The sequence below is a fragment of the Hypanus sabinus genome, chromosome 7, assembly GCF_030144855.1.
Source record: "Hypanus sabinus isolate sHypSab1 chromosome 7, sHypSab1.hap1, whole genome shotgun sequence".
Lineage (NCBI taxonomy): Eukaryota > Metazoa > Chordata > Chondrichthyes > Myliobatiformes > Dasyatidae > Hypanus > Hypanus sabinus.
Window position 1 is genome coordinate 156,538,986 of NC_082712.1, and position 144,179 is coordinate 156,683,164.

The window sequence follows — 144,179 nt, forward strand, 5'->3', positions numbered from 1 at the left end:
TAAAGTAAACTTGAATTTAGACCCACATTTTGGACTCCCTTGTCTTCCTTTGAATTAGTTTAATCTTTTGAAGTTACAAAACATAACATTGACAACGAGGTATATTTAAAATGAATCTGACATGGATATTGACCAGTTGAAGTGCAGCAAGACATTCAAACTAAAAAATATTCAGTGAGGAATGGTTGAATTTTATAAAAACATAGTCTTGTGCTTACAGAGAAATGGTCAAGTTCAAAAGGTGTAGTGCAGATGTGTTCTTCGGAAAGGAAGACATGATCGAGTTTTAAAAGTCAGCAAATGGAAGAATCCATGGTTCATAATGAGTGAGTACTGAGTTTTAATAATCATTTAAAAAATCAGAAGTGGCTGGCTACATCAGAAAGATTGACAAGTTTGATTACACAATGGGTAATTGGCTTATGTTTACTGAGCTATTGGAACAGAATATTGAAACAAAGGAAATAGCCAATGAGAAGCAAGTGCCAATTCTGGTGAGTGCAATGGGTTTAAAGAGATACAGTTTTCTTCAAAGCTTAACTGCTCCAACCAAACCAACCAAAATTAGCTTTGCTGATATTGTAAATGTAATTCAGGAACATTTAGAAATAATAGTATTGCTGATTGCAGAATGTTTTAAGTCTCATAAGTGGAACCAAAATAAAGGGGAGTCCATTTCAGCATATGTGGCTGAATTAAAGGCATTGCCTGAGCATTATCAGTCTCGTAATGTGCTTGACGATACCCTAAGAGATCATTTAGTTTGAAGAATCTTAAAAGAAAGCATTCAAAAATGACTCCTAACTGAAGCTCTACTTACATTTAAGAGAGCAGTTGAAAAAGCTGTTTTAATGGAAACCACAGAGGGAGATGCAGTTGAGTTGCAGTCAGGACTGGAAGTGACCATGAACGAAATCGCAAACTAATTCTGTCACTGTTGTGGCAGGGGCTCACATGCCCACCACAAGTGCAGATTTAAAGGCGAACCTTGCAGAAAATGCAACATATACAACACATACAAAGAGCACAGGGAAGAGGAAACAAAGCTGCAGTTTCAAAAAGAGCACACGGTTGATGAAAAGTCTGACAATGATGTGAGTGACATAGGACTGTGCAGGCTTGATATTTGTAGTGTGAAAATTAACAACAGACGGGCAATATGGCTTACGCTGGAAGTAAACGGCAAATTAATTAACATGAAATTCGACATTGGTTCAGCTGTTTCAGTTGTTCCACAGAATGAGTTTGAACACCTTTTCAAAGATACTAAACTGAAGCCTCCAGATATCCAGTTAAGAACTTATACTGGAGAAAAGATAACTCCCGTGGGATTGACATTCGTAACAGTGAACTGAACAACCAACAAGCCGCATTGACCTTGTATGTGGTAAAAACAGGACCAACGTTGTGGAGATGTGAGTGGCCGAGACAATTACAACTTAATTGGAGATCTACCGGCAATTTGCATGCCATATCCTTGCAAAGAAGCCAACTGAAAGCAAATTAAGAAGCCCACTGGATGATGCCACAACTGTCTCCATGCTGAACACCAAGCTCAACAGAGGGCAAGCAGGTGTTGGTGCCAACCTCTGTGGCTCTAGTTGGAAAGCATATTGGACCATGGAAGGACCATGCTGCTGAGATGAAGCATACAAGTGACAAAGGCAGTGGTCCAACTACAACAGTTTGTGTATGCAACATATCCAAGAAAGCTTCTGTATGTTAATTAACACACAAAATGCTGGAGGAACCTCAGCAGGCCAGGCAGCATCTATGGAAAAGAATACAGTCAACGTTTTGGGCCAAGACCCTTCAGCAGGACCTGTCTAGGCCCAAAACATCAACGGTACTCTTTTCCATGGATATTGCCTGGCCTGTTGAGCTCCTCCAGCATTTTGTGTGCGCCACCTGGATTTCCAGCATCTGCAGATTTTCTCTTGTATGTTAATCAGCAGTTACTGGTGAATTGTGGCTTAGTTTTAAGCTTCCAGAGAGTTCAAGGAGCTTTTGGGAAGTTGCAATTATTTGGCTTTTGTGAGTATAAAGAAACAGGGTCTACTTTAAGTGCATTCAGGTTATTGCATGAACTTCAACTGGGAGACAATAGAACTGCTTGTAAAAGTAGATACAAAGACCAAAGCCCAGCTGGATAAATAGAAGACCCAGCAGAAAGAAGTCAATGGAGATATGAAAAAAGAGGATTCATCAGATGATGTGGATCAGGAAACCAAGGGGAGAGATCAGATTGTAAGGGGGGTAATAGAAGGTTTAATAAGAGAATATTCCAGTGAACTAAATGTACCTTCCTAAGATCAAGATGCACAAACAAGAAGAAGAAAGGTGATGCCACTGTCAGAACAACTTCCTGCAGTCTCAGAGTCAACTCATACAACTACCACGGAGGAGGCTCTAGAACCTGGGATCACTTTGCAGCCACATGTCTACCAAGAAAAGTGATCCCCCTTGTCAGGAAAGACGTTATCACATAAGAGTAAGAAATCCTCCACGGAGATTAAACCTTTAGTCCTGAATGGGACAATCTAAAAATGTACTATTCTGTGGATGTCTGAATATAGCAGTTGTATTATATCATTTACTGTGTATATAGTTAAGGTGCATTCTATTGAGTTGATGTCTAAGCAGGGAGGACTTTTGTGTATTTAATATTTTAGTTTATTTGAGTAATCTTGTATATATAGTATATTAGTTAATTAACATTCTTTAAAATGCCTTACAAGATATGTGCATAAATACATGAATTGCATACCTCATCACACTACCACATGATATGCATGCATCTCGCTTAAAGTAAACTCAAAGTCAGACCCACATTTGGACTCCTTTACCTTCCTTTGAATTAGTTTAATCTTTTGAAGTTACAAAATATAACACATCCAGATATTTCAGCATTTCAAATTGTGCAACCTAGCGAGGAAGAGACTTCATTGCAAATTGTACCCTGGACCTTATAGACTAGTTATTAAAGTTGTGGCCAATCTCATGACCCTCATCAGACCCCTGGCTGTTTAGCTCTGCAGCTGCACACATAGAGAACAGGAACTTTCTTAGTTGCAATAGGTGACAGGGATGATCAAAAAATGTACATGGCTGCTGTAACAGTTTCATTATGCTCCAGCAGGGATCGGTGACTGCTTTGGTTCTCCCACATGGAAGCCTTAGTTCTGGCACATTGCTGTCAGCTACATGGCCAAACTGCAAACGTCAATTGTCCAACTGCAATTCCCAAAAAAAAAATTAGGAATTTGTCTGGCATCTCTTATTTGACTCGGGGATAAATAAATCTGTGCACAGCCAATTGTTTTATATCACTGATAATCAAATCAGATTCAAATTGTCTGATGAACCTCATGAAGTCTTTAGAATTCATTAGCAAAGTTTTTGTTAAAGCTCTATGTGGTCTACTGAGCAATGAAATAATATAAACTGTGTTCGTAGGAACAAGGCTGGTAGTCCTGTGGAACGCCATCTTTGTACTGTCCTGCTCGTCTCCATCTGCAGCTCCACCGGCCAGGAAAGACCTCAATCAATTCAAGAATGTCCCCACTGTAGCTTCTTCGGTTGAACTGTGGAGAGGGATTGGAAGAAGACAATATAATAAATTAACAATACAATATAATATAATAAATAACAACAAAAGTAAGGAAAATGCTACAAGCAGGATTAAGCCATTTTGCCACAAGGAGGCTGCTCTGCTATTCACCAACATTGCAGCTGATCTCCAACCCCGTTGCCATTTTCCACCACAGTCCCCAAACCATTGATTCTCTTAATATCCTGAGAAATCCATCCATGCTTTGAATGAATCCAGCAACCGAGCCTTCACTGTCTCTGTTTCTCTAAGAACCGGCACCTTGTCTTCTTATCTCAATCTTAAAAGGCCTAGCCTTTATGTTGACACTGTCAACTCTGGCTCTGAACTTCACAGCCAGGGGAAATACCCCTAGTATCCACCCTGGCAAGTTCCGGACATTTTAATGAGATCTCTTTTTCTAAACTCTCAAGAACACAGTCCGAGCTTAATCAGTCAGTAAACCCACCATCCCCAGAGCCAGTTCAGTGAAACTTTAGAGATAATGCCTTAGAACACTACAGCACAGAGTAGGCCCTTAGTCCTATCTAGTCTGTGCCAAGTTATTATGCTGCCTAGTCCCATTGACCTTCACTGGACCACAGCCCTCCATACCCCTCCCATCCATGCACTTATCCAATTTTCTCTGGCAGCTCATTCCACACTGGCCAATCCCCAAATCTCAATCTGTGCGCCAAAATTCCCATCTTTGCACATTTAGTACCAGCCATGCCCTGCCCAATCCTTCAGCTTGGCTGTCACCCCTTAAAGCCTTTTATATCCTCCTTGCTTTTCACAATTCTACCTGGGATTGTCATCAACAGACTTGAAAATTTGACGTTTGGACAGTTCAAATTGCTGATATAGCTTGAACCAGTCTGGCCATAATCCTCTGACTTCTTACATTAACAAGGTGTTTTTGCCTGCAGAAGTACCACTCCTTTGACAATCCTCAGAACTACGATTACTGGCAATTTTATGAATCTCTTCCTTACAGTTAACACTAATTTCAAGTTCCTTTATCAACCACAGAAAATAAAAATGTCCAAAATATTCTGCCTTAGTGATTGGGAATGGCATTACAACAGGATCTGAACATTATTCAGTGAGCCCAAAGGTAGGGAGGGCTTTACCTGTGAAAGACTGGGCAGTATCTACTACTGTATTTCCTGTCAAAACCTGGCAGCCCAGTACATCTGTAAATAGTCCTGATGTTCCTAAGATAATTGACAGCAAGATTTCTAGTGACAGCTCTGTATGTTGTGGGAAGTAACCCAAGAGAGTGGTTTCATGGTGATTGTAGACCAGTTTGTAAATTAGTGTGAAGATTGGAGAGTCAAAGAGATAGTTAATCCGGAGGTTTTTACCTCAGCGAATGGGTGCAGGTTGAACCCATATGTTGGGCCCAGCAGAAAGGCATGATTAAAGTCAGAACCATCCATCAAGACGGGAAGGTTGGTACAGTGCTTTATGAGGCTTGGATCTGAAGGTAATAATGATGTTTCTTACAGTGCAAACTTGAACAATTGACATTTGTGAGAAAATACAAATTATTCTCTTAGCAAACACAAGGAAATCTGCAGATGCTGGAAATTCAAACAACAACACACAAAATGCTGGTGGAACACTGCAGGCCAGGCAGCATCTATAAGGAGAAGCACTGTTGACGTTTTGGCCGGAAACGTCGACAATTATTCTCTTGCTACTTTTCAAACTGAGCATCAACATCATTTTGCATGGAAGGTAAACTGATTACAAAAAGCAAATCCCAATTCAGTTGAACTTCCAGAGCTCCGCTAACTGCAAGAAAAGCAAAGCTGCCATTTTGTCAATTCCAAATCTATTGTAGTAATGCAATCACTCAGGCTGAGTAGGGTGTTCACCTAAGGGGCTGTCTATTGGTGGGTCTTCATGGGGCTGTAGCGGCTGATCTGCAAATGACCTCTACAGCCAGACCTGATCAGGGGATCAGTGGTGGAGAGAGTCAGCAACTTTAAATTCCTTGATGTTATTATTTCAGAGAATCTGTCCTGGTTCTAGCAAGTAAGTGCCATTACAAAGAAAGCACTACAGTGCCTCTAATTTCTTAGAAGTTTGTGAAGATTCAGCATGACATCTAAAACTTTTGACAAACTTCTATAGATGTACGGTGGAGAGTATACTGACTCTCTGATTGCATCACAGCCTGGTATGGAAACATCAAAGCCCTTCAACAGAAAAGCTGACAAAAAGCAACAGCTACAGTCCAGTCCAACATGGGTAAAGTCCTCCCTACCATTAAGTACATCTGCATGGAGCACTGTCACAGGAAAACAACTTCCATCATTGCAGCCCCCCACATTCCAGGCTATGCTCTCTTCTCACTGCTGTCATCATGAAGGAGGTGCAGGAGCCCTAGGACCACAACACCAGGTTCAGGAACAGCTATTACCGTCAACCATTAGGCTCTTGCCTAGAGAGGGTAACTTCACTCAACTTCATTCACCCTAAAACTGAACTGTTCCCACAACCTATGACTCACTTTCAAGGACCCTTCATCACAGTTTCTCAATATCTATTGCTTACTTTTTTTTCCTTTTGTATTTGCAAAGTTTGTTGTCTTTGTCCATCTTGTTGTTTGTGGTATTTCATTGATTCTATTGTGTTTCTTTGTATTTACTGTGAATGCCTGTATGAGAATGAATCTTATGGTTGTAAATGACAGCATATATTGACTTTGATAATAAACTTAGTTTATTTTACCTTAAATATTCCAGGGGATTCCAGGCATCACAATCCTGCTCCCTTTGCCACTTGCTAATTGCCACAGGACTTAATTTTGAATGTTAGGGTGGTTTGCCTTAATGGAGAATGCCTGTGTGCAAGTTTGTTCAACATGGAGAGGCTGATACACAGGAAGCCACCACAAGGATGTCGACAGATCAGGGTCTGCCTAGTAGCATGGAATGCAAGATGACTGGGAACCCTTCCCTGCTGCAGTCTTCCTCCACCTTCACTGCCATAGTGATGTGTCATCATCTTCCACAGCTACACCGCTGAGGTCTTGGCAGAGGGCAATGGATAGCCGACCCTCCAGTTTGAGAACCCCCATCTACATAGGATCCCACACTAAAGAAGAGAAAAGTGCAATGGAATCCAATATCTAGGTCCAAGTTCCTCTAGAATCCTTCTGCAATTGCCACTTGGACCTTTAATCCAAGTTTACAAGTTCCCTAATCCCTGTGGAAACTATGTAAGTACCCCAGTCATTCTGGCTTCGAGTCAATCAAAGTATTCTCACCCATGCATTCCCTTTGCTTTCTAATTGTGTTTTTTTTGCCATTAACCTACACTAACAAGTAAGCTACAACAGCCACTGCATGTGGAAGGAAACCAGAATACCTTGAGAGAATCTACAAACTATAGTGTGGAAACTCTTCACAGGCACTGCATTTGATGCCATATCCCTCCAGCTGTGCAACACAAGACGCTGTGCCGCCAAACACAGCCTAAGTGTATTTTTAAGTAGCATCTTTAAAAGGAGATAAAGAGTCAACGTTTCAAGCCAAGGCCCTTCATTTGGTTTTGGTCTGAAATGTCAACTGCTTATCCCCATCCATAGATGGTGCTCAACTTGTTGAGTTCCTCCAGCACGTTGTGTACGCTGCTCAAGTTTTCCAGCACCTGTAGAATCTCTTAGATATGATTTGATGAACACGGACCAGATGGGCTGAAGGGCTTGTGTCTGTGCTGTGGAAAAGAAAATCACCTGGATGGGTTAAAAAGAATGTGATCAATCCCCAACCAATTTATGAAGGCACCAAAAAAAGGTCAAAAATTCTTAGTCAGTTTCCTTAATAAAACACAGTAAATCTTTGAAGGTTTTCATATGGTGTGTATTCATTAGGTAGTATTCGACTGTACAAGAGATCATAACCTACTCACATTTGGGTCATCAAGTAGTGGTAACCAAATGCTAGAGATAATAAAGAAACTATTTCTTTCAATAGACAATAGGTGCAGAAGTAGACCATTCGGCCCTTTGAGCCTGCACCGCCATTCTGAGATCATGGCTGATCATCTACTATCAATACCCGGTTCCTGCCTTGTTCCCATATCCCTTGATTCCCCTATCCATAAGATACCTATCTAGCTCCTTCTTGAAAGAAGGAGAATTTAGGCCTAAATTAGATTTTAAAAAGTATTCTGTTTAAAATGGGAGACTTTTCCTAGAATTTAGGCCCAAATTAGATTTTAAAAAGTATTCTGTTTAAAATGGGAGACTTTTCCTAGAAGAATCATTGTGAGTTTCAGAAAAATGAGCCTCTTTACTTTAAATATTTGTGAACCTTGCATCTGCGTTTACAAATGAGATACATAGATCTCTACATGCTACATTGGAATTCTGACTAGATCCTTGAGTTCATCAAAACAAACTCTACATTTATTTCATGCCAGATTACTATTTATTTGCACCACATAAAGTATCTGCAATGTTCAGTTATGTTAAAAAGTAAATTGTAGAGAATTGATATTGATTTGTATTGAGAAGCAAGACGTGTCATTTAAGCTGATTCTGTACATTTCAAAGTGTTAGAAAATCTGCAATCACTTTTGTATGAAATTTTGACTGTCAACCATAGCTAATTCTGCAATGATGTGGAATAAAAGGTCTCAGGTAGTGCACACTTCAGTAATCACATAGAAAGTCGTAAAAATGTGGTGCAGTACACGGAATGAGGAGTGGTGCCTTTAAGCCTAATAGGGCTTTGTCTATACACGCAGAACTCACAGGAGAAAATAAAGCTGCACTTCCAAGATTGAAATTCCTGTCTGTATGACATTTTGTGTTACGGTCTGCTTCCTTCAAACTTTCATTCCAGTTTTTTTGAAAATACTCTCAGTGGCCACGTTGTTAGGTACATCTGCTTGTGAACACAAATATCTAATCAGAGAGTCATGTGACTGAACCTCAATGCAGAAAAGCATGAAGTCATAGTCAAGAACTTTGGTTGTTGTTCAGACTAAACATCAGAATGGGGAAGCAATGTCATCTAAGTGACTTTCACCATGGAATGATTATTGGTGCCAGATGGGGTGGCTTGTGTATCTCAAAAACTGCTGATCTGCTGGGATATTCACACATAACAGTCTCTAGAATTTACAGAGAATGGTGCAAAAAATTATTTAAAAAAACAACCAGTGAGCAGGAGCTCTGTGGGGAAATATGCTTTGTTAATGAGAGAGGTCAGAGGAGAATGGCCAGGCTAGTTCAAGCTGACAGAAAGGCGACAGTAACACAAATAGCCATGTGTTACAACAGTGGGGTGCAGATGTGCATCTCTGAACACACAACTGTTAAAATCTGAAGTGTATGGGCTACAGCAGCAGAAGACCACACTGGTTTCCACTCCTGTACCTAAGAAACTGGCCGCTGAGTGTACACTTGAAGTAGATAACACTTCATTAGACCGTAAGACGTAGGAGCAGAATTAGGCCAACTGGCCCATCAAGTTTGCTCCACCATTCAATCATGGCTGATCCTTTCTTTTTGTCCTCCTCAAACCCAGTTCCTAGCCCTCTCCCCATAATCTTTGATGCCATGTCCAATCAAAAATCTCTGCCTTAAATACACCCAATGACCTGGTCTCCACAGCTGTATGTGGCAACAAATTCCACAAATTCACCACCCTTTGGCTAAAGAAATTTCTCCCCATCTCTGTTTGAAAGGGTGCCCCTTTATCCTAAGGCTGTGCCCTCTTTTCCTAGACTCTCCCACCATGGGAAACATCCTTTCCATGTCTACTCTGTCTAGAGCTTTCAACGTTCAAAAGATTTCAATGAGCTCCCTCTCATTCTTCTGAGTTCCAGTGAGTACAGACCCAGAGCCATCGAACATTCCTGTATGATAACCCTTTCATTCCTGGAGTCATCCTTGTGAACCCCTCTGGACCCTCTCCAATGCCAGCACAACTTTTCTAAGATGAGAGGCCCAAAACTATTCACAATACTCAAGATGAGGCCTCACCACTGCCTTATAAAGCCTCAGCATCACATCCCTGCTCTTGTATTCTGGACCTCTTGAAATGAACGCTAACGTTGCATTTGCTTTCCTCACCACTGACTCGACCTGTAAGTTAACCTTTATGGTGTTCTGCACAAGGACTCCCAAGTCCCTCTGCATCTCAGATTTTTGGATTTTCTCCCCTTTTAGAAAATAATTCACACATTTATTTCTACTACTAAAGTGCATGACCATGCATTTTCTAACATTGTATTTCATTTGCCACTTACTTACCCATTCTCCTAATCTGTCTAAGTCCTTCTGCATCCTACTTGTTTACTCAACACTACCTGCCCCTCCACCAATCTTCATATCACCTGAAAACTTGGCAACAAAGCCATCTATTCCATCATCTAAATAATTTATATACAGCATAAAATAAAGTGCTCCCAACACCAGCCTCTGCGAACACCACTAGTCACTGGCAGCCAACCAGAAAAGGATCCTTTTATTCCCACTCATTGCCTCCTACCAATCAGCCAATGCTCTAACCATGTTATTAACTTTTTTGTAATACCATGTGCTCTTAACTTGGTAAGCAGCCTCATTTGTGGCACATTGTCAAAGGCCTTCTGAAAGTGCAAATATACAACACCCTCTTGTATATGAGTATCTATCCTACTTATAATTTCCTCAAAGAATTCCAACAAGTTTGTCAGGCAGGATTTTCCCTGAATGAAGCCATACTAATTTTCTACTATCTTGTCCAGTGTCACCAAGTATGCCATCACCTCATCCTTAACAATTGACTCTAACATCTTCCCAACCACAGAGGAATTTGCAGGACTTTGCTAACTGGTCTATAATTTCCTTTCTGCTGCCTTCCTCCTTTCTTAAAGAGGGGAGTGACATTTGCAATTTTACAGTCCTCTGGCATCACGCCAGAGTCCAATAATTTTTGAAAGATCATTTCTAATGCCACCACAATCTCTAATGCTACCTCTTTCAGAACCGTAAGGTGCAGGTCAACTGGTTCGGGTGACTTATGTACTTTTAGGTCTTTCAGTTTTTTGAGCACCTTCTCTTTTGGAATAGTAACTGCACCCACTACTCTTCCTTCACACACAACAACATCAGGAATACTGCTAGTGTCTTCCATAGTGAAGACTGATGCAAAATACTCATTTAGTTCATCAGCCAACTCCTTGTCATCTGTTATTATTTTTCCTGCCTCATTTTCTAGCGGTCCTATATCCACTCTCATTTCTCTTTTAATTTTAACATACTTGAAAAAACTTTTATTGTCCACTTTGATATTATTTGCTAGCTTGCTTTCATATTTCATCTTTTCCCTTCTAATGATTTTTAGTTGGTCTCCGTAGGCTTATAAAAATTTCCCAATCCTCTTTCTTCCCACTAATTTTTGTTTTGTTGTATGCCCTTTGTTTTGCTTTTACAATAGCTTTAACTTCCCTTGTCAGCCACGGTTGTGCTATTTTACCATTTGAGTATTTCTTCATTTTTGGAATACACATGTCCTGCACATTCCTCAATTTTCCCAGAAACACCCGCCATTGCTGCTCTGCTGACATACTTTGGCCAACTCCTCTAACATACCACTATAATTTCCCTTACTCCACTGAAACCCTGCTACATCAGACATCACCTTCTCCCTATCAAATTTCAAGTTGAATGCAATCATATTGTGATCACTGGTTCCTAAGGATTCTTTTACCTTATGCTCCTTTATCACCTCCGGTTCATTATATAACACCCAATCCAGTATAGCTGATCCCCTAGTAGTTTCAATGACAAACTGCTCTAAAAAGCCATCTCTTAGGCATTCAACAAACTCACGTTCTTGAGATCCATTACCAACTTGATTTTCCCAATCAACCTGCATGTTAAAATCTCCCATGACTATCATAACATTGCCCTTTTGACACACCTTTTTTATTTTCTGTTGTAATCTGTGGTCCACCTCCTAGCCACTGTTGGGAGGACTGTATATATGTCCTCAATAGTTATTACAAACAGTAAATTGTTTGAAGAAGTTAGTTATAATTGATCCAAGCAATCAATACTTAGTGCTTCCATTGGTGATCATATAGTAAGCACAAGAAAAGTGGAGATCAAGGTTGGTCAAGGAACATGATGCATTCAGTCCAATTCCGATGAAGCATCATTGACCTGAAAGCTTAACTTTGTCTCTATCACCATAGATGTTGTCCAAGTTGAACTTTTAGAGTCATAGAGTAATAGAGATGCACAGCATAGAAACAGGACCCTCAGCCCATCAAATCCATGCCAAACCCATTTAAATTGCCTACTCCCATCGACCTGCACTGGGACCATAGCCCTCCATATCCCTACCATCTATGTATCGATCTAAACTTCTCTTAAACATTCAATTCAAGCTCACCTGCATCACTTGTGCTGGCAGCTCATTCCACACTCTCACAACCCTCTAAGTGAAGAAGTTTTCCCCTCATGTTCCTCTTAAACAATAATCTTCTTCACTGTCTATTAAACCCCCACCCCCCCAATCTTGGCGTCACTTGCAAATTTGCTGATTTAGTTGGCTACACTATCAACCAGATCATTGATATAGATGATAAACAACAACACACCCAACTCCGATCCCTGTAGCACACCTCTAGTCACAGGCCTCCACACAGAGAGGTGACCCTCTACTACCACTCCCTGGCTTCTCCCACAAAGCCAATGTCTAATCCAATTTACTGAATGCCAAGCAATTAAACCTTCTTGGCTAACTTTCTTGTTCTTTTTATTTGCAGAATCTGCTGAGTGGAACGATGGGTGGGGGGGGAGGGGAGGGGCAGTATTCCAAAATTAAAATCTGAAAGAGGTTATTCTCCAACTAATCCAATGAAGTCAATGTACCAATCTAACAAAATTATGCAAAGACCATTATCCAATTTCAAGAAAAAATCAATAGAAGGTACAGAGAGAGAACAATAATCATGGGTTAGTGACCTTACTTGTTGTGCAATTAACTTGATTAAAAGTGTTATCAGCATATTTACAATAGCCCATCACTTTCCAAACCCTAAGAAAATAAAACCACATAAGAACAACATTGTTCATGATAGAGCAGGCTTGCCAGCATTTATTTCAACCAAGACTATCTTTAAAAGTGATGGCTCTGCAGCAACCCTCAATTCATTAACTGTGTTCTTACTGACACTTGACGTTTATATCAGGAGTGGTATACATATTTACTTTAATGTTTTACTTGGTTAGCATGCCATCAGGAAGTTTTGGCAGAAATGTCAAAGGAATGCATAGTTTACTTTAATGTTTCCTTTTGATAATGAGCAAAGATATATTTCCCACTAAGAAATTAACAAATTTGAAACTACATTGCACATGGACAATTCAGAAAATGATAGTCCCATCAATTGGCATACTTTCTCAGTTTTGCTCTGACGAGTGAGGCTACAACATCCACTTCGTGATCATTCTGACAAAACTGGAGATAAAAGGTAGGAACAATAAAAAGGTAAGGAAAATGAAATGTGGCCAATGGACTGACTAATGCAGCACAAACTAGTGCGACGCTATTACAGCTTCTTGAGATCGGAGTTCGATTCTGGCGGTTTCATGTGAGGAGTCTCCATACATTTTCCCTATGGAATGTGTGGGTTTTCTCTGGGTGCTCCAGTTTCCAACGTTAGCATTCATTTCAAGAGGTCTAGAATACAAGAGCAGAGATGTGATGCCGAGGCTTTATAAGGCACTGGTGAGGCCTCACCTTGAGTATTGTGAACTAGTTTGGGCTCCTCTTCTAGGAGAAGGTGTGCCGGCATTGGAGAGTTTTCAGAGAAGGTTCACAAGGATGATTCTGGTAATGAAGGGGTTGTCATACGAAGAACGTTTGATAGCTCTGTACTTGCTGGAGGTCGGAATGATGGGGGGGGGGGGGTGGATCTCATTGAAACCTTTTGAATGTTGAAAGGCCTGGACAGAGTAGATTTGGAAAAGATATTCCCCATGGTGGGTGAATCTAGGATAAAATGGCACAGCCTCAGGACAGAGGAGCATCCATCTAAAACAGAGATGTGGAGAAATTTATTTAGTCATAGGGTGGTGAATTTGTGGAATTTGTTACCACAGGCAGCTGTGGAGACCAGGTCATTGGGTGTGCGTAAGGCAGAGATTGATAGGTTCTTGATTGGACATTGGATTGGAGAAAGCCGGGGAGTGGGGCTGAGGAGGGGAGAAAAGGATCAGCCATGATTGAATGATGGAGCAGTCTTGATGGGCCAGAAGGCTTAATTCTGCTCCTGTCTTATGGTATTCTGGTCACACATTTCAGTGCTAACTTACCATGCCCAAAATTTTCCACAGAACAAGACAAGCAGCAATGACAACACAACAAAGTAAGACAACAACAGCAAAAAAATTTTTTAAATCCTTCCCCATTACTACGAGCATCCCACCCAGACAGGCCTCAAAACCCAGGACAGGCTCTCTCTGGACCTCTAGTCCTTGTAGTCAAATTCTCAGACTCACAGACATTGGACCCCCAACTTCAGACTTCACCAGAATCAGAACCACACAGGACACTGATCATAGATTTGAACTTTGGGCCTTGATCTTTCAGACTCTGACCCGGGTGACACAATCCCTTGTGACTCAGCAAGCTGAGGACAGATTTGGCAATCATTTCATCAATTTCAATTGCATTCAATAACCAAAATCTGTAGGTGACAGTTACAATGAGCTCTTTCAGTTGGGATAGGAAATCAAATGTTACTGAGCCATTCGATAAGATCACAGATGCCCTTCTCCCTCAGTGCCATTTCCCCACTCTAACTCATCTATCAGCAGTGCTCACATTTAGTAAGCTACATACATCTACTGGTTTTCTTTGAATAACACTCTCCTCACCAATGAACATATCTACAAGGAGCACTGACACAAGAAAGCATCATCCATCATCAAGGACCCCCACCATCCAGACCATGTTCTCTTCTCACTGCTGCCACTGGGTACGAGAGTCTTACCATCCGTACCACCAGGCGGGGTCAGAAACAGTTATTACCCTTCAACAAAGGGTTTCAGCCTGAAACAGTGACTGTACTCTTTTCCGAGATGCTGCCTAGGCTGTTGAGTTCCTTCAGCATTTCGTATGAGTCTCCTGATCCAGCATGGATAACTTTACTCACCTCAACACTGAACTCATTCCACAACCACGGACTCAGTTTCAGGGTCTCTACAACTCGTGTTCTCAATATTAATTATTTGCGCACTGTGTGTATGTATGTATGTATTTACAAAGATGGACTTCTTTTGCGCTTTGGTTGTTTGTCAGTCTTTGTGTGTCATTTTTCATTAATTTGATTGTATTTCTTTGTTCTACTGTGAATGCCTGCAGGAAAATGAACCTCTGGGTAGTATATGGCGGCATAAACTGTACGTATTTTGATACTAAATATACTTTGAGCTTTGAATACAAACAGAACAAGAACATTTAGAGCTAGCTGCGAATCAGGCACCCCATGCTATCAGTAGTAGCAGGAGTAAGGCTACAACTCACAATTAATTTGTCTACTTCTGTTACAATTCACTCTATTATTTCAAACATAAAGTGGGTTATTAAGGAACATACTAATTAGATTTACTGAAACTATTTTTTCCACTGTGCTTCAAAATTTAAGTCGTGTAACAAATTTGCACAATCTTTATCTGCGTCTTTGCCTAGGGCAGGGGTCGGCAACCTGCGGCTCCCGAGCCATTTGTGGCTCTTTCACCTCTGTGCTGCGGCTCCCTGTGGCTTTGGGAAATAATTGGTCAGTATTTAATTAAAATGTATTTTATGTTAGTTTGTTAGCTTTTGAAATGTAATTCTAAATTTGAAGATTATGGTGATCTTGTACGATCTAAGTGTGGCGACACATTTCCTCACAATTAGCCAGCATTCCGGCTAAGGGAGATAGCCTACGCGGGTTTGTGAGTACGCGTCTTTTGCAGCATCTGCGTCCATGGGGGCTGGGTTGAGGGAGGCTTAAAAGCAAGGCTGTTTAGTTCGAATAAAGTTACCTTTGACTGCAGTCTTTATTTTAGCGCTGCGTGTAGCGCTACACCGCTACAACGTGTTTTTTATCGCTATTAATATACATCACCACTGCCAATGCCTGACACCCGCCAGTGCACGCTTTCTTTTAATTCTTCGATCCAAGGTAGGCTACCTATGTAGTAACCTTCAACCCAACGTCTTTTTTTCGGAGTTCAAAATGTTTTTGTTGCATGCAGAAATGTAATTTCGTTTTCTCTGCAGGAGTTCATCAATTTCAAAAATGCAACACATTATAGTTTGTTTATACATAGCATAAAGGCAAAAAAAACCCGTTGTATGCAGTGTTATTTCATTTTGTGGCTCCCAGTGTTTTCTTTTCTGTGGGAAATGGGTCCATATTGGCTCTTTTAGTGGTAAACGTTGCCGACCCCTGGCCTAGGGCAATAATCATTGAGTAAAGAAACAGTTATTTATTTCCCTCAGTACTTTGTCATCAATTGAGTCAATTTGTTAACACCAGGTGTTAGCATTGACTTTCATTATCTGACAATTTCTGGGTGGGTGTGCTTTCCTCTCTCTGAAATGATAGACAATTTTAGAATTTGCATATTTTTAAATTAATGATTTTTTACCTTGCCAGCTCCATTACACATAAAAAAAGGTTTAGTATTAAATTTAATTTGTAACACATTTCAGGAAAAATGCTGAAACTCACTTCATTAAAATTCGTCACACACCCAATACAGTTCAGCAAAAATGGGTGAAACGTAATCCTGCTAGAATTCTAAACAGTTGTTTCCTTTGTTAACAGAAACTACCACAAAAAAAGATGGGAAATTCTATTTAAATGAACTGTTATTTAAAAGGCTGCATGAAACTGGAGTATTTTGCAGTTGGATAGAATGCATTGTATCCTGTAAAGTTCATCTGCCACAGAAAGTCAAATTTAGCTGAATTGTCACGTCCATAAAATAACTCTCAGAAGAGATGGCTTGAAGCGTTGGACATGTTTTAACATATTCACAAAAAGACCTACTTTCCCCCTCCTGGCCTCTCTAAATACCACTTCAACTTCATGAGATGGAATTTCCTGTGTGTGTGTGTGTGTGTGTATCCAGAGCTATATGTAATCAAGGAATAAAGCATATACCTACTGTTAGTAAAAATGCAGATACAAGTCTTTAAAAAATACTGCTGAATATAAATTTACTTGTTTTTTACACCCTCTATAATTTAGAAGGACAGCAGGAATTTTTTTCTCCAAAGTTTCGTTGTTACGTTTACCCCCAAGAAAGCCATAACTAAAACTGGTACCATTTGCTTTTTCTTTGAATGCTTTCTTTATGGCATCACTGTGAGCCACAATTAACTGTTATCAGCTTTAGGAACTGCACAGATTGTGCCTATTGTGTCCGTACTATACATGATATGAAACTTGAACTTTCATGTAAAAAGAAGGAACAACCTGTTGGGTTTCAGTAGTTTGCTTGTGCCCATTACATAACAGAGTTTCCCTATTTTGTTTCTACTATTTTTTCTTTTTTCAAACACCATCTTTGCTGGTGGTTCTACAGTATGCTCTGATTCTGCATCTAGCCAGAAGGAGGTGCAGTCTGAGCAGCTTTGATATTTTTCTGTGCTTTTATCTAAATGCAATATCTTCACTGCATTGGTCTACTGCATGAGAATGTTTTCACACTAAGAGTCCCAGAAGATTGCTGCCTGTCTGACCATGTGTCATTCAGCAGCTCTTGAAATAATCCATTCTTTTCTTTAGCAACATATACACAGAGCTGAAGGAACTCAGCAAGTCAGGTAGCATCTAAGGAGGGGAATAAACAGTCAAAGTTTGCAGCCAAAAACCCTCTTAAGGGCTGAATACAGGTCTCATCTCAAAACATTGACTGTTCATTCCCCTCCATAGATCTTGCCTGACCAGTTTGAGTTCCTACAGCATTTTATATGTGTTGCTCAAAATTTCCAGCATCTACAGAAATCCTTGGGTTTACATTCTTCTCCTAATACCACAATATTTCTGCTCCTCCCTACTTTCCATGTGAAAATTTATTTACATAATTTCAAAGGAAATTTATTATTAAAGTACATCTATGTCACCACGTACTGTCTTGAGATTCATAAGGGTTTACTAAGTACATCTTACATGACCCCAGTTTAAGCATTGATAGCAAGCAGCAACCCATCGAAATAAGTCTTCCATCCTCCATAAAAATCAATTATCCAAAACTCTGTTGTGTCCTTACTTCCACCAGGTCCTATTTACCTATCATCTCCTATGCTTCCTTGTCCAACAATATGTTCATTTTAAAATTGGTATATTCATTTTTTTTAAAATTGCTCCATTGATACCTCCCAGATATGATCTTTTAAATCTGACTTCTTGCACATCCCTGATTTTAATCACCCCTCTCAGCTGTGTCTTCAGCTGGCTTGTAGTCAAGTTCTGAAAGACTCTTCCTAAACTATTACACTTCTCTGATTATTCTCTCTCTATTCCTTAAAGCAGATCCATGGATCCTTTGGTTAATTCCAAAAAAAAGGAACCCCTGTCCTAAAGTATTTTCAATTAAATATTTTATATATACAAAATATAAAATATTAAATATATATATATGAAATATATTAATGTTCCCATTAAGTGCCAATGGGAAATTTAGCTAAAGGATATGCTGATTTTTATTGTTAATTTGACTTTCAATCCAGAATGAGTTTATTGGGGTTCAAATTAAATAGTCCACTGTGAAAATTAGGTCGATCCTGCAACCCAGGACAAACGTGAAAGGAGTTCAAACATGAAGTTCGTTTCAACAAAGTGACGTTGTAATGTGTTTTTCAGTTGTTCTGCTTCAGTGACCGGAGTAAAACTTTGAACATGCTGGATAATTGTGTTAGGCTCTAGTACAGCTGGCCCATTCATTGTGAGAAGCTGATGGACAAGTCCAACATCTCGCTGCTCCTACAGACAAGGAGAGATTAGATGTATCGCTCCAGTCAAACAGAAGGCTAAAGAGAAAACATGGCCCTTTGGAAAATGAACAAGTTCATTAGCAGCATTTACCCTGTTTTCATACCATACGTTAGATTAAATAAATCAAGTAAAACCTTTGGAGCAATGAACTAAATAGTAAAAGCAAGCAAACAGTAACACTTTTTGATTCATAAGAAGAACGTATTGAATACAGATATTTGACTAAATAATTACAATTTTTAAAATAAATATTTGAATGGAGGTCAGTTTGCTAATCTATAAATTATATGTTATGCTAAAACTATGGCAAAATCAGAATAATTGGCAATATATTGCTTTGTGACACCAGTACAGTGTAATACATAAAAATTACTGTAACTTAGAAATATGATAAATAATGCACAAAAGGAACAATGTGATTTTTATTAACAACCTGGATGTGGGGATAGAAGGGTGGGTTGGCAAGTTTGCTGATGACATAAAGGTTGGTGGTGTTGTAGATAGTGTAGAGGGTTGTCAAAGACTGCAGAGAGACATTGATAGGATGCAGAAGTGGGCTGAGAAGTGGCAGATGGAGTTCAACCCAGAGAAGTGTGAGGTGGTACACTTTGGAAGGACAAACTCCAAGGCAGAGTACAAAGTAAATGGTAGGATACTTGGTCGTGTGGAGGAGCAGAGGGATCTGGGGGTACATGTCCACAGATCCCTGAAAGTTGCCTCACAGGTAGATAGAGTAGTTAAGAAAGCTTATGGGGTGTTAGCTTTCATAAGTCGAGGGATAGAGTTTAAGAAATGCGATGTAATGATGCAGCTCTATAAAACTCTAGTTAGGCCATACTTGGAGTACTGTGTTCAGTTCTGGTCACCTCAGTAAATGAAGGATGTGGAAGCATTGGAAAGGGTACAGAGGAGATTTACCAGGATGCTGCCTGGTTTAGAGAGTATGGATTATGATCAGAGATTAAGGGAGCTAAGACTTTATTCTTTGGAGAGAAGGAGGGTGAGAGGAGACATGATAGAGGTGTACAAGATATTAAGAGGAATAGACAGAGTTGACAGCCAGCACCTCTTCCCCAGGGCACCACTGCTCAGTACAAGAGGACATGGCTTTAAGGTAAGGGGAGGGAAGTTCAAGGGGGATATTAGAGGAAGGTTTTTCACTCAGGGAGTGGTTGGTGCATGGAATGCACTGCCTGAGTCAGTGGTGGAGGCGGATACACTAGTGAAGTTTAAGAGACTACTAGACAAGTATATGGCAGAATTTAAGGTGGGGGGTTATATGGGAGGCAGGGTTTGAGGGTCGGCACAACATTGTGGGCCAAAGGGCCTGTAATGTGCTATACTATTCTATGTTCTATGTTCTATGAGACGGTGTTCATGGAATGTTCAGAAATCTGAAGGCCGGGAGGAAGAAGATGTCCTTAAAATGCTGAGTGTAGATCTTCAGTCTCCTGTACCTCTCAGATGGTAATAACTAGAGGAGGGTATATCACAGTGAAGATTCGTAATGATGGATGAATCCTTCTTGAGGCACCAGCTTTTGAAATGCCCCTGGAGGGGAGTGTTGTGCCTGTGATGGAGCTGGCTGACTCTAAAACCCTCAGAAGCCTTTACTGATCCTGTGCATTGGAGCCTCTATTCTAGATTGTAATGCAAATAGTCATAATACTCTCCACTGCACTTCTGGAGAAATTTGCTAGTCTTTGGTGACATAGCAACTGTACCCAAACTACTAATTAAGTAGAGATTCATGTGTGCTTTATTCATGATTGCGTCAATGTGATAGCTATTCCAAGATGTTCACACCAAGCGGTTGGCACTGCTCTCCCTTACCACGACTGACACCTCCGTGAGGACCGGTGCATATTCTCTGGATTTCCCCCTTCCTGAAGTCCATGCCAGTTCCTTCATCGTGCCGAAGGTGAGCTCGAGATAACTGCTGCAACACTACCCAACTGGCCAACCTATCGCTCTCCTGTATATCTCCTCATGGCATTTCGAGATTTCGCCATCTACAGTGCTGTCGTGAGCAAATTTATAACTGGTGCTTTTGAGCTGTGTATAGCCACTGAGCTGTGTAGAGCTGGTAGATCAGTGGGCTTATCACGCATCCCTAAGGTACACCTGCGCTGGTTGTCTATAGAATAGATGCTATTACAGATCCACACTAATTGTCATCTCCTAGATGTAGTTGAAGATCCATTTGCAGAGTAAGATACAGAGGTCATGGTTTTAAATTCATTGATTAGTACTGAGAGGTTTATGGTGTTGAACACTGAGATATAAACAGCTTGACATGTGTTTAACTATTGTCTAGGTGCTCTGGTGTCAAGAGAAGAGCCAGTAAGGTTGTGTCCACAGTTGACCTGTTGTGGAGGTAGGCAAATTGCATCAGGCTCAGCAGACTGCTCAAACAGGAACTAGTTCTATCTGTGACCAATTGCTCAAAGTACTCCATCATAACAGTTTCCCAAATGCACATTTGATTGATTTAACTACAATTTTAGAGAATCTCCTTCAAAGCTAAGACAGAAGGATGACTGGTCCCATCATAAAAAATGGCCCAATTTTTAACTTGAAGAAATTGACCAAATGGGATCCCAGATAAAGATGACATTACAAACAATGGAGACCTTTTCAGAGGCAGAACCCAGACGTTTTATTTTCAGGACTTTGTATTTCTATTGCTTCAACGCCCAACAGACGCCTGGCAAAAACCAACAGCAATCTTACATTGTGCCATAGATGGTACTTGATGGGGATTGAAGGAATTGTATCTAATTAACAGAGGAACAGGATTTCTGCAGGGAATTGCAATTGGCTGTTGGCCTAAGGGAGGAACAATTAACCTTCTCTGTTCAAGCTTAATAGTGTCATCAGAGACCAATCTGCACACTTACCAACAGACACTGTTGATAATTAATGCTTATAATTCTCACCTGCTCATAGAACAGGTTAAAATACACCTCAACATGAAGAGGAGTATATTTGTATATGCAGGGAGCATTATCTGCCTACATATCTCCCAATAGTTCCTGTTTTCTGAAGTGCCACCCATGCTTATCTGCTTCAAAAAACACTTGCTCTTAATTCCTAATCTTAATCACCAACGGCAACTATATTAAAAGAAAGCAAATCTCAAACATATTACTCTGCTAGCTCTTGTATATTCCCCATGTTCTACATTGACATAACAACTATGTAGTAAAAAGACAGATCTCGTGTTTTCCCGATGTTTATGATAAATAAACTCTTAACAGGTTTCCAGCATTTTACAGGTATTAACTTCATCTGACATTTCGGTGGCAAACTCTGCTATCTTCATAAGAGATGATGCCTGGGCAGGTCAGTCCGGTGGTATTTATACCCCTGTCATCTGTCCCTCCTGACTGGTTATTCCTCGTCCAATCAGGTTTCCACTGTCCCATCTTATTTATAATTGAATTCCAGTTCTTACTTAGAGCGAGACCTTCGCTTTTATTAAAATTCTTTTCTTCTAGTTTTACTTCAATGGCTTCCTTCAGCAGGCAGTCCCAAAAGCCATTGGCCAAATTGTTGCAGGTCACAGTTTACAGGTCAAAGGTGACCTGGGACTCAGGATGGCTGCTGTTTACAGGATTTCCTGGGTATGCGGAGCAGCATATATTGGCCAGGTGGGATACATGGTGGAAACGTGCATCAAGGATCACAGGAGGTGTATCTGTTTGGGTTACCTGGAGAATCGACGGTAACAGATCATTGCATTCACAATGGCCATAGGATTGACTTCAACGGCACAAAGCAACTGTGCTGCAAAAATGGATTTTGCGACCGTCTGGTGGTAAATACCACTGGATTAGATTTGCACAGGCATCAGCCCTGATGAAGATGGCAGAGTTTGTTATCGAAACATCGGTTAAAATTGATACCTATACCCAAGAAGAGTTTATTCGAGCTATATGGTACTTTAACCTGCCCAAGCCCCATATTCCTTCACCTATTCATTTAGCACTCCACCCTTCTCTCCTTGTTTTAATACCTTCCTTAACCATTCTTTTTTGACCGTTTCTTCCTTCTGTGCAGCAAAAAGGCAGTAACACAACAAATATTGATCATACTTAATGCCCTTTTCCCACTGATGACTGGATTAACAATTTGGTGACTATGGACAGCCCAATACATACCAAAAGAAAGCAGGAGTATCAAGTGTTTTTGCAAATCAATCTTTTAATATTAGAAGCACTTTGCTATAATTACCAAGTAAAGATCACTAGAGTGTACATTATATTGTATGACATAACTTTAAAGAGTAATGGATCAGATGTGAAAACACACTGTTATGAATGTGCCACACCTCTGAGGGGCCGAAGGGTACAAAGTAGCCCCCTCCTTTGTGAGAATCGCATGATCACTATTAAGTCAGTTCAGGAGACCCAGGAAATGAGAGAAAGACATGCAGAATCCACAAAGAGTTTGGAATGTGTCCTGGCCTCTGAAAGGCAGAACCATTGATAATGGCTATTGTCTCTTGGAGACGGAATTGTGTATTGAATACTGTACGATGCATCGAAGCCCCCAGGCAATGAACCGAGGGTGGGGTTGGTGGAGGGATTGCATCATCCTCAACCTGATTGACATCTGAGACCCTGTGAGTCAGGATAAAAGAGGGTCTGTGGGAACAGCCCCTCAGACGCACCAGAAGAAATGCTAGAACTCCTGTAACAGCGTAATAGCGAAAGCCGGTGGAAACAGCCCACGTGCGTCCCTTTCCATTTGCCTCGGAATTGGTGGGTCTTGCCACGGAAGCACGGCTTTAGCTAACAACAAAGGAAAATTCAGACCCCACTGACTCTCGAAGGATTGACTTCATAAAAGGAATGGGCAAGTTTAACTCTCTCTCTTGACTCCAACCAAAGGCTGCAGCCTCCAGCTTGAGTGAACTAAAGTGACTTTTATATTCCATCGGACAATACATTATCCCCTAGACAATAATAGAGCTATTTCTTATTGATTATTATTATACCCGCGCTTTTAGATTTAGTATTGATGACGTATGTTATCTGTATGTTTGCTTTGATATTATTTTTGTGTATTTTATCAATAAATACTGTTAAAAATAGTACCATCAGACTTCAACGGACCTCTCTATCTTTGCTGGTAAGTGATCCAGTTACGGGGTACGTAACAACACAAAAAGCTGGAGGAACTCAGCAGATTAGCCAGCATCTGAGGGGAAAAATGGCCAGTGGATGTTTTGCGTCAAGATGCTTCGTCTGCACATGTGAAAACAGTCTTTTGAATGTTAGTCTTGGATTCCAGGAGAAGGTTTCAAGCTGGTCCTGCTTGAATCACCATGGAACATGTTTTTTTTGTGTGTGATGAAGGTCCTGGATTATCCTCAGCTGTTATTGAAGGGAGTATTCTTGAGCAGGATGGAACGTCCTCCAAATGAATAGTATTGATGTTACCTCTGAAGCCCAGAGGTAGATCCCAAGAATAGGATGCAAAACAGGGTTAGTTTAAAAACAATTTCATGAAGTTTCCAGCTGTTATATTTTCTTTGGTGTGATTTTGTGGACAGCAAAGTACTTTCTTCTGAGTTCAGAAGGTGAAAAGCCCAACTATCAAAACAGTTTAAGATAATTTATATTCAATATAATGTTCCTGAATTGTTTTATGACAATATCTTCTGGTATGCTGTAATATTAATACATATTCACTGTCAAATGTTAATATGTAGTTAATATGTTAATATATTAATAATAATGTTTGTGATTAAATGCATTTTGTATTAGTTTTAGCTGGAAAATCATATGTTAACATAAGCATTAATAAACCTTTTATTAAGGGGTGAACCTAACTAAAGAAGGAAAGTTTAATATTTTCAAGTGTTTTCCAATAACCATCACAAGTAAATCGGGTTAAATTCTGCTGTCAAGTTGTGAGTAAAGCAATGTTTGTGCTCTTCATTGTTATCACTTATGTTGCACATCAAAGGAGATGCAAAAACACACAGCAAAGAATGTATTCTTTACAGAAGATTCAGAGGCTGAAAAACTAATAACAAAGTCTTAACTAAGGAACAAGGTGTGTGGTAATTCAGTCTCACAAGAGGTGCCCTTACCAGCATCTCCCTCATGCTCATTACATTCCTGGAATCTAATTCTTTATTGTAATCCCATTGAATCTGCTTCAAACAATGACTGAAACTTTACTCTGATCTGTTGCCTTAATTTATCTTCAGTGACAATCTATCATAAAGAAATATTGTTATGACTTCACAGCAAACATGTTTACCATCAAAAGTTCTACATTTGCATTCAGAGCACCATGAGTTAGAATGATTATACAGTCAGACAATTTGCCTCAACATTTCCATCAATGTGTTCATCTTTGTACAACAGTGGAATATGTTTTTGATCAGATTGAAGTTATTTTCTGTTTTAGTAGTTTATCTTAAATCTTTTGATGAAAATAAACATCTTAATTAGCAACTGGCATTGTTTTAAAATCAATGTCTTGTCACTGGAATCCAATTAATTAACTGAATGAGCAGACATTCCAATGAGATTAAGTGAAGACATCAAGGTGTAGAGAACAAAGAAAGAGTTGAGGTCAGTTTAGCAACATTCATGGGCATAATTTCTTATTTACATTGACTCTCAAGATATGGTCAAAAGCTGGGCTAGAAACAGTGGAAAATGTAGAGGTGGGTCACCTGACTGACAGAGGTCATCATGAATTCTCGAATGAAGCCTGAGGGAGTAACAATTAAACTTCTCTGTTCAAGCTTAATAGTGTCATCAGAGACCAATCTGCACACATATCAATGGATCCTGTTGATAATTAATGCTTATAATTCTCACCTGCTCATAGAACAGGTTAAAATACATCTCAACATGAAAAGGAGTATATTTGTATATGCAGGGAGCATTATCTGCCTACATATCTACCAATGAGTCTGCATTGTTGGATTTGGTTGTTTAATTCTCAGATACAACTATTTATTTGTTATTTTCTTTGCAGTTTAACAATTTATTATCTGCTTGAATTTTTATATAATTACTGATATACAAGCAACTGTTCACTATGATTCCTAGTGGCTATAGTATGCACATAACAGTTTAATATACCCCCAGTAGCTATACAGAGTGTAATTCTGGAAAGCTCTAGAAGTTTCTTTGTTCGGCATTAAGTGTATAAGTGCTTACTCATTGGTTAATTGCAGTGTTGAATAAGTGCTTTCTAATTGGTTTACTCTTATCTATGGATTTGCATGGATCTGCCTTATCTCTATGGGTATAAAATAGTTCATCACAAAGTAGTGCCACCTTAATCTTTTTCAGTTTCTCTCTCTTCTCCAAGTACTAGATGTATATCACAGTTTGTATCAACTCCCCTTGTTCTATCAAATCTTAATAAAACAATTGTGAAGCAGCAACTTTTGAGCCTGGTTCCTGACTTCTAAAAGAACCTTGGATTAAAATACCAGAATCCATCAGCATCAAGAGTAGACACTGAAGATACATCTCAGTACTGCTAGAATAATCGAGAAAGTCTCTGTGAATTGGTCAATGGACAGCTGTTCTTTTAATTTATGTTAAAAGAGAAAGGTGTTAATTGTAGAAGTGTTGGTCTTGCTTTGAGATTACCAACGCTCAATATAAGGAGGTTGCTCTCTGGGTTACAACCTTGTTTGCCGAATCCTCCAGTCAGGCTAATGGAGCCACAGAATAAGGAGCTGTTTGAGGAAGCTCTGAGCCAGAGTGGGTGTGTTCACCCCATGGTTAAACTGAGGATCCAGGTACCATGGTATCCTTCAAAGGAAAATTTACAATAAAAGCAGCATTATAAAAAGTGGTTTAAAATGTTTACGTGCAGGGCAGTGTAATAGATAGAGGAAGTGGAGAGGGCTAACTAGAATGGTTGACCCAATTAACTGCCTGGGGAAGAAACTTTTAAGATGGCAGATATTTTTCTTAATTTTAAAAACCCTGTAGTGCTTTTAGAAGAGAGCTTTTGGAAAAAGCTGGTTGCTGAGTGGACAATGTCCACAATGATTTTTCCTGCTCGTTTCATTGTCCTTGACACATACAAGCCCAGCAGCCAATGACCTTTTCTGCTGACAGTTTGCTGTAGTTGTTCTATATTGTGAGAGACCGTTGCACCAAACCAGAGAGTAATAGCTGATGTGACGTTGGGAAATTGGAAAATTATCCAAAGGAGGAAGAAACTCAGGAGTATTGTGATAAGTTTGGCTGGTTCTACAAAAAGTTTCACTTTATGGTGTGAGAAAATGATACCTGGGTTTCAGCACCTAAGTTACAGGGAAAGATTGAACAAGTTAGGTCTTTATTCTTTGGAGCATAGAAGGTTGAGGGGGGACTTGATAGAGGTACCTAAAATTATGAGGGGGATAGATAGAGTTGACGTTGATAGGCTTTTTCCATTGAGAGTAGGGGAGATTCAAACAAGAGGACATGAGTTGCGACTTAGGGGGCAAAAGTTTAAGGGTAACATGAGGGGGAATTTCTTTACTCAGAGAGTGGTAACTGTATGGAATGAGCTTCCAGTAGAAGTGGTAGAGGCAGGTTTGGTATTGTCATTTAAAGCAAAATTGTATAGGTATATGGACAGGAAAGGAATGGAGGGTTATGGGCTGAGTGCGGGTCAATGGGATTAGGTGAGAGTAAGTGTTCGGCACAGACTAGAAGGGCTGAGATGGCCTATCTCCATGCTGTAATTGTTATATGGTTATAAAAATACAGAATAAGCTCCTATTAAAACAAATCGTGAATTAGATATTTGTCGAATGAATTCTAGACAGGGAAATGATCGTAAACAAATCTGCAGGAGATTTTTGGAGGATGAAGCTGTCGCAAATATAAGATGAATCGGAGGGTGTGATGAAGAACCCAGGAGTTTGGAGATACTGGAAGCTGGAGCAGAAGATGATCCGCTGAAGGAACTCAGCATCCTTGTTGTTGAGATGGTGTTTTACATTGAAGCTTTGCATCCGTACTGCGAGAGAACAGAGAAGATAGAGGTTCCAATGTAATGTAGACATATCAGGTGTGTCAATTGTAAGGCAGATACAATTTAATATTGAAAATGTGAAGTGATCCACTATATTATTTATCTAAATGTTGATTGACTGGGAATATTGAAAGTGCATCAAGACAACCTTATCCTCCACTAGCTGCTGAAAGCAAGGGTGCTCATGCAGTTAGGAAAGCAATGGCTTTTCGGCCTTCATTGCTAGTACAGAAGCAAGGATGCCTTGTTGCAGCTGTTACTTCACACAGTGAAGACACTGCGTGGAGTTATGCTTGCAGGTCTGGTTTCCTCATCTGAGAGAAGTTGTTTTTGCCATGGAGAGAGTACAGAAAATTGACAGGTTCTTGGGTGGCACAGCTTCAGGAGAGGAGAGTTTGGAATGACTAGGCCTTTACTCACTACAGCCTAGAGCAGGGGTCCACAGACCCCTCGGTTATTGATAAGGCACCATGGCATAAATAAAGGTTGGGAAACCCAGCCTAGAGGAATGACACAGGTCCCCATTTTTGTAATGTGAGTATTATTAAAAGTAAGTTAATACTAATCGGGAAACTGTTGGTAGCAAGAGGCAGGATCCGGGGTTGGCGGGGTCTTTACTTCCGCTCTTTTTACTCCCAGTATGCATTGTATATAGTTCCTCCACCCAGGCCGCACGAGGTACCTGGAAGCCTCTGTATTGTAAATATCATTTGCCGTCCCAGATAAAGATGCTCTTTTGGCCGTCAAGTTGTTGAGTAGTCTTTTTGTAAAGTAGAAGTTACCACACCCATAGTAACTATAAAATTCTAAGAAGGTTAGACGAACTACACACCACTACTAGTGAATCCAGAGCCAATAGTCACAGTTTCTGCTCAGGTGATGTGTCATTTCAAACTAGGTCTGGATACATTTCTTCACCGCAAAGTCATTAGTATATTCCAGAAGGAGGTGGACATATTCCTTAATTATTATACAAGGAGGTGGGGAGAGGTTAAGAATATGGCCTGTATTGGATAATCAGCCATTGCTGGTCTGAATAGCAGAGATAGCCTGAAGGGCTGATTGGCCTGTATCAACTCCTAATTCTTGTGGTTGAATGCATCAGAATAAAATCACCTTGATTCAGTTTTACATGGTCCCGCTGCAGTCAATAGTGTCGGTCTTTGAATGTAGATCAATAACATTTTAAAAGCAAAGCTGTGGTAAAAATGTTGTTATCTCACCTATAACACTGCTGTTTTATCTTCTGTCTGCTATTGTACTAGAAGGTAGGAACTCACGCAATCCTGACAATCACTAAACTTCTGACAGACTGGTTATAGTAAGTAGATACCTTATTAAATCCTCACACGCCCTTTTGTAAATCCAGATTAAAATACCACTGGAGGGAGAGTAGAGTGAGAGGAGGCTGGGGACAATTAAGTGTTGGCAGACGTTTCAGTTGAAGTCATGAAGGTTCAGTTGAAAATTTATTTAGTACCTGTAATTTGTTCTTGCACGTATGTTGTTATATCACCAAATTGTTCTCAGATTTTCTCAGAAAGTAACAAATTACCACATAAATTTGTGAACGAGTCCTTGTGTGAGTTGAACTGGTCTGTTTAAAGGAGAGTCAGAAGGGCCTAAATAACTCTAGGCTGAGAAAAGTAAACCAGTGCTCCTGCTGCCTGCATTGCAACTTGTAGCTGCACAAAAGCAGTTTCAGACATATTTGTTATACCCCACATAACCCACCAGCCTGTCTGGAGCTCGGTATGGGAGGCTCACATGAGGGATTGGCACTGTGCTTCAGCAGGAATCAACACCTTTAAGGAAGATAAAAAGGATATGTGAGTTTTTGTCTCTATACAAGTTTGCATCCACTGGATCACTGAAAATATTTTAAGTTCACTTCATTTCCTTAGATGAAAAGTTGAGATAAAACAGACTGTCTAATCTTGCACACCGTGCTTTAGAAACATTGTAGGTTCATTCAGTGAAATGATGCAAGCGAAATAGCGCATTGCCCAGCTCTTCTCATTATTTAATCGGAATGCTCAGCCGTTCATGAATTTCTCCCGATGCTTTCATTCGGTTAACAGAGTAAAGGTTTTATTCTGCTACACTCACACTGGGCGGCACGGTTGCACAGAGCAAAGCACTGCAGAGCCAGCAGTCTCCATTCGGGGTTCAACTTGAGCTACTGTCTGTAAGGAGGTTTTAAGTTCTTCCTGTGATCACTGGGTGGTGGGTGGAGGTACAACTCCACCAAAGGAGGCGTAAGGCGCTCCTTCCCTCCGCTAGCCTGCAGGTCACCCTTGGGCAAGCTGCAGCACCTGCTTAGCCCCCGGATCAGGGTCGCCTGATCGTATGACCAGCTGGTGCATGTAACAAGCCCTGGTTATGCCAGCACAGATGCCAGGCGTACAATCTCTGAAGAACATTGATAATGGCCAAGGTCGCTCGGCTTGTAAAGATGCTGCCCAGAAGAAGGCAACGGCAATCCACTTCTGTAGAAAAATTTGCTGAGAACAATCATTGTCATGGAAAGACCACGATCGCCCATGTCACACGACACAGCACGTAATGAATGAACATCTGTGATCATAGGGTTTCCACCCACATGCCAATATGTATGAGTTAGGGTTCAGGTTACTAAGTAGCCGGGCTTGCTATGTTGGTGCTGGAAACGTGGTGACACTCCTGGGCTGTCCCCAGCACGGGCTTGGACTGTGATAGTCATTGACACACCTTTCACTGAGGTACCTCTGACAAATCTTCTCCTTTTCTTTAACCAAGGATAAACGACTAAAGAAAATAGTACAGCAGCTTTTTACTTTCAACAATTAGACAGTATTTGAGCAAAACCAGGTTACTGGTCTTTACAAAATCAAAAGTTTTCAAACAATATGGAAAAAATTCAACCATAGAGAATAACTAGAAATATTAACATAGATGTAAAATCGTCTAATTTATTTCACATGCAATATGTCAATTGATTCTAAAGGCACATGTTCAATGATGTACAATCTTGTTAACGTGCAATCTTATTAATACTGAATGAGCTTCTGTCAAGAAATTTGTAATTTTTAATTACACATTCCTGGGCTTGTAATTTAACTGCCTTGACGTGAAATATTATATTGAGCCATAGAATATGTGGTAATAAGCACATTCTACAATTAGGTGTATATGTTCAGAGCAGTGGCCAAATGTGCCCACATAATTATTATAGAATTATAATAAAATTATACTGTCTGAGGCAAGACGGCATGTGCTTTGATTTTAAGGATATTATGGAGTAGGAGCAATATGGTCTAGCCACTTATCCAAAAAAAGAGCTAAAATATGTATCCATTATCATAGTCAGTGACAATAAGGGAAGAGGTTAAAGGCAAGGAAAGATTTTAACAAGACAGAAGCAATTTGAATGGCCACTGTCAAAGCCATCTTTGGATTGAGTTGTGTATACTCTCCCTTGATACCAGGTGGAACATAGAACTTGGAACACCACAGCATAGTACAGGCCCGTCAGCCCACGACATTCAACCTTATAACCTACTATATGATCAATCTAACCCTTTCCCTCCTACATAGTCCTTGACTTTTCTTTCCTCCATATGCCAATCTAAGAGTTTCTTGAAGGTACCTGCCCTTACCACCACCCCCAACTGCTGTTTCCATACACCTTCTATTTTCTGTGTATAAAACTTACCTATACTTTCCTCCAGTGACCTTAAAATTATGCCCCCTGGTATAAGTCATTTTCACCCTGGGAAAATGTCTCTGGTTATCAATTTGATCTATGCCTCTTATTATCTTAAACAGCTCAATCAAGTCATCTCACATCCTCCTTCGCCCTAGCTCGCTCAACCTATCCTCATAAGACATGCTCTCTAATCCAGGCAGTATCCTGCTAAATCTCTTCTGTATCCTCTCCAGGTGGCCAGGTGGAGATATGTCTCTGCCATAGGAGGTGTACAGTGTTCCTTTCCTGCATTAGCCTGCAGGTCATCCTTGGGCAAGCTACTTAGACCCCTGATCAGAATCACGTGAAACCACGGGAGAGCTGGTGGATGGTTGTACAAGCACCTGGAGCATAACACAGTCCTGGTTATGTGACCACTGATTCCATGCAGACAGTCTCTGAAGAGTATTGATAATGGCTGAGGTCACTCGTCTTGTAAGACACTGCCTACAAAAAGGCAATGGAAAACCATTTCTGTAGAAAAATTTGCAAGAATAATCATGGTCATGGAAAGACCATGATAGCCCATGTTATACAATACAGAACATAACAAACCCTCTCTAAATCCTTCCTATAATGATATGATCAGAACTGAGAACATTATTATGAGAGTGGTCTATCTAACCAGGATTTTATAGAGCTCCGATCTTACTCTTGAGCTCCGTTCCTGAATAATGAAGGCCAATACAGCATGCATTTTTTGTAACAACCCTATCAACTTGCACGGCAACTTTGAAGAACCCATGGACATGGACAACTAGAACCCTCTGTTCCTTCATACTGCTCAGAAACCTGCCATTAACCTTGCATTCAGCCTCCAAATTTCTTCCAAATTTGAAGAAGAAGAAGAAAAAGAATAGCCCTTAACTCGGCAGTGGAGTTATCGGGGCACCGTCATGATGGTGTTTCCATAGCAAACTATTCTTGTTTTTACTAGGCCAAGTTGCTAGCTCAACACTCAACCCGACTTGGATTTGAACTCAGGAACCTTCGCTCCGGAGTCCAGCGCTGATATTATTGCGCCACCAAATGGGTTCCAAATTTGAAAGAGTTGCTTTTTCAGATTGAACTCCATTTGCTGCTTCTCAGCCCAGCATTGCATCTTACCAATGTCTCATTGTAATCTACACTATCCACAACTCTACCACCCTTTGTGTTATTCTTAAACTTACTAACACACCCTTCCAGGTGGTTTGAGGTATCCAAGGATATTATTGCATAGATTGCTAGAGACATAGAAAGATGTAGTACTGTACAAAATTGGGCCCTTTAACACACTGAGTCTGTGTCACTATTAATCTCCTATTTACAATAATATGACAGCAATTACATTTTTTCCCTACATTTTCATCATTCTCTTCCAATTGTTTCCAATCTCTTCTCAGATTCTAAGACTCCAATATATATTAAAATCAAATAACCTTGCAATCAGAAAGCCTTTGGGACTAGGGAATACCTGGGGGACACCACATGGTCACAGGGGGAAGAAGCTTTTCCCCACAGACAGCGCCTAAGGTCAGGATTGAACCAGAGTTTCTGGTCCTGAGAAACAGCACCTTTATGAGTTGCTTCTTCGTGCCGCCCATGTTTCATGTCTGATCTGGCCTGAAGATCCGATTGTGAAGTTCAAATTTACTATTTGCGGCATGGTAGCATAATAATTAACACAATGCTTTACAGTACCAGTGACCCGGGGTTCAATTCCTGCCGCTGCCTGTAAGGAGTTTGTACGTTCTCCCTGTGACTGCATGACTTTCATCTGGGTGTTCTAGTTTACTCCCACGGTCCAAAGTTGGTAGGTTAATTGGTCATTGTAAGTTGCCCTGTGATTAGACAAGAGGGTAAATCAGGGGTGGCTGGGCAGTGTGTCTCAAAGGGCTGGAAGGGCCTATTCCATACTCTATCTCAATAAAAACAAAGAAATTTTTAAAATTCCAGATTATGAAATTTTGTAATGAGCAGTGTGCCTGTGAGATTATACTGTGCAAGAATTAGAGATGTTTATTATGAATCAATGTTACCTTCGAATTCCAGAATGCAGCTTATTTGAAATTTGGATTTATTTATACAATGCTGCCTGGCTGTACTGAATATCTAGATTTCGAGAATTTGAATTTCCTATCCAACATAAGTTTGGTGTTAAAAATTAGTAATGAATGTTTAAGCTCAAAGACGTATACACATATTTTGACAATATTTGCTAAACAATGTTTGGATTTTCGGAACAAAATATTCACAACAATATTTTTTAGGAAAAGTGTTTCCTCAAACAATGTGGGTATTAGAAAACCTTCTCACCTTAAACTTCAAATTTCTGATAGCATCAAAAAAGTAGTAACATGATCTTTTTACATTAAAATGAACACTTTTAAGATCTCAGACATCCTTTCGTTATGAAATCAGAGGAAGCATTCATGAAAAGAATAGGCCAACTAATGATAGTGATGTTATTTGTTTTATTTGATAAATAAATTGTTCCTGGAATGTATTTTGCCAGTTGCTATGTCTCCTGAGCTAAACAAAGACAGTCTAGGTGACATAATTGAAAACATATGTCACCGGAAAGCTCCCCCATCCTTCATGATTCCCAAACCAGGCATTTATCCAAAGAGCACTCAAATTATCAGTGGAAGTGGTTGATAGAAATAATATTTACAACAGTCCAAAACATGATTCTACAATTTAAGGTTTTCCTGCCTGTTAAATTAGCCTTTATGAACAAATGTTTCATTGACTATAATTGAACCCAACCGAATATAACCATTCCAAAGATTTTTTTGTTCCTTATCAGGATGTTGATTCATTTTACATCCAATTCAAACTTCTGCACTAAAAAAGAACACCCAGATTACTTTGTGTGAGAATAATCCCCTGTTACTTACTTAACTAATATCAAGTATTTTATTTCTTTATTATGGTTTAAGCATTTTAAAGTAAAATCTTAATTTTAAAACGTTCATCTTTTCAGTTTTTCTCAAGGTTTCTTCTTGCTGATGTGCAGATTTGGTTTCATGCAAACTCCTCCCCTCTCAATGGATAATATGATGGCTTTACTTTAGACAGAACGATGCTTTTGAGACAAGTTATACAAAAGCACATCGGGGTGATTTCACTTGGTGATAATTATCTCTTTCCTTTTAGTCTTTCGTCAATGAACTTATGGAATGCATGATGCCAGGCTATTCAACAAAGACAGTATTATCCACATTGTCCAGCCCTGGGAAGCTTCAGTGATTTTTATCCATCTAGTTCAGGGGCTGCGTAAACTAATTGTAGATCTCAGTTCCATGGTGTTGACTGAGAGCAAAGACGGATCAGACTATGTCATTCTTAGCTTCTTTAACTTAAAGGTACACAGTAAATACAGCTGCTCGTTCATTTGCTGACATCAGGACATCTTTGTTCCTCAAAAATTTCCATACATAAAAACATTTAACTTGTGTGAATCACTGTTCCCTCATCTGGTTTTGTGCATGAGTCCCGTTCGTAACAGGAAAACACAATTGCAGCTTATGAATCTATATCCATAGAACACTGGTGATATGAATAACAAAAGTTGTGAAATATCATTATAATTAGGAAGACTGGGAAGAGAAACACATTAACCTCATTGTTCGTGTTCTTATGGTTATAATATTTTAATCTCTATATGAATGTGACCTAAAGTACACGCAGAAGGATCTAGGCTAAAGAGTGTTGACAAGTAAAAGTCATTTACAAAACCAGTTGAGGAAAGGGAAATAACAAATTAAGATTTTAAGGTTAAATGTTTTAATCAACAATTTTTTTCTTTTTCCACTGGAGAGGGCTAGGTTACATCAATACTTCACATGTTCAATGTTATTTTCAGCAGAAATAGTTCACAGGTTATTGGAAGACCTTTTATTGGTTTCTGCACTTTGGGTGAATTTACAGACCCCACGGAGGAGAAGAGAATTATTGGAAGCTGGTTCTGCATTTCCATCTTTAACAGGGCCTGTGTGTATTTCAGAAGTCGCTGTCAGACTGCCTTCAGTACAAACCAAGTGCTAACAGGCTCACCATTATTCTCATTGCCAGTTCTGGGCAATCTCTGCAATGAAGTGCCCCAGAGGCTTGGCCATGGCACACATGGGCCTAATTACCCAATCTGCTCTACTTAATCTACATACTCCCCTACAGGGAAAGAGTGTGAACTCTATATCAGGAAAGTAGAAACTACTAATATGGCCTTCTTAGCAAATTAGCTTGGAAACTTATAAAATGGTGACAGATTACCACATGTTAACCAGCTGGCTCTGCCAGAGAGAAAAACAAATTCTAAATGTTTAAATCAGATCTTGTCTCTCTAATCCAACAGCAAAATAAATGACCCACGCCTGCCATACATTTTACAGTTGTTTTGACAGCTAATTACTGATAAAATGTAGCATATCCATCAAACACAATGGAATAGCCAAGAATTGCTATCACAAAAGCACCATACCTTCACTTATGTGGGGGTGGGTAACAGAAATGAAATGAGTGAAGCAGCAAGGGCACAGGATTTAACGTGATAAGTTTCTGTCACAAAATCAACCTAGGATATAAATGTTTCACTTTGTCAATACTTGAACTTATAACAAACCCAGTGGTGACCTTTTCAAATAGATCCGCAATTGTAAAAACCCTTCTGGCCTTGCTACTTCTGCATCCCAGCCACACGGGCAGCAATTAGGTCAACAGTTCTTAGTAAAAATAAACTAATCAAGTCGGGTTGGGTCCTCCAGCGCTTTCTTTGGCATGGCTATAGGTTCCATTGTACAGAAAAGAGAACTGGAGTAAAAAGCAACCACATGTGGAATACATCAACCTGGTAATTTTCAACATGAGCTCCTGTAATAGGGTTTTCCTATTGCCAAGCACAATCTCTGTAATTCAACAAATTAGATAATACCCCTGAGAATTGCCAGCTGCAGCTGTTTGACATGTGCGTGAGTGTGAAACTTGTGAGTGTGAAGTGTGTGTGTATATATAAATATATATATATATATATATATATATACATACATACATACATCTTTTTGTATCCATGTGAAGCATATATTTGTGTATTTCAAGTACTGGGTACTCCAGAACAGAATGGGTGGAACGGGTGGGTAGTCAGTCATGCAGTTAATCAGATTGCTGCTAGTCCCTGTGATAATTACCTATTAAGAATATTTACATATCTGCTAAGGCCACACACACACACACACACACACACACACACACACACACACACACAAAATCAAAATCAAAATCTCACATTATGTTTGTAGATTGTGGAAAACACTCAATTCTAGCAGCTTCACAAATTCACCAGCAATAAGTCTTTGAACCTTACTACTTTGTAATATACCGTAGCCTCTGTACGTAATCAGAAATAAGTTCATAAACAAGTCTCTTTTCTCACTATTATTCTTTGTTGATTCTTGTTCTATAGTTTACTGAAATAATCCCTCAGGATTCATGTCCTAAAGCAGACATTATGTCCTGCATGTTTAGAGAACAGGGGTCTGTTTGAGACCTTCTGCCAAATTTGCTTGTAAATAACTGAAGATTGGGCCATTTTTTTTGTTGCCAGTTGCCAAGGCAGTCCCCTCAAAAAGTCTGCTAATATGTAGGTTTTAAACTTAAATGTTGTTTTCAATTGTTTGATTTCTTATGGTAGACCAAGGAGGAGAACTTCTACATATAATCAATAGCAGGTACTCGCCTTACTCATATGCGGGTCTGCATTTAGGACCCTGAAAATATTTCTCACCCAATCCGACCAGTCATCAACTTAATAATAAGTTACGATCCTAACACTAGTGTAGGGAAGGTGCTCTGATCTACTGAGAGTCTGAAACCCAGTCAGCCTACCCTCTGACACATCAGACACCACTGTTCAAAGTGGAATTGAATCGACTGAAGCAGCAGTAACCATTTTCAGACTTAAGTATTTTCACATCCCCACCTGACTCTAACCCACATATCTTGAGGAGTTCAAAGTACCATTGGGATCAGAAAGTATAAGTTGTAAAATCACATCTCGCATGTAAAATGAAGGAATGAAAGAAAATAAGATTAAGAAGATGATAAGCCTCAGAGAAAATAAAATGAAAAACGTAAGATATACACTCTGTAGCCACTTTATTTGATATGCTTGTACACCTGCTCTTTAATGCAAATATTTAATCAGCCAATCATGTGACGACTCAATGCATAAAAACATGCAAACATGGTCTAGAGGTTCAGTTTATGTTCACACCAAACATCAGAATGGGGAAGAAATATGTTCTAAGTCACTTTAACTATGGAATAATTGTTGGTGCCAGATGGGGTGGCTTGAGTATCTCAGAAACTACTGATCACCTGGGAACACACACAAAATTCTGTAGGATCTCAGCAGGCCAGGCAGTATCTCTGGAGAAGAGTAAACAGTTGATGTTTTGGGCTGAGACCTTTCACTAGGACTGGAAGTAAAGATAACCTTATCCTTAGGCAAGCATGTTCGGCATCTATAACCCTATTGTTTAAGGATAGGGTTATGGACACTAAACATGGTTGTCTAATAATAGGGTTAAAGACACTGAACTGATTTGTCTAACGAAAGGGTCGGCACAATATCGAGGGCTGTAGGGCCTGTACTGTGCTGTAGTGTTCTATGGTTCTATCAGCAGTCAGAGTAGGAAGGTGGAGGGGGGAGAGGAGGAAGAAGTACAAGGTGGTAGGGGGTGGAGTTGCGGTAGAGAGCTGGGAAGTCGATTAGTGAAAGAGATGAAGAGATGGAGGAGGGGGATTCTGAAAGGAGTGGATAGAAGACCATGGAAGAATGGGAAGGAGGAGGAAAGCAGAGAGAAGTGATCTTCTGGGCTTTTCACACACAACCGTCTTTAGAGTTTACAGAGAGTCTTGTCATAAACAAACAAAAACATCCTGTGGGCTGCAGTTCTGTGGGCGAAGTCAGAGGAGAATGCCCAGACTGGTTCTAGCTGACAGGAAGGCGACAGTAACTCAAATAACCACATGTTACAACAGAGGATTGCAGAAGAGCATCTCCGAATGCACAATACATTGAACCTTGAAGTGAATGGGCTACAGCAACAGAAGACCACAAACATACACTCAGTCTATGTTAGGAGGCACCTCAATAAAGGGGCTACTGGGTGTACATCGGTACTTCTGCTGGAAGAAATGTTTGCATGCTTGAATATTGGAAGGGTGAGGTGAAAGGACAGTGTTGCAACTACTGTGGTTGCATGGAAAATGCTATGAAAAGAGGAGTGGTTGGTGGAGAGAGGAGCAAACATAAGAATTGTAATAGATACATTCCTTATGGAATACAGAAAGGAGAAGGAAGATGAAGACATGTCTGGAGTGAAATATTGTTGAAGGTGGCAGGAAATAATTTGTTTCATTTCAACCAGCCAAATTTCTGAAAAGCTTAAAACCAGTCCAAAGAATGGAAAGAAAAGCTTCAATACTATTTTTGACAAAATGCCAATATTTTGTCTGTGTTAAGTACATTAATCAGCTTAAGTCATTTCAAATCTATGGCAAGCAAAATTTCAAATGATTACTTCACTTAAAGGAGATAATTTATAATGGAACCTGTTCTAGTTATAAATCCAGAGACTTCATTTTGGTTTTGTTCATACAATGGAATCAAGTCTCCTGATTTAAAGAATTTCACTCCCATGGTCACAAAAGCACCAGCTTCTTATTTAAGAAAGGATGTTGAATGTCTTGTCCAGTGAATGTCTGCTGGGCCTTTTCTCCTGGACCTTGTCGTGGTGGAGGGGCTTGTGAGTTTCTGAGGTCCTGAGAGGGATGCTGACTGGAGTTTACCATCTGGTGCTTAGCTCCTGGTAGGGTCACCCGTGGTGGTAAAGTCGAGGGGAGGTTCCAGACAGAGAGCGATGCAACCAAGACCTCAACAGTGGAGCTGGCAGAAGATGATGGCACATCACAATAGCAGTGAAGATGGAGGACGGCTGTCACAGTGAAGGGTCCCCAACATTGGTCGTTGTCTGTCCTGTGGGCTGCGGTCTTTCATTGATTCTATTGTGTTTCTTGTACTTACTGTGATTGCCTGCAAGAAAACGAATCCTAGGGTTGTAAGTGGTGATATATATATGCTTTGATAATAAATTTACTTTGAACTTTTGTCTTGCCTTTCATGCCACTGGACCCTGATCCTGATCTGTCAAGGACTGTGCGATGGCTGCCAGTGCATCAGCCTCCCCCCATTAAACAAATTCACACCCAGACATTCTCTATTAAGGGAATCTCTGGGATATCTGGATATATGAATCCCAGATTGGCCTGTACAATCACCTGAGAACCCACCAATAGGCAACCCCTTAGAAGAACATCATACTCAACTCTGTTGGGCAAATATCTCAAAAATGCTCATCAGCTTATGAAGAAAGGCTGGACAGAGTAGGCAAATGGGAAAGTGGACAAAAACAACTTCATTCTGATTACACAATTACCAGAAAGAAAAATGACCCCCTAACTCTGGTAGTCTCTTCAGAATTTGTCCAGTACCGATATCATCGTATTCCAAAGTATTCTCTGCTGCCTCACAGTTATGAAAGGTCAGTTTCCCAAGACCTAGATTATCATTATGGAGAGGGTGCAGGCAGATGTGTTTAGGCATTGTAGCTTACAATTCTTTGAGTCAAAGATGAAGTGGCATGGGTTCCTGTGGAAGATTCCTGACTAGCTGGGATTTGAAAAGTTGCAGAAAACTTCAGAAGAAAGAAATGATAGATGTCCCAATCAATTTCTCTCCTCTCCCTGTATACATTCAGTGATTAATTGTTTGCATGTTTCACAGGACTTATGCCCAAACAAAAGTTATCTATCTTCCACGCTGAAAGATTCTTTAAAATCAACTGCACTCTATTTATTTTTTCTGTCCAATACATTATGAGGGCTTCTGCTAATATGTTCCCCAAGGTCAACAACTGACCTAAAGCTCAGAGACCAGAAGAACTTAATGGCCATCATTCGTCACAGTAGCACAATTTTTTTTTTGGCTACTATAAACACTGAGTTGGTTATAATATGGGATTCGGTGCCCTGAACATGTTTGTGATGGAGGTCATGTCAGATGACTTATCAGTGTGCAAGTTAGCTCTCTTAATATAGAGAGTGTCAGTAACATTCAGTTCAGATGGCAAACTACCAGTAGTTGCAAATATATCCAGCTCTATGTACCCAGACTGATGGGTACATAGACAGGCAGTTTTGTAATACCAATGTCATCATAGAGGAGGTCTATGCTCCACCTAACACTTGCAACAACGGAAAGCACCAAATTAATCCTTTTTCTTCCACACATCATCTCTTGCCTCACTCCACACTTATTTCAATAGATTCTTTAACTGCTTGTGAGTTAGTTGCTGATGGTAGTAAAAATCTGTGGGAATCAATTATACAATTGTCTGGTGCTTTCTTGAATTCATCTTGCACATACCATATCATTTTTGCTGGACTTCAGCAAAAGTGATATGACAAGTGCAGGATGAAGTTATCCTGAATTTAGTGCTTCTGCAGTTTCCCGTGGCCATAGGTATTTCAGTAGAATTTCTCTGACCACAGCATAACAGAGGATTCTCCAATTTCTGCACTATTCACATTCACAAATCTCAGTGCAGAACCGAGCCTAAACTGTTTGTCATAACAAAGCCACCTGGGCTAAGAGAAACTTGGGTAAGTACACAAGTGAGAGGGGTATGGAGCACTGTGCTCCAGCTGCAGGTCGATGGGACTGGGTTCAGCACAGACTAGATGGGCCAAACAGCCTGTTCCTGTGCTGTAGCACTCTATGGCTCTACAAGTCTATGACCATAAATGTTAACACATCTGGATCCATCCATTATGGAGCTATATACATTTGCAACCTCAGACATTTTGTCATCTGAACTGAATGGTACTGACGCTCTCTTTAGTAAGAGAGCAAAGGCAAGAATCTGACTGCAGCAACTGCAGACATGCCCATTGAAGAAGATGCCATTAATTGCATTCATTTCACTTTGCTTGGTATTGCAGTCAACTCTGTGAAATGTGACAGGCAAAAGTGACTCATATTTTTCATGTCCAATATGCAACCATAGACAGCATAGCATCCCTTTTGGTTCATCATTTCGTACTCTGTCCACATTTGCTTTGCTTCCATTCTGCTCTAGTTTGCTACACGTGAAACTTCAAGGCAAACCGAAGTACGCCTGCTTCAGTAAAGGCTATCCATCAAGATTTCAGAGTAAGACTCATAATTCCATTAATAATAAGTACTGAAATAGCCCACTTCTGCATGAGGTGTGATACAACAAACTGCAGGCTCACTCAATCAATGAGTGACTCTGTTGCCGAGACCTCTCTGCTGGGGCTCAGTGGTTCTTGGCAGAGCAGGTGACAGAATCCACAGTGCTCTGCTGCATGCTGCATAGCCTTGCCCTTACGAGGACACAGCCCTGGCAATCTGCTTCTCTGTAGTGAACATCTCTAAAGAGAAATGAAGAAGAAAGTAGCCCATTTCTGGTCAGGGTGCTCATAAATAACTCAGCTAAATGCAGCTCGAAGGAACACAACTCCAGTCTCCACTTTCCCACAGTCCCAATACCATGTGTCCGCTCATCGCAATTCAAAGGTAATTTAACAGCACTGAACTCTCAATCCAAATTTATAACATTATATACAGTATTAAAGCCTGTCATATTGAATAAAACTATCAAAAAATTACCAGTAACTCTAGAGACTCTGCAGATGCTGGAAATCTATAACATCACACACAAAATGCTGGAGGAACTCAGCAACTCAGGCAGCACCTGTACCGAAGCAGGTTGAGACCCTTCATCAGGACACATGAATGAAACGGCAACTGCTTGTTCCTCTGCATAGATGCTGCCTGACCTGCTGAGTTCCTCCAGCACTTTGTGTGTGCTGTGCCACAAATAATGACCAATGACTGACATGTACCACTGCCTGCTCTAGTGTTCCAAGTCATGCTGCGTTAGTGGGTGCAGCATACTTGGGGGAGGGTGGGGGGAGCTCCTCATTTTCAGTGAAGGAGGCTTCGGGTTGCCTTAAGGGACAACTTCAAGAAGCTTTGGTCCAGAAGGCCAGGCTTCAGATTGTACCATCTTTGTGGGAATAACAGCCTATCTGAGCGGACTAGTGCACAGGTGACACCTGGATGCCAGCCTGGAGACACTTTTAAATCACAGATGAGGAGGAATTTCTTTAGCTAGAGGGTGGTGAATCTGTGGAATTCACTGCCACTGATGGCTATTGAGGCCAAGTTATTGGGTATACTTACAGTGGAATTTGATATGTTCTTGATTATTTAGGGTGTCAAAGGTTGTGGGGAGAAGGCAGGAGAATTTGGTTGAGAGGGATAATAAATCAGATAGTGGAGCATACTCAAAGGACTGAATGGCCTAATTCTACTCCTATGTCATATGCTCTTATAAAGAATGTAGCCAGTTCCACACTTTCAGCATACACCTCAGTAATATCAGTCATCAGTCTGGGGGAAATTGAAGGAACTCTTTGAACATGATACCTTCATTCCTTATGGCAGCATGAGCTTATACAAGACAGGCCTGAGCTTCAAACCCACAAACAGATAACGAGCGGCTCTGTCTTGTGTTTTAGTGGGATTTCCAAATACGCCTCTGCAGTGACTCACTTCTTTCATGCTTCGAAGGATGGGGTCCAGGTTCTGCAAGGTGGTTGCTGAGATCCGCCATGCCTCTTGTAAATGCACGTGGCATTTCTGCCAGTGCTCCTAACACTTCATCAAATAGCCCCACAAGACTTCATCCACAGGGAGCCCCTTCGAAATACACCTCTGGAATCCACAAGAGCAGAGGTCCTCGAAGGTCAAAGATCAGCTTCATTTGCTATGTACATTTACGTGTAGTAGGAGTTTGCTGTGATGCTTTGGTGTGACATGCAATAAAAAATAAAATTCAACAATTATAAAGGATAAAGTATTATATAAAATAAGTTAGATGTTAAAGTATGGATATGGAATAAAATGTGCATAAATGCAAAAATATTTCAGGATGCATATTGCATACATTTCTCTGATATTAAATGGAACTATTGAACTATTGAAATACCAGCATGGATTCACAATCATAAAAATGGTTTAAAGTGTTTACAATGCATTGTAATGACTGAGGTAGAAGGTAGAGGAGATAGGGGTGTCCAAATAGACTGATTGATCAGATTAATTGCCTGGGAGGGAAGAAACTTTTGAATTGATGTGAAGCTTTTGTTTTAATAGCCCTATCACATTTTGCAGAAGGGAGCTTTGTGGGGCTGCAATGAATTTTCCTGCTTGTTTTGCTGTCCTGGACACAAGTCCTGCAGTTATGGTAGACTGCAGCCAATTACTTTTTCTGCTGACCTGACTGTAGTTTTCATATATTTTGAGAGGATGGAGCAGCAGACCAGAGAGTAAAGGCTGATGTGAGGATGCTCTCTATGATGGCAGTGTAGCATTACACCAGTATGTTCTAGGGAAGTTGGAATTTTACCAACTACCACAAGGAGTACATACCCTGCTGAGCCTTTTAGTTAATGAAAGAGATAAGGTTCTCCTGCATGAAGTCCCACATGTCCCACTCACCTGGACTAGGCATCTAAGCTACCCTGCACCCTGACCTAAATGCAGGCCACTTGTACCTGCTAATTTACAGGAGCAGGTCCCCATGAAGGGTTTTGGCTCACAGATGCCGCCTGACCCACTGAGCTCCTCCAGCATTTTGTTCGTGCATTAATTCCGATTCCCACCATTTGCTGTCTCCCTTGTGTCTCAACAGGAGCTGTTCCTGGCTCTCGGTTATTTGAGCTGATAGATGTGACGGCACAATTGAGTGGCACTGTCTGTTTGCCCTTCCTCCAACATACAGCTAGGGCACTGTTACCTGAAAGGTGAAAGACAGCTTGGAAAGGATGTGGTGAACAGAGTGAGGTGGGTATGTCATGGGAAAGTGAGAGACATTTTAATCAGAAGAGACTGTGAAATGGTGGCTGGATCGAGGTCGTGTAGCGGTTATTGCGACACTATTACAGTTTGGGGTGTCGGAGTTCTGAGTTCAATTCCAGTGCCATCTGTAAGGAATTTGGATGCTCCCCCATGACCACATGGACTTCCTCCGAGTGCTCCACAGTCTAAAGACGTACCGGTTAGTAGGTTAATTGGTCATTGTAAATCGCCCTGTGATTAAACTCAGCTTAAATAGGTGGACTGCTCATTGTGCCAGAAAGGCCTATTCCATGCTGTCTTTCAAAATAAATAAATAAAGCAGGATGGAGGAGATATTAAGTAAGGAGGAATGTTATTATCTTCTGTCATTTTATTCGTGCTGCTAACTAGCAATGGTCATGATGAGTCATGGTGGATAAGGCCATGCCAGTTTGCTGCTGCTGCCTTTGACTAAGTGACCCTTGGACCTACAAGATAATACTCTGCACTCTGAATTGTGGTGGGGTGTGCCATCTTTGCAAGGTAGGAACTGTCTGCAAGATACAGGAATGGGAAAGCTTGCGTCAGCACTAGGTTAGACATGAGATCTGGCTTTTAAAGGTTATTGGTGGGGAGTGGCAGGGTTGTGGGGAAAAGGCTAGTAGGTGGAGATGAGTCCATGGCCAGATCAGCCATGATCTTATTGAATGACAGAGCAGGCTCAATGGGCCAAATGGCCTACTCCTGCTCCTGTTTCTTATGTTCTTATGAGTGGTTGGGATGCAATGCATTGTCTAGTTGCTAAAGCTGGTATTATGGTTGATAGGGTCAGATTTTAAGACGTATGCACTGAACTTGGCCTTTTAAATGTCTTATTTAAAGATACCTTAGTCCTCAGAGCTTGTATCTTCTCATTGACCATTATACCCAAACGACTTCTGAAGGTTTGTCTTGATGTCCCTCATGTTGCAGGAATTGAAAATCTTTCTTTTACTTCATCTCCTCCTCCTTAGCTGCCAGTGCAAATCAAGAAACCAGGAATCTGCAATCTCTCATGAACTGCCAGATTAACTTCTGAGAAAATTCCCATCAAATGTTTCAGCCACAGTCCAACCCTAAAAGAGCTTCCCGCTGACTTTAAGTAGAGCAGACAGGTTCTAAGTGATGACAGCTGCTCATATTTTGGCTCCCTGCTGAGGCATGCAACAAACGAACAATGTGGTTAGTGCTGGCAGCTCACTGTAGTCATGCAGACAGCACAAAGTTGGCAAGTTGTCTCCACTGGAATCATTAGGCATAAATTAATCTCACATCAAGATCCTTACGGCTATTTCAGATGGTGAGTAAACTCAAGCCCCACAATTTTAAAATGTAGGCAAGATGTTGATGTTATCATGCCACAATACAGGAAAGGGTAAATTATAATTCACTACCAGTGTGATGTGAATTAAGCACAACAGAGACACTTACACTGAAGTTTGGTGAAACTATAACTAGAGGTCACGAGTTAAGAGTGAAAGGTGAAAAATTTAAGGGGAACTCAATGAGGGGGAATTTCTTTGTACAGAGGGTGGTGAGAGCATGGAATGAGCTGCCAGTGAAATTGGTTGATGTGGGTTTGATTTCAAAATTTAGGAGAAATTTGTATAGGTACGTGGATGGGAGTGGTATGGAGGGCTATGGTCCCGGTGCAGGTCAATCAGCAGAATAATAGTTGCAAGTTGGAATCAGGTTTAATTTCACTGGCATACGTCGTGAAATTTGTCGTCTTTGCTGCAGCAGGACAAAGCAATATGTAATAATAGAGAAAAAAACTGAGAGATATATATACCTACTGTAATTCTCAGCTTTTCCTCTTTTTTATTTTTGCACTATTTATTTTATACACTGCTGGGGTGCAATGACACTGGGCCAATCACAGTAACATTAGTAGAGATTTTCAATTACTGACAGCCCTACCAGTGAACAAACAACTAAATTCTTCACCACATTTGCCGGTACTGATGCATGATCACATAGAAAAGCTTAAATTTTTCAGTATCCTTGAAGTAAATATCAAGACAACTTGTAATGGCGTTTTCTGAAAAACAGGATTAAATACACAGTTTTTGAAATGAATCACTTCAAACATATTTGGACATTTAGAAATAAACCATACAGTAGGTGCCTCAACCAAAAAGAATGGCAAGAATGTGACAGAGTGCTGAATTCGACAACTAAATTAAATTGGGTTGTACAGTAGAAGCAAAGGGTTGCAAGCTCTAACAAGATAGTGTGCCGTGTGAAATAGCACTGAATCAACTCGTGCTTATTTCCTTGCAACTGCAGAGGAAGAAAGATTAAATAGATAAAAGGAAACAGACTGTTAGTAAGTCTGGACTCTCCTGAATTCAACTGGCCTGTAGACATAACATATGATTGTCCTTTATGCATTTAGAATTATAGCAAAAATGTTAAATCACAGTTATTTGAAGCTACTGAAACTGGCAATGTACACTATAGCAACCACAGGGTACAACTAGCCACTGGAAAGGAAAATTACAGGCTAATAGATGGCTTACAAATGACTTTAAAACTAAACTATACCAAGATGGTTCAATGGAGAACTGTCACTGAGCCACATTAGCAGCAGTTAGATCAGATCACTAAACCTTGGAAATGCCCGAATATCTTGGGGTGTTACATTGATAAAGGGGCAACTCACTGTGTTTAATTGATGAGGATTGAGGCATCACTGACTTTGGTGCAGAGCATGATGAATACAACCAATGTTTGGACTACGGGCATTTGGATAGGCACAAAGAGAAAAAATATTTAGAGGGATATGGACCAGTTAATTCTAATGGAATAAATATTTATCCTATCAGATGCAACGAGGCATCTTGGCTGGTCTGAAGGGCCTGTTGATGTGCTGCATAATACTATGAATCTGTGAACCTATGGGTGTTATTGCAACAGACTAAGGGTAAGGGAGGAAGCACTTGAGAAACCAAATAGACTGGAAGTCAACAGTCAATGGAGAGGAAGAGGCAAGAATAAAAACATTTTGGAATGGAGCAAGTAACGGTGACAGGGATGACAATTAGGGATGTAAAAACACCCTTCGCTCTCCCCGGCTCCATTTGCATGTTAAATATATATTTTTTAAACTTACAGGTTTGCTTAAAACTGATACACATGATGCTCCTGAGTACCACTAGTGCAATATGCCACAGAGCAAAGCAAGCTTGCAACAAAGGGTTCAAGGGAGAGGCCTGTTTTCTGTAAGTGCGGAGGGAACGTTTGACATGCTGATGCATGGCTTCATTTTTTGCCTCTAAGTAGCCTGAAATGGCATCATGTTTAATTCCTTGTTATGTACATTATCGGATCTCAACTAGCATCTTTAACCTTTCACATTGACCTGCTTCTGTATAGCTTTTACTGTAAACATTGTTACCCAATGAAAATAAAGGCAGTAAATACTCAGCATCAAAGTCAAAATATTCTGGAAGCACGCAGCAGGTCAGGCAGCATCAGTAAACAGAAACAGAGTTGAAGTGTCAGGTCAAAGAGACTTTTATTAAAACTGGGAAAGAGTGTAAGCAAGTATGCTTTAAGATTCAGAGAATTGTTCTTTGACTTGAAATGTTAAATGTGTTTCTCTTTGCTCAGATAATGGCTTGATGCAGTGAATGATTCCATCTCTTTCTGTTTTTGTTCCAGATTTCCAGCCTTGGCAGTTAGCTTGATTTTGAAAACCACATCAGGCCAGACAGTATCAGTGGAAAGAGAACAAAGTTAATGCCTCACCTTGATGATCTTTGCCATAACTACGAAGAGCTAGGAATTAAAAATGTTTTACACTGGGGAGAAGGCAGACGGCTTGGTGGGTACCATTGGAATATCTTTGTTAGGGAGGTGACCAGCAGAGACTGAATGACACAATTGGTGCTGGCTGAGAGGACATGGTGAAGTCTAGCTCGTTGCAGGAGGGAGGGGTTGGGTGGATGATAGAGCAAATTGAAAGAACATATTTTCCTTAGAAGGAGACTAAGCAATGGGGGTGGGGAGGGGAAAGCAGGTCTAGTTTAGAGATAATTGATACATGGATTAGAAGGAATTTGAGGAAAATAAAGAGGTCTGGAATTCACTGCCTGAAAGACCGGCAGAGGGAAAAACCTTCAATACACACAAATGCTATTTGAATAGCTGTGACCTCCAGGGTAAAGGATGCAATGGATCAAGTGCTGAAAGCTTTGGATCAGGCTGAAAATAATTCTTTGACTGACAGAGACATGACAGGCCAAGTGGTCTATGTCATACTTTTTTTTGTAGGATCCTATGAACTTAAAAACAATTACTGTATATTTTAAATATGATACTACTTAGAATTCCAGAATCTTATTTTAAGCAACAGTCATAATGCTTACTTTATTTCTGCCAAGGGTGATAAAAATCAATTTGGCATTTGAAACCTAATACTCCCTGAAGTAATAAAGGTTTTCTGTTTTCCAAATGTGCACTTCTGATACTGCTGATACCTAATGAAAGAAAAGCTGCCTAATCCTTCTACCGAAAGTAATTATTCCCAGTATAGCCACTGGAATAACTATTCTCTTCTGCATTCCTTCTGAGTCATTTCATTGCCATCTATTCATTGAATTTCCTGCTACAAATTCCCCATCCAAGCATAATCTTTGCAGAATAGTATATAGATCCCCAGCAATAAAATCATAATTATGAACTGGAAAATGATCCGAGATATATCTCATAAAAATATGATACAGCTTGTGCTTAAGCGATAACCAGCCATCTGGATTGACAGCAATATAGGACAATTTACTTCAGGCAGTATTTTCTTTTGCTGTAACACCATGTTCCAAGATATTGTGTGGTTGCAGATATAAGTACCGTCATTCAATTCCTCCTACCAATCACTGCAGTTGAAATGCCAGGAGGGTGGGAAAGCCTGTGGACTGATAGCTGGTCCAATGAAAGCTGAACAATTACCATAGTTTTGTGGCATTTGATGAAATTGGATCTGTATTCATCAAAATATCTTTGAACTATACACATTTCTAGTCCTTGGGATATGTCAGCATATATTATCCCATGACAGAAGAAGCATTCAGGTCAATGCAGTTAATGATTACCAAGCATTCACCTTTGAGACCAGTACGAATGTCAATATTCATAATATGAAGAACAGATGGCTTTAGCTATAAACATCACTAGCTGCAAGTACTCGTGTCAATATGGAAGATTAATTTTTTGAAATCTCTGCCTTTAAGCTGGGCTAAGGATGCTAGACACAAGGAAAGAAGTCACGATAGAGGCCTGGGCCTTTTCCTCATTTAAATGCCAGGAACTGAAATTGCTGTCAAAATGCATTGGCCAGTGGGAGTCACATAAATACTGGTTACTCTTGTGGACCAGAATTACGAAGAACGGCTGTCAAAATCTTTGCAGTAACAGGAAGATGAAAGGCTCCAGGGCCAGGGGCGCATTTATTTCCCCAAGAATTTATTGCGGAGCTTGGAGAGAACAACTGTAGATCCTTGCAAATAATCAAATTTAGAACACAAAATATAAATTCTTGTAGATATTGTTCCTGTGTCCCCAGAACCTTCCTAAGTAGCTTCTGCACTGTCAGGATTGAGATCCTGAGTTAAATTGCTTTGAAGGTCGGAATTAAGTCTTCATGATTAGGCAGTTCTATATAAATGAGACATTATCGCTCTAAAATCCTGGAGGTTAAAATGACAATGGACAGCAAAGCTTCTGCAATATGTGATTTAGCAGCCAATTGTTTTATTCTACAAAGTATCCACATAAATGAACTTATTTATTGGAGAGCTCATGCTTACCAATAACAATGCAAGACTTTTATTCCAGATTCTGTTATGAAATCCCCTGTTGCCATGGTGTATTTGAATATGTCACTACACCATTAGTCTAGGTCTCTGCATTACATAATGACCATATTCCTTGCTCTACTTATTTCACCTCTGAATGTTGATCAAAACATAGATTTTAGATTAATTAATATTGATTCTCTTCATGAAGTCCAGTTTATTGCAAGATTCTTGTAATGTTAATATTAAATTGTGTAAACAAGTTGCAGGGCTTCTATCAGATCCCCACTAAGACTCTCCCAGAACAGCAGCATAACTGGGTTGTGTTAAGCCAGTCTGATTTGTTACGGCACAGAAACAAGGTATTAAGCCTCCTGGGTCTGTGCTTATTTTTTGAGAACCAGTTCCGTAGGTACAATTAGTAACTCTTTCTGTGCCCTGTAGAATATTTTTCCTTGTGTCTGTCCAATTCCCTTTCAAAAGCCCTGATCAACCTTTTCTTCACTGTCCTTAATGGTAGGGAAATTCCAGATTGTGACTACTTTTTGCTTAAAAATGTTTTCTTTTAGACCATAAAGGCACAAGGCATAGGAGCAGAATTAGGTCATTTATTCCATTGACTCTGCTCCACCATTCCATCATAGCTGATTTATTATCCCTCTCAACCCCATCCTTTTGCCTTCTCCCCATAACCTTTGATACCCTTACTAGTCAAAAACCTTTCGATATGCCCGATGACTTGTCCCCTACAGCCATCTGTAGTAATGAATTCCACAGCTTCACCACGCTCTGGCCAAAAGATTTCCTCCTCATCTCTGTTTTCTTATACCTCTTGTCCACGACTGAATAAGGGCTTCCTGATCCTGAACGTTGCTAATAGGCATTCCATTTTCCCTTGTCCGAAATACCAAGACTGGAATAAGCTGGTCAGTCTAGACTGGATCTTCTCTAGGACTTTCACATCCTTTCCAAAATACTGCTTGTATTTCTATGTTCTTCTGTATATGGGCAACACCATTGGATGTAGTTGTAGCTCCAAGTGATGCCTTATAAAGTTTCAACAGAACCTCCCAGAACTGTATTTTATTTCTCAGCTTATGTGATTGTCTAACGCCTTTCTCTACGTATCCTGTCAACTTCAATAAAATTAATGTTTACACGCGGATTCTATAATTGCAAACACCCTTTAGAGTGGTGCCATTTAAGGGATTTAAGGGTTTAGTACTTTTTTTTTAAGGATTATATGGGTTGGCACAACATGGAGGGCTGAAGGGCCTGTACTGTGCTGTAGTGTTCTATGCAATGGTTAATGTTGTTGAAAAACAGTTGAACAGGTACATGGCTAAGAAAGGTTTATAAGGTTATGGGCCAAACACTGACAAATGGGACTAGCTTGGATGGGCACCTTGGTTGTCATGGACCAGTTTGCTGAAAGGGCCTGTTTCCGCGCTGTATGGTGACGCTCCCTACTCTTCATGCCAAATTCTATCATTTCACGGTGTTACATGTCAGCTACCGCCAATCTGCACATTCTCACTATTTTCTTTGGAACAGTTGAGACTGGGGCATAACTGTGTATAAACTTATGAGGGACCAAATAGAGGAAATAGAGAGGAAAGCCCAAAGGTGCTGGTAAAGGACTCAGTGGTGCTGCACATGGTGCAATTGTCTCCACACTAGAGTGACCTGGGATCAATTCTGACTTACCCTCCTACATGGACAGAGCTTGCTAGATCTCCCTGGTTCTTGGCTGCTCCAGTTTTCTCCCAAATCCTGAAGGTCTGCTGGTTGCTAGTTTGCTATACCTATTTCTCATAGCAGAGAGGATCAATCATGGAGCATAAACTCAATCTAATTGTAGAAAGTTGGGAAGGGCAATGATGATATGTAATTTCACCCAGAGGGTGTAAGAGATCTGGAAATGAACCTCTGAAAGCTTAAAGAACTGTGACATTCAAGAGAACAGATCAAGTTCCATAAATGCAATTAAATTGGGTAGCTTTTTTTTCAAATGACATAGTCACAAATATGTATAAACCCACCCGATTTGGCATTTTTTTTATTGATTTACCACAATTCTTTTTGCACTGACCTTTCAGTCCATTTCCCCCCATGCCACCACTGACCTTATCTCTTCAAGTTCAAGTTGAATTGTCATTCAATCATACCTGAAGACAGCCAAGTGGAACAGCGTTCTGCCAGGGCCAAGGTGCAAACCACAGTACCAACAGTCATACACACCACAAGGCACATGTAGCACATATAAGATAGCAGTAAAATACTGTCACACAAGAAAATAGTCCAAGTCCCTGAGTCCATGACTGTTCAGCATTCTGCAGTCGAGGACAATACAGCTTGTCTTCTGCCGAGCGAACTCTAGGGGGCAGCACCGACTCCATCGTGTACGCCATGGCACACTGCCTCCAGCACTCTGGTGGAGTGCACTGACTCCAATGCCTCTCTCTCTGGGCAGTTGCAAACAGGCGACACTGCAGCCTGAGGCCTATTCCTTGCTACAACCGAGGCTACGCAGCTCCCCTGCTGACTGCCAATGAAACAGTGAATCGGACTTGCAGCGTTCTACATTAACACTGTCCAACAGGGTCTTGTGATCACAAGAAAAGCAACTAAGATGATCGCTTGTTGTCAGACTGTGCACCCACTCTGATGCAGGTAGCAGCACAAATCAGCTTCTTCAGTTTCCCCGCCAATGAGCAACTTGCAGGTGGGGCAGACCTGCTATACTTTAAGTTCTTAAAGCCTGACAGGGTCTTGCAATTGTAAAAAGTATGTTTAAAAAGACAATAACATCTTTGGTTGACCCCATAGAGCCCACTGGTCTGAGTGTGGCACCATCTTACCCATCCCTTCCCTGGACCTTAATTTTTTGACCAACGTCTTGTGTGGGAATTTGACAAAAGCCTTCTGAAAATTCATATACATGACATTTGCTACATTTCCTTTATCCAGCTTCAATGTTACCTCATCAATGAAGACAACCAGGTGAGTAATACACATTTTATCTTTAACAAGTCCATGAAGGCTATTAATCGCAACTTCTCTAATTGCCATTTAATTATATTAATAGTATTATCTCTATAACCTTCTCCATTACCAATCAGATTCCTTTATCTCCAGCCTTTTACCTTTCCCACCTGCCTGACTCCACCAATCACCTTCTAGCGATCCCTCCTCCCCTCACCCCACCTTTTTATTCTGGCATCATTCCCTTCATTTCCAGTCCTGAAGGAGGGTCTGGGCCCAAAACGTCAACTATTCCTTCATCTCCATCATTGCTGCCTGACCTGCTGAGTTCCTCCAGCATTTTATGTATGTTGCCAAGATTAAATTAACTGGTTGCCGGTAACTTTATTTTCTTCACACTCCCCTTTTCAATAGAATAGTCACATGTGGCACTTCTCAGTTCTCTCGGAGGACTAGAAGAGCATGGCAATTTCTCCTGCAAGCTCACCCTTCCCTCAGCATCCTAGGATACATCCCATCCAAACAACTATCCTCTTACCACTCCATTCATTTCAACTTCCTCCCCATCCATTATTACCATGATCTCCTCTTCTAGTTTGAAAGTATCCTTTTATAATAAAGTACCCATTTAAAATTCTAGACAATCTTAGATGCATAGAATACTTTCAGTAACTGCCCCGCCCCTTAATCTTACGACTATATTTGTATTGGTATAGAGTAAGACTTCCAGTTTACCTTTTACATTAACTACCAGTCTTTTTCTCGTAATTTCTCTCTCAGACTTATTTTTCTTTTCATGTCTTCTCAACTTATTTTATTCAATCCCACTTTTTATTATTTCTGTTTCAGTACTATTTTTAATTTAACTATTTAATATACTGTACATATATACTCACAGTAATTGACTAATTTATTTTTTCCCAGTACTGCATTGTAATATACTGCTGCCGCTAAGTTAACAAATTTCACAACATATGCCAGTGATAATATACCTGATTCTGATTCCCGATATTACTCGCCAGATATGCCTCACCCACATCCTTTTCTCCTTCATTATATTCCCCACTTTCTTCACCATCCAGGGGAAACGAGATCTGGTTCTCTTTTATTTCCCCTTTTTGAGGAATGTACCTCACATAACTACTGTTGAAAGGTCACACATTACGCCACTTCAGCTTACTTGCAAATATTCTACTAAATTCTGACTAGGTCACTTCTCACCCCATTGAAGAAAACATTGCTCCAATTAAATATTATAGATTGCTCTTTTGCCTTCTCTATTATTTACCCAGACATGATATATGATTTTTTGGTGTTTGTTAAGATATAAATCTTGGTTTACAGAGCCATCAGTCACTTTTAAATTCTGCACCTTTATGCCCTTGATGTTGTATTCATCTGCACCTTGCAGCAGAATGATTCCCTTTACAACGCTGTATTAATTTAGTTTGCACACGGTTCTCAGGAGACTAGAAAAATAAGCAGTCTGGTTCTAATTAATCACAATCTTAGAGTGATTCTATCACAGCATGCGAGTGAACTTATGAACTGGTTTGGCTCCCCTAAGTGTGTGCCAATCTTAGGAAGCTGATTCGATGGAAATAACTGAAACCACAAGACATCTTGAGAAGTAAGTTAAGTCTAAACTTCATCATGAATTTTTAGACAAATTTTGTGTCCGCAGACAAGAATACCAAATAGATTACCCTGAGAAGCAACACTGTTTGTACAAATACTCAATTTCCCAAGACTGCACAGTATCTGATCTCAATTATACATCATCAAGTATTAATATCAGGTATCAAATGTTTTTCACTTTCCCATTGTGACTCAAAGACCCGCTGATTTCAGGAAGAATTCATTTCCAAACTTTCTACATTTTGTGATTTCTACTTCCATTTAATACTTTTTATTAACACGATTTGCCTTTATTATTTTTACATCCTCACCAACTATTTGCATTTTCCTTCTTGTGTCAATGTAGATCTTTTATATTATCTCTATTTTCATGTCTGAAGTTTTTTTCTCCCTACACTGTCTGTAGTTCCCAACTTTACTAAAAGATTTATTTAATTTCCAATCTTCAGTATTCATGAAAGGTGCACACCCAAAAATTACCTTTTCTCCCCCAAAAAGAAACTGACTGTACTTCCAGAATTGCTGCTTTTTCATTTCATTTACTAACATCTTCAATTATATAGTATGGCTTTTAGTGCTTAATACTTTTATAATATTTCCTTTTTTAATCCCTTATGTTTGCCTGAAGTCACATTGTTTCATCATGTACTCTACACAAGAAATTATTTTTAAAGGTGATGAAGGAATCATAAGAAATCTGCAAGTCTGTTTTTTAATTTGATTATTTATTTGCATGTTTTCTATTTTCTTTTTACTGGTAAAACTAATCCTGCTATTGTATCACTACTATTTCCCCCTACCTTCAGTCAATGAAAACAGAAGTGAAAGACTGTGCAACTATTTGCAGATCTCTTACAAAAAATTCTGAAATATTCTCTAATTGAAATCTCTATTTCTGACTAAAGTGTCATAAGGTCTATATAATGAATATTCCACGGCACCAAATTCTATTGGTAGAGTTACCGTCATAAAGCTCTAGCAGTATGAGTTAATCCTCATCTTGGTGCTGTATGTGTGCCATGTGCATATTCTCCCTGAAATTGCGTGGGTTACTCATGGGTAGTCCACTTCCCTCCCACATCCTAAAGGATATGAGGATCGGTAGGTTAGTTGGCTACTGTAACTGTGTAAGTCATTGGGCGGGAAGGTCAGATGACACAAAAAGTTAGACAGGGGGTATGTGAGACAGCATGATGGACTAAAATGCTCTCCTAAAGAATCATTAAGAAATCATAAAGAAATGGCCTGGTAGCCTGAGGGAACAGTTTCTTCCCTCACACCATTAGACTTCTGAGCTCCCTGCTGCATCGCATTTGAAGAGATGCTGATGAATTTGTTCTGACCCTGACATTAGTTAATCTATGTAGATTAACTAAGTTAGATATGGCCCTTGTGGCTAAAGGGATCAGGGGGTATGGAGAGAAAGCAGGTACAGGGTTCTGAGTTGGATGATCAGCCATGATCATACTGAATGGCGGTGCAGGCTCGAAGGGCCAAATGGCCTACTCCTGCACCTATTTTCTATGTTTCTATGTACTTTACTTTGTTTATTTATGTATAATTCATTTGTAGATTTTATTTTTACTTTCATAAGTTATACGTGTGTTACATGTACTATTGTGCTTTGCACCCTGGTCCAGAGAAACATTGTCTCATTTGACAGAATACAATTATCTTGACTTGATATAAGAAACCATTCTAAGGTCACTGATTATCAGCCCAACAGTTACTCTACTTCAGCTCCTTATTTTAGCATCTAATAATCCATTGACTTCATCATTATTCAATTCATGTACAGTTATTATCAAAGAATGTATAAATTATACAATCTTGAGGTAGCTTGCTCACGGATAGCCACAAAGCAAGAAACCCAAAATAAACCAATTTTTTAAAAAAGAATAAAAACTAAAAATAAAAGACCAAAATTCAACCTACAATTATAACAGCTTAGTTGCGTAGACATGAACACTAAGGCATGAATGTTGGAAACTCTCCAAACACAGGTGCGTACCATGGTTCTCCTCACCTGTAACCAAGGTCATCATTCCATTCCAGAAAGATTACAGCAGTAACATGAGATCGGAAAAAGAGCAGGGGAATCAGCTGGTGGCCTTGTTTGTGATGTGTGTGTCAGTAGACTTCTCTTTAAAAATCAATCGTGCCTGTTTGATACTTGCAAAACAGGCCCAAGCTACTAGAGTTAAGTAGAGAGCATATAAAATCACACAGGCTAATGCACAGCATGACTTGGATATTCTAGTATCACTCAAAGTACAAACATGCAAATAGACGAGGTTGGTAAGCATTAAAACTGAGTGAATTTTGCTACTTCAAAGGCACTATAAATACCAGTCATTATGTGGATAAGCAATTTTAGCAACAATTTTGAGAATGTGAAGAAAGGCTTTGGAACAAATAAGCACATGGTTCTAATTTGTGCAAACCATAATATCCCAGATTCAAAGCATAGGGTAATAATAATTTAATATTATAGAGAAAAAATAAACTGTGTTGATTAGCAGTCTGAATTCTCGCCACCAGGATAAAAAGGTAGTGCACACCTTTATAAATGGAATGATCTTGCCTTGTCAATGACATGCTGGCATCACCATTTTCCACTCTACTGAAGCAACAATATTACTCATCACTATTCTTACAGATAGTTGCTCAACAAATGCACTTTAGCATTCATTTTGAGAGATAAAGCAAGGCTGTAATGCTGAGGCATTTATAAGACATTGGTCAGAGAGCACATGGAGTATTGGGAGCAGTTTTGAGCCTCTGTCTAAGAAAGGATGTGCTGACATTGAAAAGGGTGCAGAGGTGGCTCACGAGAATGATACTGGGAATGACCATGTTAACTCATGAGGAATGTTTGTTAGCTCTGCATTTGTACTTGCTCGAGTTCAGAAGAATGGCGGGGGAGTGGAGGTGGGATGTCTCATTGAAATCTATCAAATATTGAAAGGCCTAGATAGAGTGGACTTGGTGAGGATGTTTCCTATAGTGGGGAAGTCTAGGACCAGAGGGTACTGCCTCAGAATAGAAGGATATTGTTTTAGAACAGGGATGAGGAGGGTGGTGAAAATCTGGAATTCATTGCCACAGATGGCTGAGGAGGCCAAGTCACTGGGTATACTTAAAGCAGGTTCTTCATTAGTGAGGGTCTTAAAGGTTATGGGAGAAGGAAGGAGAATTGGGTTGAGAGGGATAATAAATCAGCCATAATAGACTGGCAGAGCAGGCTCAATGGGCTGAATGGCCCCATTCTGCTTCGATGTCTCACTGTACTGCCAACTGAAAACCAGCCTGCTGCCGTGCAAATTAAATTAATGGGATGTGCGATCAAATCAAGAAACAATGTGGCTCTTCACGCAGGGCTGTTTGTTAGATGGAAAATCATTCAACATCAGGGATATTCCACAAAATTGAGAGAAGGAAAGAGGAATCAAAAACCCAGCCAGATTACCATTAGACATGAGAGCAGAAATAGGCCAACTGGCCCATCAAGTCTGCTTCTCCATTCCTCATTCCTGATTTATGATCCCTCTCAACCTTATTTTCCTGCCTCCTCCTCGTAATCTTTGATGTCCTGGCTAATCATGAACCTATCAATCTCCATTTTAAATATTCCCAATGACTTGGCCTACACAGCCATCTGTGGCAATGAATTCCACAGATTCACTTCCCTCTGGCTAAAGAAATTCCTCCTCATTTCTGTTCTAAAGGGACATCCTTCCATTATGAGCCTATGCGCTCTGATCATAGACCCTCTCACTATAGGAAACATCTTGTCCACGTCCACCCTGGTGGTACGGCAGGGAGAGAGATATCAAGCTAAATGGGAGATCAGCGGTCAGTATCAAATGATAATGAAAGGTTCAAGCTAAGGACAGACTGAAGGTCAGGATCAGATTTAATATCACTGACATATGTCATGAAATTTGTTGTTTTGTGGCAGTGGAACATTGCAATACATAATAATAAAAACTATAAATTACAATAAGAAATGCATATGTCAAAATTAAAGCAGACTATTAAAGAGAGCAAAGAAAAATGAAAAAGACAGTGAGGTAATGTACATGAGTTCCTGATAACAACGAGAAGAAGGCATGTCCTGGGTGATGAGGGTCCTTTATGATGGGTGCCAACTTTTTGAGGCTGTGCTATTTGAGGGTGTCCCTGGCGGAACATACAACTTTCTACAACTTTTTTCCGACCCTGTGCAGTAACCCCTCATACCAGGCTGGCAATGCAACGAGTTAGAATGCTCTCCATGGGAGGAGAAAGGCTTGGAACACAAGGATTACCAAAGGCCAGCAGGAAGCAGAACAGAACAGCATCCGAGCTGCAAGCAGAACATTCTGTTGAAGAGGTTGTAAGTAACGACAAGGGTCAGGTGACGAGTCCTGAACCTGAAAAAATAAGTTTCTCTTTCCAACATATGCTGCCTGACTTGCTGAGCGTTTCTTGTATTTTCAATTATTGTTTGAAGTTTCCAACATTTACATTTTTTTTATTTTCGAGAAACAGGTGGGGTTGTTTATTCAAAGTGACTAAAGCAATAAATCATATCCCAGCTATAAACTGGGAAGTCACTAACCTTCAGTTAGAGTACGGAGTCCACATATATTGGTGAGGTAAATTGGTTTATTATCATCATAGATACTGAGGTATGGTGAGATATAGTGAAAAATTTTGTTTTGTATGCTGTCTATAAAGATTATTTCATTACATCAGTGCATTAGGGTGGTACAAGGGAAAACAATAACAGAATAACGCTCATGAGGAAATCTGCAGATGCTGGAAATTCAAACAACAACACACACAAAATGCTGGTGGAACACAGCAGGCCAGGCAGCATCTATAGGGAGACGTTGTTAGAAAAATATAAGAGCGAATCCAGAGGTAATTTTTTTTAAACAAAGTGGTGAGTGTGTGGAACACACTGCCGGGGTGGTGATAGAAACAGATTTATTAGGGAGATTAAAGCAACTCTTAGACAGGTATGTGACACATGGATGATTAAAAATGGAGGGCTTTGTAGAAAGGAAAGGTTAGTTTGATTATAGAGTAGATTAAAAGGTTAGCACATCACCATGGACCAATGGGCCTACATTGTGGTCTATGTTCTATGTTCTAGTGCAGAATAAGGCATGAAAGAGAAAGTACAGTTTAGCTAGAGAATAAGATGCAATGCCATAATGAGCTTGATCATAAGCTTGATTAAATTTAGCTGACAGTTTCCCTGATGCCTACAGTTAAACCTAAACAGATGCTTACTTTTGATTCACATAAACATTCAAATTCCACTCCACTTTATTAGCCAGGCTTGTAGGGCACAATGGTCCTTAATGACTTGGAGCTAATATTTCAAAGCCCACTGAAGCAACTAAAATCTGAATTCTAATAGACTAATTTGGTGAAACTGTATCTAATCCAAATCTACCTGCTGTAGCCTATAAGACAGTTAAGATAAGATCCTCAATTAGCCATTGTTCTGATTTGTGGAAAATTCAAAACGGCATACAGTAAGTATATAATTTTGCTTAGGAGAGTGACAGAGATCATTTCAGGGAACATGGTCCAGATCCAGCTCCCGGACAAATAAAATGTAGAGCTGAGGATAAACTTGGGCTGGAGGTGGGAGACAAGAATGGGAAGTGATTTGGAGGTCAACTGAACAGCTGGGAAAGCACAGAATTTCAGTGACAGCACCAGACATAACTGAGAAGTACTGGACAAAGCACAGCCCAGATTAAACTGGGTGATAATTTCTATGAGCTACAACCCTGAAGAGCAGCAAGAATGAAGAAAGAGTCAACTAATTAAATGGTAGAACCAGACTGGAAACACACTAGTAACAAAAATTGAATGACGCATAGTTTGAGCAGAACCTTGTTAAAGTATTTAAGTGAGGTTAAACTAAAACCAATTTAATTATTATGCCTGATTTAAAATTAGTTTCAGTACTAGAATGAAGCTGTGCCCAATCTTGGACTGGAAATTCAGAGCGAAGTTCAGGGCATGCTTGCTTTTACAATCAATCTAGGAGTTCCATAGAGAGGCCCTCTGTTGGTTAGGGTTGACTATGGAAGTTGCATCTCAACTGTCTATGTGATATGTAAGCCAGGGCAGTACGATATAGAGAGCAAGCTGTTGCCCATGTAGTAGGCTCCCCCTCTCCATGCAGCTGATGAACCCAAAGGAATGGCAGAGACCGATACAGTTTGGCACCAACGGCATAGCAATAGTTGCTTGAGAGCATTAAACTCAACGTAGGACTGTTTTAAGGGCTCCAGCTCCAGACTTTTCTTCAGGATTTCCTCCTGAAGCCTTCCCCATGGGTGGGTATAGCTGCAGGGCAGCAGAAGTTTGAGATCAGAAATTTCTTTCTCTTAGATGAGCTGCCAAACATGGCTGACAAGCTCCATCTCCCAAAATGACTGGTTTTAAAGAGCTAGTAACTGTCTTTGCCCCTTCTGTCGGTAGAAATGGTTCCACCAGGCTTAATAACTAAATCACACATGAATGCCAGGAGCTGGACTTGTTGTCAAAGGCTATTTGAGACATACACCATTGGGAACATTTAATAAGTAGTGGGAGCTTATCACCACTATACACCACCCCCCCCCCCAAGCAACCTTAAGGAACCAGAGTTCCATAATATTATGAATATTTGGACAAATATTTAAAAAAAGACCTTTACCACCACAAGTACAACATGATGTTAAGCATTGACAGCTAAAAAAAGAGAGGCATACTATTGAAAATATGTATTATATTTTAAGTGTAACTGGTACTTCAGCAACTCTAATGTTTCCTCATGGATGGGGCAAGGACTTTCAATGAGAGGAATATTTCACATGCAGACAGTGGATGCAAACATAATAACAATAATTTAATCATTTAATGATATAAATAAAATAAAAATCAGCAGAGACATAAAGCAGGCGGCTCATTTGCCACCACCTGATTTCCATTAGCACATCATGCCATGATCTACCTTGGATGGGTCTTGATTATTTCAAAGAGGTCTGGAGTTAATCTCATTAAGCCTTCTGAATGGAGAACTGAGAAGGGCAATGGTTTGCAGACAACCGAGACTACTTACACATAAGCAGATCATTTTGCAAAAATGAATTAGACTGGCAATCAGATCTGAAGACCTAAAAAAACTTGCAAACTATGATCTATTTCAAAGCAAACATACACAAAATGTTGGAGAGACTCAACAGTTCAGGCAGCATCTATGGAAGGAAAAAAACAGCCAACATTTCAGGCCGAGACCCTTCTTCAGAACCAGAATCAGGCTGAACTTTGTGGCAGCACTACAATGCAATATATATTTTAATAAACCAAACCGTAAATTAAGGTATGACTATGTATATTAAATATTTAAATAAGTAATGCAAAAAAAATGGAAATAAAAAAGTAATGAGGTGGTGTTCATGGATTCAGTACTGGATTAATCTGAAAAGAAATTTATTTTAGTTTTGCAGTCTAACAAGCGATAGACAGGCACTTGTAAGTGGATTAAAATGAACATTGAAACACAAGAGGCTTCAGATGCTGAAAACTGGAACAAAAAGCAAACTGCTGAAAGAACTCAGCAGGCCAGCCAGCATCTGCGGAGGTGAGGGATCATTGACATTTTGACCTTGCATCAGGAGTCGGTGAAAAGCACACTTAAACCTGCACTGGAAATCTTGATGGTAGTGTTATTATTTTACCTGGCATGTTCATTTACTAGTTTGCAGTGCTCACAATGGATGCAGACAAAATTATCATCTAATGTGCAAGTGGTAAGGTTGAACGGAATGATAGACCTTACTCGAACAATGAATAAATGACTCATCTATCAACCACAATTTCATTAACTTCTCGAAAGAGAAGTTAATGAAATTGTGGTTTTACCCTGTCTCATTTATAATACATTGTTTGGCATGCTCCCAAGTGGAAAAGTATAATAAAATAATTATTAAAATACTTTAACTAGAATTAAAAAAATAGCAGTAGCTAAGTTTCGAGACAAAAAGCATGGAAATGGAAATTAAGCACATAAGTACAGTACAGACCCTTTGGCCCACTAAATTGTGCTGTTTCTTTAACCTACTCAAAGATAAATCTAACTTTTCCATCTCACATAGCTCTCCATTTTTCTTTAAGATCATAAGACACTGGGCAAGATTAACCCATCTGGCCTATCGAGTCTGCTTGGACATTCCATCATGGCTGATTTTGGCTCTTTGAGTCTCTGACTAATCAAGTACTTATCAACCTCCACCTTAAATATACTCAATGTGGCAATGAATTCCACAGATTCACCACCCTCTGGCTAAATAAATTTCCCCTCATCTCTGTTCCAAGTGGATGTCCCTTTTTTCCTGAGGCTGTGCCCTCTGGTCCTAGGCTAACCCATTAAAGGAAACTTCATTCCTGTACTTTCTCTAGCTAGACCTTTCAATATTTGATAAGTTTCAATGAGATTCAGCCCCCAACAACTCTTCCGAACTCCAGCAAGTACAGTCCTCGAGTCCTCAAATGCTGCTCATATGTTAACTCTTTCATTCCCTGAATCATTCTCATGAAATCCCTCTGGACCCTCTCCAACGTGAGCAATTTTTTTCTGAGATGAGGGGTCCAAAACTGCCCTCAATACTTTGCATGTGGTCTGACCATTGCCTTCTAAAGACTCAGCATTACATTCTTGCTCTTATATTCCAGTCCTCCGAAAAACTTGCATTTACGTTCCTTACCATCGACTCAACATGCAAGTTAAACCTTAGGGGATCCTGCACAAGGACTCCCCAGACCCGTTGCACTTCTGATTTCTAAATGTTCTCCCCATCTACATCATTATTCCTTCAACCAAAGTGCATGACCATACACTTCCCTACATTATATTCCATCCGCCGATCCTTTGCCCATTGCCCCAATCTGTTTAAGACTTACTGCTTCCTCAACATCACCTGCCCCTCCACCTGTCTTCCTATGATCCGCAGAGTTGGCTACAAAGCGATCATTCCGTCATTCAAATCATTAACAAAGATGTGAAAAGAAGTGAGCTCAACCCTGGCCATTGTTGAACCCCACTAGTCACCAACAGCCAAACAGAAAAGGGCCCCTTTATTTCCACTCTTTGCCTTCTGCCTGTCAGCCAATTTTAGAAACATAGGAAACAATACAGGCCCTTCGGCTCACAATGGTATGCTGAATATGTACTTACTTTAGAAATAACTTAGGATTACCCATAGCCCTCTATTTTTTAAGCTCCATGTACCTGCCCAGAAATCTCTTAAAAGACCCTATCGTATTCGCCTCCATCACCGTTACCAGCAGCCCAATCCACACACTCACCACTCTCTGCGTAAAAACTTATTCCGACATCTCCTCTGTACCTACTTCCAAGCACCTTAAAACTGCGCCTTCTCGTGTTAGCCATTTCAGTCCAGGGAAAAAACCTCTGACTATCCACTCGGTCAATACCTCCCATCATCTTATACACCTCTATCAGGTCGCCTCTCTTCCTCCACAGCTCCAAGGAGAAAAGGCCGAGTTCACTCAACCTATTCCCATAAGGCTTGCTCCCCAATCCAGGCAACATCCTTGTAAACCTCCTCTGCACCCGTTCTATGTTTTCCACATCCTTCCTGTAGTGAGGTGACCAGAACTGAGCACGGTATTCTAAGTGGGGTCTGACCAGGGTCTATATAGCTGCAACATTACCTCTCGGCTTTTGAACTCAACCCCATGATTGATAAAGGCCAATGCACTGTATGCCTTCTTAACCACAGAGTCAACCTGCTCAGTAGCTTTGAGTGTCCTATGGACTCGGACCCAAAGATCCCTCTGATCCTCCACGCTGCCAAAAGTCTTACCATTAATACTATATTCTGCCATCATATTTGACCTACCAAAATGAACTACCTCACACTTATCTGGGTTGAACTCTATCTGCCACTTCTCAGCCCAGTTTTGCATCCTATTGATGTCCTGCTATAACCTCTGACAGCCCTCCATACTATCGACAACACTCCCAACCTTTCTGTCATCAGCAAATTTACTAACCCATCCCTCCACTTCCGCATCCAGGTCATTTATAAAAATCACAAAGAGTAGGGGTCCCAGAACAGATCCCTGAGGCACACCACTGGTCACTGACCTCCATGCAGAATAAAACCTGTCTACAACTGCTCTTTGCCTTCTGTAGGCAAGCCAGTTCTGGATCCACAAAACAATGTCCCCTGGGATCCCATGCCTCCTTACTTTCCCAATAAGCCTTGCATGGGGTAGCTTATCAAATGCCTTGCTAAAATCCGTATACTCTACATCTACTGCTCCTCCTTCATCAATGTGTTTAGTCACATCCTCAAAAAATTCAATCAGGCTCCTAAGGCATGACCTGCCTTTGACAAAACCATGCTGGATATTCCTAATCATATTATGCCTCTCCAAATGTTCATAAATCCTGCCTCTCAGGATCTTTTCCATCAACTTACCAACCACTGAAGTAAGACTCACTGGTCTATAATTTCCTGGGCTATCTCTTCTCCCTTTCTTGAATAAAGGAACGACATCTGCGACCCTCCAATTTTCCAGAACCTCTTCCGTTCTAGCAAAGAGCATTGCTAGAAGCTCAGCAATCTCCTCCCTCGCCTCCCACAGTAGCCTGGGTACATCTCATCCCATCCCAGAGACTTATCCAACTTGATGCTTTCCAAAAGCTCCAGCACATCCTCTTTCTTAATGTCTATATGTTCAAGCTTTTCAATCCGCTGTAAGTCATCCCTACAATCAGAAATTGCCAGTAGACAATCCCTCCATGACTTCCTCCTTTTCTGCAGCCATAACACTATCTCTGATCAGCAGTGAAACGTCCCCACCTATTTTGCCTCCTTCCCTGTCCTTTCTGAAACTTCTAAAGCCTGGCACTCAAAGTAACCATTCCTGCCCCTGAGCCATCCAGGCCACAACATCATAGCTCCAAGTACTGATTAGGCTCTAAGCTCACCTGCTTTGTTCATGATGCTTCTTGCATTAAAATAGACACATCTCAAACCATCAGTCTGAGCGCATCCCTTCTCTACCACCTGCCTATTCTCCCTCTCGCACTGTCTCCAAACTTTCTCTATTTATGAGCCAACAACCCCTTCCTCCGTCTCTTCAGTTTGGTTCCCACCCCCAAGCAATTCTAGTTTAAACTCTCCCCAATAGCCTTAGTAAACCTCCCTGCCTGGATATTGGTCCTCCTGGGATTCAAGTGCAACCCGTCCTTTTTGTACAGGTCACACCTGCCCCAAAGGAGATCCCAATGATCCAGAAATCTGAATCCCTGCCCCCTGCCCCAATCTCTCAGCCATGCATTTAACCTCCACCTCACTCTATTCCTATATTCACTGTCCTGTGGCACAGACAGTAATCCCGAGATTACTACCTTTGAGGTCCTGCTTCTCAGCTTCCTTCCTAACCCCTTGTAGTCTGATTTCAGGACCTCCTCCCATTTCCTACCTATGTTGTTGGTACCAATATGTACCATGACCTCTGACTGTTCACCTTCCCACTTCAGGATATCATGGATGTGATCAGAAACATCCCGGACCCTGGCACCTGAGAGGCAAACTATCATCCGTGTTTCTTTCCTGTGTCCACAGAATCAACTGTCTGACCCCCTAACTATAGATCTCCTATTTCTGCTGCCTTCTTCCTTTCCCTACCATTCTGAGCAACAGGACCAGACTCTGTGTCAGAGGCACAGCCACTGTTGCTTCCCCTATGTAGGCTGTTCCCTCCCGACAGTACTCAAACAGGAACACTTATTGTTAAGGGGACAGCCACTGGTGTAGTCTTTAGTATCTGACTCTTGCCCTTCCCTCTCCTGGCTGTTACCCACTTATCTGTCTCTTGAGGCCCCAATGTGACTACTTACCTATAGCTCCTCTCTATCACCTCCTCACTTTCCCTGACCAGACCAGTTCCTTAACCTGGTCCCTAAGGAGCTGCAGCTCAACACATCTGGCACAAATGTGGCCATCTGGGAGGCTGGGAGTCTCCTGGACTTCCCATATCTGACACCTCGTACGGAACACTGGCCTCACAGACATACTTCCTGTTTCTATTCTACTCTCGTAACGTGCCTTGCCTCGACCCCTTATTGCCGAAGCCCTGTTGAGCCAAAGCCCCCCTACTCTGTCTACCTCTACTCCATCATCCACTCCTCTGACGCCCATTCTATAAAGCTGTCTTCTTTTTAATCGCTTCCTGTCAGTCTAACTCACTGACGTCCATGTGCCTGCGCAGTCGTTCCACTCATGCCTGCCCATGACACTCTCAGATTGCTAGCATACTGCCAGTGTCTTCTGCAGTGAAGGCAGATGCAAAATACTATTACACTCATCTGCTATTCCTTTGTCCCCCATTAATACCTCTCCAGCATCATTTCCCTGTAGTCTGATATCCACTCTCATTGCTCTTTTACTGTTTATATATCTGGAAAAACTTCAGGTATCCTCCTATAAATTATTGACTAGCTTACCTTTGTATTCCATCTTTTCTCTCCGTGTGCCTTTTTCATTGCCTTTGGTTGTTTTTTTAAAAGCTTCCCAATTCACTAACTTCCCATTAATTTTTGCTCTATTATATGCTCTCTCTTTTGCTTTTATACTGTCTTTGACTTCCCTCGTCAACCATGGTTGACTCAGCCTCCCTTTAGAATAATTCTTCATCTTTGGGATGTATTGAACCTATGCCTTCCAAATTGTTCCCAGAAACTCCAGCCACTGCTGTTCTGCCATCACCCCTGCTAGTGTCCATTTCAACTCAACTTTGGTCATATCCTCTCTCATGCCTCTGCAAAACCCTTTACTCGCTGTAATTTGGATAAATCTGACTTTAGCTTCTCTGTCTCAAATTGCAGTGTGAAATCTATCATATTATGATAACTGTCTCTTAAGGGTTCCTTTGCTTTAAGCTCCCTAATCAAATCTTGTTCATTACACAAAACCCAGTCCAGAATTTCCTTCCCTCTAGTGGGCTCAACCACAAACTGCTCTAAAAAAACATTTCATAGGCATTGTACAAACTCCTTCTCTTGGGATCCAGCACCGATCTAATTTTCCCAATCTACCTGCATATTGAAATCCCTCATCTCTATCGTAACATTGCCCTTTTTACATGCCTTTTTATCATTTGTATCCTGGCTATAAGTTGCATTAGATTTTCAGAAAGCTGCTGTACATAAGCCAATAATACATAAAATCAGATTGGGAAATACCTACTGGGATCAAAAACAGTTCTTCCACAATGTTCCAGTCAAAAATGTAACAGAGGATGCTAAAAGAACTTTTAGATTTATAAAGAGTAAAAGACAGGCAAGAATGGATATCAGACTGTTTGAAAGTAAGTATTTTGCATCACTGTTAATTGTGGAAAACATCAGCAGTATGCCAGAAATACAACAGTGTCAAAAGTGAGTGTAGTCGCTAGTACTAAAGAGAAGGTGCTTGAGAAGCTGAAAGGTCTTAAGGTAGATGTCTACTGGACCAGATGGACTACAACCCTGGGTTCTAAAAGAGATAGTTAAAGAGATTGTGGAAGCATTAGTAATGATCTTTCAAGAATCACTGGATTCTGCAATGGTTCCAGAGGGCCAGAAAATTGCAAAGTCACTCCACTCTTCAAGAAGTAAGGGAAGCAGAAGAAAGGAAATTGTAGTTGGTTAACCTGACCTCAGTGGCTGGGAAAATGTTGAAGTCCATTATTAAGGATGAGGTTTTGGGGTACTTGGGAGCACATGTTAAAATAGGCCAAAGTCAGTATCGTTTTCATAAGGGGGAACATTCTTAATGTTTGCTATATCTAAAGTCAGTTAAATGAAAACATGGTTGATAAAACTATCAATGAGAAAGTATTCAGTGTGGAAAACATGGTTGATAAAATTTCTTCTTGCATTTCTTTTGTACTATTATGGAAATTGAGAAGGCAATTACATCACTTCTGTCCCTGACACTCCTGAATTTCGAGAATACTGATAGAGTCTTCCACAGTCGAGACTAATGCAATATACTTATTAAGTTCATCCGCCATTTCTTTGTTCCCCATTATTACCCCTCCAGTGTAATTTTCCAGCTGTCTGATATCCACCATGCCCTTTCTTTTCACAAGCAAGAGAAAATTTGCAGATGCTGGAAATCCAAGCAACACACACAGAATGCTGGAGGAACTCAGCAGGCCAGGCAGCATCTATGGAAAGAAGTACATTCCAGGCTGAGACCCTTCAGCAGGACTGGGAAAAAAGATGAGGAGCTAGAGCACATCACCTTTCTTTTACTCTTTAAATATCTGAAAATAACTTTTTGTATTCTCTTTTATATTATTGGCTAGCTTGTCTTTCATCTTTTCTTTCCTTATGGCTCTTTTATTTGCTTTCTGTTGGTTTTTAAAAGCTTCCAAATCCTCTACCTTCCCACTAATTTTATGCCCTTCCTTTTGCTTTTATGTTGTCTTTGTCAGTCACATTGCATCAGCCATCATTCCATGAGTACCATGGTAGTGTACCATTAGCATGATGCTATTACAGTTCAGGGTGTTGGAGCTTGGAGTTCAATCCGGGCATCCTCTGTAAGGAGGTTGTACTTTTTCCTGTGGTATAAGTGGTTTCCTTCCAGGTGCTCTGATTTTCTCTCATAATCCAAAAACATACTGGTTAGTAGGTTAATTGGCTATTGCCTATTGTTCCATGATTAGGCTAGGCTTAAATCAGTGGGATGATGGTGGCGCAGTTCTACGTGTTGGAAAAGACTGTTCCAGACTGTAAATAAAACAAAAATAAATAAATAAATAAATAAATAAATAAATCCTCCCTTTAGAATAGTTCATTTTTGGGATGTATCCATCCCGCACTTCAGAATTGCTTCCAAAAACTCCAGTCATTCTGTTCTGCAGTAATTCATGCTACTGCTATGTTGTGTATTTAATACTTCAGTAACACTTGAGTAATATTGTAAACATATTGTTTGATTAAGCATTCTTTGTTGTTTACATCATTCATTAAAGGTTATATGTAAAAGTATGTGAATGACATACGTCACTGTGCTACCACATCATATGTGTCCATCACTGCACCACCATGTCATGAGGGCATGCTAACAGTAAAACTAAACTAAGAGTGGACATGTTATTCCCAGGTCCTTGTTTTTCTTTCAATTAGTTTATGTTTTGGAGTCACAAATGCCAATGAGTTTCAAAGGTGTGTTCAGAATAGAGAGCTGTCCTTTCAGAATGGAGATGAAGAGGAATTTCTCTAGCCAGAGAGTGGTGAATCTGTGAAATTCTTTGCCACAGGCAGCTGCGGAAGCCTAGTCTTTATATATATATTTAAAGCAGAGGTTGATAGATTGTTGACTGGTCAGGGCTTGAAGGGTTATGGGGAGAAGGAGGAAATTCAGGCTGTGAGAAAAATTGGATCAGCCATGGTGGAGCAGACTCGATGGGCCAAATGGCCTAATTCAGCTCTTATATCTTATGGTTTTATGGTCTTATGATCCCAGTAGTCAAGAAGAATTGGTCTGCCAGGATCTGTGGTGACCTTAAGGTCACCATCTACCCAAAACTGAAAGTAGTTCAATATCCTCTGCCCAGGATAGAGGATATCTTTACAAGCCATTCTTGAGGCAAGATGGAGTTAGAGGAGAGTCCAAAGTGTTTCTCACTATAAACACTCACAGAGTGTGTTATTGTTTTCATTGTCTCATTTTACCTGCACTCTGGGAGAAACATATGGACCAGGTGCTGCAAGGCTGCCCAGGCACTTAATGTTACCTGGATGACATCATTGTTACCAGTGAGGAAAATAAGGATCATCTCCAAAAACTCAAGACAGTATTATAAAGATTAGAAGATTATGGGCTCAGAGCACGAATGCAACAAGTGAGAATTCTTCAAACCATTTATTACTTACAATAGTCACACCATTGAAGCACAAATTACACAAACATGCTAAGAACATTCAAGCAGTGGTAGATGCCCCAAGGCCAAAGGATGTTTTATAGTTGTGGTCCCTTTTTTGGATTTGTCAATTACTATATCAGGTTCTTGCCAAATCTGTCTACTGTCCTCCACTCGTTGAACTCATTACAACAGATCAGGAAGAAATGGCAATGGACAAAGCAGTGTGAGGTGGCTTTCCAAAGGGTAAGAGAAGTGATAATGTTAAACACTGTACTCACTCATTATCATCCACATTGTCCAGTGAGTTTTACCTTCGGTGTGTTGCCTTATAATATAGATGCAAGTGTTGGAGCTTCATCCCTGTCATCTGGGCATGGTCAAAATGAAACTGTTGGCTCGAAGCTTTGTCTGGTGACCTGGAATGGATCAGCAGATTGGGCAGCTTGCCATGCACTGTTCAGGATGCCAACACGTGCAGAGGGTGCCAAGAACAGCAGCTCTACATCTCTGGGAGTAGCCTGCATTGCCCTGAGAGAGGATTCATGTGGATTTTGCCAGACCAAATTTCTTAGTAGTTGTGGATGCAGCTACTAAGTGGCCAGACATGTTTCCAATAGCCCCCACTACTGCCTCGCACACTGCTGATGTGTTGAGAAGCCTCTTCTCAGGGACTGGTGTTCCAGAACACTTAGTCAGTGACAATGTGGACAGTTTCAGTCAGTCCTGAAAATGAATGGAATAAGATATGTTACATCTGCACCGTACCACCCAGCAACAAATGTGTCCAGTTTCCTCCTTGGAGATCACACTGCTGCACATTAATCAACAACTCATCGGCTACACTGGCCCTGGGTTATCTCTTGCTTGGATCTCCTCAAACTCAGTCTCAGAAGGAATATGCTGGACAAACAGCTCAGACAATTTGAGAGCTCCTCAGACAGGGAGGCTGGATGCTTCACTCCTGGAGAAGCAGTCCTGGTGATGGACTATAGAGGTGGTCAAAAGTGGGTACTTGGAAAGATTGACAAAACTGGACCACTTTCCTACACAGTGGAGACCGCATCCAATGTCATCTGGAGTTGACACATTGGTTAGTAGAATCCATTGTCAGAGAATAAATGTGCCCAGAGCTGTCAGAATAACATCCTACAGAAACAGAGTCAACTCCTACAACCACCATGGAGGAAGCCCCAGAAAGTGAGATTGCTTCAGAACCATACATCTCAGCTGCCATGCAAAGTGAACCCCCTTATCAACAAAGATATTATCTCACAAGAATAAGAACTCATCACAGCAATTAAACCTTTAGACCTGAATGGGACGAATTAAAGCTTACTATTCTTCAGATGTCTGTATAGTATTTGAATTATATTGTATACTGTGTATACAGGTGAGATGCATTCTGTATTGAGTTGGAGTTTATAGTTAAGTCGGTGCAGAGTGTTATGTATTTAATATTTCAGTAATATTGTAAATATATTGTTTAATTAAATATTCTTTGTTGTTTACATAATTCATTACAAGTTATGTGTAAAAGTATGTGAATGTCATACATTATTACACCACCACACCATAAGTATGTGCTTTACTAAAAGTAAAATTAAACGAAGTATAGACATGTTATTTCCAGCTCCATGTTTTTCTTTCAGTTAGTTTATGTTTTGAAAACATAACATGCTGGTGAACCCTTCCAGTCATCTTTGGCCAGACCCTCTCTCATGCCTCTATAACTCCCTTCACTCCATTGTTAGGCAGACACATCTGATTTTGGATTTTCTATTCTAACTGCAGGGTGAATTCTATTATATTATGATCACTCTTCTAAAGGTTCCTTTACCTCAGCTCCTTAATCAATTCTGTTTCATTACATAAGAACATAAGATACAGGAGCGGGAGTAGGCCATCTGGCCCATCGAGCCTGCCCCGCCATTCAATAAGATCATGGCTGATCTGTCCGTAAACTCAACTCCATCTACCTGCCTTTTCCCCATAACCCTTAATTCCCTTACTATGTAAAAACCCATCTAACTGTTTCTTAAATATATTTATGAAGAACTGCTTTTCTGGGCAGAGAATTCCACAAATTCACCACTCTCTGGGAAAAACAGTTTCTCCTCATCTCTGTCCTAAATCTTCTCCCCTGAATTTTGAGGCAATGTCCCCTAGTTCCAGTCTCACCTACCAATACCCAAAACAAAATTGTCTTTCCTCCAGTAGGTCAACCACAAGTTGCTCTAAAAAGCCATCTTGTAGGCATTCTACAAATTCTCCCTCTTGAGATCCAGCACCAGCCTGATTTCCCCAATCTACCTGCATTTTGAAATATCCTATGACTATTGTAACATTGCCCTATTTACATGCCTTTTCTATCTCCCATTGTAATTTGTATTCCACATCCTAGCTATTGCTCACAATCCTGAATATAACTCACATCAAACTGTTTGCGTCCTTGCGGTTTCTTAACTCTACCTACAGGGTTTCTACATCTCCCAATCCTATGTCACCTCTTTCTAAGGATTTGATTTCATTTTCTACCAACAGACCCACCCCACCCCCTCAGACTACCTGCCTGTTCTTTCAATACAATGTGTATCCTTGGATGTTAAGCTCCCAACTATAATCTTCCAAATATACCAACTTCAGTTCTGTATTCATCACCCTTTTCAATTTTGCCCCCATGTTACACTTCAACTCATATCACTGACTGTAATTTTGCCCTATCATCCGTTTGTCCTTCAGATTATTATCCGTCTGTCTCACTACACACTGCATCCACTTGTATACCAGCAGTACCTTTGTACAAACATTGCCATATTTCCTGGAAGCAAAAAACCCAACCGTTCTAGATCAGAATGGCACTAGCAAATGTTTGGTTCTTGGCCCAATGATTACTTTTGATTACAATATAACACACAAATATTAGGAGGAAAGTCCAGAGTAAGCAGTAGCAGCTTTTGTGAACTGCGTGGTAACTTGACATGGATTTTTTTTTGGGATCTTGAAACTTGTAACAGTTTACTTAAAGTTATTTACTTAAACTATGCTTATTTACAAGCATTGCAAAATAGTTTTAAACTTCCTTTATTTTTTGTCCAGTATGGGGAAACGGTGAGTAAATTATTGTACTGCCATCCAGAAATCAGTAGGATTAACTGGAGGTTCAAGTTCAAGTCTCTGAGAGCAGCTGGGAACTTAGCTGAGAACATCTGGAAAGATGACGCAGCATGGCAATGGAGAAACTATTAGACTGTTGCAAAAATATATATCTCGTCAACCAGCTTCCTTCTGCATTCAACGTGGCCTTTGCACGATCGCATTGTGGTTGACATTTCACAGCTCTCCAAAATGGTTTAGGGAATCATGATATTTGAGAGCACTTAAACAAGGGCAGTAAATTAACTTGGCATAATATTCACCTTGCAAATTCCTTGCCAACAACATCAACCTATCATGAATAAATTAAATTTAAAAACTGCCTAAGGTGGTTTTCCAGCCTTGCTGTGGCCCTTTTCCATTGTTCTTACAGGACGGGTTTTGATAAGAGTATGCCACATGGATGCTCCTTTAGATATTAGCTCAGGAGCACTGAAAGCCTATCTTTGCCATACTAGAGGCCCCTAGGATGCTTTGAGTCAGTAACTCCTCCTCGTCTGTACCTGAGAAATATACACTCAGTGGCCACTTTATTAGGTACACTTGTACAACTGCTTGTTAATGCAAATATCTAATCAGCCAATCATGAGGCAGCAGCTCAGTACATAAAAGCATGCTAACATTGTCAATATGTTCAGTTACTGTTCACACCAAATATCATAATGGGGAAAGAAATGTGATCTGAGTAGCTTTGGCCACAGAATAATGGTGCTAGGTATCCCAGAAACTACTGATCTTCTGGGATTTTCACGCACAGCACTCTCTAGAGTTTACAGAAAGTGGCATGAAGGCAAAAAACATCCAGTGAGTGGCAGCTCTGTGGGTGAAAACACTTGGTTAATAAGGGAGGTCAGCGCAAAACAGCTAGAATAGAATAGTTAAAGCTGACAGGAAGGTGACAGTAACTCAAATAATCACACGTTACAACAGGGGTGTGCAAAAGAGCATCTCTGAATGCACAACACACCAGATCTTGAAGTGGATGTCTTACAACAGCAGCAGACCACAAGCATAAACTCAGTAGCCACTTTATTGGGTGCTTTTGATAACATTAGGCAGGGGTTTGGGAGGGATCCACAGAGGCTCCCCTCACTTCCTTACGTGGAAACTAAAGGTTTTCCCTTCATGGGCCTCAGTTCTGCTGCTCGATTCAGTGAGCAAAACAGCAATGAACTGGATCAACTGATATGGTGCCAAAGGTTGTTCAGTAAGTTCAGAACTTCCCTGTTTGTCAATCTGTGTGCAAAGGTCCGAGGCTTGCTGTCATTTATAAAGCTAACTGCTGGCAGTTCCATTCAGATCAGCTAGCATTTGGCAGTTAGACCTAGCCCATTATCATAAGATTCTAAGCTGAAGAAATCAAGAAGGGGAGAAAATCCAAAGGCTATAGCCCAACAGCTGAAGGCATGGCCTTTGATGGTGGGCTAAGGTTACTGGAAAATGCACAGGACACTAGCTTCTAAACCCTGAGAAAATAAATAGTTTCACAAAATATAATGCAGGAGACCGTTAGCTGAGTTTCTTTAGCTGGTGAATGGTGATCTGTGGAATTCATTACCACAGGCAGGCTATATCGAAAGTGGAGTTTGATTGGTTCTTGATTAGTGAGGGCATCAAAGTTATGAAAGCAAGAGAATGGGGCTAGAGGAAAAATAAGCCATCCGTGATCAAATAATGGAGCAGAGTTGATGGGCCAAATGGCCAAATTCTGCACCTATGTCTCATAGTCTTCATGTAGACCACCCGTTAGCTCTCTCCATACTCTGTAATCTATTCTGAAAAATGTTAAATGATCCAGCAGAATCCTCTTGACACAGTTGTTGCTTTTAATTTAATTTAAAAAACATACCCGAGACCAAAGGCTAAGAAAGGTTATTTCTGCAGAATCTTTTAGAAAATACCCCCTTTGTATGCTCACTCTGAGCTTTACTAAATGACATGCAGAAATCACACACTTAAAAAAGCTTAATGATTTACAAGATAGGCAATGAATAAGTAACCTTCCCTGTTTAGCCATTCCTTCCCCAGATTCAAAACAGATTTTAGTTCAAGTTTAATGTATCAGACTTTTGACTATTCATAAGAATGGTTTAAAGTTGAAGCCAAAAATAACTTGGGGCTTGATTTGTAAGAGCTATAGATATAAAGAGCAATTTGCTGGAACTAGTAGTTACTCACCTACTGACACGCTTAAAAAAGTAGGTTACATTCCAAATCACATTTCTGATATACTTTTAATCCAGCCAAAAGCAAATCAACAGAAATCATTCATCTTTGGATTTCAAGATACAAAACAAAGACATTTCTCCTTTCTAATTGAACAAGAGATGTCATAGTTTGACAGTGACGTCACAAAACAGGAAGCCCAAGGCTATACTAGGTGAATCATTTGCAGTTTATTTGATCTGAAGAAAGGTTTCAGATTGCATCTCTACACTACCAGAGAAAATGTTTATTTTTACCTGGTGTAAGTCTGACTCCATGCTTGCATCACCAAACCTGCCGCTGAAACCTTTGTTTTCAATACTGACAAATTCAGCAATAAAAGCTTTCTTTCCATTTGCACCTTTCGATCTTTATCAGTCATCAAACCTCTTAGTCTAAAATATTTAATTAAGGCACAGTGAATTTATTACTGTTATCATATCCTAACCAAACCCAGCAATAGGTGGTGCTTATTAGCAACCTATAAAAAATGCAAAGTGATTAGGGACAGCCAATAAATGTTGGCATTGATAGTGACACCCCCACACTGAGACTTTGTTCTTGGACTAACTTCTCAACTGTATTATGAATAATGTTACACGTTGTTTTTGGTGTTCTATACCTAGAAAACACGGTTAATGTTCCATGGTTAATATGACCATCTTAAAAATAGCTTTTCAACACTTTTCCTTTGAAGTAACAAAGTTCAAAACCATTAAAACCACACTCTATCAATTATGCTTTATTATGAACAATATTCTTAGAAATATATGTTGTATAGGTCATATATGGTGACATACTGTATATGTACTTCGATAATAAATTTACTTTGAACTTTGAGAAGAGATTCAACACATCTTTGGAAATTGCAGGGACAGGTAGATTTTGGGTGCTGTAATCTGCTGGTAGGATCCTCATTTATGTTCAATGTTCGGACTCTGAACATTGGTGGAATTCATTACCTACAGTATCTCTAATTGCCCTCGCAGAGGTTATGATGAACAACTTTCTTCAATAGCTGTAGGCTTTCTAGGGGAAATACTCTCACAAAGTAATTGGGTCCGGAGTTCCAGATTTTAGGTTTGGCAAAGATGAAAGAGCAACAATAGACAGTATTTCCAAGTTAGACTGGTGTGTGACTTGGAAGGGAACTGGTGGTGTTTTTGTATGTGTCGTGCACTCTTCCTTCTTGGTGATGGAGGTTATGAATTTGGGAAGAGGATTTGAAATACCTAGATGAGTGAGTGCAGTAATGTTTGCAGATGGCACTCACTGTAGACATGACGTACCAGTGAGAGGAGGAATGGATATTTTGACTTGTGGATATAGCTAGCAATCAAAAAGGCAAAACCAAAATATTGGCATCATGGAGAGATGGTTGTAGAGTAAATCTAGTTTGATGACACCTTTGAACACTTTTCTAATGATGCGGAGTACGGTAGTTTGGTCAGTAATTGTCTTGCTTCTTGTGAATGGGATATACTTGGACAAATTTTCACGTTGTCAGTGCTGTCGTTGTACCAGAGGAATTTAACTACATGGGTCTGGTCCTTTGCTGCAATGATACTCTCAAATGTTTCTTTCTTCACATGGAGTATATTGAATTGGCTTAAGGCTGTTGGGGTCGGGAAAGGAAGCTAAGTTGGATTACTTACACATCTCTACTGACTGAGCACTTCAGTGGATGCTTCTGCAGGAACATACTGGGCCTGCCTATAGTTGAAAAGAGAATGTCCTGGAATCCTCCTTGTCCAGTCAGCTGTTTAATTGTCTATCTGTTTCAAACCAAGATCTTTAATTGGATCCTTTCTGTAGAGTTCGTTTGTTCATACATTGCGGTTTCATGGGATTAACCACTTTTTATACTTACATACACAAATAATATTTCTGACATACCCTTCTGACTCCTCATTGAGCCAATGTTGATATACAGGACTCATAGTAATGGTAGCAGGAATAAACCACATTGGCTGTAGAAGCCAAAGATGGACTTAATTAGCCATTTAGTTATCAACTAGACAGTACCTCAGAAAATGCTGATCTCCTGGGATTTTCATGCTCAACAGTCTTTACAGTTTACTGAGAATGATGTTAAAAATCAGTGAGTGGCAGTTCTGTACGCAAAATACCTTGTTAATGAGAGAGGTCAGAAGCCATTTTGGTTCAAGCAGACAGAAAGGTGGCAGTAACTTAAATTACCATCCATGAATACACAACACATCAAATCCTGAACTGGATGGGCTACAGCAGCAGAAAACTGACTGGTTTCCACTTCTGTACCTAATAAATAGGGGTGTGTGTGTGTGTGTGTGTGTGTATGTGTGCGTGCATCTCTATAGTCATACAAACTGTTCATACAGACAAATCACATGGTGTATTGAGTTGAATAAGGAACAATAATAATAATGTGGAATAAAGTGTAACTGCTATTGAAAAAGTGCAGTGCAGGTAAACAATAAAGTGCAAGATCATAATGAGGTAGATTATATACACATACACACACACATACATGCACACACTATCTACCTCATTGTGTATTGTATATTTATGTATATATACATATTTTATTCCGTTTCACTCCTTGTGGCACATCAAATGGCAAGCTTCCTTTTACTTTAGCTTTTTTTGTCTATATTTTATGAGACCGAATTGTTAATTTAATGCTCAGCCCAACAATGATGGAAAGCTTGCAAAGAGCTGGCTGGATTCGAAACCGGAACCACTCATTACCATTACCATTATACTTTATTGTCAAAAGTGTGTTGGCTGGTTGGGTCTTGTCCATGATTATCCTGGCAGCACTGCTCTGACAGCATGTAGTGTAAAGTGAGTCCAAGGATAGAAGATTGGTTTGTGTGATGTGATGTGCTCACCTTGAAGTTCCGTACTAATGCCTCTATGCCACTACACCACATGCACAAAAACATAAATAAAAGAGCTGGTTATTGACTTCAGAAAGGAGGATGGTGCACATACTCCCGTTTACCTCAATACACCTGAGGTTGAGAGGGTTGCAAGCTTCAAGTTCCGAGATATGAACATTACCAGTAGCCTGTCCTAGTCCAACCATGTTGATGTCACAGCCAGGAAAGCTCACCAACACCTCCATTTGCTCAAAAGGCTAAAGAAATTTAGCATGTCTCTATCAACCTTACCGATTTTTATCAATGCACGAGAGAAATCATTATCGGACTCTTGAATAAGATAGAATCTTGGCCTCACGATCTACCTCACTATGACCTTACACATTGTTTACCTGCACTGCACTTTTTCAATAGCACTTACACTTTATTTCACGTTGTTATTATTTTACCTTATTCTAACTCAATACACCACATAATGATCTGATCTGTATGAACAGTATGCAAGACGAGCTTTTCATTGAATCTTCATACATGTGACAATGATAAATCAATACCAATATAGCAGCACTATCTCCATGCTACTGCACTCTCCAATGTGAAATATCCCAGCAAATGTGTCACTTGACTATTTCTTCAATCAGTCATTCCCACAATACTGACGTGTCTTGGCTCCCCTAGAACTGAATGGTGTAGGGTAAAACTACACTGAAGTTCTGAAAAGCAAAGCTGTATTTTTGAGGCCAATTTCTCCTGTGTGTTGCCCATATTTTGTCTAATAAAGAAATAAAGTCAGGAGCAGGAAGGGGCCAAATATGTGCGAGCCACTGCTTGTCGCCTCTCTCAGGCAAGATTGATGGGAGAATACACACTCGGATGACAGCAAAAAGGACGGAGAAAGACTATCTTGGACCTGCTAATTGAGTGAAGTTAATCAGAGGAGGAGAGTGGTATGACCTTCCGACCCCCACCCCTTCATCCCCACTGTCCTCAGAACCATTCGCTGCCACCTTCAGATCCAAACTCTGCAGCAGTAGTTGCTGGGAACTGACACTAACAAACAGCGCTGGGAATAGGTTGAACGCAGCCTGACAAGACACTCAGGCTGTGTATCAGGGGCATTGTAGGGCTTAGGGAGAATGAGTAGAATGAGAACGTTAGCCAGAGAGCTAGGTTTGTGCAAGAGGAAGGACGGGTCACTGGTAATTGCCTCAAGATCAGGGCAGAAAATTTGGGATGAAGATGAGAAGAAACTGTTTATCCCAGAGAGTGGTGAATCTGTGGAATTCTCTGCCCAGGGAAGTAGTTGAGGCTTCTTCACTAAAAATATTTAAGAAACAGTTAGATAGGTTTTTACATAGTAAGGGAATTAAGGGTTATGGGGAAAAGGCAGGTAGATGGAGCTGAGTTTATGGACAGATCAGTCATGATCTTATTGAATGATGGGCAGGCTTGATGGGCTGGATGGCCTACTCCTGTTCCTATTTCTTATGTTCTTAAATGCTGCTTATATACAATAGGACTGGTTGTGAGTTACAGAAAGCCCGATGATTTTCTTGGCTTGGAAAATTACCAGCAAAATTCACAAAAATCACCCGGAAGATATTTTTGGACAACCTGGACTGAAGATTGGATGCCAAAGACCATAGAGTAGATTAACCAAACAGCTGGTAGTCTGTGGTTAGGGGCTCAGAAGCTGTCAAGACCAAGCAGAGCACATTGCTTGCTAGTGTTCCTTGAAGAAACCTTAGGTGGTAGGGATGTGAGTGGAAAATCAGCCATGCTGTCAACTTTAAGCCTTGTAATTGTTTATGTTTCCAACCCTTCTTATTGACAGTATTGGGGTGGAGGGAACAAGCTGCTGTTGATAAAGGGTTGCAAAATAATTCTTTAGAAGAAATTAATTGACAGGCTTTTGATCATTTATTAAATTTTGATTGTCACATATTTGATTTGCCCTTTTTTTCTTATTGGTGTTTTGTTTCAACAGCTTTACTTTGATTTATATGCTCCTGGCATCTTTATATGTGACTCACAGCTGTCCTATGAATGTCAAATTTGACTTATCTCTGTAACGACACATTGTGTTGTTGAAATATGATAAAGGATGGATTACTTGATAAATAAAGTACCTCAGATTAAGGTATAAAAATGTTTGTGATAGGGTGGAGACCAAGTAAAACTGGGTGACACAAGAGGCGGTGCTGCTGACTGAGAGAAAAAGAAAAAAGGTTGCTAATTGAAGTTGATTTGTTTGAAAGAAGGACAAATATGAGATGAATGGGAACAAAAGAAAACAATACAGAAATGTTACAACAGATATGATTGATTCATCTGGAAAAGGAGCACATTTGGCAGATTTGGCAGATTAAATTTATTAATTAGTGTATACATATCAGCAAGTGAACAAAGGTGTTGCATTAGAACGGCCACACCTTACAGCCACAATCCAATTCCCACACCAAACAGCAATAGCTGCCATGGATATGGTAAGATTTCTGTACTAGTTCAAAACATAGCAGCAATCATTCAACAATAATCAAGCTCTCTGCTGTCATTGTCTATCACCTTAAGTTAAGTCTAATCTATTTTTCAGTTGACAATTCTCAAAGTGTTCTCATGTTTACACTTCTCTGTCAGTGAATTATGATACTGGTCAATCTTTGATGCAAATTCAAGAATGCTGATTCTTTCAGTAGCAAAAACAAGAAACCCGAGATCTAGATAAGTGTACACCTGAGATTATTTACTGCAATAATACTGATTTAGGAGTTATGCAACTAGTTAACTAAAGTAGCAACCATGACAACACTTCCCAATGAGGCCATATGGTTACAAATCAGAATCAGATTTAATATCACCAGCATATAGCATGTTACAAAATTTGTTGTCCTGCAGCAGCAGTACAATGCAATACACAATAATAGAGAAAAATCTGAATTACAGTAGGTGTGTATACATTTTTTTCAGAAATCTAGTGGCAGAGGGAAAGAAGCTGTTTGAGGATTGTTGGGTCCTACACCTCCTTTACAGGCTCCTGTACTTCCTTCCTGATGTTAGCAATGAGAACAGTGCACATCCTGAGTGATGGGGGTCCGAGATGATAGATGCTGCTTTTTTGAGGCATCGCTCCTCGAAGATGTCCAGGATACCACTGATTTTGATCACCGAGCTGTACTTCTTCCTGAGTATCAAAATTAAGAAGAAAATGTCATTTAGCAGAGTGTGCTTAGCAGGCCACCTAACTTTTAATGAGAAATGGTGGAAGGGACATACAGGCAAATAAAAAACGGAGAGATGAGAATAGGGTCTAACATATTGATGCAGTTATGAAGAGGATACACCAGTGGCTACATTTCATGAGGAATTTGAGGAGGATTTTCACCAAAGACTCTAGCAGATTTCTACAGATGTACCATAGAGGGCATTCGCACAGGTTGCATCTCCATACTGGTATGGCAGCACCGATGGACAGGATGAGAAAAAGCTGCAGTGTTGTAAACGCAGCCAGCTCCATCATCCTCCCCACCGTCAAGGACATCTTCAAAAGGTGATGCCTCAAAAAGACAGCATCTCTCACTAAATCCTCACCATCCAGGACATGCCCTGTTGTCACTCCCATCATCACACAGGAAGCAGAGGAGCCTGAAGACACATACTCAACATTTTAGGACAGCTTCTTCCCTTCTACCATCAGATTTCTGAACGGACCCTGAACTCATGAACACTACCTCGCTATTTTGCTCTACTTAATTTTATATATTTGATGCACCATCAATAACTCACACTGAGACTTAAGGCGAGATATCGGCTTTTATTGACTGGAAGAAGGAACCAGGAGTGAGTGTCTATCATACAATGTCTTGGAGACTGAGGCCGAGCGTCAGGCCGCAGATCTCCTTTATACAGGGGCCTGTGGGAGGAGCCACAGGAGCAGTCAGCAGGGGCGTGTCCCGACAGGCACATAGTTCACCACAATATTCCTTAGCGCAACTTAAAGAAATGTTTTTTATAGATTACAATGTACTGCTACAGACAACAAATTTCATGACATGCACCAATGTTATTAAACCTGATTCTGAATCTAAATGGGAATGTAATACCAGTTTTGAATTTTCCAAATAATAACCAGGAATGTTTTAGCATGAAATGCTCAGAGGATGCAAATACCTCAAAACATCCAAAGTTCAAAGCAAATTCAATATCAAAGTACGTATATGTTACCATATACTACCTTGAGATTTATTTGCTTATGGGCATTCACTGTAAATACAAAGAAAGACAATAGAATAATGTAGTTAACTGAATCGGCAAATTTGCAGATAACACCACATGTGGGTATGTAATGGACAGTGAGGAAGGTTATTGTGGTTTGCAGATGGATCTGCACCAGCTAGAAAAATGGGCTGAAAAATGGCAGATAGTGTTTCATGCAGACAAGTGCAAGATGTTGTACTTCAGTAGGGCCAACCAAGGTAGGTCTTACACAGTGAATGGTACAGCACTGAGGAGTGCAGAATAACAAAGGGATCTGAGAATACAGGTTCATAATTCATCGAAAGTGACGTCACAGATAGGTTGGGTCATAAAGAAAGCTTTTTACATATTGGTCTTGGTACATACCCTGTGGGTATCCTGTGACTGTCTTATGACTATATCTTGTGAGCATGATGTAATTGTCCTGTGATGGTGGGGTGATGTAATTTTCCCACCAGTGTGAGGTCACATGATGTAATTTTCTCGCTGGTGTGAGGTCACGTGATGGCACGTTCCAATAGGTATATGAGGGGAAGCCCCTGCTGTCACGCAGTTAGTTCATTGGTTACTTTTGTTAGTTAGTTAGTTTTGCTGTGTATTCGTCTCATGATGCAGTTTTGTTTTAAAGTGGAGTTTTCACTTTCTATTGTAAGGTGCAAAACCGTTGTGCTGACAGTTTCGCCAGTCGCTGCCAGTTCTTGTTTGTTGCACCTTTGTTTTACCTTTACAGCCTAGTATTGGAGAGTGAAGATCTTACCAAAGTACGGGAACCCGAAGGTTTGAGTAAAGTTGTAGTCGTTCGGCGATTTTATAAAGGATCGACCTTATTGAATCTTTGTTCAGGAATAGTGGCCTGCATCTGAGATAACCCCTGCAAGATCAGGAAGGTTTGTGCAGTGTTCACCCTCGAGGAAAAGGTCAGTTCCTTTAAGCTGTTTTATTTCCTTTGTCGTGAATCCTTTGGACAGGGCATCTCTCGGCTGTGGGATCAGCAGATCGTCGATACTTCAAAGAAAATCAGTTTTCAGGGAAGTCTCTCCTTACTGACTGTATAAATCACTTGGACTTTTGACTTTACCACTTTAAGACTGTGTTCGAATTTACCACTTTAAGAACTATTCCAGAGTTTGGCTGTTTGTTAACTTGCCATTTAGCAGTTAACTTCTGGTTAAGTTAGTTGTTTGCTTACTTTTCACCTTTGTTGAGCAGAGTTTAATAAATGCTTATGTTTGTTTATAAAACCGGACTCAATTCTTCATTCATTGTTGGCCACCACATAACAGTCTACATAAATCAATATATTGAGTACTGGAGGTGGGATGTTATGTTGAAGTCATAGAAGACATTGTGTGCAGTTTTGGCCACCTACCTGCAGGTAAGATGGAAACAAGATTGAAAGAGTACTGAGTAATTTTATAAGGATGTTGCCAGGTCTGGAGGACCTGAGCTATAAGGAAAGATTGAATTGGTTAGGACTATATTCTTTAGAATATAGAAGACTGAGAGGAGATTTGATAGAGGAATGCAAAATTAGGAGGGGTGTAGATAAGGTAAATGCATGTAGGCTTTTTCCACAGATGTTGGGTGGGACTACAACCAGAAGTCATGGGTAAAGGGTGAAAGGTGAGAAGGTTAAGGGGAACATAAGGGGAAACTTCTTCACTAGAGCTTTGGGAGAGTATAGAATGAGCTGCCAGTACAAGTGGTGCATGTGAGTTCAAATTCAATGTTTAAGTGAGTGAAGTTTGGATAGGTTCATGGATGGTAGGGGTATGAAGGGCCATGGTCCCGTTGCAGGTCAATGAGAGTAGGCAGCTTAAATAGCTTTGGCATGGACTAGGTGGGCCCAATGGCCTGCTTCTGTGCCATACTTCTCTATGACTCTGATCAATGAAAACCCACACACAACAAAGACAGACAAATAACCAATGTGCAAAGGACAACAGACTGTGCAAATGGTAAAAAGAATAAAACACAAAAATGTAACAATAATGAATAAATAAGCAATAACTATTGACAACATGAGTTGAAGAGTTTTGGAAAGTGAGTCCACAGGTTGTGGGAACAGTTCAGTAATTGAATGAAATTATCCCCTCTGGTTCAAGAGCCTGGTGGTTGAGGGTTAATAACTATTACTGAACCTAGTAGTGTGGGACTTGAGTCTCCTGTACTTCCTTCCTGTGAAGCAGTGAGAAGAGAGAATGGCCTGGATGGTGGAGGTTTTTGGTGATGGATGTTGCTTTCCTGTGATGATACTCCGTGTAAATGTGCTCAGTGGTGGGAAGGGCTTTATCCATGATGGACTGGGCTGTATCCATTACTTCTTATAGGATTTTCCTTTCAAAGACTTGGGTGTATTCATACCAAGCTGTGATGCAACCAGTCAGCATACTCTCCACCACACAGCTATAGAAGTTTGACATGCCGAATCTTTGCAAACCTCTGAGAAAGAAGAGGTGACATCAAGCCTCCTAGGTAATGGTACTTAAATGCTAAACCCAGGATAGATCCTCTGAAATGATAACGCCAAGGAGTTTTAAGTGTTGACCTTTTCCACATCTGATCTCCTGATGATCGACCTCTGGACTCCTCCTCCTGAAGTCATAGTCAGCTCTTTGCTTTTGCTGACATTGAGTGAGAGGTCATTGTTGTGACACTATTCAGCTAGATTTTCATTCTTCCTCCTATATGCTGATTCTTCACCACCTTTGATTCAGCCAACAACAGTGGTGATGTCTGCAAACTTATATGCAGCATTGGACCTGCTCTTGGCCTCAGAGTCATAAATATAATGCGAGCATAGTAGGGGGCTAAGTATACAACCTTGTATTGCAACTGTGCTGATGGTGATCACAGTAAAGATGTTGTTGCCAATCCACATTGACTGGGATCTGCAAGGGTGGAAGTCGAAGATCCAGTTGCACAAGGAGCTATTGAGGTCTAGGTCCTGGAGCTCATTGATTAATTTGAGGGCATAAAAGTGCTGGATGTAGAACAGTTCTGAATGAAGAGCATCTTGATGTATGAATCATCACTGTCCAAATGTTCCAGGGTTGATTGAAGAGCCAATAAAATAGCATCCTGTTGATATGGTAGGCAGGAGATCTATTTGACACTACAATTAGTTAAAACCCTCAAATAATAAAAATCTATTTCCCTCCACAGATGTTGCCTGGCCCATTGAGTTCCTACAACAGTACAATTTCTACTCCAGGTTCCAGTACCTGCAGTCACTTGTGGATGCAAAGGACATTGATATAGACAACCAAAGCTGGGGGAAGCCCATCAAGAACATAAAAAGTGCGGAGTGATGCTTAAAAGGTAAATTAGAGCAAAGACTGATCACAAATTATCACTGGCAGCCAGGATTAAGTCAAACCTGGAATTAGGATATTAAGGACAATAGCATAACCATGGATTAGACACAACGTCTGTGAAGGAAATGGAAAGAAAAAAAGATGGACTTCTGGAATACAAACAAGAAGAAACCTTTCCCATTTAGACTGTAAAGGACTTAAAACATGCATACATGAATATACAATCACTGGCCCCTTTATTAGGTACACCTGTACACCTGCTTGTTAATGCAGATATCTATCAGCCCATCATGTAGCAGCAACTCAATGCATAACCAGAGAAGAATGGCCACACTGGTTCAATCTAACTGGAAGGCAACAGTAACTGAGAAATTGCGTGTTACAACAGTGGTGTGTTGAAGAGCATCTCTGAAAGCACACGTCAAATGTATTTATTTATTTATTAAATTTTTAGAAAATTACAAAGAATAAATGTAATGATAAAATAGTAAGGGAGAGAAAAAATAATATTAAACCCCCCCCCCCTTAACCCTCACCCCCCCTAACACTTGTCTGAAGAAAGAAAAAAAAAGAAAGAAAGAAGAGAAAGATTGCCTGGATATCGCAGGATCCCCACATGCTCCATGGAGTTCAAAATAATTTTAATTTTAATTTTTTACTTTCCCCAATTACTTTATAATTTTATCTTCAAAGGACCTATGTATTTAATCCTATCTTTTGTAGGTATGGGAGCCAAATTTTCAAAAATATATCATATTCATTTCTTAGATTGTATGTAATTCTTTCAAGTGGAATACAACTGTATATTTCATTATTCCAATAATCCATAGTTAAATATAAATCAGATTTCCAAGTAACTGTGATAACTTTTTTGGCTACTGCCAATGTAATTTTTATAATTTTTTTCTGAAACTTATTCAATTTAAGTTTTGGTATTGTCCCTTCAATGTCTCCTAATAAAAATAATATTGGACAATGCGGGAGTTGTACTCCAGTAATTTGTTCCAATAAAAGTCTTAGATTTATCCAAAATGATTGAATTTTAAAACAAGACCAAGTAGAATGTAAAAAAGTACCAATTTCTTGATTACGTCGAAAACATTGGTCAGACATATTTGAATTTAATCTATTTATTTTCTGTGGTGTTATATATAATTGATGTAAAAATTATATTGTACTAATCTAAGTCAAACATTTATTGTATTTATCATACTATCAGAACATAATCTTGACCAGCTTTTTCCATCAATTTTAACATTCAAATCAGATTCCCATTTTTGTCTTGATTTATGAATTCCTGATTTAATTGTCTGTTTTTGAATCAAATTGTACATACAGGATGTAAATTTTTTAATTTTACCTTTTTGAATTAATATTTCTATTTCACTAGGTTTTGGCATCAAAATTGTTTGACCCAGCTTTTCTCATAAATAAGCCTTTAGTTGAAAATAACAGAAAAGAGTGTTGTTTGATATTTTATATTTATTTATTAATTGATCAAACGACATCAGTATACCTCCTTCAAAACAATAACCTATATATTTAATCCCCTTTTGGAACCAATTATGGAAAAGTTTATTATCCATTGTAAAAGGAATAAGCCTATTTTGAATTAAAGTTCTTTTCGCTAATAAAGATTTTTTTATCTCATCGTCCATATTTACCTTATTCCATAAATCAATCAAGTGTCTTAATATAGGAGATTCTTTTTTTCCCCGTATCCATTTGGATTCCCATTTCCCATAAAATGGGAAATTTTATTCCCATAAGATCTTCTGATATGTTTTCTCCTATCTACATTTCTAATCCATGCCGGTTTTTCTTCATCAAAAAAGACACAATAAATCTAAGTTGATTTGCTTTCTAATAATTCTTAAAATTTGGAAGTTGTAACTCTCCTAAATCAAATTTACATGTCAATTTTTCCAATGATATTCTTGACATCTTTCCTTTCCAAAGAAATTTCCTTACATATATATTCAGTTCTTGAAAAAACTTCTGTGGTAATTGTATTGGTAAAGTTTGGAATAAATATTGCAATCAAGGAAATGTATTCATTTTTACAGCATTAACTCAACCTATTAATGTTATTGGTAACATCATCCATTTATCAAGATCCTCTTTTATTTTTTTAAATAATGGCAAATAATTTTGTTTATATAAATTTTTACATCATTATCAACTCTAATACCTAAATATTTTATCCCATTTATTGACCATCGAAATTGAGTTATTAATCTACATGGATTATAATTTCTTTTGGTAAGGGGTAAAATTTCACTTTTATCCCAATTTACTTTATACCCTGATACTTTCCCATATTCTTCCAATCTAAAAGATAGTCTTTGCAAGAATTGCAAAATGGTGTTGAAATCTGACCATTTGTAACTACTTTAGCTTGAGGATTAACCATATAACTATATAACCATATAACAATCACAGCACGGAAACAGGCCATCTTGGCCCTCCTAGTCCGTGCCGAACCCTTAATCTCACCTAGTCCCACCTACCCGCACTCAGCCCATAACCCTCCACTCCTTTCCTGTCCATATACCTATCCAATTTTACCTTAAATGACACAAGTAAACTGGCCTCTACTACTTCTACAGGAAGCTCATTCCACACAGATATCACTCTTTGAGTAAAGAAATACCCCCTCGTGTTTCCCTTAAACTTCTGCCCCCTAACTCTCAAATCATGTCCTCTAGTTTGAATCTCCCCTACACTCAATGGAAACAGCCTGTTCACGTCAACTCTATCTATCCCTCTCAAAATTTTAAATACCTCGATCAAATCCCCCCTCAACCTTCTACGCTCCAATGAATAGAGACCTAACTTGTTCAACCTTTCTCTGTAACTTAATTGCTGAAACCCAGGTAACATCCTAGTAAATCGTCTCTGCACTCTCTCTAATTTATTGATATCTTTCCTATAATTCGGTGACCAGAACTGCACACAATATTCCAAATTTGGCCTTACCAATGCCTTGTACAACTTTAGCATTACATCCCAACTTCTGTACTCAATGCTTTGATTTATAAAGGCCAGCATTCCAAAAGCCTTCTTCACCACCCTATCTACATGAGACTCCACCTTCAGGGACTATGCAGTTATTCCTAGATCTCTCTGTTCCTCTGCATTCCTCAATGCCCTACCATTTACCCTGTATGTTCTATTTGGATTATTCCTGCCAAAATGTAGAACCTCACACTTCTCAGCATTAAACTCCATCTGCTAACGTTCAGCCCATTCTTCTAACCGGCATAAATCTCCCTGCAAGCTTTGAAAACCCACCTCATTATCCACAACACCTCCTACCTTAGTATCATCGGCATACTTACTAATCCAATTTACCACCCCATCATCCAGATCATTTATGTATATTACAAACAACATTGGGCCCAAAGCAGATCCCTGAGGCACCCCGCTAGTCACCGGCCTCCATCCCGATAAACAATTATCCACCACTACTCTCTGGCATCTCCCATCTAGCCACTGTTGAATCCATTTTATTACTCCAGCATTAATACCTAACGACTGAACCTTCTTAACTAACCTTCCATGTGGAACTTTGTCAAAGGCTTTGCTGAAGTCCATATAGACTACATCCACTGCCTTACCCTCATCAACATTCCTCGTAACTTCTTCAAAAAATTCAATAAGGTTTGTCAAACATGACCTTCCACGCACAAATCCATGCTGGCTACTTCTAATCAGATCCCGTCTATCCAGATAATTATAAATACTATCTCTAAGAATACTTTCCATTAATTTACCCACCACTGATGTCAAACTGACAGGTCTATAATTACTAGGCTTCCTTCTAGAACCCTTTTTAAACAATGGAACCACATGAGCAATACGCCAATCCTCCGGCACAATCCCTGTTTCTAATGACATATTAAAGATCTCCGTCAGAGCTCCTGCTATTTCTACACAAACTTCCCTCAAGGTCCTCGGGAATATCCTGTCAGGACCCGGAGATTTATCCACTTTTAAATTTCTTAAAAGCACCAGTACCTCCACCTCTTTAATTGTCATAGGTTCCATAACTTCCTTACTTGTTTCTCACACCTTAGACAATTCAATATCCTTCTCCTTAGTGAATACTGAAGAGAAGAAATCATTCAAAATCTCTCCCATCTCCTTCGGTTCCACACATAGCTGACCACTCTGATTCTCTAAGGGGCCAATTTTATCCCTCACTATCCTCTTGCTTTTAATATAACTGTAGAAACCTTTCGGATTTACTTTCACCTTATTTGCCAAACCAACCTCGTATCTTCTTTTAGCTTTTCTAATCTCTTTCTTAAGATTCCTTTTACATTCTTTATATTCCTCGAGCAATTCCTTTACTCCATGCTGCCTATATCTATTGTAGACATCCCTCTTTTTCTGAACCAAATTTCTAATATCCCTTGAAAACCATGGTGCTCTCAAACCTTTAACCTTTCCTTTCACCCTAACAGGAACATAAAGAATCTGTACCCTCATAATTTCACCCTTAAATGACCTCCATTTCTCTATTACATCCTTCCCATAAAACAACTTGATCCAATCCACTCTCTCTAAATCCCTTCGCATCCCCTCAAAGTTAGCCTTTCTCCAATCAAAAATCTCAACTCTAGGTCCAGTCCTGTCCTTCTCCATAATTATATTGAAGCTAATGCAATTGTGATCACTGGACCCGAAGTGCTCCCCAACACATACATCTGTCAGCTGGCCTATCCCATTCCCTAACAGGAGATCCAACACTGCCCCATCTCTAGTCGGTACTTCTATGTATTGTTGCAAAAAACCATCCTGCACACATTTCACAAACTCTAAACCATCCAGCCCTTTTACAGAATGAGCTTCCCAGTCTACGTGTGAAAAATTAAAATCTCCCACAATCACCACCTTGTGTTTACTACAAATATCTGCTATCTCCTTACACATTTGCTCTTCCAACTCACGCGCCCCATTAGGTGGCCTATAATACACTCCTATCAGTGTACTGCACCTTTCCCATTCTTCAATTCCACCCAAATGGCCTCCCTAGAGGAGTTCTCTAATCTATCCTTCCAAAGCACCGCCATAAGATTTTCTCGGACAAGCAATGCAACACCTCCTCCTCTGGCCCCTCCTACTCTATCACACCTGAAGCAACTAAATCCAGGAATATTTAGTTGCCAATCACATCCTTCCTGCAACCATGTTTCACTAATAGCTACAACATCATAATTCCAGGTATCAATCCACGCTTTAAGCTCATCCAACTTTCTTACAATGCTCCTAGCATTAAAATAGATACATTTAAGATACTCTCCATCTCCTCCTCTCTTTCCATCCCTAACAATGCATTCAAATTTATTATCCTTTTCTTTCTTCTCCCCTACATCTTCGGGCTGAGCGCATCCCTTCTCCATCACCTGCCTTTCCTCCCTCACACACTGTCTATTTACTTGCTCCACTGGTGAACTAACCTCCTCTCCCATAGTCTCCTCAAATAGTCTCCCGCCCCCCCCATCTTACTAGTTTAAAGTCCGCCCTGTAGCCCTAGCAAACCTCCCCGCTAGGATATTGGTCCCCCCACGATTCAAGTGTAACCCGTCCTTCTTGAACAGGTCACTCCTGCCCCAGAAGAGGTCCCAATGATCCAGAAACTTGAATCCCTACCCCCTGCTCCAATCCCACAGCCACGCATTCATCCTCCACCTAATTCTATTCCTACTCTCACTGTCGCGTGGCACAGGCAGTAATCCCGAGATTACTACCTTTGCAGTCCTTCTTCTTAACTGCCTTCCTAACTCCCTATACTCTCGTTTCAGGACCTCTTCCCCTTTCCTTCCTATGTCATTGGTACCTACATGTACCACGACCTCTGGCTCTTCACCCTCCCACTTCAGGATATCTTGGACGCGATCAGAAACGTCCCGAACCCTGGCACCAGGGAGGCAAATTACCATCCGGGACTCCCGGTCACCTCCACAGAAACGCCTGTCTGAGCCCCTGACTATTGAGTCCCCTATTACTATGGACCTCTTTCTTCTAACCCTACCCTTTTGAGCTACAGGGCCGTCCTCTGTGCCGAAGGCTCGACCACTGTCACTCCCACCAGGTAGGCTGTCCCCCCCAACGGTACTCAAACATGAGTACTTATTGTCAAGGGGAACAGCCACTGGGGTACTCTCTAGTACCTGCCTCTTCCCCTTCCTGACTGTAACCCACCTATCTGCCTCCCGTGGTCCCGGAGTGACCACCTGCCTGTAACTCCTCTCTATCACCTCCTCACTCTCCCTGACCAAGCGAAGGTCATCGAGCTGCAGCTCCAGTTCCCTAACTCGGTCCCTCAGGAGCTGCAGTTCGGCGCACCTGGCGCAGATGTAGTATTTAAGGTTTTAATCCATTGTATAAAAGATTTTCCTAACTCATATTTTTCCAATACCTTAAATAAAAAATCCCATTCCAATCTATCAAATGCTTTTTCTGCATCCAAAGCAACTGCCACACTCATTTCCTCTCTTTTTTGTGCCAAATGAATTATACTAAGTAACCAGGTTATATTATCCATTGATTGTCTGTTTTTAATAAAACCTGTTTGATCCATATGTATTAATTTTTGTAAATATTTAGATATTCTATTAGATAAAATTTTTGCTATTATTTTATAATCTGTATTCAACAAAGAAATAGGCCTATCTGATGTTGGTTTTAAAGGATCTCAATCTTTTTTTGGCAATACAGTTATGATCACTGTTAAAAAAGATTGTGGGAGTTTATGCATTCTTTCCACTTGATATATTAATTCCATAAAAGGAGGAATTAATAAATCTTTAAATTTTTTATAAAATTCAGGAGGAAAACCATCTTCTCCTGGGGATTTATTACCCTGAAGTGATCCTAAAGCTTCTTCAACTTATTTTAATGTAAAGGGCATATCTAATCCTTTCTGTTCTTCCAAAGTTAATTTTGGAAGGGTTATTTGTGATAGAAATTTATCTATCTCAGCAATCTTATTTTGTGATTCTGATTGATATAGTTCAATATAAATTTTTTTAAAGTTTCATTAATTTCTAAAGGTTTATAAGTAACCTTATTTGCACTTGTTCTAATTACATTTATTGTTTTAGAAGCCTGTCCTGTTTTCAACTGACAAACAAGAATCTTATGTGATCTTTCACCTAATTCATAATATTTCTGTTTAGTTCTCATAATTACTTTTTCTGTATGATATGTCTGGAGTGTATTATATTGTAATTTTTTATTAACAAGTTGCCTTCATTTTTTTTCTGTCATATATCTTTGAGATTCTTTTTCTAACTTTATGATATCTTTTTCCAATTGATCTATTTCTGCCATGTATTCCTTCTTAATTTTAGATGTATAACTTATAATCTGACCCCTTAAGTATGCTTTCATCGCTTCCCACAATACAATTTTATCCTCAACTGAATGTAAATTTGTATCCAAAAAAAATTGAATCTGTTTTTTCATAAAATCACAAAAATCTTGATGTTTTAATAAAATTTAATTAAATCTCCATCTATAGATCGATTCCTCCTTATCCATCATTATCATTGTCATTACCAAGGGGGAATGATCTGACAGTATTCTTGCTTTATATTCCACACTTTTCACGCTATCCTGAATATTTTTTGATAATAAAAAAAAATCAATCCTTAAGTAAGTTTTATGTCTTTTTGAATAAAATGAATAGTCTCTTTCTCTTGGATTAATTTTTCTCCATATGTCAATCAGATTTAAATCTTTCATTAATGATAAAGTTAGTTTTATTACTTTTGATTTTGTAGCAACTTTAGTTGACCCATTCAAAACTGGATCTAAACAAAAATTAAAGTCTCCACCTATTAATATTTTATCATGTGCATCAGCCAAGTTCAAAAAAACTTCTTGTATGAATTTTGCTTCATTTTCATTTGGTGCATAAATGTTCATAAGAGTCCATAATTCTGAAAAAATTTGACAATGTATAATTACATATCTCCCCACAGAATCAATTACTACATTTTGTATTTTAATTGGTAAAGTTTTATTAACCAAAATTGCAACTCCTCTCAATTTTGAATTAAATGAAGCTGCAATGACATTTCCAACCCAATCTCTCTTTAGTTTCTTATGTTCTGTTTCTGTTAAATGTGTTTCTTGTAGAAAAGCTATATCTCCTTTCATTTTCTTAATATGTTAAAACTCTTTTTCTTTTCACAGGTCCATTAAGTCCATTAACATTAAAACTTAAAAAATTAAGTAAATTAATCATTCATAATACCTTGGGAACTCTTTAAAATTCTCCATGTTGCTATGTGTCTCTCCCCAACCATCCAGGCAAAAAAGAAGAAAAATAGAAGAAAGGTAACTAATATATAAGAAAAAAAACAAAAACAAAATACCCCCCACTAATGTTGCGAATAAAAAGAAACATAACATTACCTCCCCCCCATTTTACGGGTCATGGCAATCGTCATGATTGTACACGTGAAACTCGCAGCCATCGATCAGGAGCTCCTCCAGCTCCTCCGCAAAAAAAAAAAGAAAAAAATATATTAATGAAGATAAAAGAAAAGAAAATAATTAATGTCTCTACTCCCAATTAATACCCCTCAACTATTTTTTTCTTCTTATTCCTTATAAATGTCCATCAAATCTAACTTTATTTCAGTCTTCATCATTAGTCTACTTCATTTCTATAATTCTTTACCCCTCCTCATGGATATCAGGTAGTTCTTGTACAAATTTCTCCGCTTTCTGGTAATCAATGAAAAATCTTCTTTCTTCATTATCCAGGAAAATTATCAATTTTGCTGGGTAGCTCAATAAAAATTTATAGCCCTTTTCCCATAAAGATTTTTTCACTGGATTAAATTCCTTCCGCCTCTTCAGAAGATTGCAACTTATGTCTGGATAAAAAAAAACTCTTTTCCCTTCTATCATCAATGGCCCATTTCTCTTTTTAGCACCTTGAGTAGCTGCCTTCAAGATAATTTCCTTATCTTGGTACCTTAAGCATCTTATCAAAATTGATCTTGGATTTTCATCTTGTTGAGGTTTTGGTCTTAAAACTCTGTGTGCTCTTTCAATTTCAATTACTTGACTTCCTTCTTTCATTTCCAAAATTTTCAGAATCCATTCTTGAAAGAATTTTATTGGATTTTCTCCCTCTGTACCTTCTATAAGACTAACAATTTTAATATTATTTTGTCTACTAGAATTTTCAAGCGCATCTATTTTTTCTAACATCCGTTTTCTTTCTGTTGTCCAGACAAGATTATTGTCTTCTATCTTATCTATTCTTTCAGTGTTTTCTTCCATTTTTACTTCCATCTCTTTAACTTTATTATCCATCTTCTTTTGTTTTTCCACCACATTATCGAGTGTAATCTGCATCCTTCTTATATCTGTTCTTATAGCTTTTAATTCATTCATCATATATATATCAGGATATCTCTTATGTCTCCTTTAATCTCCTCCTTTTCCTCTTCTTCTTCATCTGTGTTTCCCAAAGAATCTGATTCCACTTCTGATTCACTTCCAGCCATAGTAGGGATTTGTAGTTTTGTTAATATCTGTTCATGCATACTTGTTTCTTCGCGCATGCGTTGTTCTTGCCATTTCTTCTTAAAGACCGCCGACATTGCCGGAACTTCCTGTCCCAAACCATCAGAAGTGCCATGCACTTTGCCGGGAGGAGATCCAACTTGAGTCCAAGGATTCGCCGAGACGGTTAGGCCTTTTTCCCCGCCGACTTGCGCAGTCTTCAAAGTAGTAGCTTTCTTCTGTTTCAGTTTAGGTGCCATGTCTAAAAATAATCCTGAGTTGCTTATAAATAGTTACTAGTAGGTATTTGTTAACTCTTCTTCACTTAAACCCTATTTCATTACTTTTTCCGAGGGAGCTGGATTCCTAACGTCTCGATCCTACGTCATCACGAGACGTCCCCCCACATATCAAATCTTAAAGTGAATGGACTATAGCAGCAGAAGACCACACTTGTGTACCTAAGTAAGCGTCCATTCTGTGTATATAAATGAAGGGTGATCAAACTGAGATGCCTGGATCAATAAGCATTGAAAACATGTAGACATAGCCTTAGAACTACAACCATGTCATTGAGGAGTAAAATCCACATGTGCTCCTGCACGCAGAAGTATGTGTAAAGATTTTTTTTTTAATTAGTTGAAGGTATCCAAGGAAACAGAGCAGGGCTTTCCAAAGTGTATCAGTTGCCACGGTCTTTACTTGTATCTGCACAATTTAACCTGCTCCAGGTCTGAAACACTGATCTTGCCTACCAAGGAAAACCTGGGGCCAAATGACTTGCCAGGAGTAGTGACAGGGCCTCAATTCACACAGCTGATATTTGTTTTGGCAGGAGGAAACCTCACACACTGAGCTCACCTTGCAAGCCTTTGACAGATGGCAACGCCCAACCTTCAAGTTTGCTATTTGTCAAAACCGCCAAGGATCTTCAATGCCTCAGACTATTCCTAATGTTCAAAGCATTAAAAATTATTAAAATAAAATAGATTTATTAAAATCACTTCATTGAATCTGACACATAATTTAAACAAATGAATCTTATCTTTACTCTGAGGTGATGTGGGATAAGGACAGATTTTCTGAGCAAAAGCCTGAGGAATCACGGCAGGCCTCCCTTTCTCGTGGTTAGTCTCCATGCAGAACCCAGCAGGGAAATACAGGCTGACCTTAGCCAGCAGCGTTGTGAATAATGAATTTGATGGCATTTACTTCTCTTTGTCTGCAAGGAACTACTGGCACTTACCAGCAAAATCCAGGCACCAACAGTAGTTGAGGGACAGCTCAGCAATTATGTAATTCAACGTCACTGAGGCATGAAGGGCTAACTGTCCCACTCCTGTTCTATTAGTGGCTAGTTCACATGTTTTACTTTAGACACTGTTACGTACCCCGTAACTGGGTCACTTACCAGCAAAGATAGAGAGGTCCGTTGAAGTCTGATGGTACTATTTTTAACAGTATTTATTGATAAAAATACACAAAAATAATATCAATGCAAATATACAGATAATATACATCGTCAATACTAAATCTAAAAGCGCGGGTATAATAATAATCAATAAGAAATAGCTCTATCGTTGTCTAAGGGATAATGTATTGTCCGATGGAAATATAAAAGTCACTCAAGTTCATGCAGGCTGCAGCCTTTGGTTGGAGTCAAGAGAGAGAGTTTAAAACTTGCCCATTCCTTTTATGATGTCAATCCTTCGAGAGCTGTTGGGGCTGATTTCTCCTTTGTTTTAGCTAAAGCTGTTCTTCCATGGTAAGGCCCACCAATTCCGAGGCAAATGGAAAAGGACGCACGTGGGCTTTCCACCGGCTGTCGCTATTACGCTATTACAGGATTTCTAGCGTTTCTTCTGGTGCGTCAAAAGGGCCTGTTCCCCAGATCCTCTTTTTATCCTGACTCACAGGGTCTCAGATGTCAATCAGGTTGGGAGGATGCCACCTCTCAACCAGCCCACCTTCGGTCATTCCCTGAGGGCTTCAAATAAATAGCACAGCACCCAATACACAATTCCGTCTCCAAGAGACAATGGCCATTTCCCATGGCTTTGTATCGCTGAGGGGCCAGGACATTCCAAACCCCTTGTGAATTCTGCGTGTCTTTCTCTCATTTCCTGGCTATCCTGACCTGAATTAATAGCGATCTTGCGATTCTCAAAAAGGAGGGGGCTACTTTGGACCCTTTGGCCCCTCAGAGTTGGAGGGCACAGGCGTAACACTAGAGATATGGGGTTAATATAGGAGTGTGGTTAAAAGATTGGACAAAATCTTTCTGAATTGTGGAGCAGACCCGTAGGTCTGACTGGACTAATTCTGCTTCCTTTCCATCCTTGGAGTTGTTCTGGTTGCCTGGCTACGGGAAAGATGCCATTAGACTGGCAGGGATGCAGAAAAGACTCATGAGAATTTATCAGGAATGGAGAGCTTGAGTTATTGGGGGAAGGTGAACAGCCTGGAACATCTTTCTTTGGAACATCGGTGACTGAGCGGAGAGGAACATGGATAAAGTGAATGACCACAGTCTTTTCCCCAGAGGAGAGGCGTCTAAAACTAGAGGCCATACTTTTAATGTGAGAGGGAGAAGATTAACAAATGAGAGCTGAATGGCAATGTTTTCACACAGAGGGTGGAGGACACTTGAAACGAGCTGCCAGAGGAACTGGTAGAGGCAGATACGACTGCAATGTTCCAAAGGCATTTAGGCAGCTATCTTGCTTGGAAAGGGAGGAACATAAGAACGTAAGAGGTAGGAGCAGGAGTAGGCCATCTGGCCCATCAAGTCTGCTCCACCATTCAATAAGATCACGGCTGATCTGGCTGTGGACTCATCTCCACTCACCTGTCTTTTCCCCATAACCCGTAATTCCACTAATATGCAAAAATCCATCCAACCTTGTCTTAAATATATTTACTGAGGTAGCCTCCACTGCTTCATTGGGCAGAGAATTCTATAGATTCACTACTCTCTGGGAAAAGCAGTTCCTCCACATCTCCATACTAAATCTGCTCCCCTGAATCTTGGGGCTATGTCCCCTAGTCCTAGTCTCACCTACCAATGGAAACAACTTTCCTACATCTACCTTATCTATCCCTTTCATAATTTTATATGTTTGTGTAAGATCTCCTGTCATTCTTCTGAATTTCGGCAGGTACAGTCCCAGGCGACTCAATCTCATAGTCTAACCACCTCATCTCTGAAATCAGCCCAGTGAACCTGCTCTGGGCATCTGACTGCCAAACGTAGGCAAATGGGACTAGCTTGGAGAGACATGGATAAGTGCATGGATGGGAGTAGTGTAAAGGGCTATGGTTTGGGGTGGGCCGATGGGATTAGGCAGAATGATAGTTTGGCATGAACTCGATGGGCCAAAAGGTCTGTTTATGTGCTGTAGTACTGTATAACTCTGAGTCTATGACATCTTGGGTTGAAGGGTTTGTTTCTGTGCTGTATGCCTCTGTTCTCCTCACTAATGCTATTCGCCAACTTTTTCCAACCTTCTCTTCAGAGCGTGTTCATGGATGTTGGCCTAAGTGCACACTGACATAAGTTCTTGTACTCCTTCCTCTCTTGACCTGCAGACATCAAGAATGACATTAAGTACTGTATCTTCTGGAACTGGAAATTCTTTTAAAATTCAAAATCTTAATTTTGCGTATTGTGACCTGGTTGCGTATCAAGATACGTGAACATGAGTTTGGAGTAAGGGGGCAAAAGTTTAGGGGTAACATGAGGGGAACTTCTTTACTCAGAGAGTGATAGCTGTGCAGAACGAGCTTCCAGTAGAAGTGGTAGAGGCAGGTTCGATATTGTCATTAAAAAAAAAAATTGGATAGGTATATGGACAGGAAAGGAATGGAGTGTTATGGGCTGAGTGCAGGTCGATGGGACTAGGTGAGAGTAAGTGTTCGGCACAGACTAGAAGGGCCGAGATGGCCTGTTTCTGTGCTGTGATTGTTATATGGTTATATGTTATATGGTTATTCTGTACTGCTTTCCCATGACATAGTGTGTGGTAAAACAATAACAGAATACAGAATAACAGCTACAGGCAAAGTGCATTGTTGTTGGGCGATGACATGCAAGATTATTACAAGGTATAAACGCAAGAGATTCTGCAGATGCTGGAAATACAGAGCAACATACACAAAATGCTGGAGGAACTCAGGCAGCATCTATGGAAGAAAAATCAATTTATCCTCCTCACTCCCACCCACCTGGCTTCACCAATCCCCTTCTAGCTTGTACTTCTCCCCTTCACTTCCCCCGAACCTTCTTATTCTGGCATCTTCCCCATTCCTTTCCAGTCCTGGTGAAGGGACTCGACGAGAAACGTCAACTGTTTATTTGTTTCCATAGATGCTGCCAGGCTTGCTGAGCTCCCCCAGCATTTTGTGTGTGTTGCTTATCGTAACAAGATAGATTTTGAGGTCAAGAGTCCATCTTATTGTATTAAGGAACTATTCAGTAGCCTATGACAGCCTTAGGATGTGCTTTTGTATCTTCTGTCTGCTGGGACTAAGGGAAGAAGAGAGAATGTTTGAGGTGTGTGGGATGGATGTACATACTCAGGATATCATTCCCTGCTTCAGTCAGCACTGCGCAATACCCAGTGTTGTATTACCACAAGATTAGTGGTGTTGAATTTCACTGGATGCTTTTCAACGTGTTGCTGAACCTTGTGCATCCAAATGCACATGATTCTAATTAAGGGTAATAATCACACTAGCTCCAGGAATGGGGATGTATCCTGCACCATGAATATTGTTCAAAGTTCAAAGTACATATGTTAGCAAAGCTTGTATGCAGTAAATAACCTTGAGATTCATCTTCTCCACAGACAGCCACAAAGCAACGAAAATCCTAGAACCAGTACAAAGGAAAACATCAAACACCACCCCCTCCATGTGCAAAAAAAAATCACGCCAATGGCAAAAAAAAATTGCAAAGAATACAGAAGATAAAACATAAAAACAAAAGAGTCTTGGCATACTTATATTCATATTGTCCTTGGAATCCCACCATAAGTTGTTTTCAACTCCTATAACCATTGGTGATATAACCCATGTCATCTATCTGTAGAGATTGCAATGTTCTTATGTGTGTTTATTTTCAGGATCGAACAATGAAACTTTATGCAGACAATCAGGAGCTATCATGTGAAGGTGTGTAACTTCATTTTACAATTTGATTTTTTTTTGCTAATCAGTTAATGAAGCAGAACGCCAACCTTAATTCTTTTTGAAATGCAAATCTTCAGGTTTTAACAAGCTGAGGGGGTTAGAAAACACTGGACCATAGAACAGTACAGCCCATGATGTTTTGCTGATCTTCTAACCTACTCCATGATAAATCTAGCCCTTCCCACCTACACAACCCACTTTCACCCATGTACCTATCTAAGAGTCCCTTAAAATGTCCCTAATCTATCAGGCTCTACCACCAGGCACTTATCACGGTGTAAAATAAAATTATTCCAGTAGCATTTTGCAGATGTAATAAAATATCATAATAAACCATCAACATTTTGGACTGAGACCCCTCTCCAGGACTGAAGAGGAAGAGGGAAGATGCCAGAATAAAAGGGTGGGAGGGAGGGGAAGGAGGCTAACTAGAAAGTGATAGGTGGAGCCAAATGGGTGGGAAAGGCAATGGGCTACAGAAGAAGGTATCTGATAAAAGAGGAGAATGGACCATTGGAGAAAGAGAAGGAGGAGAGGGTCCAGAGGTAACTTTCTATTCTTGCATGTTCCCCCTTCCTTGTCAGTCCTGAAGAAGGGTCTCGACCCAAAACATTGATTGTTTCCATAGATGCTGCCTGACCAGCTGAATTCCTCCAGCATTGTGTGCATGTTGCTTTGGATTGCCAGCATTTGCAGACTCGTGTTTTATATTGATTTTTTTCCCATTTGTAACAAGGTGAAAAGAAGAGAAAGTTGCATATTCATCCTTAAGTCTGAAGTTTACAAGTAATCTACCTGGATTGCTAAATTGTTTAAAAATTTACATTAAAAATACTAACAGTGTTTAGCATAAGCTGCTAAACATTGTATCTCTATACAAGATAAGTCCAGAATTAATACCACACAGTGTCCACCAGGAAAAAGAAAATCATTGAAACAATTCCTGATTTTATTTCTTTCATTGGCTTTTAATCAGGTTTACCAATAAGTGGAGTAAATTGACCATGGACGTTGCAACCTAACAGTCTAGACCACAAGACTGGGCAGTATGATATGGAGAGTAAGCTGTGGCCCATGTAGCAAGCTCCCCCTTTCCATGCATCTGATGAACCCACAGTAACAGTAGAGACTGGCACAGTTTGGTACCAGCTGCATTGCAGGAGTTGCCAGTCAGCGTAGAGCTCCGCGTAGCCTGAGGGACTCCAGCTGAGGATTTTTCCCTCCGGGTTTGCTCCCGAACCGTTCCCCCATAAGTGGGTATAGCTGCAAGACAGTGAAGGTTTGAGATCAAAATTTTCCTTCTCCTAAATGAGCTGCCAATCACAGTTGACAAGACCCATCTGCCCAAAGTGATTGGTTTCAAGGGGCCAGTAACATGCCTTTGCCCCTTCTCCTCTCAGTAGGAATGGTTCCAACAGGCTTAGTAGCTAAGCCACACATAAAGGCCAGGAACTGGACTTGGTTTTCAGAGGCTATTTGAAGAACACGCCATTGGGAGCATTTAATAAGTAGTGCAAGATTATCCCTACTATCACCTCTGGCTATAAAAATCTTAAGTGCCAGAGTACACACTACATACAGATTTTATAACATGATGCATACAATACATTGTTTAATTCAAAATGATGAAATACAGCATTATGATAGCTTTCTTGGAAATTTCTCTCAATGTTTAAATATTCATCTCTGGGAAACACGTTAGACTTCAGAAGCATTCAACAACCATCACCGGGTCAGCAGAATGAGCAAGTATACATCACTGCCAGTCCAGAAGAGGGTCAGTAGGGAGAAGTATGCCATTTCTTTTACATTATATAATGTTTTATTATCTTAGCAAGACAAGTATCTTAGTATTTCCACTGGTACTTGGTTTAGCACTCAGAATGCATTCCCAGGAACAAGAGCGCTAAAAGAAGTCATTATGGCCTAATATAAAGAGATGCACATTACTGCCGTGGTACTACGTTGGGAACCCAGCAAGCACCCCTGCCCTGCATAATGCTGTGCACTGTGATGTCAGGGACCATCTGCTAATCCAGCAATGATCTGATGTGGAGAGGCTGCCTGCGATGACTGGTGCTGAGGGTACGAGGCTAACAGGTAAGGCACCCAGTGTTGAAATGTACGGCTTAGAGCTTGACCTTGACCTGCAGCGTACCAAAGCAGCCAGTTGACAGACTGCTGGATTTCATCACCTCCGGTTGTATTTGATAGAAAATGCTGCCTTCCTCTCTTTACTTCACTGCACAGCTCCCCCAAACATGGAGATTACTCATTGGTCAGTGATCCAACAGGAAGTGATATGAATATAGATTCTGGGCAGTCCGACAACACTTGAGAAGGGACTACCAATTCCCAGCAATGGCCTAGAGTTTAGCCAATAAATTGAAATGAAAGGTGATGTATACACATGTATCATTGCTTACTCTACTGATTCGCAGAAAAGCAAAGAAACACTTTTTTTCCTTGGTAATGATTCTGGCTCAAATAATAATAACAGATATTTTATGCCTTAATGTTAAATTTCCTACAGAGTAGTTCCAATTCTGTAAAATATTGTTTTATTGCTTAGTTTTTCCTGGAACACAATTAATATAACAAGTTTTCCATGGTTTAAATTATGCCTTCAATTTATATGACCTCTTTTCTCCCAGTTTGTTTGTCTCTACATATAGTTAGGAATAATGCAATTTCAAGCAAATATGGGGAAGACAAAAACATGAATTAATGCAATGTTAATTTCTAAAATTATATTAGCTAGTGCATGAACATATTAGAAGTAAATATCTGACTGAAACTCGAAGTCAAAACTGCAAGTTTCGTATAGAAAATTTGCACCACTAGTCACAGGCAGCCAACCAGAAAAGGCCCCCTTTACTCTTTGACTCCTACCAGTCAGCCAATCTGCTATCATTTCTAGTATCTTTCTTTTAATACCACGGGCTCTTGTTAAGCAGCCTCATGCGTAACACCTTGTCAAAGGCCTTCTGAAAATCCAAGTATACAACATCCACTGACTCTCCTTTGTCCATCCTGCTGTTATTTCTTCAAAGAATTCCAATGGATTGTTGGGTAAGATTTCCCCTTAAGGAAACCATGGTGACTTTGGACTATTTTGTCATGTGCCTTGCAGTACCCTGAAACCTCATCATTAATAATTCATTCCAAGAACTTCCCAAACACTGAAGTCAGGCTAATTGCTCTATAATTTCCTTTCTTCTACCTCCCTTCCTTCTTAATGAGTGGAGTAACTTCTGCGATTTTCCAGTGCTCTATATCCATTCTGAATCTAGTGATTCTTGAAAGATCATTACTAATGTCTCCACAATTTATTTTGCCTCCTCTTCCAGAACCCTGGGGTGTACACCATCTGGTCAAGGTGACTTATTTACCTTCAGGCATTTCAGCTTTCCAAACAGCTGAAATTCAGCTTTTCAGCTTTCTTAATAAATGCATCTACACTCACTTCTGCCACAACACTCTCAAGCTTCTGGCATACTGCTGGTGTCTTCCATAGTGAACACTTCGACAAAATACTTACTATGTTCGTCTGCCATTTCTTTGTTCCCCATTACTACCTCTCAAGTGTCAATTTTTAGTCTACCAATATCCACTCTTACCTCTAACTTACTTTTTATAGTATTAGCTTCATAGTTCATCGTCTCTCTCCTTATGGGTCTTTTAGTTGCCTTCTGTTGTTTTTTAAAGCCTAATCCTTTAACTTTCCACTAATTTTTTGCTATATTATATGCCTCTCTTCTGTCTTAATGCTTTCTTTGACTTCCCCTGTCATCCATGGTTGCCTCATTCTCCCTTTAGAATACTTCTTTACCTTTGGAATCTATCTATCCAGCACTTTCCAAATTGTCTCCAAAATCTCCAGCCATTGCTGTTCTGCTGTTATCCCTGATAGTGTCCCCTTCCAATTAGCTTAGGTCCACACCTCTCTCATGCCTGTGTCATTCCTTTTACTCCACTGTAATACCCATACATTTGACTTTATCTTCTCCCTCACAAACTGGAAGGTGAATTCTGTCATATTTTGAGCACTGCCTTCTAATGGTTTCTTTAACTTAAGCTAACTAATCAATTCTGGTTCATTACACAACACCACTTCAGAATTGCCTTTCCCCTAGTGAGCAAAACCACACACTGCTCTAAAAAACATCTCATAGACAAATTGCCTCTCTTGGCATCCAACACCAATATGATTTTCCCAATCTACCTGCATGTTGAAATTCCCTCTATCAAAGCATGCTTTTTCCATCCCCCATTGTAATTCATGTCTCACTTTCTGCCTACCGTTCAGTAGTCTGTATTTAACTCTCATCAGGGTCTTTTTGCCCTTCCAATTTCCTACAAGGATTCTACATCTTCCAATCTTATGTCACTTCTTTCTAAGGATTTGTTTTAATTTTATACCAACAGAGCAACCCCATTCCCTCTGCCTAACTGTTTGATACAATGTGTACCTCAAATGTTAAGCTCCTAACATCTTCTTTCAGCCACAACTCAGGGATGCCCACAACATCATATCTACCAATCTCTAACTGCAGTACAAGATTATTTACTTTATTCCATATACTGTTTGCATTCAAATATAACACCTTCAGTCCTGTATTCATCATCATTTTCAATTTTGCCCTATCATCTGCCTGTCCTTCCTCACAGTCTCACTATACAGTACTGTATATCAACTGCCCCACCCTCAGCCCTATCACTCCTGTTCCCATTCCCCTGCCAAACTGGTTTAAATCCTCACCAACAGTTCTAGCAAACCTGCCCACAAGGAAGCTGGTCCTCCTCAGGTTCAGGTGAAACCTGTCCTTTTTGTACAGATCACACCTGAAGCTGAAGTTGGGTGCACTTCCTGAAGATGTAGTCATCAGGAAGACTGTTCAGTACCCTGCAATGTCACAGGAGGCACATTCCACTGTCTGAACTACCATTCTGCCTACACTTGTACCTTTGGCTCTAACCTCTTCAGCTTAAGTTCCACAATCAACTAGATGATTTCAAATGACTCAGCACCCTTAGCCTCCAACTGATCTCACTGAAGCCTGCTGAGCCACAGCCTGACCGCTCTAACAGTGGCCCATTCACACTATGACCATTCCAACAAAGGCCACTCATCGTTTCTTTTTATTGGCCCTTGCTAAGTTACTAATAACCCAAGCAATCTCATGGATAAGTAATGACAGGACTTGGTTACTTGTTAAACCTGATGCATAAAGTCCACAAGGAACTGCTCGAACTCACTCCACAATATTCCACTACACAGACTAATCACTTATTTATATCAAATAAACTCAGTGGCCACCTCCGGTACCTGATAAAGTACGTTCATGGTCTTCTGCTGCTGTAGCCATTTACTTCAAGGTTCAATGTGTTGTGCATTCAGAGATATTCTTCTCTACACCACTGTTGTAACAGCTTGTCAGCTTGAACCATTCTGGCATTTCTCCTCTACCTTTCTCCCACAGAACTGCTGCTCACTGGATGCAATTTGCTTCTCGCACCATTCTCAGTAAACTCTGGACCCTGTTGGATTTGATTAGATATTTGCATTAACGAGGTGTACAGATGTATTTAATAAAGTGGCCACAAAGAGAAAGCGTATGCACAGAGCTAAACAAAAAAAAACTTTATTTGCAAAAATTATTAGGCCAATTAAGTTGAAATGATGATCTATAGAAAGTGCTGTATCCAATTCAAAAACAAAGTTTCTTTTGTAACCATCCCCATAGTCTTATACAAATTGCCTGCTGGAACAATTAGCATTAATACCATAAATTAATTCAGAAAGAAAACTCACTGATATCTGTTCAAGACATACAGGAAGTTTGCCTGCACTCTTTACTTTATGTTATCATGTATTATGACATAGCAAATACTGCACAGGTGTGAGCTGAAGAAACATTTTACTTAGCAACATTCACCTTTAGTATAATTACTGATGCAAATGTGCATATCAACAGTGATATAAACATGCTTTTCTGATTTGCTGTGACAAGTCAAGTCACTTTTATTGTCATTTTGACCATAACTGCTGGTACAGTACATAGTAAAAATGAGATGACGTTTTTCAGGACCATGGTGTTACATGACACAGTACAAAAACTAGACTAAACTACATAAAACAACAACACAGAGAAAGCTACACTAGACTACAGACCTACACAGGACTACATAAAGTATATAATTTACATTATTTTACCTTCAGCATTGTGAATCAGCACTGAAAGATTTCTACCCAGCAATACTGGCTCACTCTAGAAATAAAAATTTTATGTGTAGGAATTCATCTTTCTTTCCTTTGCCGATTACGCAGCTGGCATTTAGGCCAGTAATGAAGGTCCGTCATCTCTGGCAGTCTTCATAGCTTCCTTCATCATGCTAGTATCTTCCTCTTGGATTTCCACTACTGTCAGCCATGCAAGTCCCAGATGGAGACTCAGGAATACCATTACAACAGATGTAGAAAGAATTTTCATTGACGTTTCCGTAACAGTTTTGTTTTACCAGTCAGGATTGTTAGCTCTGAGCTGAACTCCCAAACCTGGAAGATCAATGGACTATTCTTAGTCCACCCTCTACCATCTAGCCTGTTTGGGATGGGTGACCCTGCCAAGAGCCAAAGCATTAAGCCCTGACTCCAGCCAGCCTCGCTCTCTGGGACATTGAGGCATGCAAACCTCCAAACCACAAAATAGTTGTGGTCATCTTGGAGGTAGAAATTCATGGACTTCACATTCAGGAATTCACATTTGGAACACATTGAAGGACCTTAGGTAATTAGGTACAGTTCAGAGGGAATTCCTAACTACATTCATCATGCAAATCCAGAAATGAGATCCAGCATTCCCAAGAGTGTTCTAAGCAGGAACATTGTCAACGCCAGTAATCACTTCACACACAAATTTTCATTCCTGCTCTGAGAAAGTAATGTTCAGAATAGGAAAATTGAGGCAACACACAAGATTTCTTAAGGCCCTTACACCCAATGCTCTTTAATCATTGATATAAATTCTCTCTTTCCAGATGCTACCTGACGAGTATTGCCAACACTTTCAAACTGCAGGATTTTGCTTTCTTACATCAATGTGAAACTGAAATCACATACGTACATGTGCAACTAGCTAGGAATATAGGCTTCCCTGTCTAAAGAATATTGTTTTATTTTCATTGGCAGCTCTTATGGCCATTGCTTTTTTAAAGTATTTTTTTTTTAAGATTGGCTTGTATTAACCAACCCAACTGGCCATCAAACTGAATGGCTTGCTGTTTTAATTCAAGACAGCTGAGAGTCAACCATTCTGTTGTGTAGGAAGTCACAGATAACAGCAAATTTCTTTACCAGAGCAACACACCGTGGAATTCTCTAAATTTGCAGAATCTCTTGTTTTTAAAATTTCCTTGCCTCCCTGATAAATTTTTTATAACTATCTATTTCATGGCTACTATTACCAGTATTAGCTTTCCCTCCCACATGTTTATTTGATTACTGTAAATTAAGTTCCCCAGCTACTTAGGATTTGAACTCTGGTTTCTAGATCACTTATCCAGGTACTCGCCTATTAAACATGATTCTATACTCTCATGTTTAATGAATTTGTGATAAATTTGTTTCAGTGAAGAATAAAAGCACCTCTGTGGAATGTCCCATGAGAAGGAGAGGGTTGGGTGTATCATAGGGTTTATTTTCAATGGAAGTAACAATGGGTGTTATGCTGAATATTGATGGACAAATGTTTTAAATGCACTAATGCCTCATTTAAATTTTCAGCATGTTCTAAAATACTTGTACTTTTTCCAGTGAAGTCAGTGTTAGTCTGAGCAAATATGGCAGCCAAACTGTACAGAAGGTTCCTATAAACACCATGGAAATAAATAATCAGTTAATTTCTATTTGTGACATTAGTTGAGATGTAAATTTTGGCCATCATATTTAATTTTCAAACAAAATTAAAATGTATTTAGATTTAACAACACATCTTAGTCCAACTTTTAGTTCAATTCCAAACTTACTACCTGTGATCTACTTCCCTGTTCAACTAAGTCATTAAAGTAATATAAAATTCTATTGGGAAAAAAATGAATTACTGCCAAAAATTTGCAGTTATCTTCAGTGAACTATTTTCCTGCAATCTAATCAGTTGACTTTAAAATTCCAATTTTGGTTCAGAAGTTGATGTAGAATGAGTCTCCACAAAAGCTGTTTATAAGATATAAATGTAGCTTTTTGTCTGAAAGTAAATTAAATAAGGAAATGGATAATTGCTGCCTGAGGGCACACAGGAGATGATGTGGCAGCACTAGCTAAAACAGAATTGTTTAGAAGCAATTGGGCTCTAGACCCAGTTCCGTATACAGAACAGAGAAATTTTAATTTGTCAGCAGTGCTATTTTAAAAGGAAGTTATAAACCAAGCAAACGTCTCAGTAAATAAACTGAAATAAACTGTGTGGTCCCAGAATGTTCCAGTATCAATCCTCGATGTATGTTAGCCTAGCTGTTTCCAACTTGCAGTCACCATTCACCTTCCCAAAGATCACTTTTCCTTGATAGGCAGGAAGCTTATGACTACCTGAACTGGAAATGTAGGGTTTCAACAAATGTTTAAATCATTAAATTATCATAAATATGAGTACCACAGTAATATTTGAAATAGTCATCAATATTGAAATCTTATTCTTCTAGTTTCCAAATTCTGCTATTAATCTTTTCTTGATCTCTTGAATCCTCAATAAAATCACAGCCAGTTGCTTTCAAGGTTGCTTCATGTTCAGAGCTTCCATTTTGCAGATCACTATTTATTTTTGCTATTGTGTACAAACATATCTTACTCTTACTAATATTTACAAGGTTTTCACTATTTAACACTTGCCATTGTATTCTTCCTATGAAACTAGACCTTTGCAACTAATCATAAAGGCCTATTGTCACCTGTGCAATCAAACAACACTCTCAATAGACTCTTAATCACAAACACAAGAGATTCTGCAGATGCTGGAAATCGCGCGTGTGTGTCTTAATCACATGTCATTTTGTTTATTCCACTTTGAAGGTAAATTATTTAACATCTCTGCCATTTCCTTAACTCCTATGTATAATGATTTGATCTGTATGAACAGTATTCAAGACAAACTTTACATTGTGTCTTGGTACCTGCAACAACAATAAACCAATAACAATACCAATACCAATTCATCCTTAAGGATTAGTTTCACTCTACATCAGGTTTTAGGTCCAAGGATGCCAGCACAAAAATTGGGATTGACACTACTGCAGGACTTTGAGATGAGCCATTAAAACAAGAACCCATGTGCTCCCTCTAAGTGCTTACAAAATCCCATGGCACCATTTGAGGAACAGTTATCCCTGGTGTTGTATTCAGTAGCCTTCAATCAACTTGCCCAAAATCATTTTCAACTTTATTTGTTGGAGACTTTAGGTTAACTTTCACTGATCTCTTAGTTATTTCATCGTTGCAGATGATGATGAGAGGCATTTAACTCTGGATAGTCAAAAGCTTTTTCCCAGGGCTGAAATGGCTAACACGAGGGGGCATAGTTTTAAGGTGCTTGGAAGTAGGTACGAGGGATGTCAGAGGTAAGTTTTTCACAGAGATTGGTGGATGCATGGATTGCACTGCCAGCGAAGGTGGTAGAGGCGGATGCAATTGGGTTTTGAGGCTATACAGTAGGGAAATTCTAGGCAGTTTCTAGAGTAGGTTACATGGTCGGCACAACATTGTGGGCTGAAGGGCTTGCAAAGTGCTGTAGATTTCAATGTTTCTATGTTCCTCTCACATTCTATTTCTATGGCTCTAAAATTTGAGACGTCTAAGTATAGTGGTGGAGGAGCAGTTAAGTTATTGAACTAGTAGAGCTCCAAATTAAGGTGCAACATGATAACTGTAGAATACAAATTTAATTAGCAATCATGTATTTAAAGAAACGCTACATACTAGATGTTGTATAAACCTACCTGTTTCACTGATGTCCTATACGTGACTCTAAGGCCCATAATGTAGTTGAATCTAGAGCACCTTCTAAAATTGCCAAGAAAGCTATTCAGACTCAGGTTAATTAGGAATGGATAATAGATACTAGTTTTGTCATCAAACTCCAGATCTCAAAAACATGAATAAGGAATAAGCATGTGCATACAAGTATGCACATGCACACATAAAATTTGGGGTGGACAAATGGCACAGCCAATAGAGTTGCTTCCTCACGACACTGGTCACCTGGACATCAGCTCCCGTCCGTACAGAATTTGCAAGTTTTCCCTGTGACCGTGTGGGTTTCCCTCAAAAGAACACAAACCAAAGACACTGAGGTTGTTAGATCAATTGGCCACTGGTGTTCAAATGCCTTTAGTGTTGATGTGAATGTCAAATTCTAAGTCTAGTTGAAGAAAATGTGCAAAAAAATAAAAGAGCAGCTGGAATTAGTATAGATGGGTGCTTGATGGTCAGTGTGGATTCAGAAGACTAGAGGGCTTGTTTCGGTAATGTGTGCATGACTCTCTGACAAATACAGAAACCAAAGCATACTCATTGAATCAAGTAGTTCAGTGTGAGGGGCAGCAATTTACCTATAGCAAAAACCTATAATACATCTCTATTCATCTAAGTGAAGAAAAGTGGCTATGCAGTTGACCATAAGATGTAGGAACAGAAGTGTGCCATTCAGCCCATTGAGTCTGCTGCTCCACCAATCACTGGCTGAATCAATTCTTCCAGTCATCCCCACTTCCCTGCCTTCTCCCCATACCCTTTGATGCCCTGGCTAATCAAGAATCTAACTGTCTCTGCCTTAAATGCACCCAATGACTTGGTCTCCACAACCACTCACGGCAACAAATTCCACAGATTTACCACACTCTGACTAAAATAATTTCACCACATCTCTGTTCTAAATGGACGTCCTTCAATCCTGAAGTCATGCCCTCTTGTTCTAGACTCCCCTACCATGGGAAATAACTTTGCCATATCTAATCTGTTCAGGCCGTTTAACATTGGAATGTTTCTATGAGATCCTCCCTCATTCTCCTGAACTCCAGGGAATATAGCCCAAGAGTTTCCAGATGTTCCTCATACGGTAACACTTTCATTCCCGGAATCATTCTCGTGAATCTTCTCTGAACCCTCTCCAATGTCAGTCTATCCTTTCTAAAATAAGGAGCCCAAAACTGCACACAATATTCCAAGCGTGGTCTCACGAGTGCCTTGTAGAGCCTCAGCATCACATCCCTGCTCTTATATTCCATACCTCTAGAAATGAATGCCAACGTTGTATTTCATTTGCCACTTCTTTGCCCATTCCCCTAAACTATCTCAATCTCTCTGAGGGCTCTCTGCTTCCTCATCATTATCTGCTTCTCCACCTATCTTTGTATTATTGGCAAGTTCAGCCACAAATCATTGACAAACATAGTAAAAAGCTGCAGTCCCAACACCAACCCCTGTGGAACTACTGGTAACTGGCAGCCAGCCAGAATAGGATCCCTTTATTCCCACTCTGTTTTCTGCCGACTAGCAATGCTCCACCCATAATAGTAACTAATTCCACAGGCTTTTACCTTGTGGCACCTTATCAAAGGCCTTTTGAAAATTTAAGTACACCACATCTACTGCATCTCCTTTGTTTAACCTGCTGGTAATTTCCTCAAAAAATTGCAGTAGGTTAGACAGGCAGGATTTTCCTTTCAGGAAACCTTGCTGGCTTTGGCTTATCTTGTCATGTGTCTCCTGGTGCACCATAATCTCATCACTAACAATCGATTCCAACAATTTCCCAACCACTGATGTCAGGGTAACGGGTCTACAGTTTCCTTTCTGCTGCCTCCCACCCTTCTTCAATAGCGGAGTACCATTTGCAATTTTCTAGGTATTCGGTACAATGCCAGAATGTATCAATTCTTGAAAGATCATTATAAATACCTTTGTAATCTCTCCAGCTTCTTTCTTCAGAACTTGAGGGTGCATTCCATCAGGTCCAGGAGATTTATCCACCCTCAGACCATTAAGCTTCCTGAGCACCTCAAGGTTCCAAGTCTTACTTAAATTGCACTTTACTTATTTGCTAGTAGTTCAATGCTCTTAATATAAAAACAATACTAAATATTCTTTTTATTTAAAAATTCTTATTACTTTTGAACTATTTAAGAGTCAGATTAGTCAGGGACTGTGGCTCAGCAAACTGTCAACTAAATCTTCTTCAGTTTTGCTCTAACCTCTCATATAACAACATATACACATGCAAGTCCTGTCTTTGTTCTGGGCTTCATGGTTGAGGACCATGTCAATGATTGCAGGAAATTGATTCAACTGATCTGCAAAACCTAAATTCAGACCTACCATCATAAAGCAACTGCAAAGCATGGGCCCTCACTGTTGGCAAGGAATACTGGGCCATTATTTCTTGACAGGAAGTAAACAAAATATGAAAATAAATCACCATTTCCTTGTTCATCTTTTACTTATTTCTAAAGACCTGCCAATTGTTGCACTAATTTGTCTTTTTAGCAAGCCTTTTAACAAACTACTACCCTCAATCCTGCTAATAAGTTACAAATGCACTATTTTTCAAGGAAATTTTTATTTAACATAGGAATATTTACTCAGAGCAAGTTATTTCTTTAAATATTTTCAGTGCTTAACTACCATCATATCTTTCAATCTAATTTCTCAATCTAACTGACCAACTCCTGTTCTAAACAGTTCCACATCATGCAATTAATCCAACTATCATGTTTAAGCAACATTCTGTTTCACTTCACTATCTGCTAAAAGCAAAACAGTAAATGCAAATGATAAGTACATAGAACATGAAAATTATAGAACTAATTTGCAACCATGAATCAATTAATTTCCAATTACATATCCCTCAGGCAATTTCATTTGCTTAAATTTAAAAGTCTATTTTAAACTTCAACTCTTAAATTTAATGAAAAAGTCCAGAAGATTTTTATTATACTTGTTCAATAGTTCTTCACTTTAAGATTACTAATTAGCCATCTCATTACACAATATTGAAGCTAAAATAAACCATTCCTAAGTTGTTGAAACTTTTCCAGTCGGTCTAATGATGATTTATGAATGCATCAAAAGCTAATTACTTTGCAACTTTATATTAGTAAATTAACTAATTAAAAGAGACACAAATAAAACTATATTTCATTCAACATTTATTGGTCATTAGATATTCAGAGAGCATATGCAACTCTGGCAATATCGAACAAGGAATATAAAATAACCTTTTAATTAAAATATAAATACAGAAAAATATGCACCTGGTAATTCCAGAAAAGAGAAAAAAAACAAGAAGTGGAATATACTGACGCTGTCAATGAAAGTCACCTTGCTTTCCTCCAACCATTTCCAACAACAAGATTGTCCTTTGGTCTGAAAGCCACATTTGAATGTGGGATATATAGGGATGTAGATTTTGGTTTCACTTTTTCCTTAGAGGTTATTTTTTTAACGTTATCTTCTGAACATGGCACAGGGATAGGTTTCCATGGAATTGGATTGAAGTAGCTTGGAGCTGGATATGAACTTCCATCATAATATCCTATATTAATTACAAAATCAAAGTAAGGTTTACATTGTTCAAGATACCATCGAAAATAGTTAATACACTAAAGAAATTCTGTCTCTTCAATTTAAACTACATGTGAACCAGTAGGTAATTTAATCTTTCCAACAGCAAAGATGATGAAATGGTCAAATGAAAAGCATTAAAAGATAATAGTGACGGTATTGTGCAGCACAGAAACAAGCCCTCAGACCCATCACATCCATAGCAATAATTTTGTCCATCCATACTAATCCTATTTGCTATGCACTGTTTTGATACCCTTACGTGGGTATACGTTTACGACTATCTACCCTATTAATGCCTTTTGTACCATTATGAGATCACCCTTCTGTCTCCTTCACTCAAAGGAAAACACAACCAGCCAGTCCAATCATTCACCACAACTAAAGCCCTCCAATAAAATAGCAACAGCCTGGTGAATCTACTCTGCATTCTCTCTGATAGAACTACAATTAATCCAGCCCTTGCTTTTATAGAGCAGCTTTACATAGTGGTGACCAGCAGTCTAACCAGTGTTCTGTAAAGGTGCAACAACGTTCCTTCTTTTATATACCATACCTTGACCTCTGAAGACAAGCATGCCATCTACTTTCTTCACTGACCTATCTATGTTACCACTTATAGGGAACTATGAACTTGAAGCCCCAAGTCCTTCTGATCATTAACATTCCTCGGTGCCCTAGCATTTTCTGGAAATGCACTTCCAATTGGATATAACATCAGTTTCTTCAACCCATATATTTTTCAGCAATTTATAGAACATAAAACAGTACAGCACAGGAACAAGCCTTTCAGCCTACAATGTTATGCTGAAGCAATTAAATTAGTAAACAAATGGCCAACTATTTCCTGGAGGCAAACTATTTCAATTCTAATCCCTGTTTTCATTCTGACACGTTGGTCCATGACTTCTTCTACTGCCATGACGTGGCCACTTTCATGTTGGAGGAGCAACACCTCATATTCCATTTGGGTAACCTCTAACCTGATGGCATGGAACATTGACATCTCTAATTTCTGGTTATTTTACCCCTTCCCCAATTCCCCAAATTGGTTCCCCTCTTACCTCTACTATTCTCCTCAACTGCCTATCACCAAATCCCCCCCCCCCACCCCCCGGCACCATCCCTTTTTCCCATGGTCGATTCTCCTCTATCAAATTTCTTCTTCTCCAACCCTGTACCTTTTCTACCTATCGCCTCCAGCTGTTTACTTCATCCCCCTCTCCCACCCTCCTTCTAGCTTGTTCTCCACGCTTGATCTCTCGTGGTCTGTACATACTGGCTGTGTGGTGGAAAAGGCACAACAGCACCTCTTTTACCTCAGACGGTTGAAGAAGTTTGGTGTGGGCCCCCAAATCCTAAGAACTTTCTATGGGGGCACAAATGAGAGCATCCTGACTGGCTGTATCACTGCCTGGTATGGGAACCATGATGCAGTCCCTCAATCGTAGGACTCTGCAGAGCGTGGTATGGACAGCCCAGCGCATCTATAGATGTTAACTTCCCACTATTCAGGACATTTACAAAGACAGGTGTGTAAAAAGATCCTGTAGGATCATTGCGGACCCATCACCCCAACCACAAAGTGTTCCAGCTGCTACCATCCGAGAAATGGTACCACAGCATAAAAGCCAGGACCAAAAGACTATGGGACAGCTTCTTCCACCAGGCCAACAGACTGATTAACTCATACTGACACAATATTATATTGAGTATCCTGCTGTACACACTATTTATTATAAATCAATATAAATTGCACATTTAGACAGAGACATAAAGATTTTTACTCCTCATGTACATGAAGGTTGTAAGTAATAAAGTCAATTCAATTCAATTACCCCCACCTGCTTATTCTGGCTTCTTCCCCTTCCCTTTCCAGTCCTGATGAAGGGTCTTGGCTGGAAATGTCAACTGTTTATTCATTTCCATATATGTGCTTGACCTTTTGAGGTCCTCCAGCATTTTGCTTGTGTTTCTATAGAACCTTACATATTTTTACCAATATTCACGGAAGTTGGAGAATATAAATTAGACAAGTAGGTTAAACAGGAATTTGTCCTAGCTGCCAATCAAACAAGGGATGACAACACCCTATAGCAAAAAAGCACTGCCATGGGGCAGGCTTACCTCTACACAATGCAATAGCAAAACTAACTGCAAACTACTGACTGAAACAAATGCTACTGATAAGTCATCATATGGAGAGAATACCAAAACACAAAAGGAACAAACGCAGGATCCCTGTAATAAATATAATGGTATCTTCTGGGCTGCCCTCTGATATCTGATATGCATGAGAAGCAAAAGCCTACAGAATGCCAAAAGAATTAAAAGAGGGAAACTTCTACTGGGTATTTGTTAAATACTTTCTGAGCCTTTCTGTTATTCTGTTTATACTTGTGCTGTTTACTTGAAAGTAGAATTAACATCTAATGCAACACAGTGAAGATTTTTTTTCCTTTTTTTGACTATTAGTATGCAGATCAGACAAATTTTAATGCCTAACTTACCAAAGTGAAGAAATTTTCCTTTTTCTGACTGTAATTTTTGCTCCTCATATCAGACAAGTTTGGAAATATATTAAGTGTACACCAAAGAAATATCAAGGACCACATTTCCACCCACTCTGCTCCCTGTCCCCAGTAATTCTTTTTCATGCAATTATTCTCCATTCCATTTTCTGCTTTACATCATGGAAAAGCAAAACAATATACATACATAATATACACAACTACTAAAAGTAATGGAATTCACTTCCAGCCACAAATAAAATTACAACTATTTTACTTCTAACCTAATATATACAAACAGAAGCCATTTGACTTTTGTTGCAGCTGACAGGATTCCCATTATGATGACAACACATATAAAAGAAGGCTTGTTTACTTCCATTTATTTTGCAGATTACAGACATGGAAATGTCTTGTAAGTCAGCAAAGTACCTCAAGGTCAACGTGTTCAAGAATTATTAAGTGCTGTGTTTGGTGTGTTATCTCAGACTTTCAACATAATACTTTTAACATACTCCAGACTCCAAATTTAAAATATTTTTTTGAGAATTAAGGCTTTACAGGGTTCATAGGAAAAATTCTAAGAATTTACAAATTTCGGTGTTTTCCCCATCAATAATAAGAGCACTGTATTTTATTTGAATTTAACTGTGCATCATAAACCGCAGCTTCAATAAGAGGAGAATTGTTGCGCTGTTGTTTAATTTTGTATTTTTTTGTAAATGGTACAGACCTGTGAGTTTACCATTAGCATAAGCGAGGCTGCTCGGAACAGTCCGTGGTCTGCTTTTCACTTTTTCTAACCACTCTTGGAAAACTTTGTCTGCTTTTTCTCTCCTTTCCTGCGACTCAGCGATTTTCTTTTCTTCAGCATTCTGAATGTATAAGTAAATGTTATTCATAATATCACAAAATTACTGCTTACTGATCCAAACTTGAATTGGTAAAGCAAGCAAATATTCTCCTCAGTGAAATAATGACTTGATTATACAGGAAGAGTGCTTACTATTTAACTCAAGACAGCAAAAGAACATTTCAACACTGTAATTTAGTAACATACTGCATAATTCAGATTATGGACTTAATGAAGTTAACTTTACCCAAATCAACTCCAATTACTAGCACGGAAAAGTTACAACATTAAATATTCAGTTGTATTATATAAAAATAGGTAATTGCACCATGGGTTATAGCTAGGTGGCTACAGTTTAACCAACTACTTACCAACATTATCAGAACAAATTTTTGAGAAATAACATAGTGTAGCGGTGTGCTACATGCAGCGCTGAAATAACGACACGGAGTTGACGAGCTGCAGTTGTAAAAAGAGATTTCTTCAAATTTTGTGGCCTCGCTTTAAAGCCTTCCTGATCCCGCCCTCCCCGGGCGGGAATGCTGTAGGGGGCACGTATTCACAGTCCCGTCCCGCACGCGGGCTTTTCCCCTTGCTGGTGAAGCAGGCTTGGCGCCCTCTTTGGGACAGGCCTCAATGCTGGCGCGCGCCACTTTGTGAGCTGGTTGAAGTGTGCTGGGAAGTGGGTCGCCACATAACCCCCCCCCAGAACCAGCGATACACCCCCCCCCCCCCCCCCAATGTCCACAGTCTGGGTCGGACTCTGTTTGGGAGGTCCGCCTCTGCGCCGTGGTGCCAGAATCTCGACCGGCTGCACCAAATCCACATGGGCCAGTTTGAGTCAGTCCACTGTGAAAACTTCTTCTTTCCCCCCAATGTCCAGCACGAATGTGGACCCGTTGTTTCTGATCACCGTAAACGGCCCCTCGTAGGGCCGCTGTAGCGGTGCCGATGTCCGCCCCGTCGTACAAAAATGAACTTACAGTTTTGCAGGTCTTTGGGTACGCAGGTCTGGTTCTGCCCATGCTGCGAGGTGGGTATGGGGCCCAGGTTACCGAGCCTCTCGCATAGTCTACCCAGGACTGCTGCGGGTTCTTCCTCTTGCCCCCTTGGGGCTGGTATGAACTCCCCTGGGACGACCAGGGTGCGCCGTACACCAGCTGGGCCGACGAGGCGTGCAGATCTTCTTTGGACGCCGTGCGGACTCTGAGCAGGACCCAGGGAAGCTCGTCTACCCAGTTGGGCCCTTTGAGGCGGGCCATGAGAGCCGACTTCAGGTGATGGTGGAAACGCTCCACCAGTCCGTTCGACTGTGGGTGGTAAGCAGTTGTGTGGTGCAGCTGTGTCCCCAAAAGGCTGGCCATAGCTGACCACAGGCTGGAGGTGAACTGGGCGCCTCTGTCGGAGGTAATGTGAGCCGGTACACCAAAGCGAGATACCCAGGTGGCAATCAGTGCCCGGGCGCAAGATTCGGAGGTGGTGTCGGTGAGCGGGACCGCCTCTGGCCATCTTGTGAACCGGTCCACAATAGTCAGGAGATGCCACGCTCCTCGCGACACTGGCAGGGGGCCCACGATATCCACATGAATGTGGTCGAAACGCTGGTGGGTGGGGTGGAACTGCTGCGGCAGAGCTTTGGTGTGCAACTGCACCTTGGCTGTTTGGCAGTGCATGCACGTTTTGGCCCATTCACTGACCTACTTGCGGAGTCCGTGCCAAATGAACCTGTTGGCCACCATCCAGTCAGTTGCCCTGATAGAGGGGTGGGCTAAGTTGTGAATGGAGTTGAAAACGTGCCGCCGCCAGGCTGTCGGAACGACGGGGTGGGGTTGGCCGGTGGTGACGTCACAGAGTAGGGTCCTCTCACCTGGGCCTACGGGGAGGTCCTGAAGATGCAAACCGGAGACTGCAGTCCTGTAACTAGAGATCTCCTCGTCTGCCTGCTGTGCCTCTGCCAGTGCTTCATAGTCTACCCCCTGGGACAGGGCTGGGTTAGGGGAGAGTGCGTCAGCCACGACATTGTCCTTTCCCGAGACGTGCCGGACATCCGTCGTGTATTTGGAGATGTAGGACAGATGTCGTTGCTGGTGGGACGACCAGGGGTCGGATGCTTTCGTGAACGCAAAGGTAAACAGTTTGTGGTCCGTGAATGCAGTGAAGTGCCTACCTTCTAAGAAGTACCTGAAATGCTGGATTGCCAGGTATAGCGCCAACAGTTCCCGGTCGAAAGCACTGTATTTGAGCTCAGGTTGTCGTAGGTGTTTGCTGAAAACGCCAGGGGTTACCAGCGACCCTCGATGAGTTGTTCCAGCACCCCACCAACTGCCGTGTTAGATGCGTCCACTGTGAGGGCAGTAGGGTCGTCCGTTCTGGGGTGCACTAGCATCGCGGCGTTTGCTAAGGCTTCTTTGGTTTTAATGAAAGCGGCGGCGGACTCCTCGTCCCAGGTAATGTCCTTGCTCTTACCCAACATCAGGGCGAACAGGGGGCGCATGATTCGGGCAGCTGAAGGGAGGAAGCGGTGGTAGAAATTCACCATACCCACGAATTCCTGAAGGCCTTTGATTGTGTTGGGTCGGAGTAAATGGTGGACCGCGTCTACCTTAGCGGGCAGAGGGGTTGCCCCGTCTTTAGTAATCCTATGGCCCAGGAAGTTGATGGCATTTGGCCGGGTTGATTGTCAGGCCATATTCACTCAGTCGGGCGTAGAGCTGACGGAGGTGGGACAGACGCTCCTGACGACTGCTGCTGGCTATGAGGATGTCGTCCAAATAGATGAAAGCGAAGTCCAGGTTGTGTCCCACCTCGTCCATTAACTGCTGAAACATCTGTGCGGCATTCTTTAGGCATGTGGAGGAACTCGAAAAGGCTGAAAGGGGTGATGAGTGCCGTTTTGGGGACGTCGTCCGGATGCATTGGGATTTGATGGTATTCCCGGACGAGGTCTACCTTGGAGAAGATCCATGCACCCTGCAGGTTTGCTGCAAAGTCCTGAATGTGCGGCACAGGGTAGCGGACCGGTGTTGTAGCCTTGTTCAGCCTGCAGTAGTTGCCGCATGGTCTCCAGCCCCCTGTTGCTTTGGGCAGCATGTACAGGGGGGAGGCCCATGGGCTGTCGGACCGCTGTATGATCCTCAATTCCTCCATCCTCTTGAACTCCTCCCTTGCCAGTCAGAGCTTGTCCGGGGGAAGCCTTCGAGCACGGGCGTGGAGGGGTGGTCCCTGGGTCGAGATGTGGTGCTGTACGCCATGTCTGGGCATGGCTGCCGTGAACTGCGGTGCCAGAACCGATGGGAAATCCGCCAGGACTCTGGTGAAGTCGTTGTCACAGCGTGATGGAGTCTAGGTGTGGGGCCGGCAACTGGGCTTCACCCAGGGAGAACATTTGAAAAGTCTCAGCGTGGACCAGTCTCTTCCTTGGCAGGTCCACCAGTAGGCTGTGAGCTCGCAAAAAATCCGCTGCAAGGAGCAGTTGGGCTGCGGCAGCCAGTGTGAAGTCCCACGTGAACTGGCTGGAGCCGAACTGTAGCCGCACCGTACGGATGCCGTAGGTCCTTACTGTGCTGCCATTCGCGGCCCTCAGGGTGGGACCTGGTGCTCTGTTGCGGGTGTCGTAACTCGCCGGAGGTAAGACGCTGATCTCAGCTCCGGTGTCGACCAAAAAGCGGCATCCCGACCGCTTGTCCCAGACATACAGGAGGCTATCCCGATGACCAGCCGCCATAGCCATCAGCAGCGGCTGGCCCTGGCGTTTCCCGGGAACTTGCAGGGCGGGCTACAGCGGTAGGCTTCTGTGCCCCACCGCTGGTGGTAGAAGCACCATTGTTCGTTGGCCTCCTCACCCCTGCCTCTGGGGTTAGTGGGCTTGGTCTGGTTTGCTGCTGGGAGCATAGCCTGGTGATCTGTGCGATGGATGCCCCACTTTCCTTCTTGGCCTTCCACAGCACGTCTGCACGGGCCGCCACCTTCCGGGGGTCGCTGAAATCCGCATCAGACAGCAGCAGGCATATATCCTCGGGCAACTGGTCAGGAATGCCTGCTCAAACATGAGGCAGGGCTTGTGACCTCCGGCCAGGGACAGCATCTCGTTCTTCAAAGCCGACGGTGGCTTGTCCCCCAAACCATCCAGGTGCAGTAAGCGGGCAGCTCACTCGCGCTGCGAGAGTCCGAAAGTCCTTATGAGCAAGGCTTTGAATTCTGTGTATTTGCCGTCCTCCGGGGGCGACTGTATGAACTCCTCAACCTGGGCGGCTGTTTCCTGGTTGAGGGAGCTCACCACGTAGTAGTAACGTGTGGCATTCGAGGTTATCTGCCGAATGTGGAATTGGGCTTCTGCTTGCTGGAACCATAGGTGAGGTCGCAGCGTCCAGAAGCTTGGCAGTTTTAACGAAACTGCATGAACAGATGCGGCGTCGTTCATCTTCGGCCCAAATATCGTTTGGGCCATTGGGGTCACCAATTGTAGCGGTGTGCTACACGCAGCACTGAAGTAACGACACGGAGTCGGCGAGCTGCAGTTGCAAAAAGAAATTTATTCAAATTTTGCGGCCTCACTTTAAAGCCTTCCTGATCCCGCCCTCCCTGGGCGGGAATGCTGTAGGGGGCGCGTATTCACAGTCCCGTCCCGCACACGGGCTTTTCCCCTTGCTGGTGAAGCAGGCTTGGCGCCCTCTTTGGGACCGGCCTCAATGCCGGCGCGCGCCGCTTTGTGAGCCGGTTCGAGTGCGCTGGGAAGTGGGTCGCCACAATAGTTCATTATCCTACCTTTTCCTGTTTCTTTATCTCCATTTCCTGAAGCTTCTTTTTCTTAAGCCATTCTTGAAACGTTTTACTTGCTCTTTCCACAGCACGCTCTCTTTCTTGTTCTTTGACATTCTTTTCCTCCTGCTCTTTCTGAAGCTTCTTTTCCTTTTCCAGTTTTTCCTAGTCAATAAATTGCCCACAATAAACTTATGTACAGATTCATATAAATCTTTACCTTGCTCAAGCAGGTTAGAACAAAAAACAGATGGATAATGATCTTACATTCAAAGGTAATATTTACCAATTTACATCAATAATGCCAAACTGCTTATCTGCAAGAATTAATCAACAATGGACAACGTTTATCCATTATGTGCTAATACTATCTCCCCACACCACCACAAAGTCATCCATTTTTTCAATTCACTGATTAAAATCAAGATTATGGGGACTATTTATATTTCATTTATAGCAGAAAACAATTTTCTTATCGCAGTCACAGCCCTGTGGTAAGATATGATTGCAGTAGATTCAAATTCTTCACTATTATGTTAGATTTTTGCAGGACTTTCACAATTAAAAAGACATTATTCATAACTACATATGTACTTAATGGATGGTACAACAACTAGCTTGCAAATATCTCCAGAAAACCAGGCTGAAGTTCAACATAACATCCCATCTTCTGTACTCAATTTTTGATTTATGAAGGCCAATGTACCAAAAGCTTTCGTTATGACCCTTATCCACCTGTGACATTGACTTTCAAAGAATTATGTACAGTATGCCTTCCTCATCTGCGGGGGATTGGTTCCGAGACCCCCCCCCCCCACCTCCCCGCGGATATGGTCTTGGGACTCAGCAGAACCCCGGACTTTATTTAATGTGTCTCAATGCGGTGGACATTAGGACCTGGTGGTGAAGCTCTGAATCCGCAGTGTTTCTGTTCACGAAAATAATTGTGATCACGATTGAAAATAAGGTGGAAGTATTAAAGCGATCGGAAAGAGGTAAAACGCTATTGGTCATTGGAAAAGCGTTAGGCTACAGTCGGTCAACGATCGGAACAATTTTAATGGAGCATATGAAAGGCCCTGCCCCGATGAAAGCTACAATTATTACTAAGCAACGCAGTGGTTTAATTATTGAAATACGTATGTTTCTTAAGTGTTTTATATGCGTAGGAAGGTAAAATATGTACTATATACTAAGAAAAACGTTTGACTAACTGACCCTAAATAATACTGGATGTACCTGTTCCAACTTCAAATCTGACTTAAAGACGGACTCAAGAATGGAACTCATTCATAACCCGGGGACTGCCTGTACTTTCAAGTCATTTCTAGATTACTTATAATAATTAATACAATGTAAATGCTATGTAAATAGTTGTTATACTGTTTTGTTTAGGGAATAATGAGAAGAAAAAATAGTCCGTACATGCTCAAACAACGAGTGCTGGAGAGAGAACTTCCGAGTTTTCCCGATCTGCGGTTGGTTGAATCCGCGCATGCAGAATCCACGGATAAGGAGGGCCGACTGTATCTGTACTCCCAGATCCTTTTGTTCTACCATGCTCTTCAGTGCCTACCATTCACTGTGTATGACCTACCCTGCTTGTTCCAATCAAAGTGCAAAACTTTACACTTGAGTGTATTAAATTCCATCTGCCGTTTTTCACAGCTGATGCAGATCTCTCTGTAGTATCTTTGCTAGGGCCCCAGCAATTTCAGTACTTGCCTCCTGTAGGGTCTGAAGGAATACGTTGTCAGGCCCTGGGGATTTATCCACCTTGATTTACCTCAGATAGCAAACACTTCCTCCTCTGTAATCTGTACAAGGTCCATAAAGTTGATGCCACCTTGCCTCAATTCTATTGACTCTGTATCTGTCTCCCGTAAATACAGATGCAAAGAATGCATTTAAGATCCCCATTTGCTTTGGCTCCACACATAGATTACCAGTCTGGTCTTCCATAGGACCAATTTTATCTCCAACCATCTTTTTGCTCTTAACATACCTGTAGAATCCCATAGGATTCTCCTTTAGCTTGTCTGCTGGAGCAAATTTATACCTCCTTTTAGCCTTCCTGATTTATTTCTTAAGTGTTCTCTTGTATTTCTTGTACTCCTCATTTATTCCTACTTACCTATACCTGCTATGCACTTCCTTTTTTCTCTTAACCAGGGTCTTAATATCTCTTGAAAACAACGGTTCCCTACACTTGGCTTTACCTGACAGGCACATACAAGCTTTGTACTCTCAAAATTTAGTTTTTAAAGGCCTCCCACTTTCCAAGTACACCTTTGCCAGTCCCAATCCACACATGGCAGATCATTTCTGTTACCATCAAAATTGGTCTTTCTCCAAGTTAGAATCTCAACCCAGGGACCAGATTTATCTTTTTGCATATTTATTTTAAAGCTAATGACACTGAGGTTGCTGGTTGTGAAGTGTTCCCCTACACAAACTTATGTGATCTGCCCCGTCTCATTCCCTAATAGTGGATTCAGCATCACATACTCTCTCATTGGGACTGATGAAGGAAGCTTTCCTGAACATATTTGACAAACTCTATGCATCTAGTCTTTTTACAGTATGGGATTTTCAGTCAATATGTGGAACGTTAAAATCACCTACTACCTTATGTTTTTTGCAACAGTATGCAATCTTTTTACAAATTTGTTCCTCTAAATCCCTAGAACTACTGGGTGGTCTGCAATAAATGTAGTCATACCTTTCTTATTTTTCTTTTCCATCATAACACCTCACTAGTCGGGTTCCAGTCTGTCCTGACGGAGCACTGCCATGACATTTTCCCTGATTAGTAACACCACCCCTTCTCCTTTAATCTCTCCCGCTCTGTCACATCCAAAAAGAACAGAATCCCAGAATATTGATCTACCAGTCCTGTCCTGTCCTGTCACTTTAGAGTGATCTGTAACATTCAGGTTCCTCACCCACAACAGATTTAGAGTGGGCATTGAGATAACTTCCTTCTATTTAATTTGGTTACTTCTGTCAACATCTTCTGGCAGAGAAAAAACAATCTCTCTGTATCCAATAGGAAGTTCAATTTTCAACCTAGCTACTCCAAAGAAAAATGTTAGTTATGCAAAATTGCAACATGGTTGTAGAGTCACTGGACAGAAACAGGCTCTTCAGCCCAATTAGTCTGTGCTCAGCAATGCACACAAAATGCTGGAGAAACTCAGCAGGCCAGGCAGCATCTATGGAAAAGAGAAAGCAATCGATGTTTCGGGCCAAGACCCTTAATCAAGACTGGAAAAAAAGATGAGAAGTTAGTGCAAGAAGGTGGCAGGAGCGGAGGAAGGTGAAACTGAGAGAGGAGGATGGGTTGAAATACAGAGATGGAAGTAAAGGGTGGAGGAGGGGGAATATGATAGGAGAGGGCAAAAGACCATGGAACAAAGGGAAGGGGGAGGAGAACAAGTGGGAGGCAATGGGCAGGTAAGGAGACAAGGTAAGAGAGGGAAATGAGAATGGCAGACTGATGAAGGTGGGGCGGGGGGGGGGGGGGGAAGGAGAAGCAATTACCAGAAGTTTAAGAAATCGATGTTCGGGCCCTCATGTTGGAGGCTGCCCAGACAGATATGAGGTGTTGCTCCTCCAACCTGAGTGTAGCCTCGTCCTGGCAGTAGAGGAGGGAGGCCATGGACTGATATGTCAGAATGGGAACGGGAAGTAGAATAGAGAGGTTGCTGGGAAATCCCACTTTAGTGGCAGATGGAGCAAGGGTGTTTGGCAAAGCGATCTCCCTTTCAGGAGGCCACACCTGGAGTACTGGATACAGTACGTGATCCCAACAGACTCACAGCTGAAGTGTCACCTTACCTGGAAGGAATGTTTGCGGTCCTGAATGGTTTTAAGAAAGGAGGTGTAGGAGCAGGTGTGGCACTTGTTCTGCTTGCCCAGAAAAGTATGAGGAGGGAGCTCAGTGGGGAGGGGACAAATGAACAAAAGTCATGTTAGGAGTGATCCCTACGGAAGATGGAAAATGGGGGGGGGGGCAAAATGTGATTGGTGGTAGGATCATGTTGGAGATGGCAGAAGTTACAGAGAATTATGTGCTGGATGTGGAGGCTAGTGGAGTGGTAGGTGAGGACAAGATTAACCCTATCCCTGGTGGGGTGGCAGAAAGATGGGGTGAAGGCAGATGTACGCGAAATGGAAGAGATGCGGGTGAGGGCAGCATTGGTGGTGGAGGAAGGAAAGCCCCTTTCTTTGAAGGAGGAGGACATCTCATTAGTTCTGGAATGTAAAACCTTATCCTGAGAGCAGATACAGTGGAGAATGGAGGAGCTGAGAGAAGGGGAATGGCATTTTTACACGTGACAGGGTGAGAAGAACTGCTGTGAAAAATCAGTGGGTTTATAGAAGATATCAGTAGATAAACTGTTTCCAGAGATGGAGAGATCGAGATAGGGGAGGGAGATGTCAGAAATGAACCAGATAAATTTGAGGGAAGGGTGGAAGTTAAAGACAAAGTTGATGAAGACAACAAGTTCAACATGGGAGCAGGAAGCAGCACTAATGCAGTCATCAACGCATTCAGCGTCAGCGCAGTCAGCGTAGGAAAAGTTAGGGAGTAATATTGGAAAATAGACTGTTCCACGTAGCTGACAAAATGGCAGACATAACTAGGACTCATGTGAGTGCCCCTGGCTACAACTTTGGTTTGAGGGAAGTGGGATGAGCCGAAAGACAAATTATTGAGAATGAGAACCAGTTCCGCCAGACAGAGAGTAGTGGTGGAGGGGGAACAGGTTGGGTCTGTTGTCTAGAAAGAAGTGGAGAACTTTAAGGCCCTCCTGATGGGAAATGGAGGTGAATAGGGACTGACGCTCAAGGTGAAAAAGAGATGATTGGTTGTACAGGGACTGGACGTCCATGGTGAAAATGAGATGATTAGGTGTATTGGAACTGGATGTGTCGAAGAGTCACAGTGCAGCAGAGATCACAGAGGGGGAGCAGTGAGAGAGGGTTTCACAGAACTCCCATAGAAGAGAAGATTTAAACTTCTTCAGGTTAGGCATCCCTGGAAGAGACTTTGCAGTGTAGTAGTAGTGCAAACATGAGAAAATCTGCATTTGCTGGAAATCCAAACAACACACTCAAAATGCTAAAGGAACAGCAAGCCAGACAGCATTTATGGAAAAGAAGAAATACAAAATGTATTACTCTTTTCCATAGATGCTGTGTGGCCTGCTGAGTTCCTCCAGCAGTTTATGTGTGTTGCTTCGATGTCCAGCATCTGCAGAATTTCTGGTGTTAGTCTGCACTGAAGTATTATTCTGCCTAGTCTCACTGACCTGAATCCAGACCATAGTCCTTTATACCCACCCCATCCATGTACCTATCAAAATTAATTTTAAAAGTTGAAATTCAACCTATATCCACTACTTCCACTAGCAGTTTGTTCCATACTCTCACCACCCTCGCCCTCTCAGTGAAGAAATTCCCCTTCGTGTTCCCATTAAACATTTTACCATTCACCCATGACCTCTTGTTCCAGTTTCAGTAAACTTCAGTGGAAAAAGGCAGCTTACATTTACACTCATAATTTTGTACATCTCTCTCAAATCTTCCCTCAATCTCCTACGCTTTAGGGAATATAGTCTTAACCTGTTCAACTGTTCCCTACCACTCAGATCCTCAGGTCCTGGCACATCCTTTTAACATTTTTCTACACTTTTTCAATCTTACTGATAGCTTTCCAGAAGGTATGTAGAACTGCACACAAAAATCCGAACTGGGCCTCACCAACTTTTTATATAACTTCAAAATAATAACACAATTCCTGTACTCAACACTTTGACTTATGAAGGCCAATGTGCCAAAAGCTCTCCTTACAAGCCTATTCACCTGTGACACCACTTTCAAGGGTTTATCGATCTATATTCCCAATTCCCCACATTCTACTGCACTCTGGAGTGCCCTACCAATCACCATGTAAGTCCCACCCTGGCTTGTCCTCCCAAAGTACAACACCTCATAATTGTCTGCATTAAACTCCATCTGCCATTTTTCAGCCCATTGTTCCTTGGTGTCATCCGCCAATTTGCTGATCCAATTTACATTATCATCCAGATCGTTGATATAGATGACAAACAACAAGGGACCCAACACCGATTCCTGTGGCACACCACTAGTCACAGGCCCCCAATTCGAGAGGCAACCACCTATTACCACTTCCCCCGATATTCTGTGTGTGTTGCTCTGTATTCTAGCATCTGCAGAATCATTTGTGTTTATGATCACCTTAGGAAAAAGTAGCATATTGAGTTATACTCAAGAGACAAGATTAATGTTCCAAGCAAGCTATAATTCTAAAAGGGTAAATGAGTTTCAATTTATTATTCAACTAGTCTGAAAAAAGTAATATGTAATAATGATCATGAAATGAAATTGCCCTAATGAGCCTTCATCTCACTCCGAGCAGGGAAAGAAATCTGCTGTTCTCACTTCATCTGATCTTTTGCATTCTGTGTCATATAGAGAAAAGCTTAGTTTTGTAAGTTATCCATACAGATAATTTCAAAACATAAATACACCGAGGCAGTACACCGAGGTTCATAACTAAGGCAATCTTAATTGACGTTAGTGAAGCTGAAATCCCTACTACTATTAAACTATTATTTTCATACCTCTGTGATTTGCCAACAAACATGCTCCTTTATCACTCTCTTTTTGGATGTAAAGCACAGCTCCAAAGTAACTACCAATATGGAGTTCCGACTGCTCTGCAATTCAGGAAGTTCAAGAGTGAACTCTTTATAAATTATTCCAAAGAAAGCTAATTTAGATGTCTTACCTTTTCATTTTTTTTCTGCACCCAGTGCCTATGCTCTTCTTCTGCACGAGCTTTTTTCCTTTGAAGTTCTTCTTGCTCTTTTAATTTTGCTTGTTTCAGTATCACCTCCTGTAGGATACAGAATATTTCTTGGATATGTATCTACCTTCCTCCAAAATGATTAATCCTTACTATATTTTACTTGTGGGAAAATTTAAAGTTAAAAAAAAATTGACTATCTCAATCTAAACTGCAGATATAAACATCATAAGGTGTAGTTAGCACAATATTTTACAGCACAGGTGACCTGGTTTCAGTTCCCGCCACTGCCTATAAGTAAGTTCTCCCCGTGACCGTGTGGGTTTCCTCTGGATGCTTTGGTTTCGTCCAACAGTCCAAAGACGTACAGGTTAGTAGGTTAACTAGTCACTGTAAATTGTTCCATGATTAAGATAGGATTAAATTGGGGGATTGCTGGATGGCATGGCTCGAAGTTCTAGAAGGGCCTATTCTGTGCTGTATGTCAATAAATAAAGATTGTGATAGGCGAGTAAGTCTGTATAGCTCATTATAATTCAGCAATACAGAAAATTACCAAAAATCTCCATTCATAATACAATTACTTCTTAAAAGATTCACAGGATCATGTATCAACTGCTGTCCCTATTCTTTTAGATTGATGCATAAGTTAAATGATTAGATTTCTTAGTATCCAATACGTTGAATATCAGAGAGCTGGTGATCTTTCATTTATGGTGATTGCTAAAGCATATAAATATTACATGCCAAATAATGTAGGAATTAATTTGATAACTTCACAATAATAGTTAGTAATTAATTGTCATTTGACTTTTTACATTCTGTTTGGCAATTATACGTTAAAACATCAAAGACTGTTTTTCTCAGTTTAGAAAAATACAAGCAAGAAATAAGAGTTTCAACAATACTAGAATAACTTCCACAAATCTTACTTTATTGTTATACATTATAATGTACAAGAAGATTATGAGAAGATGTCAAAAATACTTGTCAAGTAACAGAATGATCAACACAGAATCAGATTACCACTAGTCTTAAGTCAATTTTTCACGATTACTTATTTATTTGTCACAAGTACATTGAAACATACAAAGTGTGTCATTTGGATCAACAACCAATAAAGTCCGAAGATTGTTGTGGGGACAGCTCACAAGTGTCGTCATGCTTTCGCCACAAACATAGCATGCCCACACTCACTAACCCTAACCCTGAACATCTTTGAAATATGGAAGGAAACCTGAGCACTTAGATTAATAGAGTATGAAAGCAATGAATCTCAGGGTTGTATATGGTGATGTATATGTACTTTGAAATAAATTTACTTTGAACTTCAAATGTGAAAACATTAACACATACTAAGCTACTTACTTGCTGAGATTTTTTCTGCACTTCACTGCGTTCTTCCTTTGCTTTCTTGATAAGCCATGCCTCCCAGGCAGTAAGCTCAACTTCCTTTAAATGCTGTTCCTCCTCTTCACTCTGTTTTGCCTTTCTTGCACAAGTTCTAAGCCTTTGAAACACATATATTACTTTATCTCAGAATGTATTCAGTTCACTGCATCAGACATTAAATGAAAGAGCATAGAAACAATGCAAAGGTCAAATTGATAAACAACAAATAATAACATATAACTATGTCCAATTAAAATTGATTTACAAATATAATGGTATTTCTGGTATAGTTACAATTTGTGGATCAATTGATCACCAGCCTGACAGCAATACAATTCCATTGATTGGCTCTAAAAATCAGCCAGCCTCACAGGAACTCAGTATACACAAAATTCTCTATTAAACCTTTCAAACTTCTGGTAATGTCCCCCCTTCACTATTCCCCATTCCCATTTCCCTCTCTCACCTTATCTCATTACCTCCCTCTGGTGCTCCTACCCCTTTTCTTTCCACCATGGCCTTCTGTCATCTCCTATCAGATTGTCCCTTCCCCAATCCTTTATCTCTTTCATTAACCAACTTCCCAGCTCTTTACTTCCCCCTTCCACCTTATGTTTCTTCCTCCCCTCCCCCCACCTTATTCTGATTTCTCATCATTCTTTCTCCAGTCCTGATGAAGAGTACTGGCCTGGAACGTCGACTGTTTGCTCTTTTCCATAGACGCTGCCTGACCTGCTGAGTTCCTCCAACATTTTGTGTGTCTTACTTCACTGCTCTGTTGGCATCACTGCAGTGTAGGATTCCTGCATAATGAACTTTGTATATTAACTCTGTAAGCAGAAATTTGATGACTGTGGCTGTCAGTGGCATTCTGTAAACCGGCAAAATCTATACCAGTCTTCATTGGACAACTTTAGGAAAGCTAATAGCTAAAATTCCAACCAAACATACACTGAATTAGCAAAGTGTTACAAGAGTTAATAAACAAGTTATCCCATATATTTCTTTGGATCTGTGAACAGTTTAGTTCAAAGTTAACATTTTGTATAAATTACATTACACTGAAGCAAGTGTACTTAAGAAGAATTTAAGTGTTTATTCTAAGGGTCAAAACCAAGCAGTGTCTTTAGACCTGCCCATGTATATTCTATGTCAAGTTTAATTAAATTACCTGTGCTAGTAACAGTAAATTTCACAACAATCCAATTACAGATTTAGTTTGGTGGTTTCTGAATCATAAACTACTTGAGTTTTGAAGTACCGGACCAGATGATATAATCAATTAAGACAGCCACATTTTATATTTACAGTTTAAGCAACTTTAATGCAGACACACACTATCTTGTCAACTTTTACAGAAGTGTTATTTGAAGACTATAAATTAACTGTGTTGGCTGGACCATAATTGCATTAAGCTTATGTTGAATAATACTTAGATTAACTGTACAACCATTTATCATTAAATTTTGTTCCCACCTTTCAACAGTTTCCTTTGCTATTCTTACCAATTTTCTCCACTTCTGAAAGTATTAACTCTTCGTAGAACTTAAAATATTAAGGGTTATCCTCTGGAACCATTCTCAAAAATCATTCTGCAATGCTTATTCAACGTAATAGAACTTAAGTGTAATAGTTCATGTGTTTTTTATGAATAACTCAAATTAGTATAATTGGCTGGCAGAAATAGAATTCAGGGCTATGCATGCTATCAGCATTTGATGCTGATAGAAATATGTGAGAAACAGTTAAAATTGTGATTAGTGGACATGTTTAACAATCAGAATACCTCATCAAAGAGAGTGGCAGAATCAGTATTGATGTGCACAGTGCACCAAACTATCTTGCTAAAATGTTCCCAGTAGCTTAGGTTGCTCAAATAGCCAATAAGTACTTCAAAAACCTTAATGATACAAACAAACATTTTACTTTACAGTTTAGTTACAGAAGAACTAAAAATATAATTTTTAAAAGGTCCAAAGATGAGCAAATAAACTATAACAGATGTTACAAATATATGATGCAACATGTACCTAGATGTTTTTGATTTGACTGGAATGCACATTGTCAATTTCTTTGACACAGTTTTGTTTGTAGTATGTGCCACTTCTCTATCTGAAACACTGCTTGTAGGTGCTTTGGAAGTCACTGTCTCACCACCTTCACTTTCATAGCTGTCATGGTAAATAGGAGAGAGCAGCAATGGTGTGGATTCTTTGGAAGGCTCCAAAGTACATCTCTTGCACAGACTTTCTCTTTTCAAGCAAATGTTCTGCCTATATGAGTTCAAAATTGCAGTTTAGAAATTTCAAATTTTAGATCAAAACACACTTACTACATAAGAAAACAGTTTGTTCTGCAAGCACTGCTTAAGTAAAAAGCTTCAGAACAGGTCCTCCCTGTCAGCCATCACCTCTAGTATGAAAGGTACTGTACCAGTAATCCATAAAACTGTCAAAAGTTGATGCAACTTTAATCAACAGATTTCTAACAGTAAACACAAAGCCCCTCAAGAATCAAACTACAATTGAACTGTTTCCAGGCCATGTATTCCTGTAAGGCACTGTGCTTAATCATTTATGAACCAATTCTGAACAATTTAATTGCAACATAACAGTAAAAGTAAGTAAGAAAAAACAGCTTTATTATAAGACAGAACCACCCTGCTGCTAAATTACATATTCAGTCAAGCATTGAATATCAAAAGACAAATTACACCTTTGGTCCAAAATGAAAGTTACAACACCAATACGCATTACAGTGCAATATCAAAAGAAAAAAAGACACCCTAATGAGTAGCATTAACAATTTGCAACCAATAAGAGATAAACAGGAGGTTGTTATAAACCAAAACTATTTCAGTGGTGAAATGTTTAAAAAGCCTACAAATAAAAAGCTTGAAAGTGATTGTGGAAAAGTACAGCATCAAGATGATGAGAGGCATTGATCGTGTGGATAGTCAGAGGCTTTTTCCCCAAGGCTGAAATGGTTGCCACAAGAGGACACAGGTTTAATGTGCTGGGGAGTAGGTACAGAGGAGATGTCAGGGTAATTTTTTTACTCAGAGAGTGGTGAGTGGGTGGAATGGGCTGCCGGCAACGGTAGTGGAGGCGGATACGATAAGGTCTTTTAAGAGGCTTTTAGATAGGCACATGGAGCTTAGTAAAATAAAGCGCTATAGGTAAGCCTGGTAATTTCTGAGATAGGGACATGTTTGGCTCAACTTTGTGGGCCAAAGGGCCTGTATTGTGCTGTAGGTTTTCCATATTTCTATGATGAGGGCTGGTGTTCATCTCACTATCCAGCAAGGTTTACTTGTCTCTGTGCTGAACTAAGGCTGTGGCCTGCAACTAACAGGCTCCTAGATCGTGATAACTGGCTTAGTGGCTGTGAGCTCACTTTCGTGAACTTTAGTTCTGAATGTTATTTGCTTATTTTTTATTGTTTGCATGATTTGTTCTTTTTTGCACACTGGGTGATTTTTTAATTTGTCCTATGTTTTTTTGTGGCTGTTTGTGAGGAGATGAATCTCAAGGTTGTATATAGTTTGCCTCTAAATGTACTTTGAACTTTGACATTTTTGCCTGATTTGCATGCCAGTTGCACAAAAAGAATGAACAAGCTAACAAAGGTACCCAGGGTTTCCCAGGGCTGAAATCTCTAATGTCAGAGAGCACGCATTTAAGATGGGGTAAATTTCCTGGCGATATGAGAAGCAAGTTTTATTTTACAGCGAATGGTGGATGCCTGGAATGCACTACCTAGGCTGGTTCAGAGGGATATGCATTAGGGATTTAAAAGAAACATTTAGATAGGCATTTGAATGTGAGGGAAACAGAAGGATATAGATAATGTGTAGGTAGAAGGGATTAGTTTACTTGCAAATGATTGATCCTACACCCAGTCTTTCAAACCAAATTCCTTGCTCTCACTTGTCATCATCCACAAGGAAAATATATTTTATCAAAGGGATAAAGAGGTCAAAATAAGAATGAGAAGATGACTGCTAGGTAACTTCTGTGCTGCACTTAATTTCTTCTTTGAATCCAACAGTGAAGGGAACACAGTGAGCAGAAAGCGCAACATGGATCAGAGAAAGCCCAAATAAATTATTATTCTACATAGAAGCGGTCATAAATTCATGAAATTAAATAAGTCGATGTTGGACTTGCTAAGGCTGTATAGGAAAACCTTCAGAGTAAAGTCGGCTGAAAATAGAAGACTTCCTGAGAAAAACTGTTCTTCTTGGGACTAAAACTGGGTAGTGAATATTTATTTTGTGCTGGTTTGATAGAACAGATGGTTAAAAAATAGGCCAGATGGAAAGAAATATGACAGAAGATGAGAACAAGGGTAACTCAGTCACAGTTATAATGGAGGAGGAGGTACTTGTAGAAGTATAGAAAATAATTAAAATTCTGAGGGTTTCTTCAAACATTGTTGGAAGAAATCTAACAGAGAGAATAAATATTAATCTACAGGTGCTAAAATGCAAAGATATACCTGGATTTCTTTTGTCCACTTGGAGTTGACACTACTGGTGTTTTTGAAAAACTAACTACCCTTTTACTTGGGGTGGATTCTGAGTTTCTTCTTGAAAGTTCGTCTGTTTGCTTGCTTAATGACTCATTTTCTTCATCTTCACTTTCATAACTTTCATGGTAAATAGGAGACAGCAGAGAGGAGGTAGAACCTGATGAAGAGGATAATTCACAACTCTTGACCTGAATCTCATTTTCCAACCTGCTATCCCGTTGATATTGATTCAATTGAGAGTATATTTTCATATTTTCTTCCTCACTGGATTCTGAAGACATTCTTCGCAGAAACCTTTCTAGTCAAAGCAAAACATAAACATCAGACCTTCAAAATAGACACTAAACTTTATTGGAGATCTACACAAAATTATTCATCATGCATTGAAAATTATATTGTCTCCTTTTCATAGCTTCTTTTTTCTGGTGAAAGGGAGGTATGAAAAGGAAATTTAATTATGATAAAATCAGCCCTATTGAGCATATGGAAACAATTATTTGAGAACTTCTGACTGAGTTGTAACGTTATGTCAAAATCATTTTATTAATATATAATTTGAAATTAGTTTCACTATTAAAAAATGACAACCTTTAAGCATCAATATTTTACGCTGAGTTATACAGGTCAAAACACTTTTAACTGTGACATGAGTTTGGATGGCAGACGTAGGTAACTTAGCCACTCACATCCATTCCATAACATAAATGATCCATTTCAATATTTGATATGACATACTTACAGCCCTGCTCAATAAGAGCTTTACTCCTTGATATCTTGAATATTTGTTAACCAATGAATCTCAGATTTGAAACTGACTTCCAATCACTGTAATTTATGGAAAAGTTCCAAACAATAAATATCCTTTATACTTATAAGTATTTGATAGCTTTGCTTGGATTGACACATTTAGATTATGTCTCTTATCCCTAACTAAGGAAAATCATTTACTATGATTTTGGTAGTATACTACTACCAATATCCCATAAAATCTTGACTGAAGTAATAAATTTAAACCATCTAAGTTCCAGTGAATATAAAACAGTCATCATAATCTAACTTATGCAGTCTGTCTCAACTAAATTAGATTGAGATTGACAGCTTAATTATCCTAGAACAAAGCAGTACAAATATCCCTATTACAAATATTCTGAGTAAAAATTACAATATTTGTATCCTATAGCACATTTGAAGCAACAGTTGAAAGAAATCCAATGCAAAATTTTATTTTCACTAAAAAAATGAAATATAAAGAAACATTGAATGCTTTTATAACTTTACCACATTAATCTGTAGTTCCACTTACCTGAGAAGGCAAACCAGAAGCATAACTTTAAACTTATTATATGTTCAATTATTGATCATCAGCAACAGTGAACACTGAAAGAGGCAAATAAGGTATGCACATCCTAACCAACTTATTTGTTAACAAAGCAATTAAAATAATTGTTTGCAATAAATCTTGAAACTAATTCAAGAGTTGAGGGCCCATATTCACCTATTCCTCAGAAAATCTGTATTGAATGATCCAATTTTTAACACTCATACTGGATCACTCTATTCAAATGTTATATATTTACGAAGGATTTCATTCGACCTCTTGCTGTCTCAAACTTATCAGAAAAGCAGAAAATTTGTCCATCTGCATTCTGGGAAAACAAAAGATACTATCTTCAGTCCTCATCAATAAACCTATTCCTCTTTATGACCGCATCCTTTTCCAAACCTCTCTGCAATTTAAAGTTAATTTATTTTCTCATTCTCCCAGTCAATAGACAATAGGTGCAGAAGTAAACCATTCGGCCCCTCGAGTCTGCACCGCCATTCTGAGATCATGGCTGATCATTCACTATCAATACCCAGTCCCTGCCTTGTCCCCATATCCCTTGATTCCCCTATCCATCAGATATCTATCAAGCTCCAGAGAATTGGCCTCCACCGTCTTCCGAGGCAGTGCATTCCACACCTCCACAACTCTCTGGGAGAAGAAGTTCTTCCTCAACTCTGTTTTAAATAACTGACCTCTTATTCTCAATCCATGCCCTCTGGTACTGGACTCTCCCCACATCTGGAACATATTTCCTGCCTCAATCCTATCAAATCCTTTAATTATCTTAAACGTTTCAATCAGATCCCCTCTCAATCTCCTCAATTCCAGTGTGTACAAGCCCAATCTCTCTGCGTAAGACAGCCCTGCCATCCCAGGAATCAACCTAGTGAACCTACGCTGCACTTCCTCAATTGCCAGAATGTCCTTCCTTAAACCTGGAGACCAAAACTGTACACAATATTCCAGGTGTGGTCTCACCAGGGCCCTGTACAAATGCAAAAGGACATCCTTGCTCTTGTACTCAATTCCCCTTGTAATAAAGGCCAACATTCCATTTGCCCTCTTCACTGCCTGTTGCACTTGCTCATTCACCTTCATTGACTGGTGAACTAGGACTCCTAGGTCTCTTTGCATTTCTCCCTTACCTAACTCTACACCGTTCAGACAATACTCTGCCCTCTTGTTCCTGCTTCCAAAGTGGATAACTTCACATTTATTCACATTGAATGACATCTGCCAAGTATCTGCCCACTCACCCAGCCTATCCAAGTCTCCCTGTATTCTCTTAACGTCCTCTTCGCATGTCACACTGCCACCCAGTTTAGTATCGTCAGCAAACTTGCTGATATAGTTTTTAATGCCCTCATCTAAATCGTTGACATAAATCGTAAAGAGCTGTGGTCCCAATACAGAGCCCTGTGGTACCCCACTAGTCACTTCCAGCCAGTCCGAGAAACACCCATTCACTGCTACCCTTTGCTTTCTGCCAACCAGTTTTCTATCCATGTTGAAACCCTGCCCCCAATGCCATGAGCTCTGATTTTACTCACCAATCTCCTATGTGGTACCTTATCGAATGCCTTCTGAAAATCTAGGTACACAACATCCACTGGCTTACCCTCATCTAACATCCTTGTTACACCCTCAAAAAACTCCAACAGATTAGTCAAGCATGATTTGCCCTTGGTAAATCCATGCTGGCTTGGCCTAATCCTATTACTGCCATCAAGATGTGCCACTATTACGTCCTTAATAATGGACTCAAGCATCTTCCCCACGACTGACGTTAGTTCTCCATTTTCTCCTTCCCTCCCTTCTTGAAAAGTGGGATAACATTAGCCACTCTCCAATCTTCAGGAACTGATCCTGAATCTAAGGAACATTGGAAAATGATTACCAATGCATCCGCAATTTCCTGAGCCACCTCTTTTAGAACCCCCAGATGCAGACCATCTGGACCCGGGGATTTATTAACCTTCAGTCCTACCAGTCTGCTCATCACAGTTTCTTTCCTAATGTCAATCTGTCTCAATTCCTCTGATATCTTATGACCCTGGCCCATCCATACATCTGGGAGATTGCTTGTGTCCTCCCTGGTGAAGACAGATCTAAAGTACGCATTAAATTCTGTTGCCATTTCTCTGTTTCCCATAACAATTTCTCCTAATTCATTCTTCAAGGGGCCAACATTGTTCTTAACTATCTTCTTTCTCTTCACATAGCTAAAAAAGCTTTTGCTATCCCTTTTTATATTCCTGGCTAGACTGAGCTCATACCTGATTTTTTCTCTCCGTATTGCTTTTTTAGTTAAGATCTGCTGTTCCTTAAAACTTTCCCAATCATCTGTATTCCCACTCATCTTAGCCCTGTCATACTTCTTTTTCTTTAATGCTATACAATCTCCGACTTCCTTTGTCAACCACTGTGGCCCCTTCCCCCTCTTTGAATCCTTCCTTCTCATTGGAATGAACTGCTTTTGCATCTTTTGTATTATCCCCAAGAATATCTGCTACTGCTGATCCACTGTCTTTCCTGCCAGGGCATCCGCCCATTTAACTTTGGCCAACTCTTCCCTCCTGAAGAACCTTTGTACCTTGTACATTAATTCTGCTGTCCTTCCACAAAATGATCTGCCAAGCATTTCTAACCTTTTATGATTTTCTTTATATCTCCAGAATCTGCACTTTAAAAATATTCAATCTTTGATTCCATTTTATCTCAGCAAGATCTATTTTCACTTCAATGAAATTGAATATTTACCAAATGATAATTTTTACCTGACTGTACATATATACAATCAAGTGAAACAACGTTCCTCAGACCACAGTGTACCTACAATACATTTATCATATACAGCACATAAACAAAATATTACTACAAATAAGTTAATAATATATAATTCAAAATGCATGTTTATGTGCTGTAATATGATAAATGTACAATAAACAGGTCACTGCCTTAGTGACAAGGCCTTAGTAGTGGCAGTGCATTCATTAGTCTCACAGCCTGAGGGAAGATGCAGTTACCCAGTCTGGTAGTCCTAATCCTGATTCTCCTGTACCTCCTTCCTGACTGTAGAGGGTCAAAGAGATTGTGGAATACGTGGTAGGTATCCTAAACAATGCTTCGGGCTCCTTGTAAACAACACTTCCTATAAATGTTACAAATAGTGGGAGGGAGCCCCTGGTTATCCTTCTCGGTAGTATTTACAAACCTCTGTATGGTCTTGTTGTCCAATGCATTGCAGTTTCCCTACCACACACTGATGCAGCCAGACAGGTCACTCTCGATGGTGCTCCCATAGAAAGTTGTTAGAATGGGGCAGGAAGCCTTGCACACCTCAGTCTCCTCAGAAAGTGAAGGCACAGTTGTGCCTTCTGGACTAATAAGGAAGTGTTGCAAATCCAGGCTAGATTGTCCATTATGGGCACACCAAAGAACTTAGTGCTGCTCCTCATTCTCTCCACAGCAGAACCATTGATGTGCAATGGAGAGTGGTCAGCCTGCATCTTCCAGAAGTCCAGAACTGTTGTCTTTTGTAATTCCAGAAACTAAGCGAATGGAAAACGCAAGAGCCAGCACACGTTTTGTCTACTTAGGTTTTCTTTAATGAGGTGCTCATATATGATGTATTGACATAAGCCATTCATGTACTTTTTACATATAACGCATAATGATTTATGTAAACCAGGGGTTCCAACTTTTTTTATGCCATGGATCAATACCATTAAGCAAGGGGTCTGTGGACCCCAGGTTGGGAACCCCTAAGCAAACAAAGATCACGTAATCAAACAATATATTTACAATATTGCTCAAATACTACTGAAATATTAAATACACAACTCTCCTCCCTGCTTAGTTATAAACTCCAATTCAGTATAGAATTAATAAATATATAATGACGAGATATACACACGTGCACATACAGTAAATTACATAACACAACTACTATATAGACATCCACAGCACAGTAAATTTTAAATTGTCCAATTCAGGCCTAAAGATTTCATCAGTGTGGAGGATTTCCTACTCTTTCCTACATCTTTCTGGATGGGGGTAGGGGAAGTTACTCTGTTTGGCAGGTCAGAATTGTGGCTATGAAACAATCGCTGGTTCTAGGCCCTCCTCCACGGTGGTTGTAGGCGATAACTCTGGGACTGCAGGAGTAGTCCTGAATGGTCTGCCAAAATCCACAGGAATCCCTTGCCAAGGCAATGCAGGCCATTAACAGGGATGGAGAGGCACTACTCTTGGCATCCCAAACAGTTCATGGCAAGCTGCTGGATCTGCTGATCTACCCCAGATAGATAGAGATTCCATAAGACTATAAAACATAGGAGCAGAATTTGGCTATTTGGTCTATCGAGTCTGTTCCGCCATTCATTCATGGCTGATCTTATTTCTGAGCCAACACTTTCACTTTCACTATACCTAGCTCCTCTAACACTTTAGCTCTCAGCTTGGATGGTACAACAATTTTCAATCCTCATTTAAGGCAAACCCATCAAGACCAAGTTCATCCTGGGCCTGGTAAAAATGAGGAACTGGAATTTCTGCAGCGCATGCCGGCTATTTTGGGTAGCCTTGTAGACCTGAGACAGTGTGGGGTCTTTTCTGGTTTTCTTTTGGATCATCACCACGGTAATGTAAAGAGATTCAATTTGCGTTAGGGAGAATTTATCAAAAGGAATGTCCTCTTTTATCAATTTCTGAGGTAATGCTTTTTCCAAGAGTAAACAGGACAATCCATCAGCATTTTCATTAGCTATTCTTTTGAATTTGACTTTGGAATTGTGCCCTCTGAGAAACACAGCCCATCACTGCAATTGTGCTGCTGTTAGTGGAACACCATTCTGTGGATTGAAAATGGACACCAGCAGTTGTTGAAGATAACCTCTCTCCTGTACAGGTTGAAACATTTAACACCCCAAACCAAACTCAAGGCCTCTCTGTTAATCTGTTCATAATATTTCTCTGCAACAGTAAGGGAACATGTTGCAAAGGCTATGGGGGTGTTCACTTCCATCATTCATTACATGTGGCATGACTGCACCTAGACCATAAGGTGAAGCATCACAGGTAAGCTGCACTGGACAATGTGGATCATAATGTTTGAGTACAGTGTCTAACGTGACTATTTCCTTTGCCTTTAGGAAAGCTGAATGGACGAATGGACAAGGGAGGCGTGGAGGGAGTGATCCCTGTGGAAAGCAGAAAGAGTGCAGGATAGAACTACACGACTCCCTTGTCCATTCATCCTTCCCATCCCTTCCCACTGATCTCCCTCACGACACTTATCCTTGTAAGCGGAACAAGTGCTACACCTGCCTGTACACTTGCTCCGTCACCATTATTCAGGGCCCCAGACAATCTGGTGCGTCTGGTGCTCCCAGTGCGGCCTTCTATATATTGGTGAGACCCAACACAGACTGGGAGACTGTTTCACTGAACACCTATGCTCTGTCCACCAGAGAAAGCAGGACCTCCCAGTGGTCATACATTTTAATTCCACGTCCCATTCCCATTCCGATATGTCAATCCATGGACTCCTCTACTGTCAAGATGATGCCACAGTCAGGTTGGAGGAGCAACATCTTATATTCCATCTGGGTAGCCTCCAACCTGATGGCATGAACATTGATTTCGCTAACTTCCGTTAATGCCCCCCTCCCCTTCTTACCCCATCCCTTATTTATTTATGTATTTGTTTATTATTTTCCCCTTTTTTTCTTTTCTCTCTTTTTTCTCTCTCTCTGTCCCTCTCACAATCACTCCTTGCCTACTCTCCATCTTCCTTTGGTGCTCCCCTCCCCCTTTCTTTCTCCCCGGGCCTCCCGTCCCATGATCCTCTCCCTTCTCCAGCTCTGTATCCCTTTTGCCAATCAACTTTCCAGCTTTTAAGCTTCATCCCTCCCCCTCCTGTCTTCTCCTATCATTTCGGATCTCCCCCTCTCAAATCTCTTACTATCTCTTCTATCAGTTAGCCCTGACGAAAGGTCTCGGCCCGAAACATCGACTGTACCTCTTCCTATAGACGCTGCCTGGTCTGCTGTGTTCCACTAGCATTTTGCACCTGTTGCTTGAATTTCCAGCATCTGCAGATTTCTTTGTGTTTGTGTGATCCCATTCCCTCATCAGTTTTGTACATTCACTTCTACTCTAACAAAGCCTGTTCTTGCATTTAAGACCCTACGTGACCTCACTCCCTCCCCATCTCTGTCTTCGGACTGACACACTCCTCCAATTATGGCCCCTAGTGTTTTCCAACTTTTAATGCATTCCAGCAATGACTCCTGTGCCTTTTTAACACCAAGCTATGTAACACCCTCCTAAATTTATTACTTCAGTATTCATTTTTCTAAACATCTCATCATGTACAGTTAGCAACTGATAAGACAGCTGGCAGAACCAAATCCTCATTGCTCCAGCAACCAGATACAATTCTGACCTCCTGTGCTCTTTTTGTGGTAATTGTACTTTAACCATGTGACTCTCCGCTGGGCGGTCCAGTTTTGTTCACTTCCCAAAGGTGTGCAAGCTGGTTGTTGTAAATTGCCCCTAGTGTATAGGTGGGTGGTAGTATCTGATAGGAAAAGTTGATGGGAATGTGGGAAAATTACAACGGGATTATTGTATGTTAGTGTAAACAGGTCCTTGATTCAGTGAGTCAAAAGTCCTATCTTAGTATTGTTTATCATCTCGTGCTTTGTTGTTAAATCCTGTTGTAATGGAAATGGCGAATTTTTACTGCATTAATAGCTTCAATGAATTAAATTGTTCTCTTTCAAGCCTTGGAACAAATATGTACTGGAAGAACAACTGACAACAAAACATCGATTTACTGATAGCCAAGCCTTTGAACCATTTAATCATGAAATCAGTGGGTTTCCCCTCCTGATTCAGCATGTCAAAAGTTGTTTGTGTGTATGTAGCAAACTCAAAAGATGGGAAAACAACGACAGATGATGAAATTCTAAAATAAAGATCAGTTAACCTGTCAACTTGATAAACAAAATTATGCTTATTTCTCTTTACATCGCCTTTACGAACTAATAGCCCATCACACTACAGGACGAATGAGTTGCGCTCAGTTGTCCTGTAGAACCCTTTCCCACACT

At 40.3% G+C, this 144,179-nt stretch overlaps 1 protein-coding gene and 1 long non-coding RNA gene across 5 annotated transcripts in view; both read right to left on the minus strand.

Annotated features, from left to right (window-relative positions):
- Window positions 1-2,749: 2,749 nt before the first annotated feature.
- On the minus strand, window positions 2,750-76,462 carry LOC132396432 (uncharacterized). Of its 2 annotated transcripts, none has more exons than XR_009512984.1 (3): window positions 76,337-76,462; window positions 71,000-71,444; window positions 2,750-3,584 (listed from the first exon to the last, which is right to left on the minus strand). It is a non-coding gene; the product is annotated as an uncharacterized LOC132396432 (long non-coding RNA). The 2 variants fall into 2 exon arrangements; XR_009512983.1 differs by lacking the exon at window positions 76,337-76,462 and adding an exon at window positions 76,053-76,195.
- Window positions 76,463-114,424: 37,962 nt separating this feature from the next.
- Window positions 114,425-144,179, minus strand: part of LOC132397336 (coiled-coil domain-containing protein 34-like) — a 30,100-nt gene continuing 345 nt past the window's right edge. The window contains exons 2-8 of one of the 3 annotated variants that reach the window (XM_059975988.1): window positions 135,702-136,032; window positions 133,232-133,474; window positions 131,178-131,319; window positions 129,792-129,899; window positions 122,978-123,136; window positions 118,094-118,235; window positions 114,425-114,821 (exon numbers count right to left, since the gene is read on the minus strand). In XM_059975988.1, the coding sequence (XP_059831971.1) occupies window positions 114,604-114,821; window positions 118,094-118,235; window positions 122,978-123,136; window positions 129,792-129,899; window positions 131,178-131,319; window positions 133,232-133,474; window positions 135,702-136,032 (1,343 nt within the window). In that variant the 3' untranslated portion in view covers window positions 114,425-114,603. The remainder of the gene's footprint in view (window positions 114,822-118,093; window positions 118,236-122,977; window positions 123,137-129,791; window positions 129,900-131,177; window positions 131,320-133,231; window positions 133,475-135,701; window positions 136,033-144,179) is intronic. The other 2 variants (XM_059975989.1, XM_059975990.1) reach the window with 2 other exon arrangements.